General features: G+C 38.5%; 6 protein-coding genes and 1 pseudogene across 9 annotated transcripts; 2 read left to right on the top strand and 5 right to left on the bottom strand.

The window, feature by feature from the left end:
- Positions 1-31699: 31699 nt before the first annotated feature.
- LOC587924 (prolyl 3-hydroxylase OGFOD1) lies at positions 31700-46538 on the top strand. Of its 2 annotated transcripts, none has more exons than XM_787631.5 (14): positions 31700-31877; positions 34449-34698; positions 35342-35490; positions 38117-38163; positions 38739-38839; positions 39299-39415; positions 39808-39899; positions 40380-40508; positions 41271-41384; positions 42238-42317; positions 43380-43801; positions 44522-44671; positions 45363-45421; positions 46357-46538. In XM_787631.5, the coding sequence occupies exons 2-14, from the start codon at positions 34473-34475 to the stop codon at positions 46528-46530; spliced, it is 1860 nt and encodes a 619-aa protein (XP_792724.4). In that variant the 5' UTR covers positions 31700-31877; positions 34449-34472; the 3' UTR covers positions 46531-46538. The 2 variants fall into 2 exon arrangements, with proteins under 2 accessions (XP_792724.4, XP_011661014.2); XM_011662712.2 differs by having other exon boundaries at positions 34449-34710.
- A 9929-nt stretch (positions 46539-56467) lies between these two features.
- LOC754194 (zinc transporter ZIP3) lies at positions 56468-59456 on the bottom strand. Of its 3 annotated transcripts, none has more exons than XM_011676208.2 (2): positions 59235-59456; positions 56468-58458 (listed from the first exon to the last, which is right to left on the bottom strand). In XM_011676208.2, the coding sequence occupies exon 2, from the start codon at positions 58425-58427 to the stop codon at positions 57387-57389; it is 1041 nt and encodes a 346-aa protein (XP_011674510.1). In that variant the 5' UTR covers positions 58428-58458; positions 59235-59456; the 3' UTR covers positions 56468-57386. The 3 variants fall into 3 exon arrangements, with proteins under 3 accessions (XP_011674510.1, XP_011674509.1, XP_030851889.1); XM_011676207.2 differs by having other exon boundaries at positions 59239-59456; XM_030996029.1 differs by lacking the exon at positions 59235-59456 and adding an exon at positions 58969-59029.
- Positions 59457-59520: 64 nt separating this feature from the next.
- On the top strand, positions 59521-66400 carry LOC100889574 (CXXC motif containing zinc binding protein). The gene is made up of 7 exons (XM_003731479.3): positions 59521-59802; positions 59911-59994; positions 62500-62556; positions 63405-63486; positions 64083-64192; positions 65295-65360; positions 66207-66400. The coding sequence occupies exons 1-7, from the start codon at positions 59797-59799 to the stop codon at positions 66282-66284; spliced, it is 483 nt and encodes a 160-aa protein (XP_003731527.1). The 5' UTR covers positions 59521-59796; the 3' UTR covers positions 66285-66400.
- A 4041-nt stretch (positions 66401-70441) lies between these two features.
- LOC582037 (cell cycle checkpoint protein RAD17) lies at positions 70442-86284 on the bottom strand. The gene is made up of 15 exons (XM_030996028.1): positions 86170-86284; positions 83987-84217; positions 83132-83221; positions 81929-82088; positions 81435-81562; positions 80340-80518; positions 79886-79955; positions 79082-79193; positions 78200-78436; positions 76367-76449; positions 75272-75418; positions 74546-74710; positions 73002-73122; positions 71266-71320; positions 70442-70864 (listed from the first exon to the last, which is right to left on the bottom strand). Exons 2-15 carry the CDS (start codon positions 84212-84214, stop codon positions 70651-70653), a joined length of 1989 nt encoding a protein of 662 aa, XP_030851888.1. The 5' UTR covers positions 84215-84217; positions 86170-86284; the 3' UTR covers positions 70442-70650.
- A 2915-nt stretch (positions 86285-89199) lies between these two features.
- On the bottom strand, positions 89200-117114 carry LOC100893695. Its single transcript, XM_030996554.1, has 2 exons — positions 115606-117114; positions 89200-90297 (listed from the first exon to the last, which is right to left on the bottom strand). The coding sequence occupies exons 1-2, from the start codon at positions 116197-116199 to the stop codon at positions 89227-89229; spliced, it is 1665 nt and encodes a 554-aa protein (XP_030852414.1). The 5' UTR covers positions 116200-117114; the 3' UTR covers positions 89200-89226.
- Positions 97219-100186, bottom strand: LOC582120 (annotated as a pseudogene).
- A 5043-nt stretch (positions 117115-122157) lies between the features above and the next one.
- Positions 122158-135877, bottom strand: LOC575954 (tRNA:m(4)X modification enzyme TRM13 homolog). Its single transcript, XM_030996563.1, has 10 exons — positions 135664-135877; positions 131855-131904; positions 131241-131307; positions 128330-128389; positions 127915-127984; positions 127119-127304; positions 126087-126175; positions 124840-124990; positions 123397-124156; positions 122158-122989 (listed from the first exon to the last, which is right to left on the bottom strand). The coding sequence occupies exons 1-10, from the start codon at positions 135799-135801 to the stop codon at positions 122809-122811; spliced, it is 1752 nt and encodes a 583-aa protein (XP_030852423.1). The 5' UTR covers positions 135802-135877; the 3' UTR covers positions 122158-122808.
- Between the last annotated feature and the right edge of the window lie 8302 nt (positions 135878-144179).

The following is a 144179-nucleotide window of genomic DNA, read 5'->3' as shown; positions in this document are numbered from 1 at the left end:
TGGTAAAGAGTAAAGATTGTGAAAACTTTATGTAAAAATTAGTAACATTACAAAATATGCAAGTAGTCAGGAAATCCCTTACACGATCTAGGAATAAAGATTGTGATAATTCTCTCGCGCTCTAACTCGCCCCCTCCCCTCTCTCTCTCTCTCTCTCCCCATTTAGTTTTTCACGTCTAGTGACATTCCTAAACATAAGCCTTGTATATAACGAAAACTTGATATTATAGAAGTAGGAGCAGATGTGCCAAAATAACCAAACATCATAATTCGACATGATCGGTATCAGAAGCTCCGAGAGAGATGAAATGAGACGGAGCCTAATTTGCGTCAACTACACTATATGAGATTGAAGGTGGCTTGTGTTCCAAGTATGGTACATTGCTATCTATGCACATTACATTGATCTACAGAAACGTATACAATGCTCGAGGTGCATGCCGGGAAGGCGTATGAAAGATGACGTAATGGTATCGAAATATAAGAAAGGAAAACAACTTCAGTTCAAGACGGTTCAAAATAATGCTGGGAAATGGAAATTAAAATGATACCGTTTTAAAAACCAGTTAGATATGGTTTAAGGACAAGAAGCATGAGATAATTCATTGCTCGGCAATCTGGACTGTATTTGAAACAGAGCATCCAATATTCCTGATATTTAATAGTATACTGTCAATGAAAAAATATAACTAAAAAAATAATAATAATGGACCTCTTTACCCAAGGCTGTGTGTCTTTGTCGAGCACAAAATGATTCTGCTCGGGTATGCAGGCCAGTTGTTAGCCCATATTGGGCTTGAATAGACTTGAATTGAAAGACCCTTTGTTTCACCTCGCGAAGTTTGGGCGCTTTCATATGAGGAGTAAAACCTTGCCCATCATTGAATTCATGTTGTAAAGTTGTTTACAGACTGGAAAAGGATAGCATGGGAGTGTACAGATTGAATAAATGGATGTAAGTAGTACTGAAAATGTAAAAAACTTGTTTAACCTGGCAATAAGGGACTCTTGAATGTAGTTTAAAAATTGGACATGGCTTTGGGGCTAACGCTACCGGCCACCGGCTACGCTGACGACCGCCAGCTAGCTGACGACCGCCAGCTAGCTGACGACCGCCAGCTAGCTGACGACCGCCAGCTAGCTGACGACCGCCAGCTAAAAAAGACCCCCCCAAAAACCCCCCCCCCCCCCCAAAAAAGACCCCCCCCCCCAAAAAAAAAAAGACCCCCCCCCAAAAAAAAGACCCCCCCCCCCCAAGGGGCTCCATTACAGTTTTTTCCTACACTCAGCTGCTCCCCCTCACCATAGGCCCTTTTTCAAGTTTTTTTTTAGGAATCCATTGACATATTGTGGTTTGGAACCCTTTCCCATACATCAACAACACCAACAATAATTATTTTATCACACCAAACTATGAGTGAGATGAAAATGGGTTCTAACATCAGTTTTTCTTTTTCAAAGATTTATAAAAAAAAAAAAAAAAAGCACTAGCTGGGAGTCGAACCCGATACCTTCCAGTTGCCAGGCGTTTGCCTATCCACTAGACTAATGTGTCACACTGGTAATCTTCATGTTTTTTTCATATTGATACTTATTTTTGTAGATGTAGCAAAAAACGTATTCTAACTAATTCAGAGAGTCGCTTGTTAAAGAAAGAGTATCAAATGTTATTTTCTCCTTTGTTGAGGAGGTGGGGGGGTGTCCCCTTTAAAAAAAGGAGATGGACACGTCAATATCATGGGGTAAAGAAAAAAAAATAAAAAAATAACATGAGGTATAAAGAAGAAGCTGGGAGTCGAACCCGAGTACATACATACATTGCGTTGTGAAGCGATCAGTCTTATCCGCAAGACCACTTTGCCTCACTGCTACTAAGTGGCTCACTTCTTGGTCTTATAGCACTTTCTGCATGTTAACGACTTTAATATGTTGATTTACTGATTTAACGATTTCGGGATGCATAATTATTCATATTTTTGCAGTCCGATGTTGTCAAGATTGCCCGTAAATGTTTTCTTTCAGTTACTGATATTTCTGATATAATAGTGAGGTTTTATGTTATTTTCATTTATTTTGCAATCTGCTGACTTAAACTTCAAGTGATATGACAATAGGCCACTGCCCTGACATAGCATAATGAACAGAACACGGATCTATTCAATTTAGGATATGCTACGAATTCTGTAACAGGGCACAAATGAATAGGGAAGCTTGGCTATTCGATTCTGTGTTCAATAGCTTGCACCTGCAGCATCAATTAATGAATTGAAGAAAAAAACCGACCCTCCCTTCATTGACGGAATATTTTTGTCAATTGCGAGGATTACATAAGAGGTAATAATAGCATTCATGACATTGCAACAATGACCGCATTATGTTGATGTATTGTCCATAAAGGTACTGAGAAAGTCTTTCTCCTTGTCTGCATGGAGGACACGCACTTTAAATATCCCAATAGAAAAAGGATAGAATGGGGCTGTAGTCTCATTTAAAAAAAGGAAAGCGATTTCGGGACAGTTCAAAATAATGCTGGGAAATGGAAATTAAAATGATACCGTTTTAAAAACCAGTTAGATATGGTTTAAGGACAAGAAGCATGAGATAATTCATTGCTCGGCAATCTGGACTGTATTTGAAACAGAGCATCCAATATTCCTGATATTTAATAGTATACTGTCAATGAAAAAATATAACTAAAAAAATAATAATAATGGACCTCTTTACCCAAGGCTGTGTGTCTTTGTCGAGCACAAAATGATTCTGCTCGGGTATGCAGGCCAGTTGTTAGCCCATATTGGGCTTGAATAGACTTGAATTGAAAGACCCTTTGTTTCACCTCGCGAAGTTTGGGCGCTTTCATATGAGGAGTAAAACCTTGCCCATCATTGAATTCATGTTGTAAAGTTGTTTACAGACTGGAAAAGGATAGCATGGGAGTGTACAGATTGAATAAATGGATGTAAGTAGTACTGAAAATGTAAAAAACTTGTTTAACCTGGCAATAAGGGACTCTTGAATGTAGTTTAAAAATTGGACATGGCTTTGGGGCTAACGCTACCGGCCACCGGCTACGCTGACGACCGCCAGCTAGCTGACGACCGCCAGCTAGCTGACGACCGCCAGCTAGCTGACGACCGCCAGCTAGCTGACGACCGCCAGCTAGCTGACGACCGCCAGCTAGCTGACGACCGCCAGCTAGCTGACGACCGCCAGCTAAAAAAAGACCCCCCAAAAACCCCCCCCCCCCCCCCCCCCAAAAAACCCCCCCCCCAAAAAAAAAGACCCCCCCCCAAAAAAAAAGACCCCCCCCCCCCAAAGGGGCTCCATTACAGTTTTTTCCTACACTCAGCTGCTCCCCCTCACCATAGGCCCTTTTTCAAGTTTTTTTTTAGGAATCCATTGACATATTGTGGTTTGGAACCCTTTCCCATACATCAACAACACCAACAATAATTATTTTATCACACCAAACTATGAGTGAGATGAAAATGGGTTCTAACATCAGTTTTTCTTTTTCAAAGATTTATAAAAAAAAATTAAAAAAAGCACTAGCTGGGAGTCGAACCCGATACCTTCCAGTTGCCAGGCGTTTGCCTATCCACTAGACTAATGTGTCACACTGGTAATCTTCATGTATTTTTTCATATTGATACTTATTTTTGTAGATGTAGCAAAAAACGTATTCTAACTAATTCAGAGAGTCGCTTGTTAAAGAAAGAGTATCAAATGTTATTTTCTCCTTTGTTGAGGAGGTGGGGGGGTGTCCCCTTTAAAAAAAGGAGATGGACACGTCAATATCATGGGGTAAAGAAAAAAAAATAAAAAAATAACATGAGGTATAAAGAAGAAGCTGGGAGTCGAACCCGAGTACATACATACATTGCGTTGTGAAGCGATCAGTCTTATCCGCAAGACCACTTTGCCTCACTGCTACTAAGTGGCTCACTTCTTGGTCTTATAGCACTTTCTGCATGTTAACGACTTTAATATGTTGATTTACTGATTTAACGATTTCGGGATGCATAATTATTCATATTTTTGCAGTCCGATGTTGTCAAGATTGCCCGTAAATGTTTTCTTTCAGTTACTGATATTTCTGATATAATAGTGAGGTTTTATGTTATTTTCATTTATTTTGCAATCTGCTGACTTAAACTTCAAGTGATATGACAATAGGCCACTGCCCTGACATAGCATAATGAACAGAACACGGATCTATTCAATTTAGGATATGCTACGAATTCTGTAACAGGGCACAAATGAATAGGGAAGCTTGGCTATTCGATTCTGTGTTCAATAGCTTGCACCTGCAGCATCAATTAATGAATTGAAGAAAAAAAAACCGACCCTCCCTTCATTGACGGAATATTTTTGTCAATTGCGAGGATTACATAAGAGGTAATAATAGCATTCATGACATTGCAACAATGACCGCATTATGTTGATGTATTGTCCATAAAGGTACTGAGAAAGTCTTTCTCCTTGTCTGCATGGAGGACACGCACTTTAAATATCCCAATAGAAAAAGGATAGAATGGGGCTGTAGTCTCATTTAAAAAAAGGAAAGCGATTTCGGGACAGTTCAAAATAATGCTGGGAAATGGAAATTAAAATGATACCGTTTTAAAAACCAGTTAGATATGGTTTAAGGACAAGAAGCATGAGATAATTCATTGCTCGGCAATCTGGACTGTATTTGAAACAGAGCATCCAATATTCCTGATATTTAATAGTATACTGTCAATGAAAAAATATAACTAAAAAAAATAATAATAATGGACCTCTTTACCCAAGGCTGTGTGTCTTTGTCGAGCACAAAATGATTCTGCTCGGGTATGCAGGCCAGTTGTTAGCCCATATTGGGCTTGAATAGACTTGAATTGAAAGACCCTTTGTTTCACCTCGCGAAGTTTGGGCGCTTTCATATGAGGAGTAAAACCTTGCCCATCATTGAATTCATGTTGTAAAGTTGTTTACAGACTGGAAAAGGATAGCATGGGAGTGTACAGATTGAATAAATGGATGTAAGTAGTACTGAAAATGTAAAAAACTTGTTTAACCTGGCAATAAGGGACTCTTGAATGTAGTTTAAAAATTGGACATGGCTTTGGGGCTAACGCTACCGGCCACCGGCTACGCTGACGACCGCCAGCTAGCTGACGACCGCCAGCTAGCTGACGACCGCCAGCTAGCTGACGACCGCCAGCTAGCTGACGACCGCCAGCTAGCTGACGACCGCCAGCTAGCTGACGACCGCCAGCTAGCTGACGACCGCCAGCTAGCTGACGACCGCCAGCTAGCTGACGACCGCCAGCTAGCTGACGACCGCCAGCTAGCTGACGACCGCCAGCTAGCTGACGACCGCCAGCTAGCTGACGACCGCCAGCTAAAAAAAGACCCCCCAAAAAACCCCCCCCCCCCCAAAAAAAGACCCCCCCCCAAAAAAAAAGACCCCCCCCCAAAAAAAAGACCCCCCCCCCCCCAAAGGGGCTCCATTACAGTTTTTTCCTACACTCAGCTGCTCCCCCTCACCATAGGCCCTTTTTCAAGTTTTTTTTTAGGAATCCATTGACATATTGTGGTTTGGAACCCTTTCCCATACATCAACAACACCAACAATAATTATTTTATCACACCAAACTATGAGTGAGATGAAAATGGGTTCTAACATCAGTTTTTCTTTTTCAAAGATTTATATAAAAAAAAATTAAAAAAAGCACTAGCTGGGAGTCGAACCCGATACCTTCCAGTTGCCAGGCGTTTGCCTATCCACTAGACTAATGTGTCACACTGGTAATCTTCATGTATTTTTTCATATTGATACTTATTTTTGTAGATGTAGCAAAAAACGTATTCTAACTAATTCAGAGAGTCGCTTGTTAAAGAAAGAGTATCAAATGTTATTTTCTCCTTTGTTGAGGAGGTGGGGGGGTGTCCCCTTTAAAAAAAGGAGATGGACACGTCAATATCATGGGGTAAAGAAAAAAAAATAAAAAAATAACATGAGGTATAAAGAAGAAGCTGGGAGTCGAACCCGAGTACATACATACATTGCGTTGTGAAGCGATCAGTCTTATCCGCAAGACCACTTTGCCTCACTGCTACTAAGTGGCTCACTTCTTGGTCTTATAGCACTTTCTGCATGTTAACGACTTTAATATGTTGATTTACTGATTTAACGATTTCGGGATGCATAATTATTCATATTTTTGCAGTCCGATGTTGTCAAGATTGCCCGTAAATGTTTTCTTTCAGTTACTGATATTTCTGATATAATAGTGAGGTTTTATGTTATTTTCATTTATTTTGCAATCTGCTGACTTAAACTTCAAGTGATATGACAATAGGCCACTGCCCTGACATAGCATAATGAACAGAACACGGATCTATTCAATTTAGGATATGCTACGAATTCTGTAACAGGGCACAAATGAATAGGGAAGCTTGGCTATTCGATTCTGTGTTCAATAGCTTGCACCTGCAGCATCAATTAATGAATTGAAGAAAAAAAACCGACCCTCCCTTCATTGACGGAATATTTTTGTCAATTGCGAGGATTACATAAGAGGTAATAATAGCATTCATGACATTGCAACAATGACCGCATTATGTTGATGTATTGTCCATAAAGGTACTGAGAAAGTCTTTCTCCTTGTCTGCATGGAGGACACGCACTTTAAATATCCCAATAGAAAAAGGATAGAATGGGGCTGTAGTCTCATTTAAAAAAAGGAAAGCGATTTCGGGACAGTTCAAAATAATGCTGGGAAATGGAAATTAAAATGATACCGTTTTAAAAACCAGTTAGATATGGTTTAAGGACAAGAAGCATGAGATAATTCATTGCTCGGCAATCTGGACTGTATTTGAAACAGAGCATCCAATATTCCTGATATTTAATAGTATACTGTCAATGAAAAAATATAACTAAAAAAATAATAATAATGGACCTCTTTACCCAAGGCTGTGTGTCTTTGTCGAGCACAAAATGATTCTGCTCGGGTATGCAGGCCAGTTGTTAGCCCATATTGGGCTTGAATAGACTTGAATTGAAAGACCCTTTGTTTCACCTCGCGAAGTTTGGGCGCTTTCATATGAGGAGTAAAACCTTGCCCATCATTGAATTCATGTTGTAAAGTTGTTTACAGACTGGAAAAGGATAGCATGGGAGTGTACAGATTGAATAAATGGATGTAAGTAGTACTGAAAATGTAAAAAACTTGTTTAACCTGGCAATAAGGGACTCTTGAATGTAGTTTAAAAATTGGACATGGCTTTGGGGCTAACGCTACCGGCCACCGGCTACGCTGACGACCGCCAGCTAGCTGACGACCGCCAGCTAGCTGACGACCGCCAGCTAGCTGACGACCGCCAGCTAGCTGACGACCGCCAGCTAAAAAAAGACCCCCCAAAAACCCCCCCCCCCCAAAAAAAGACCCCCCCCCAAAAAAAAAAAGACCCCCCCCCAAAAAAAAGACCCCCCCCCCCAAAGGGGCTCCATTACAGTTTTTTCCTACACTCAGCTGCTCCCCCTCACCATAGGCCCTTTTTCAAGTTTTTTTTGAGGAATCCATTGACATATTGTGGTTTGGAACCCTTTCCCATACATCAACAACACCAACAATAATTATTTTATCACACCAAACTATGAGTGAGATGAAAATGGGTTCTAACATCAGTTTTTCTTTTTCAAAGATTTATAAAAAAAAATTAAAAAAAGCACTAGCTGGGAGTCGAACCCGATACCTTCCAGTTGCCAGGCGTTTGCCTATCCACTAGACTAATGTGTCACACTGGTAATCTTCATGTTTTTTTCATATTGATACTTATTTTTGTAGATGTAGCAAAAAACGTATTCTAACTAATTCAGAGAGTCGCTTGTTAAAGAAAGAGTATCAAATGTTATTTTCTCCTTTGTTGAGGAGGTGGGGGGGGTGTCCCCTTTAAAAAAAGGAGATGGACACGTCAATATCATGGGGTAAAGAAAAAAAAATAAAAAAATAACATGAGGTATAAAGAAGAAGCTGGGAGTCGAACCCGAGTACATACATACATTGCGTTGTGAAGCGATCAGTCTTATCCGCAAGACCACTTTGCCTCACTGCTACTAAGTGGCTCACTTCTTGGTCTTATAGCACTTTCTGCATGTTAACGACTTTAATATGTTGATTTACTGATTTAACGATTTCGGGATGCATAATTATTCATATTTTTGCAGTCCGATGTTGTCAAGATTGCCCGTAAATGTTTTCTTTCAGTTACTGATATTTCTGATATAATAGTGAGGTTTTATGTTATTTTCATTTATTTTGCAATCTGCTGACTTAAACTTCAAGTGATATGACAATAGGCCACTGCCCTGACATAGCATAATGAACAGAACACGGATCTATTCAATTTAGGATATGCTACGAATTCTGTAACAGGGCACAAATGAATAGGGAAGCTTGGCTATTCGATTCTGTGTTCAATAGCTTGCACCTGCAGCATCAATTAATGAATTGAAGAAAAAAAACCGACCCTCCCTTCATTGACGGAATATTTTTGTCAATTGCGAGGATTACATAAGAGGTAATAATAGCATTCATGACATTGCAACAATGACCGCATTATGTTGATGTATTGTCCATAAAGGTACTGAGAAAGTCTTTCTCCTTGTCTGCATGGAGGACACGCACTTTAAATATCCCAATAGAAAAAGGATAGAATGGGGCTGTAGTCTCATTTAAAAAAAGGAAAGCGATTTCGGGACAGTTCAAAATAATGCTGGGAAATGGAAATTAAAATGATACCGTTTTAAAAACCAGTTAGATATGGTTTAAGGACAAGAAGCATGAGATAATTCATTGCTCGGCAATCTGGACTGTATTTGAAACAGAGCATCCAATATTCCTGATATTTAATAGTATACTGTCAATGAAAAAATATAACTAAAAAAAATAATAATAATGGACCTCTTTACCCAAGGCTGTGTGTCTTTGTCGAGCACAAAATGATTCTGCTCGGGTATGCAGGCCAGTTGTTAGCCCATATTGGGCTTGAATAGACTTGAATTGAAAGACCCTTTGTTTCACCTCGCGAAGTTTGGGCGCTTTCATATGAGGAGTAAAACCTTGCCCATCATTGAATTCATGTTGTAAAGTTGTTTACAGACTGGAAAAGGATAGCATGGGAGTGTACAGATTGAATAAATGGATGTAAGTAGTACTGAAAATGTAAAAAACTTGTTTAACCTGGCAATAAGGGACTCTTGAATGTAGTTTAAAAATTGGACATGGCTTTGGGGCTAACGCTACCGGCCACCGGCTACGCTGACGACCGCCAGCTAGCTGACGACCGCCAGCTAGCTGACGACCGCCAGCTAGCTGACGACCGCCAGCTAGCTGACGACCGCCAGCTAGCTGACGACCGCCAGCTAGCTGACGACCGCCAGCTAGCTGACGACCGCCAGCTAGCTGACGACCGCCAGCTAGCTGACGACCGCCAGCTAAAAAAAGACCCCCCAAAAAACCCCCCCCCCCCCCAAAAAAAAGACCCCCCCCCCAAAAAAAAAAAGACCCCCCCCCAAAAAAAAGACCCCCCCCCCCCCCAAAGGGCTCCATTACAGTTTTTTCCTACACTCAGCTGCTCCCCCTCACCATAGGCCCTTTTTCAAGTTTTTTTTTGAGGAATCCATTGACATATTGTGGTTTGGAACCCTTTCCCATACATCAACAACACCAACAATAATTATTTTATCACACCAAACTATGAGTGAGATGAAAATGGGTTCTAACATCAGTTTTTCTTTTTCAAAGATTTATAAAAAAAAAAAAAAAAAAAGCACTAGCTGGGAGTCGAACCCGATACCTTCCAGTTGCCAGGCGTTTGCCTATCCACTAGACTAATGTGTCACACTGGTAATCTTCATGTATTTTTTCATATTGATACTTATTTTTGTAGATGTAGCAAAAAACGTATTCTAACTAATTCAGAGAGTCGCTTGTTAAAGAAAGAGTATCAAATGTTATTTTCTCCTTTGTTGAGGAGGTGGGGGGGGTGTCCCCTTTAAAAAAAGGAGATGGACACGTCAATATCATGGGGTAAAGAAAAAAAATAAAAAAATAACATGAGGTATAAAGAAGAAGCTGGGAGTCGAACCCGAGTACATACATACATTGCGTTGTGAAGCGATCAGTCTTATCCGCAAGACCACTTTGCCTCACTGCTACTAAGTGGCTCACTTCTTGGTCTTATAGCACTTTCTGCATGTTAACGACTTTAATATGTTGATTTACTGATTTAACGATTTCGGGATGCATAATTATTCATATTTTTGCAGTCCGATGTTGTCAAGATTGCCCGTAAATGTTTTCTTTCAGTTACTGATATTTCTGATATAATAGTGAGGTTTTATGTTATTTTCATTTATTTTGCAATCTGCTGACTTAAACTTCAAGTGATATGACAATAGGCCACTGCCCTGACATAGCATAATGAACAGAACACGGATCTATTCAATTTAGGATATGCTACGAATTCTGTAACAGGGCACAAATGAATAGGGAAGCTTGGCTATTCGATTCTGTGTTCAATAGCTTGCACCTGCAGCATCAATTAATGAATTGAAGAAAAAAAACCGACCCTCCCTTCATTGACGGAATATTTTTGTCAATTGCGAGGATTACATAAGAGGTAATAATAGCATTCATGACATTGCAACAATGACCGCATTATGTTGATGTATTGTCCATAAAGGTACTGAGAAAGTCTTTCTCCTTGTCTGCATGGAGGACACGCACTTTAAATATCCCAATAGAAAAAGGATAGAATGGGGCTGTAGTCTCATTTAAAAAAAGGAAAGCGATTTCGGGACAGTTCAAAATAATGCTGGGAAATGGAAATTAAAATGATACCGTTTTAAAAACCAGTTAGATATGGTTTAAGGACAAGAAGCATGAGATAATTCATTGCTCGGCAATCTGGACTGTATTTGAAACAGAGCATCCAATATTCCTGATATTTAATAGTATACTGTCAATGAAAAAATATAACTAAAAAAATAATAATAATGGACCTCTTTACCCAAGGCTGTGTGTCTTTGTCGAGCACAAAATGATTCTGCTCGGGTATGCAGGCCAGTTGTTAGCCCATATTGGGCTTGAATAGACTTGAATTGAAAGACCCTTTGTTTCACCTCGCGAAGTTTGGGCGCTTTCATATGAGGAGTAAAACCTTGCCCATCATTGAATTCATGTTGTAAAGTTGTTTACAGACTGGAAAAGGATAGCATGGGAGTGTACAGATTGAATAAATGGATGTAAGTAGTACTGAAAATGTAAAAAACTTGTTTAACCTGGCAATAAGGGACTCTTGAATGTAGTTTAAAAATTGGACATGGCTTTGGGGCTAACGCTACCGGCCACCGGCTACGCTGACGACCGCCAGCTAGCTGACGACCGCCAGCTAGCTGACGACCGCCAGCTAGCTGACGACCGCCAGCTAGCTGACGACCGCCAGCTAGCTGACGACCGCCAGCTAGCTGACGACCGCCAGCTAGCTGACGACCGCCAGCTAGCTGACGACCGCCAGCTAGCTGACGACCGCCAGCTAGCTGACGACCGCCAGCTAGCTGACGACCGCCAGCTAGCTGACGAGCTAGCTGACGACCGCCACCGCTAGCTGACGACCGCCAGCTAGCTGACGACCGCCAGCTAGCTGACGACCGCCAGCTAGCCGACCAAAAAAAGACCCCCCAAAAAACCCCCCCCCCCCAAAAAAGACCCCCCCCCCAAAAAAAAGACCCCCCCCCAAAAAAAGACCCCCCCCCCCCAAGGGGCTCCATTACAGTTTTTTCCTACACTCAGCTGCTCCCCCTCACCATAGGCCCTTTTTCAAGTTTTTTTTTAGGAATCCATTGACATATTGTGGTTTGGAACCCTTTCCCATACATCAACAACACCAACAATAATTATTTTATCACACCAAACTATGAGTGAGATGAAAATGGGTTCTAACATCAGTTTTTCTTTTTCAAAGATTTATAAAAAAAAAATTAAAAAAAGCACTAGCTGGGAGTCGAACCCGATACCTTCCAGTTGCCAGGCGTTTGCCTATCCACTAGACTAATGTGTCACACTGGTAATCTTCATGTATTTTTTCATATTGATACTTATTTTTGTAGATGTAGCAAAAAACGTATTCTAACTAATTCAGAGAGTCGCTTGTTAAAGAAAGAGTATCAAATGTTATTTTCTCCTTTGTTGAGGAGGTGGGGGGGTGTCCCCTTTAAAAAAGGAGATGGACACGTCAATATCATGGGGTAAAGAAAAAAAAATAAAAAAATAACATGAGGTATAAAGAAGAAGCTGGGAGTCGAACCCGAGTACATACATACATTGCGTTGTGAAGCGATCAGTCTTATCCGCAAGACCACTTTGCCTCACTGCTACTAAGTGGCTCACTTCTTGGTCTTATAGCACTTTCTGCATGTTAACGACTTTAATATGTTGATTTACTGATTTAACGATTTCGGGATGCATAATTATTCATATTTTTGCAGTCCGATGTTGTCAAGATTGCCCGTAAATGTTTTCTTTCAGTTACTGATATTTCTGATATAATAGTGAGGTTTTATGTTATTTTCATTTATTTTGCAATCTGCTGACTTAAACTTCAAGTGATATGACAATAGGCCACTGCCCTGACATAGCATAATGAACAGAACACGGATCTATTCAATTTAGGATATGCTACGAATTCTGTAACAGGGCACAAATGAATAGGGAAGCTTGGCTATTCGATTCTGTGTTCAATAGCTTGCACCTGCAGCATCAATTAATGAATTGAAGAAAAAAAACCGACCCTCCCTTCATTGACGGAATATTTTTGTCAATTGCGAGGATTACATAAGAGGTAATAATAGCATTCATGACATTGCAACAATGACCGCATTATGTTGATGTATTGTCCATAAAGGTACTGAGAAAGTCTTTCTCCTTGTCTGCATGGAGGACACGCACTTTAAATATCCCAATAGAAAAAGGATAGAATGGGGCTGTAGTCTCATTTAAAAAAAGGAAAGCGATTTCGGGACAGTTCAAAATAATGCTGGGAAATGGAAATTAAAATGATACCGTTTTAAAAACCAGTTAGATATGGTTTAAGGACAAGAAGCATGAGATAATTCATTGCTCGGCAATCTGGACTGTATTTGAAACAGAGCATCCAATATTCCTGATATTTAATAGTATACTGTCAATGAAAAAATATAACTAAAAAAATAATAATAATGGACCTCTTTACCCAAGGCTGTGTGTCTTTGTCGAGCACAAAATGATTCTGCTCGGGTATGCAGGCCAGTTGTTAGCCCATATTGGGCTTGAATAGACTTGAATTGAAAGACCCTTTGTTTCACCTCGCGAAGTTTGGGCGCTTTCATATGAGGAGTAAAACCTTGCCCATCATTGAATTCATGTTGTAAAGTTGTTTACAGACTGGAAAAGGATAGCATGGGAGTGTACAGATTGAATAAATGGATGTAAGTAGTACTGAAAATGTAAAAAACTTGTTTAACCTGGCAATAAGGGACTCTTGAATGTAGTTTAAAAATTGGACATGGCTTTGGGGCTAACGCTACCGGCCACCGGCTACGCTGACGACCGCCAGCTAGCTGACAGCTAGCTGACGACCGCCAGCTAGCTGACGACCGCCAGCTAGCTGACGACCGCCAGCTAGACGACCGCCAGCTACGACCGCCAGCTAGCTGACGACCGCCAGCTAGCTGACGACCGCCAGCTAGCTGACGACCGCCAGCTAGCTGACGACCGCCAGCTACGAGCTAGCTGACGACCGCCAGCTAGCTGACGACCGCCAGCTAGCTGACGACCGCCAGCTAGCTGACGACCGCCAGCTACCACCAGCTAGCTGACGACCGCCAGCTAGCTGACGACCCCAGCTAAAAAAGAAAAAACCCCCCCCCCCAAAAAAAAGACCCCCCCCCCAAAAAAAACCCCCCCAAAAAAAAGACCCCCCCCCCCAAAGGGGCTCCATTACAGTTTTTTCCTACACTCAGCTGCTCCCCCTCACCATAGGCCCTTTTTCAAGTTTTTTTTTAGGAATCCATTGACATATTGTGGTTTGGAACCCTTTCCCATACATCAACAACACCAACAATAATTATTTTATCACACCAAACTATGAGTGAGATGAAAATGGGTTCTAACATCAGTTTTTCTTTTTCAAAGATTTATAAAAAAAAAATAAAAAAAGCACTAGCTGGGAGTCGAACCCGATACCTTCCAGTTGCCAGGCGTTTGCCTATCCACTAGACTAATGTGTCACACTGGTAATCTTCATGTATTTTTTCATATTGATACTTATTTTTGTAGATGTAGCAAAAAACGTATTCTAACTAATTCAGAGAGTCGCTTGTTAAAGAAAGAGTATCAAATGTTATTTTCTCCTTTGTTGAGGAGGTGGGGGGGGGTGTCCCCTTTAAAAAAAGGAGATGGACACGTCAATATCATGGGGTAAAGAAAAAAAAAAAAAAATAACATGAGGTATAAAGAAGAAGCTGGGAGTCGAACCCGAGTACATACATACATTGCGTTGTGAAGCGATCAGTCTTATCCGCAAGACCACTTTGCCTCACTGCTACTAAGTGGCTCACTTCTTGGTCTTATAGCACTTTCTGCATGTTAACGACTTTAATATGTTGATTTACTGATTTAACGATTTCGGGATGCATAATTATTCATATTTTTGCAGTCCGATGTTGTCAAGATTGCCCGTAAATGTTTTCTTTCAGTTACTGATATTTCTGATATAATAGTGAGGTTTTATGTTATTTTCATTTATTTTGCAATCTGCTGACTTAAACTTCAAGTGATATGACAATAGGCCACTGCCCTGACATAGCATAATGAACAGAACACGGATCTATTCAATTTAGGATATGCTACGAATTCTGTAACAGGGCACAAATGAATAGGGAAGCTTGGCTATTCGATTCTGTGTTCAATAGCTTGCACCTGCAGCATCAATTAATGAATTGAAAAAAAAAACCGACCCTCCCTTCATTGACGGAATATTTTTGTCAATTGCGAGGATTACATAAGAGGTAATAATAGCATTCATGACATTGCAACAATGACCGCATTATGTTGATGTATTGTCCATAAAGGTACTGAGAAAGTCTTTCTCCTTGTCTGCATGGAGGACACGCACTTTAAATATCCCAATAGAAAAAGGATAGAATGGGGCTGTAGTCTCATTTAAAAAAAGGAAAGCGATTTCGGGACAGTTCAAAATAATGCTGGGAAATGGAAATTAAAATGATACCGTTTTAAAAACCAGTTAGATATGGTTTAAGGACAAGAAGCATGAGATAATTCATTGCTCGGCAATCTGGACTGTATTTGAAACAGAGCATCCAATATTCCTGATATTTAATAGTATACTGTCAATGAAAAAATATAACTAAAAAAAAATAATAATGGACCTCTTTACCCAAGGCTGTGTGTCTTTGTCGAGCACAAAATGATTCTGCTCGGGTATGCAGGCCAGTTGTTAGCCCATATTGGGCTTGAATAGACTTGAATTGAAAGACCCTTTGTTTCACCTCGCGAAGTTTGGGCGCTTTCATATGAGGAGTAAAACCTTGCCCATCATTGAATTCATGTTGTAAAGTTGTTTACAGACTGGAAAAGGATAGCATGGGAGTGTACAGATTGAATAAATGGATGTAAGTAGTACTGAAAATGTAAAAAACTTGTTTAACCTGGCAATAAGGGACTCTTGAATGTAGTTTAAAAATTGGACATGGCTTTGGGGCTAACGCTACCGGCCACCGGCTACGCTGACGACCGCCAGCTAGCTGACGACCGCCAGCTAGCTGACGACCGCCAGCTAGCTGACGACCGCCAGCTAGCTGACGACCGCCAGCTAGCTGACGACCGCCAGCTAGCTGACGACCGCCAGCTAGCTGACGACCGCCAGCTAGCTGACGACCGCCAGCTAGCTGACGACCGCCAGCTAGCTGACGACCGCCAGCTAGCTGACGACCGCCAGCTAGCTGACGACCGCCAGCTAGCTGACGACCGCCAGCTAGCTGACGACCGCCAGCTAGCTGACGACCGCCAGCTAGCTGACGACCGCCAGCTAGCTGACGACCGCCAGCTAAAAAAAGACCCCCAAAAAACCCCCCCCCCAAAAAAAAAAGACCCCCCCCCCCCCAAAAAAAAGACCCCCCCCAAAAAAAAGACCCCCCCCCCCCAAGGGGCTCCATTACAGTTTTTTCCTACACTCAGCTGCTCCCCCTCACCATAGGCCCTTTTTCAAGTTTTTTTTTAGGAATCCATTGACATATTGTGGTTTGGAACCCTTTCCCATACATCAACAACACCAACAATAATTATTTTATCACACCAAACTATGAGTGAGATGAAAATGGGTTCTAACATCAGTTTTTCTTTTTCAAAGATTTATAAAAAAAAATTAAAAAAAGCACTAGCTGGGAGTCGAACCCGATACCTTCCAGTTGCCAGGCGTTTGCCTATCCACTAGACTAATGTGTCACACTGGTAATCTTCATGTATTTTTTCATATTGATACTTATTTTTGTAGATGTAGCAAAAAACGTATTCTAACTAATTCAGAGAGTCGCTTGTTAAAGAAAGAGTATCAAATGTTATTTTCTCCTTTGTTGAGGAGGTGGGGGGGGTGTCCCCTTTAAAAAAGGAGATGGACACGTCAATATCATGGGGTAAAGAAAAAAAAAAAAAATAACATGAGGTATAAAGAAGAAGCTGGGAGTCGAACCCGAGTACATACATACATTGCGTTGTGAAGCGATCAGTCTTATCCGCAAGACCACTTTGCCTCACTGCTACTAAGTGGCTCACTTCTTGGTCTTATAGCACTTTCTGCATGTTAACGACTTTAATATGTTGATTTACTGATTTAACGATTTCGGGATGCATAATTATTCATATTTTTGCAGTCCGATGTTGTCAAGATTGCCCGTAAATGTTTTCTTTCAGTTACTGATATTTCTGATATAATAGTGAGGTTTTATGTTATTTTCATTTATTTTGCAATCTGCTGACTTAAACTTCAAGTGATATGACAATAGGCCACTGCCCTGACATAGCATAATGAACAGAACACGGATCTATTCAATTTAGGATATGCTACGAATTCTGTAACAGGGCACAAATGAATAGGGAAGCTTGGCTATTCGATTCTGTGTTCAATAGCTTGCACCTGCAGCATCAATTAATGAATTGAAGAAAAAAAACCGACCCTCCCTTCATTGACGGAATATTTTTGTCAATTGCGAGGATTACATAAGAGGTAATAATAGCATTCATGACATTGCAACAATGACCGCATTATGTTGATGTATTGTCCATAAAGGTACTGAGAAAGTCTTTCTCCTTGTCTGCATGGAGGACACGCACTTTAAATATCCCAATAGAAAAAGGATAGAATGGGGCTGTAGTCTCATTTAAAAAAAGGAAAGCGATTTCGGGACAGTTCAAAATAATGCTGGGAAATGGAAATTAAAATGATACCGTTTTAAAAACCAGTTAGATATGGTTTAAGGACAAGAAGCATGAGATAATTCATTGCTCGGCAATCTGGACTGTATTTGAAACAGAGCATCCAATATTCCTGATATTTAATAGTATACTGTCAATGAAAAAATATAACTAAAAAAATAATAATAATGGACCTCTTTACCCAAGGCTGTGTGTCTTTGTCGAGCACAAAATGATTCTGCTCGGGTATGCAGGCCAGTTGTTAGCCCATATTGGGCTTGAATAGACTTGAATTGAAAGACCCTTTGTTTCACCTCGCGAAGTTTGGGCGCTTTCATATGAGGAGTAAAACCTTGCCCATCATTGAATTCATGTTGTAAAGTTGTTTACAGACTGGAAAAGGATAGCATGGGAGTGTACAGATTGAATAAATGGATGTAAGTAGTACTGAAAATGTAAAAAACTTGTTTAACCTGGCAATAAGGGACTCTTGAATGTAGTTTAAAAATTGGACATGGCTTTGGGGCTAACGCTACCGGCCACCGGCTACGCTGACGACCGCCAGCTAGCTGACGACCGCCAGCTAGCTGACGACCGCCAGCTAGCTGACGACCGCCAGCTAGCTGACGACCGCCAGCTAGCTGACGACCGCCAGCTAGCTGACGACCGCCAGCTAGCTGACGACCGCCAGCTAGCTGACGACCGCCAGCTAGCTGACGACCGCCAGCTAGCTGACGACCGCCAGCTAGCTGACGACCGCCAACCGCCAGCTAGCTGACGACCGCCAGCTAGCTGACGACCGCCAGCTAGCAAAAGACCCCCCAAAAAAACCCCCCCCAAAAAAAAGACCCCCCCCCCAAAAAAAAAGACCCCCCCAAAAAAAAAGACCCCCCCCCCCCCAAGGGGCTCCATTACAGTTTTTTCCTACACTCAGCTGCTCCCCCTCACCATAGGCCCTTTTTCAAGTTTTTTTTTAGGAATCCATTGACATATTGTGGTTTGGAACCCTTTCCCATACATCAACAACACCAACAATAATTATTTTATCACACCAAACTATGAGTGAGATGAAAATGGGTTCTAACATCAGTTTTTCTTTTTCAAAGATTTATAAAAAAAAAATAAAAAAAGCACTAGCTGGGAGTCGAACCCGATACCTTCCAGTTGCCAGGCGTTTGCCTATCCACTAGACTAATGTGTCACACTGGTAATCTTCATGTATTTTTTCATATTGATACTTATTTTTGTAGATGTAGCAAAAAACGTATTCTAACTAATTCAGAGAGTCGCTTGTTAAAGAAAGAGTATCAAATGTTATTTTCTCCTTTGTTGAGGAGGTGGGGGGGGTGTCCCCTTTAAAAAAGGAGATGGACACGTCAATATCATGGGGTAAAGAAAAAAAAAAAAAAATAACATGAGGTATAAAGAAGAAGCTGGGAGTCGAACCCGAGTACATACATACATTGCGTTGTGAAGCGATCAGTCTTATCCGCAAGACCACTTTGCCTCACTGCTACTAAGTGGCTCACTTCTTGGTCTTATAGCACTTTCTGCATGTTAACGACTTTAATATGTTGATTTACTGATTTAACGATTTCGGGATGCATAATTATTCATATTTTTGCAGTCCGATGTTGTCAAGATTGCCCGTAAATGTTTTCTTTCAGTTACTGATATTTCTGATATAATAGTGAGGTTTTATGTTATTTTCATTTATTTTGCAATCTGCTGACTTAAACTTCAAGTGATATGACAATAGGCCACTGCCCTGACATAGCATAATGAACAGAACACGGATCTATTCAATTTAGGATATGCTACGAATTCTGTAACAGGGCACAAATGAATAGGGAAGCTTGGCTATTCGATTCTGTGTTCAATAGCTTGCACCTGCAGCATCAATTAATGAATTGAAGAAAAAAACCGACCCTCCCTTCATTGACGGAATATTTTTGTCAATTGCGAGGATTACATAAGAGGTAATAATAGCATTCATGACATTGCAACAATGACCGCATTATGTTGATGTATTGTCCATAAAGGTACTGAGAAAGTCTTTCTCCTTGTCTGCATGGAGGACACGCACTTTAAATATCCCAATAGAAAAGGATAGAATGGGGCTGTAGTCTCATTTAAAAAAAGGAAAGCGATTTCGGGACAGTTCAAAATAATGCTGGGAAATGGAAATTAAAATGATACCGTTTTAAAAACCAGTTAGATATGGTTTAAGGACAAGAAGCATGAGATAATTCATTGCTCGGCAATCTGGACTGTATTTGAAACAGAGCATCCAATATTCCTGATATTTAATAGTATACTGTCAATGAAAAAATATAACTAAAAAAAATAATAATAATGGACCTCTTTACCCAAGGCTGTGTGTCTTTGTCGAGCACAAAATGATTCTGCTCGGGTATGCAGGCCAGTTGTTAGCCCATATTGGGCTTGAATAGACTTGAATTGAAAGACCCTTTGTTTCACCTCGCGAAGTTTGGGCGCTTTCATATGAGGAGTAAAACCTTGCCCATCATTGAATTCATGTTGTAAAGTTGTTTACAGACTGGAAAAGGATAGCATGGGAGTGTACAGATTGAATAAATGGATGTAAGTAGTACTGAAAATGTAAAAAACTTGTTTAACCTGGCAATAAGGGACTCTTGAATGTAGTTTAAAAATTGGACATGGCTTTGGGGCTAACGCTACCGGCCACCGGCTACGCTGACGACCGCCAGCTAGCTGACGACCGCCAGCTAGCTGACGACCGCCAGCTAGCTGACGACCGCCAGCTAGCTGACGACCGCCAGCTAGCTGACGACCGCCAGCTAGCTGACGACCGCCAGCTAGCTGACGACCGCCAGCTAGCTGACGACCGCCAGCTAGCTGACGACCGCCAGCTAGCTGACGACCGCCAGCTAGCTGACGACCGCCAGCTAGCTGACGACCGCCAAAAAAAAACCCCCCAAAAAAAGACCCCCCCCCCAAAAAAAAGACCCCCCCCCCCAAAAAAAACCCCCCCAAAAAAAAAGACCCCCCCCCCCCAAAGGGGCTCCATTACAGTTTTTTCCTACACTCAGCTGCTCCCCCTCACCATAGGCCCTTTTTCAAGTTTTTTTTGAGGAATCCATTGACATATTGTGGTTTGGAACCCTTTCCCATACATCAACAACACCAACAATAATTATTTTATCACACCAAACTATGAGTGAGATGAAAATGGGTTCTAACATCAGTTTTTCTTTTTCAAAGATTTATAAAAAAAAAATAAAAAAAGCACTAGCTGGGAGTCGAACCCGATACCTTCCAGTTGCCAGGCGTTTGCCTATCCACTAGACTAATGTGTCACACTGGTAATCTTCATGTATTTTTTCATATTGATACTTATTTTTGTAGATGTAGCAAAAAACGTATTCTAACTAATTCAGAGAGTCGCTTGTTAAAGAAAGAGTATCAAATGTTATTTTCTCCTTTGTTGAGGAGGTGGGGGGGGGTGTCCCCTTTAAAAAAAGGAGATGGACACGTCAATATCATGGGGTAAAGAAAAAAAATAAAAAAATAACATGAGGTATAAAGAAGAAGCTGGGAGTCGAACCCGAGTACATACATACATTGCGTTGTGAAGCGATCAGTCTTATCCGCAAGACCACTTTGCCTCACTGCTACTAAGTGGCTCACTTCTTGGTCTTATAGCACTTTCTGCATGTTAACGACTTTAATATGTTGATTTACTGATTTAACGATTTCGGGATGCATAATTATTCATATTTTTGCAGTCCGATGTTGTCAAGATTGCCCGTAAATGTTTTCTTTCAGTTACTGATATTTCTGATATAATAGTGAGGTTTTATGTTATTTTCATTTATTTTGCAATCTGCTGACTTAAACTTCAAGTGATATGACAATAGGCCACTGCCCTGACATAGCATAATGAACAGAACACGGATCTATTCAATTTAGGATATGCTACGAATTCTGTAACAGGGCACAAATGAATAGGGAAGCTTGGCTATTCGATTCTGTGTTCAATAGCTTGCACCTGCAGCATCAATTAATGAATTGAAGAAAAAAACCGACCCTCCCTTCATTGACGGAATATTTTTGTCAATTGCGAGGATTACATAAGAGGTAATAATAGCATTCATGACATTGCAACAATGACCGCATTATGTTGATGTATTGTCCATAAAGGTACTGAGAAAGTCTTTCTCCTTGTCTGCATGGAGGACACGCACTTTAAATATCCCAATAGAAAAAGGATAGAATGGGGCTGTAGTCTCATTTAAAAAAAGGAAAGCGATTTCGGGACAGTTCAAAATAATGCTGGGAAATGGAAATTAAAATGATACCGTTTTAAAAACCAGTTAGATATGGTTTAAGGACAAGAAGCATGAGATAATTCATTGCTCGGCAATCTGGACTGTATTTGAAACAGAGCATCCAATATTCCTGATATTTAATAGTATACTGTCAATGAAAAAATATAACTAAAAAAATAATAATAATGGACCTCTTTACCCAAGGCTGTGTGTCTTTGTCGAGCACAAAATGATTCTGCTCGGGTATGCAGGCCAGTTGTTAGCCCATATTGGGCTTGAATAGACTTGAATTGAAAGACCCTTTGTTTCACCTCGCGAAGTTTGGGCGCTTTCATATGAGGAGTAAAACCTTGCCCATCATTGAATTCATGTTGTAAAGTTGTTTACAGACTGGAAAAGGATAGCATGGGAGTGTACAGATTGAATAAATGGATGTAAGTAGTACTGAAAATGTAAAAAACTTGTTTAACCTGGCAATAAGGGACTCTTGAATGTAGTTTAAAAATTGGACATGGCTTTGGGGCTAACGCTACCGGCCACCGGCTACGCTGACGACCAGCTAGCTGACGACCGCCAGCTAGCTGACGACCGCCAGCTAAAAAAAGACCCCCCCAAAAAAACCCCCCCCCCAAAAAAAAGACCCCCCCCCCCAAAAAAAAAAGACCCCCCCCCAAAAAAGACCCCACCCCCCCCCCCCCAAAGGGGCTCCATTACAGTTTTTTCCTACACTCAGCTGCTCCCCCTCACCATAGGCCCTTTTTCAAGTTTTTTTTTAGGAATCCATTGACATATTGTGGTTTGGAACCCTTTCCCATACATCAACAACACCAACAATAATTATTTTATCACACCAAACTATGAGTGAGATGAAAATGGGTTCTAACATCAGTTTTTCTTTTTCAAAGATTTATATAAAAAAAAAAAAAAAAAAGCACTAGCTGGGAGTCGAACCCGATACCTTCCAGTTGCCAGGCGTTTGCCTATCCACTAGACTAATGTGTCACACTGGTAATCTTCATGTATTTTTTCATATTGATACTTATTTTTGTAGATGTAGCAAAAAACGTATTCTAACTAATTCAGAGAGTCGCTTGTTAAAGAAAGAGTATCAAATGTTATTTTCTCCTTTGTTGAGGAGGTGGGGGGTGTCCCCTTTAAAAAAGGAGATGGACACGTCAATATCATGGGGTAAAGAAAAAAAAATAAAAAAATAACATGAGGTATAAAGAAGAAGCTGGGAGTCGAACCCGAGTACATACATACATTGCGTTGTGAAGCGATCAGTCTTATCCGCAAGACCACTTTGCCTCACTGCTACTAAGTGGCTCACTTCTTGGTCTTATAGCACTTTCTGCATGTTAACGACTTTAATATGTTGATTTACTGATTTAACGATTTCGGGATGCATAATTATTCATATTTTTGCAGTCCGATGTTGTCAAGATTGCCCGTAAATGTTTTCTTTCAGTTACTGATATTTCTGATATAATAGTGAGGTTTTATGTTATTTTCATTTATTTTGCAATCTGCTGACTTAAACTTCAAGTGATATGACAATAGGCCACTGCCCTGACATAGCATAATGAACAGAACACGGATCTATTCAATTTAGGATATGCTACGAATTCTGTAACAGGGCACAAATGAATAGGGAAGCTTGGCTATTCGATTCTGTGTTCAATAGCTTGCACCTGCAGCATCAATTAATGAATTGAAGAAAAAAACCGACCCTCCCTTCATTGACGGAATATTTTTGTCAATTGCGAGGATTACATAAGAGGTAATAATAGCATTCATGACATTGCAACAATGACCGCATTATGTTGATGTATTGTCCATAAAGGTACTGAGAAAGTCTTTCTCCTTGTCTGCATGGAGGACACGCACTTTAAATATCCCAATAGAAAAAGGATAGAATGGGGCTGTAGTCTCATTTAAAAAAAGGAAAGCGATTTCGGGACAGTTCAAAATAATGCTGGGAAATGGAAATTAAAATGATACCGTTTTAAAAACCAGTTAGATATGGTTTAAGGACAAGAAGCATGAGATAATTCATTGCTCGGCAATCTGGACTGTATTTGAAACAGAGCATCCAATATTCCTGATATTTAATAGTATACTGTCAATGAAAAATATAACTAAAAAAATAATAATAATGGACCTCTTTACCCAAGGCTGTGTGTCTTTGTCGAGCACAAAATGATTCTGCTCGGGTATGCAGGCCAGTTGTTAGCCCATATTGGGCTTGAATAGACTTGAATTGAAAGACCCTTTGTTTCACCTCGCGAAGTTTGGGCGCTTTCATATGAGGAGTAAAACCTTGCCCATCATTGAATTCATGTTGTAAAGTTGTTTACAGACTGGAAAAGGATAGCATGGGAGTGTACAGATTGAATAAATGGATGTAAGTAGTACTGAAAATGTAAAAAACTTGTTTAACCTGGCAATAAGGGACTCTTGAATGTAGTTTAAAAATGGACATGGCTTTGGGGCTAACGCTACCGGCCACCGGCTACGCTGACGACCGCCAGCTAGCTGACGACCGCCAGCTAGCTGACGACCGCCAGCTAGCTGACGACCGCCAGCTAGCTGACGACCGCCAGCTAGCTGACGACCGCCAGCTAGCTGACGACCGCCAGCTAGCTGACGACCGCCAGCTAGCTGACGACCGCCAGCTAGCTGACGACCGCCAGCTAGCTGACGACCGCCAGCTAGCTGACGACCGCCAGCTAGCTGACGACCGCCAGCTAGCTGACGACCGCCAGCTAGCTGACGACCGCCAGCTAGCTGACGACCGCCAGCTAAAAAGACCCCCCCAAAAACCCCCCCCCCAAAAAAAACCCCCCCCCCAAAAAAAAAAGACCCCCCCAAAAAAAAAACCCCCCCCCCCCAAGGGCTCCATTACAGTTTTTTCCTACACTCAGCTGCTCCCCCTCACCATAGGCCCTTTTTCAAGTTTTTTTTTAGGAATCCATTGACATATTGTGGTTTGGAACCCTTTCCCATACATCAACAACACCAACAATAATTATTTTATCACACCAAACTATGAGTGAGATGAAAATGGGTTCTAACATCAGTTTTTCTTTTTCAAAGATTTATATAAAAAAAAAAAAAAAAAAGCACTAGCTGGGAGTCGAACCCGATACCTTCCAGTTGCCAGGCGTTTGCCTATCCACTAGACTAATGTGTCACACTGGTAATCTTCATGTATTTTTTCATATTGATACTTATTTTTGTAGATGTAGCAAAAAACGTATTCTAACTAATTCAGAGAGTCGCTTGTTAAAGAAAGAGTATCAAATGTTATTTTCTCCTTTGTTGAGGAGGTGGGGGGGGTGTCCCCTTTAAAAAAGGAGATGGACACGTCAATATCATGGGGTAAAAAAAAAAAAAAAAAAATAACATGAGGTATAAAGAAGAAGCTGGGAGTCGAACCCGAGTACATACATACATTGCGTTGTGAAGCGATCAGTCTTATCCGCAAGACCACTTTGCCTCACTGCTACTAAGTGGCTCACTTCTTGGTCTTATAGCACTTTCTGCATGTTAACGACTTTAATATGTTGATTTACTGATTTAACGATTTCGGGATGCATAATTATTCATATTTTTGCAGTCCGATGTTGTCAAGATTGCCCGTAAATGTTTTCTTTCAGTTACTGATATTTCTGATATAATAGTGAGGTTTTATGTTATTTTCATTTATTTTGCAATCTGCTGACTTAAACTTCAAGTGATATGACAATAGGCCACTGCCCTGACATAGCATAATGAACAGAACACGGATCTATTCAATTTAGGATATGCTACGAATTCTGTAACAGGGCACAAATGAATAGGGAAGCTTGGCTATTCGATTCTGTGTTCAATAGCTTGCACCTGCAGCATCAATTAATGAATTGAAGAAAAAAACCGACCCTCCCTTCATTGACGGAATATTTTTGTCAATTGCGAGGATTACATAAGAGGTAATAATAGCATTCATGACATTGCAACAATGACCGCATTATGTTGATGTATTGTCCATAAAGGTACTGAGAAAGTCTTTCTCCTTGTCTGCATGGAGGACACGCACTTTAAATATCCCAATAGAAAAAGGATAGAATGGGGCTGTAGTCTCATTTTAAAAAAAGGAAAGCGATTTCGGGACAGTTCAAAATAATGCTGGGAAATGGAAATTAAAATGATACCGTTTTAAAAACCAGTTAGATATGGTTTAAGGACAAGAAGCATGAGATAATTCATTGCTCGGCAATCTGGACTGTATTTGAAACAGAGCATCCAATATTCCTGATATTTAATAGTATACTGTCAATGAAAAAATATAACTAAAAAAATAATAATAATGGACCTCTTTACCCAAGGCTGTGTGTCTTTGTCGAGCACAAAATGATTCTGCTCGGGTATGCAGGCCAGTTGTTAGCCCATATTGGGCTTGAATAGACTTGAATTGAAAGACCCTTTGTTTCACCTCGCGAAGTTTGGGCGCTTTCATATGAGGAGTAAAACCTTGCCCATCATTGAATTCATGTTGTAAAGTTGTTTACAGACTGGAAAAGGATAGCATGGGAGTGTACAGATTGAATAAATGGATGTAAGTAGTACTGAAAATGTAAAAAACTTGTTTAACCTGGCAATAAGGGACTCTTGAATGTAGTTTAAAAATTGGACATGGCTTTGGGGCTAACGCTACCGGCCACCGGCTACGCTGACGACCGCCAGCTAGCTGACGACCGCCAGCTAGCTGACGACCGCCAGCTAGCTGACGACCGCCAGCTAGCTGACGACCGCCAGCTAGCTGACGACCGCCAGCTGACGACCGCCAGCTAGCTGACGACCGCCAGCTAGCTGACGACCGCCAGCTAGCTGACGACCGCCAGCTAGCTGACGACCGCCAGCTAGCTGACGACCGCCAGCTAGCTGACGACCGCCAGCTACGACCCCCCCCCCCAAAAAAGACCCCCCAAAAAAAACCCCCCCAAAAAAAAAAGACCCCCCCCCCCCAAAAAAAATAGACCCCCCCAAAAAAAAAGACCCCCCCCCCCAAAGGGGCTCCATTACAGTTTTTTCCTACACTCAGCTGCTCCCCCTCACCATAGGCCCTTTTTCAAGTTTTTTTTTAGGAATCCATTGACATATTGTGGTTTGGAACCCTTTCCCATACATCAACAACACCAACAATAATTATTTTATCACACCAAACTATGAGTGAGATGAAAATGGGTTCTAACATCAGTTTTTCTTTTTCAAAGATTTATATAAAAAAAATTAAAAAAAGCACTAGCTGGGAGTCGAACCCGATACCTTCCAGTTGCCAGGCGTTTGCCTATCCACTAGACTAATGTGTCACACTGGTAATCTTCATGTATTTTTTCATATTGATACTTATTTTTGTAGATGTAGCAAAAAACGTATTCTAACTAATTCAGAGAGTCGCTTGTTAAAGAAAGAGTATCAAATGTTATTTTCTCCTTTGTTGAGGAGGTGGGGGGGTGTCCCCTTTAAAAAAGGAGATGGACACGTCAATATCATGGGGTAAAGAAAAAAAAATAAAAAAATAACATGAGGTATAAAGAAGAAGCTGGGAGTCGAACCCGAGTACATACATACATTGCGTTGTGAAGCGATCAGTCTTATCCGCAAGACCACTTTGCCTCACTGCTACTAAGTGGCTCACTTCTTGGTCTTATAGCACTTTCTGCATGTTAACGACTTTAATATGTTGATTTACTGATTTAACGATTTCGGGATGCATAATTATTCATATTTTTGCAGTCCGATGTTGTCAAGATTGCCCGTAAATGTTTTCTTTCAGTTACTGATATTTCTGATATAATAGTGAGGTTTTATGTTATTTTCATTTATTTTGCAATCTGCTGACTTAAACTTCAAGTGATATGACAATAGGCCACTGCCCTGACATAGCATAATGAACAGAACACGGATCTATTCAATTTAGGATATGCTACGAATTCTGTAACAGGGCACAAATGAATAGGGAAGCTTGGCTATTCGATTCTGTGTTCAATAGCTTGCACCTGCAGCATCAATTAATGAATTGAAGAAAAAAAACCGACCCTCCCTTCATTGACGGAATATTTTTGTCAATTGCGAGGATTACATAAGAGGTAATAATAGCATTCATGAAATTGCAACAATGACCGCATTATGTTGATGTATTGTCCATAAAGGTACTGAGAAAGTCTTTCTCCTTGTCTGCATGGAGGACACGCACTTTAAATATCCCAATAGAAAAAGGATAGAATGGGGCTGTAGTCTCATTTTAAAAAAAGGAAAGCGATTTCGGGACAGTTCAAAATAATGCTGGGAAATGGAAATTAAAATGATACCGTTTTAAAAACCAGTTAGATATGGTTTAAGGACAAGAAGCATGAGATAATTCATTGCTCGGCAATCTGGACTGTATTTGAAACAGAGCATCCAATATTCCTGATATTTAATAGTATACTGTAAATGAAAAAATATAACTAAACAAAATAATAATAATGGACCTCTTTACCCAAGGCTGTGTGTCTTTGTCGAGCACAAAATGATTCTGCTCGGGTATGCAGGCCAGTTGTTAGCCCATATTGGGCTTGAATAGACTTGAATTGAAAGACCCTTTGTTTCACCTCGCGAAGTTTGGGCGCTTTCATATGAGGAGTAAAACCTTGCCCATCATTGAATTCATGTTGTAAAGTTGTTTACAGACTGCAAAAGGATAGCATGGGAGTGTACAGATTGAATAAATGGATGTAAGTAGTACTGAAAATGTAAAAAACTTGTTTAACCTGGCAATAAGGGACTCTTGAATGTAGTTTAAAAATTGGACATGGCTTTGGGGCTAACGCTACCGGCCACCGGCTACGCTGACGACCGCCAGCTAGCTGACGACCGCCGGCTACGCTGACGACCGCCAGCTAGCTGACGACCGCCAGCTAAAAAAAGACCCCCCCCCCCCAAAAAAAAAAGACTCCCCCCCAAAAAAGACCCCCCCCAAAAAAATAGACCCCCCCCCCCCAAAAGAAAAGACCCCCCCCCCCCCCCCCCCCCCCCAAAGGGGGCTCATTACAGTTTTTTCCTACACTCAGCTGCTCCCCCTCACCATAGGCCCTTTTTCAAGTTTTTTTTTAGGAATCCATTGACATATTGTGGTTTACAGACTGGAAAAGGATAGCATGGGAGTGTACAGATTGAATAAATGGATGTAAGTAGTACTGAAAATGTAAAAACTTGTTTAACCTGGCAATAAGGACTCTTGAATGTAGTTTAAAAATTGGACATGGCTTTGGGGCTAACGCTACCGGCCACCGGCTACGCTGACGACCGCCAGCTAGCTGGACGAGCTGGACGACCGCCAGCTAAAAAAAGACCCCCCCCCCAAAAAAAAGACCCCCCCCCCCCAAAAAAAGACCCCCCCCCAAAAAAAAAAAAAAAATAGACCCCCCCCCCCCCAAAAAAAGACCCCCCCCCCCCCCAAAGGGGCTCCATTACAGTTTTTTCCTACACTCAGCTGCTCCCCCTCACCATAGGCCATTTTTCAAGTTTTTTTTTGAGGAATCCATTGACATATTGTGGTTTGGAACCCTTTCCCATACATCAACAACACCAACAATAATTATTTTATCACACCAAACTATGAGTGAGATGAAAATGGGTTCTAACATCAGTTTTTCTTTTTCAAAGATTTATATAAAATTTTTTAAAAAAAACACTCGCTGGGAGTCGAACCCGATACCTTCCAGTTGCCAGGCGTTTGCCTATCCACTAGACTAATGTGTCACACTGGTAATCTTCATGTATTTTTTCATATTGATACTTATTTTTGTAGATGTAGCAAAAAACGTATTCTAACTAATTCAGAGAAATTAAAAAAAAAAAGACCCCCCAAAGGGGCTCCCTAACAGGGGTTGTCAGCTAGCTGACGACCGCCAGCTAGCTGACGACCTCCAAGAAAAAAAAAGAAAAAAAAGACCCCCCCCCCCCCAAAAAAAAAAAAAAAAAAAAAAGACCCCCCAAAGGGGCTCCCTAACAGCTTTTTCCTACACTCAGCTGCTCCCCCTTCACCATAGGCCCTTTTTCAAGTTTTTTTGAGGAATCCATTGACATATTGTGCATTGGAACCCTTTCCCATACATCAACAATCAACAACACCAACAATAATTATTTTATCACACCAAAATTGGAAAAATGATTAACTTTTAATATCTGGCTTTCGGGCTTTAAAACAAAATACACTAGCTGGGGATCGAACCTGATACCTTCCATTTACTAGGCGGTTGCTTATCCACGAGACCACTTTGCCTCACTACGATTACCTGGTTCACTTTTAGTATTTAACACTGTGCTTTTAGTTGTTAACACTTTCAGCTAGCTGACGGCAGGCGCAGCTATACCCCCTAAAGGCAGACGCGGATCCAGGGCGCCGGGAGGGCCTTGCCCCCCCCCCCCCCCCCCGCAAAAAAAAGAGAGAGAGAGAGGAAAAGAAGGGAAAGGGAAAGAGGAGAGAAAGGGAAAGAAAGAAGAGGAAGAGGAAGAAGAAGGGAAAAAAAGGGGGAGAAGCAGATCAAGGGCCGAAAGGGTCTTGGATCCCAGCTGTCACCCCCCCCCCCCCCCCCCCCCCATTACAAAATAAGAGAGAATGATGAAAAGGGAAAGAAAAAGGAAAAGAAGAGATAAAGGGAGGTAAAAACGGAAGAAGAAAAGAAAAGAAGCGGGATATCAGTTTTGCCGCCAACAAGTTGTAGTTCAGAGAGTTAAAGGCCCTAGACCCTACGCCAATAAACGCTACGCTCTGCCTTATCGTAAATACCACTCCCCCAACCTACTTAGAGAAACGTTCAGCGAGGCCTGCATAAAAAGTGGGTGGTGCGTTTTTTTTTTTCTACCCCCCCCCCAAACGTTTTTGCTTATTTCGCCACTGCCGGTGTCACCATTACGTACCAATATTTGGCTAGCATAATTTCAAATACATTGACATATTGTGCATTGGAACCCCATTGGAACCCTTTCCCATACATCAACAATCAACAACACCAACAATAATTATTTTGTCACACCTAAATTGGAAAAAATGATTAACTTTTAATATCTGGCTTTTTTTGCTTTAAAGAAAAAATGTAACTGATCTCCCCTACCTTTCTTCTTCCTCTCCCCCCCCCCCCCCATACTTCTCTCACCCTCTCTCATTTAAGTTTGGTGAGGGAGGCAGGGGCCTTTCGCCCCCTCCCCCGATCCACACGATGTTGATGGGATTAATCGCAACTGATCTCTGCTTCTTTTCACCCTTTTCTTTTTTCTACCTCTTTTGTGTTCCATTTTAGCTCTCCTCTTTCCCTTTCCTTTCTCTCTCTTTTTTTTTTTTTTTGGCGAGAAGGGGGGGGGGGGGTTGGTCTGGGGCAAAGGCAAAGGCCTTTTTTCCGCGATCTTGGGGGGGGGGGGGGGTAGTGAGCACCTTTTTTGGGGGGGGCCCTCGAAATTTTAACAATTTGCACCCTCCCCCCCCCCCCCCCCCCCCCCATCCCCCTACTAGATCCGCCACTGCCTGTAGTTTCATCCCTAGCTAGCTGGTTAAGCTGAATATGGGTTATCTAGTCGTTTCATTCATTAAGTATAATTATACATGTATCAGGGATATGAGAGTACATCCCTGTTTGTTTTGACTATGTATACGTGTGGACTAGAGTACGGACATTCGGTGCGGCAGGAGGACTATTGGTGCGAGACCTCTTCAGCACAGATTGTCCGTCAGACATTTGAGGCGCGCACGGAATGTCCGACACGGACATTCTGCGCGGATAAAATCCGCACCGATCGTCCGCTCTCGATCGATCTCTAATAGTCGGACGATCGGTGCGGGTTACATTCTACGCGGTCACACCAGCCGTCAGCCCATCTACCCATTCCATGTCAACATAGAGTCTACAGTGGAACCTGTACCTGCGACAGTTCCGATATCTGCATGTTTTTCTACTGTACGCAAGCCACCCGAGCACCAATTTCGATGGCAGTTTAGATTTGGTATTTTAGCTAATATTAGGTATGGACATTAACTGCTTTTTGAATGATGAGTGACAAACATTGCCAAATGCTTTGTAGATCTACATATATTTTTTATTAATACAAGTCCCACGTGCTGTATTTCGTGATGTATAACGAGGCCCTAATGTAGACTAAAGGCAAAGCACTTCTAAAAGAATAGACTGTAATTAACTTACTCAATCGAATGTTTCTGTACTGTATATGCATATTAGGCCTACGCAAGTATTAATAGCCCATAATAGTCAATACCATTATATAAGTACAAACCATCATTCTATTACTTCTATTGGCATCGCTTAGTGTTGTCACCATTTTTAGGCCTGCCTAAACTAAAGAGTTTTTGAATTTATCGCTGGCCTGCCTGTGTTGCATGGGAATGGCATTTATCTACTTCTTCTTCTGTTGAATGAACTAGGCCACCATGTTGTTGGTTTATCTTCATACTTTTTAAGTTGTTCAGATAGTCTATAGAGTAAAACCGCCAAACTTCGGACGTTGCCAAACTTCGGACAAAAATGACTTCAACGGCTCGAACGCAAAATATGAGCCTAGCTGCATGCATGCATGCATGCATTTGATACTACTACTAACCTATATCGTTAGTACAAAAAGTTAGGGCAGGTTGCCGTCTGCAAAACTCACAAAAAACATCGAATTCAGAGACAGATTTCAGGTTACCTAGATTTTTACAGTTCCTTAACAGGGGAGTTAAGGTGTAGAGCCTCCAATATATCGATTACAAACAAATCCTTGGCATATTTCAGGTGGTTTCTGCCAAAATTATGGGAGCTTATGAGATACTTTTTCACTCTATCGCGAAAATTTTCTAATGGCGGCCGTTACCACGGACCTAGGGGTACTAGATAGATTCCCCTACCAGAAGATGGCGCTCTTCCAAACTTCGGACAGGCAACATTGGGTGTCATTTTGACTACGAAAAAATAGCGCTTTCGTAAGATTTCAGTACCAAAATATTGTACGAGTGTTGTGAAAAACACCTTTCCGATAGTTCTACCTAACTTAAATCTACCCAAAACGAGAAAATAATATTTTTTTTCATGAAATCAACGCAGTCAAACTTACCCCCGTCGTACGATTTTGATCCGGTTTCCAAACCTCCGATGAATGCGCACTTTAGCGCGCGCGCTGTACGTGCGATATACGTGCGCTATGCGCTATACGTGCACTATACGTGCGCTGAACATGAACGTCCGAAGCTTGGCAAGTGCCTCCGAAGCTTGGCATAAAAACAGGTTCAGCGGGTAAGTAAATAATTCTAGTTTTCCATTTCCTTTAGTAATTTTCTTTTACATGATATACATAAACAGTATTTGTACAATAATAGTATGTTTGATCTTTCAATAATTAAAAAAAGAATTTAATGTTTTCCCCCGTTTTGACTTAAGTGTCCGAAGTTTGGTGGTTTTACTCTATATATATGTTATTTTGCTCGGGTGGGGGGGGGGGGGGGGTTGAAGTGAGCAAATTTTGTTTCTTCAACACCCCCCCCCCCCCCCATATCATCATATATCTATCTAATGAAATTAGACTTCTAGGTAATTTAGCCATTTTAGGTTGATTGCATTCAGATTGAATACAACTGCAGAGCCAACAAGTATCACGCATTGCATTAGGGGTGACATCAAGCATTTCGAAGGTCTGAAAAAGCTCTTACGCACGACGCGCGCTCGATTTAGAATATACGCTATACCTCATGCGTGTGTTATACCCTCGCCCGCGGGATCGCGTGCCGATTCATGAAAATGTCACGCATTGCTGATCTTTGAACTTGACGTCTCTGTAACTGGTATGTAATATTGCCAAAACCACTTCCCCTGCCCCAACCTCAAAAAGGGATTAAATCATTAAATTAATTTAAAGAAATGACCGATTGGCTTCTGAATAGCAAATTCATATTACGTAAATGAATTTTGCTCGACTTAATTTCATTTCTGTCTTTCTATCTTTTCTACATTTATATTTTATTAAATTAACAGTGCTCAGCTTGCACAATCAGTAATTATGTTTATATTGGCATTGGCAAGGAAATGGTAAAACCAACTCTACTTCTACCAGTTTTCCTTCTGAAAAAAGAATGGTGCAATATAGAGACTTCAGTTGGATATTCCATATACCTGTAAGGTACATCCTACACCATAAGTGAGCAGCACATCCCAAGAAACAATATTTCTCTGATAGTGGCCCTATAGATGGGGTTGATTGTGGACGGACATAGATATTGGCCCGTATTCTGAAGTCTGGTAACTCTGGTTAAACTTTTAACCCAGGTTTTAACTACTGTAAGCCAGACTTCGGAATACGGGATTTGATACGGGCCATTGAGCTTAGACAACCGACACATGGTCGAGTGGTTAAGTCGCCGGACTGTCGATCACAAGGTCCTCGGTTGGAGACCCGCCATGGCACTAATGTCCTTTGGCAAGACATTGATCTTCATTTGCCACACTCAACCCAGGTGATGTTAGTGATTGTAATAAGCGCTATATAAAAACTGAGTATCATATCATTAGCATTCTAAAAATTGTCTCCTGTCATCATGTTCTTGTAGATCCACAGACCTTATGTCATCGCCATGAGTGAGGCGAACATCACAGATAAACGAGACCTTTCCGATGGTGGCCCTTCAGAGGAGGCACCGAGTCGTGTTAGTAGTCCTCCTAGGAAGAAGAAGCAGAAGACCAATGGAGCCGTTGGCGTGCTGTCCCATCCTGCAGAGATCAATGAAAAATATGTGGAGAAGAGCTTCAAGGATTGTATGAGAGCAGTTTTCCAAGATGGAGTAGAAGCTACTCACATAGGTACATGTATAGGTGATTACGCCCTGATGTTGTCCATCTAAAACAAGGAAAGTAGCAAGTTTCCTTTTAAAGTACAAGTCCACTCCAGAAATAACTTACTTTCAATAGAAGCAGAAAAATCAGACAAACCAATCAAAAAAAGTTTGAGCAAATTTGGATTAATAAAAAGAAAGTTATGAATTTTTGAAAAAGTATGTATTTTAACTTTTGATTGCTAAATGCTCACTTTCATCTTATTTTTCTCTCTTACCTTCCTTTTTTTCTAACACATTGTCAATTCTCAGCTAATTAAGTTGTTAAGCTGGCGAGCCAAGTAACATAGTGTACTGGGCTGCATCTCAGGAAACCGTCATAAGTACAAGTTGAGCAACATCCCATTGAAATGCGTGTATTAAATTTAACACACGTTTCAATGGGATGTCGCTCAACTTGTACTTATGAGGTTTCGTGAGACGCAGCCCCGGATCCTCAAGTATGTTTTCATATAGCCTAAGAAAATGATTTTGTATCGAGATTCAAGTATAATCTGATGGGGATGGAGTGTCTTGAAATAAAAGATGACAAAAATGACTAGTTGAAATTTGAAAATTTGATGGACATTTCGATCTTCTAATCAATGTCTTTTAATTATGTCTACCTTCAGGTACAGAGGCAGCTGTGATCACCAACCCATTTACATGCTGTGTTCTGCCAAACTTTGTGAAAGATGAACGTTTCTTGAAAGGGCTCAAGGAGGAACTGCTAGAGCTTGATTTCAACAACAAATCAAATGATCTTTACAAATTTCAACAGGTGAGATCCCATTTCCTAATTGAAATTACAATATCTGTTCAGAACCAGAAGGATGAACTCTGTGCTAAAGTATATAAATAAGTTAATACCCTTCTCGCTCCAAAGAGGCACTTCAACAATTGTGACATGGCTCTTTGAAATTAGAGTTGAATCTGCAAGGAAATAGAATTTCAGGCCTTAAATTAATCGACGGCCATCGATGGCCAGGCCGTCGATGCCCCTATGACTGGCCGTGGTGCCCTCCCCAAAAAAGATAAATTCACGGCCAAAAAGGCCGTGCCCTTTTTTTTCAACTGGCCGACGTGCCTTTTTTTCCAACTGGACATGCCCCTTTTTTTAAATTTGCGCTCATAAAACCACCAATTGCGCCCATAATCATCGAAAACTAGACGGCAAGGCGCAAGTGTTTTCCGTGAAAATTCGCCCATAAATTATTAGAACAGTAAAGATACACGAATCACGAACAGTTTGCTGCGCCCACGAGCTCTCTTCTAGCTTCGTATTGCTGAATCTCCGTGTAAAATTGTATACACAAAAAATCGGTCGTAAAAAAAATCGAACCATATTCCATACCTTATTTGGCTTACCATGTCGCACGCAAGTATGCCAAAACACGTACATTTTCACAGTTGCGAGATCGAGTAGGGGTCGAGTTTTTCGCGGTCGATTTTATTTTGGTGGATCATATTAGCCGAACCTAGACCACTAATCGCGAAACTGAAATCAATTTCCATCATTATTGCTGCAATTTTATAAAGTTTCCATGAATAGAGGTATGAAATTAAAGCCTATTTTGTGATTATTTTCCAACATCTCCATGTTTACGTAATTTTGATAATCATTTCTTCAAGGTAAAGAAAATCAGACAAAATCACCATGACTGACGCTGCGCTGCAGTTAACTCCAGGAGGCTCCAACACCGGGACCGCAGGCGGACGCCTGCCGCGCCGGTGTTGGAGCTTCCTGGAGTTACGCTGGGCGCTGTGCAGTGAGTGACTTGAGGTGAGCTGAGCTCGAGTCAAAGAGTTTTGACACTTTGAAATTGCTATCTGTTGGTTTGCATCATTATTGCCGCGATTTAAATATAGTTTCATGAATAGATGTACGAAACCTGAGCTTAGAATTAGTAAAAGTATTACTAATGTCTCAAGTTTTTAAACGACTGTCTGATTTTATTGTGAAAATTTTACTTTGAAAAATGATTATGGAAATTCATGGCCAGGAATAATCACAATCTAGGGTCTATTATGTCACAGTTCTTGCATCAAATCAATGCATGAAAACTTATTTATTGAACTAGAAAAAGGGGTTTCTTTTTTAATAGGCAATTATGAAGCAGGAAGCCTGAAACCTTAGCCTACTAAACAAATCTCAACAAACTGTAGACCCCTAGGCCTATCCTTTTATGAATTAATGAAAAAGTAGCCCCAGAAAAAAGAGCCCCAGAAATGGAAAAAAGCCCCCGAAAGTTGAAAAAGTAGCCCCCGAAAATTTCCCAAAAATTTGAAATGGAGCCCCCGAAATGAAAAACTTAATTTTTTCCCTGGGTTGGTTACACAACAATTAAATAGATAATTTCTCCAAATTTGCTCCTACTACCAGCTACCGAGAGTGCGGCGGAAGGTTTGTGTGTGAGGTGCGATTTCGATTTGGGATACCCGGTAAACTTGCCAAGTCCTTCTGACTTTCGATGTTTGTGAAATTTACAATTTATTTATTCATTTGCTCATCAATATTTTTAGTTACTTTGAAATGTGCAAGTTTGATGTTCTTAAATTAAAAATTAAAATAAAAAATTAAATTGATCGTTCTATTTACATTATGAAATTAACATTGTATCTTTGAACTTATAATAAGATTAGGGGCCTAGTCTGTCTGTTCTTGGAAAATTGCCCCTGGTTCATAGGGAATTGCCCCTTGCTCTGGTAAATTCCCGTTGGCAAGGGGCAACTTTAGAAAAAAAAATTGCCCCTTGCTCCTGGCTGCTTAATCTAAGGCTTGCGGGGGCCGCCGCCATTGCTTGTATGTACCGTAGACCTCTATACATTCTGTAAAGAAGCTGGTGCTAAAAGTCATGGGAAATTGATCCCGCACAAGTTTCATTATAAAATACGCATGACGTCTAACAAAAATAGAATCAATTTTTTTGGCCTTGATGCCCTTTTTGTAAAAATATTTTGGCCTTGGTGCCCTTTTTAGTGGCCTTGGTGCCCTTAAAAATATGAGGTACTTTAAGGCCAAACTGGCCTTGCCCTAAAAATGACGAAATTTAAGGCCAGGAATTTACACATGTATGCATACTAAACAAATTTACACAAGCATTGTTTCTGGAGCCTTCGACCATCCTTTCCTTTGACATTTTTGCATAGGCCTCGTGCATAACGATTTGAAAAAAAGTTCTATCTGGACCCCTTTCCAAAGAAGGTGCCCTGCAATAAGGTCATTCTCCTAGCCCCAGTTTTTGTCCTGTATTTTTTTTTCTCAGACAGTTGTAACAGAACTTCATTGTTTAACAATATTAACAAGGTAATTTGATTGTAAGTTTTTTCACTTTATTATGTTGCTATCATGAAATTACGACCTCAGTGTTCACATTGTTGTCTTTCTATCTTTGATTTTCTTTCAGTCAGATGCACTCCAGAACTTCACCTCCCTCTACATAACAGCCCTGAAGTAAGTCTTTGATGAGGATGATCATTTCCTTGTGTCCTAGTATAAAATATCAGGCATGAGATTTTTCTATTGATATGTGGATTTCTGCGGCTTTAGAAATTGGGGGGGGGGGAATAATAGCCAAGTTTGCATCAAATTAAAATTCAGTAACAAAATGATGGCAGCTGCTACTATGTTTTAATGGGCAGTAGTTTGCCCTTAACTCTTTTATGTTATTCAGATTTCTGTCTTGATTGTGTACTTTGAAAATGCATCTATTAAAACCAGAGTACCGGTAAACAAAATTTAGTTATTAATTTACCTTTTGATTCAATAATGTAGGAGATAAAGTTGCAAACATGGAGAACTGCATTCACATTATTAGATGGTTCCATTTTGTGTTATCTCTTCTTTTTCATTTTCTTTTTTTAGTTAATAGTTTAAACAAATTGAATCCATGTTATGGAGTAATCAAGACTTTCAAGATATTCCTACTTTTACAGTTTGCTTTGTAAAAATAACTATCTTCAAGTGACGTGGATTTTAATGGATTACTGAATGGGTTTGGCTTTCATTTTGTTTCTTTCTCTTCATAGGAAACTGCTGTATGAGGATTTTCTCAGTTGGTTAAGAGAAGTTACTGGAATTCCCTTCATCAACACGTTTGATCTCACATGCTCCAAATACAATTACACAGGTAGGCTTACATATACAGTGAAACCTGTCTATAAAGACCACTCAAGGGAGACAAGAAAAATGGTCTGTATAAACAGGTGGTCTTTATGAACAGGTTGCTTTATTACATGTTTCAATGAGAAACCATTTTCAAGGGAAACAAAAAAAAGTGGTCGTTATAGACAGGTGGTCACTAAATCAGGTTTGACTGTCTTAGTTATCACCAGTGCATTTCTCAAAAGCAAATGGTTTTTACGTGAATTAAATTAATCATATTTGGACACAGGAGGTCAGTCCTTAACAGAATGGGTTTGTTTTGTATCATTATGAAGACAAATGCAACTTGATGTTTTATGTAGTGTACACAAAAAATCAGAATAATGATTATTTGTTTGGTTTAGAACGATTCAACTAAATCTTACATGTACACGTACAATAAATCAGTAGTGTCACATTTCCTTATTGATTGTTCTATATACAGATGTGCTGCTTTGCCATGACGATGAGTTAGAAGGAAGACGGGTTGCTTTCATTCTCTATCTTGTCCCCACTTGGGCGAAGAAAGATGGAGGGCTCCTAGATCTATTTGATATGGATGGTAAGATGGTTCATTTATTACAATCACAATCAAGATTAAGTAATCTTTTAGACTTAATTTGTTAGCACAGTGGCACACTCAAGTCATGGGCAGAATTTGCTTCCCATGATGGAATTGGATCAATATAGAGTGTGTTCTTAGGTTTCTCGCTCTCGCTCTTGCTCTCGCTCTCCCTCCCCCCCCCCCCCTCTCTCTCTCTCTCTGTCTCTCTCTCTCCCTCTCCCTATCCTTCTCTCTGTCTGTTTGTCTCTCTCTCTCTCTCTCTCTCTCTTTCTCTCTCTCTCAAGACAGATTATAAAATAAATGAAAGGTTTATAGCCAATTCAGTAGCTATCATCTTTGAACATTTGTATTGGCATTGATTTAATGAATATTCTTCTTATTTGTGTCAGAACATGGACAACCCAAGTCAGTGGTCAAGTCTCTGGTGCCAAATTGGAACAACTTTGTTTTCTTTGAAGTGACTCCAAAGTCATTTCATCAGGTGAGCAAATAATGTGAATTACTTTTGTGTTCATTCAGGAGGTGCATTCTCAAAAAATTTCAGGCACAGATGGAATGGCAAAAGAGCGTTTCCAATTGGATTTCAAATGTGTACTGTGCAGATTTATGATACTTTTTTTGTTAAACGCATGATTTTTGCTGACATTATTTCTTCTGTTTGCAGCAAAGTTCCCTATGAGTAATTATAATCTGTGAAGATTGTGGAAGATTAATTTGTATTAAGTGAAATTTGAATCTACTTGAATTATAGTCTTTATTTTATTAATTGTCTGAAACCCTTTTTTTTTCTTGGCATTAATTTTCTATATCCAACAAAGTTATTAATTCCAAACGCATGTCTAGATTTTCATTGACAATATCCATTCCTTGAAATGCAATATCGATCATCTTTCTTATCATCTTCATCATCTCATCTTCCTCATCTTCCTTGTCTTCCTTATCGATTATCTTCCTTCCTTAGGTTTCTGAAGTGTTGAATCAAGACAAGTGTCGTCTCTCTGTGAGTGGCTGGTTTCACGGTCCTACAGTGCCAAGACCAGCCCCATACATAGAGCCCAGGTGTACCCTGACTCCACACGTTGATACCCAGGTAGGTCTTAGCATAGCTAGACCCCACCAATGAACTTCCCTTCACCTGATGCAAATTTTGCAGGTGTTCATCATGCAGATATGGATGTTCAATTCAATTCAAATCATTTTATTTCTCATACAAAAACATAATACAATGAATACCGATAAGTATATAACAAAAATAGAGAATGAATCGACAAATATAATAGTTATAGCACGAGAAAAGAGGAACTAACTAGAAGGAGAGCTTGTTGAAGTATTAGTTCCTCAGAGGCTGTTTTAAAATATGTCTTGAAAACAAAGTATACATAGACCGGATGATAGCTCCTATACTTCTACACAGACGTAACTTCCTTCTGGCTCACAACAGACTGAATCATTGATTAGGTATCGGGAGGGATCTCGCTCCTACATTATCATCTGAAAGATGTGACTTGGATTCAAATTTCGGTAACACCAGAGGGTGCTAGTCAAATTTTCATCCCTTTTTATAGCATGTAAATTTCTCCCATCCTACTTTTTGTTAGGGGGGGGGGGGGTGGGGGAGGTGAGTTGGATAGGAGGAGTGTGAAAGACCACTATATATTTCAAGTAATTCTTTCATAATGCCAGAAGTTGCAGTATAAAACTACTTATCCTTTTTTTTTTACAGAAAATCATTTGGAATTGCATTTACGTCTACCAGATATCCTCCGTTTTTTGTCAACCTTATTATTTTAGATTTCAGTTATATTCCCTCTGACTTGTTGTGTCTTTGTGTATGTGTGTATACTTTTATTAGGAGACATTATTCTATGAATGGATCAATGAGAGTTACTTGGATTTTGGAAATCAGAGTGAGGTCCAAGACACGTTCTCAGATGAATCTGAAATACAGCTGTCTAGGTTCTTTGAGGTAAGGTTTGCTATGAATTCAGGGTAGGGATAATTGCTTGACACTAACAGTATTTTGGTTTTAAAAATATAAATAGTGCACTGAGGTACATCTTTTCTCAAACTTACACAGGGAATCCCAGAGAGGGCAAGTTCAATGTATGTGGTCACCAAAAGTAAACTAAAAATACTAATAATCTAGATTTATATAGTGCTTAATACGAAATACCATCTCTAAGCGTTTTAAAGATGTTACCCCCCCCCCCCCCCTCATCAGATTCATTCATGCACAAAGTGCACTTGGTGGCAAATGGTGATTACTAACACAAGGGTTTCGTCATCCTACCAGGTCCCCATCTCTCTCCTGGGTATGGGGTGGCAAGTGTAGATTAATGCCTTGCCAAAGGACATTTCAAGTCAAATGCGTAAACCACTCGACTACGACACCTCTGCGTGAAGAGTAAAGTAAAAAGTAAAACCAAAATATCGCCGTTGTAAATCTCAATTTCCTTGTTCTGTGGTCTGATCCAAGCTCTAGAAGAAGGACTGTCAACTTGATAGAATCACCAGATATAAAAACGAACCTGGACTTGCCAAAGTACAAAAATACAGTACAAAGCCTTAGTAGAGATGGATATTTTGAAACGAATCGTTGTGAATTGTATTCACAAAATCAATCAGTAAGAAGTGAGAAGTCCATAATGATTAGATGTGAACTGTTTCATGAATAGCCAGTTGCAATTGTTTGGCCTTGTAAAACTTCCTTTATACATGCACAGAACTAGTCACAAATAGGGTCATAAAAATATATAATATTTTCAGGGTCTATTTAATATTGTGAAATTTTGTATTTCATCATTGATTTTATCTTGTAGAAGGAGAAATATGAAGCAGTTCTTACTCAGCTTCAGAATAGTGACATCAGATGGAAGTCCAGAGGCCCTGCAAATAAAAGGTAATGGGATATTTGACATTTGTGTTATCCAAGTTATAGAACAGATGTCATGTTCCTGTGCCATTTGGCAAAGCGCTTCTCCATTCAAAGCTATAGGTCTCCCATCATTATGCCGAGAAGCATGTTCTTGCCTTCTTAACACTCTAGTGAGAAGGAAAAAAAGTTGATCAGTTAAAAGGGGTACCATTGCTTTATAACTTTAATGCACTCTCTGAGATTCAGTGCCATTATAACCTATCACCAATATGAAAAAAAAATAGGAGGATAAGTTGCCTTCCAAGATTATTTTAGATCAAATGTACATAGAGAAAGGGGTGGGCTGGATAACAAGTACATTCAAAGAATGAATCAGTGATTAGTGATTTTTTTTTACCGTCTTTTAGAGAGAAAAAAATATTAAAGCATTCGAAACTGAGAAACATCAGCCCAAAGAGGGAGAAAAAAAAAAATCTGACCGACCAACCCATGTTTTGGCACCTAAAAGGCAATACAACATTTTTGTTTTAAAGGTACTATGTCCCATTTGCAGGCAAAAAAATGATACTTATTTAGAACTTCCCTAAAAAAGGTGGGGCTTGAAAATGTCTTCAAGTGGGAAAATAATGACTATTAGTTGTCAAATCGACTTTAGGGCTATAGAGCCCAAAAGTAATAGTCTTGATTTTCAGACAATTGTACCGAATGATCATACATTTAATGCTGCGCAAAGATTCAATCAGTTTAATTTTGGCCATCACAATAAGTGGGTTATTGATGTAGACAAATGCTCATGTACCCTTTACAACTCTTTTCATGTATGTTATTACCAAAGAAGAAAAAAAGCCAGTCAGTCACTCAATAGTGTCTGACAGTGAAGTCTAGCAAGTAAATGGGTTTCCTTGCATAATTTGAATATGAGGACATTGCTAACGTTTAAATTTCACAGATAGGACATAAATAACATATTCATAATTCCTGCAAAGTTCTACAGAATCTGAGGTTGGCTGCAAAAGGGACATAGTACCTTTAAAGGCCTTATTCACTTGTAACTTCAACATGAACACTCTTATCTTGTTCCTTCAGACATTACAAGTCAGCAGAGCTTACCTCCCTGCCACCCGTCATTCAAGAGTGCCTGAGTGTGATGCAGAGTGAACACATGTTCCTCCTCCTCTCGAACTTCACCGCCCTCCGCCTCCACGCCCAAGCACCCTGCAGCGACGATGATGACGACGACGACGACGAAGATGAGATAGAAGAGGTGCAGGAGAAGACGGAAGAGGGTTTGGATGATGAAGATGGAGAGAAGGTTAATGGTACAAGATGCAAGTCAGCCAGCGAGGAAAGTGAGAGCAAGCCAGAAGCAAGGATAGTAGATCATGATGATGGTGATGAGAGAGAAGGAGTAACTAAGGAGAGGGGAGAACAATCAGACAAGGTGCAAGATGGAGACGTTCATGAACAGGGCACCAGTCGGAAGGATGAAACAGACCTTCAAGATGGCGGTATGTTAAAAGACACATCCCTGGTATTATCATAATAAAAATAAAGATAACAGCAACATTTATATTGTGCTTATATCCATCCAAAGGGTGTGCAAGTGGACATAGGGTGAATGGTACAAGGACTATTATTATTCTTACTTTAGTCCAGCTGCCCGAGGCATTGAAAAAAGACATGAATTTCATAAAATCTTGATTCTCATGAAGTAAGACTCCACTCCAGTTTCAGTAAACACTGCTATCATACCCCCCACCATGTGATGATGTGACTTGAAATATAGCATGTACTTCAGTTTGGGTTTCATGAATTGCATTATAATCAGGAAACGTTTGAATGTGAGTCTGCGACCCCACCACTACCACCCCCTCTCCAAAATTTGTTTAAAGCCTGTCTGCACAAGTTCGGCCAGGAGGGATTAGACCTCCCTGCAAGGTCACTGACAGGTGGTTATCTCATCAAATCAGCTCTCAATTAACATAAGAAAAAGGGGATCATGGGGGACCAACAGGCACCGATTAGGCATCGTTTGCTATATAGAGGGCGCAAGTAGCTATAAGTAGTGCAGTGGGGCTTTAAAGAATAAATGAATAAATGAAAGGAGTGCAGCAACATCATTTACCTTTCATGACATTACCATATTGATTTACACTTCTAGACAAAATAAGCAAGGTCAAGATAGCATGTCCATTCATATCTTTACCATGTATTCTATCAATATTCAGTCGTAATAAAGATGAAACGTGAGGCAAGCACTCCTAGGTGTAGGGCAGAGGTCAGGAAGTGGACACACGGCTGCTACACTCTGCTGCATGATACAGACACAGAGGGCTCTGAGTTTGCTCTGGATGCTTCAGTGTTCTTCAACACGCATGGTTAGTGGGTGCCGATGACATGGTAGCAATGATAATGATAATGATAATGATATATAAGATTTTTAAAGCACCAAATCCATTTGAACTGAAATGCTCAAGGCACTAGAGTGCAAAAGATGAAATCACATATCTGCATTACAGACAAGAGAACAACAGTAGTAAGATCAAATATACCTTAACAAAATGGGAACTATAGATTATATGCCAAATCAAACAGATACGTTTTTAGATTATTTGTTGAACGCTCCAAAAAACTGATCACTTGACTACATTGAATTTATAGATCATTGCCATATCAGCTGTCAGTGGAACCATGAAGCAACTATTTTACTTTGTTCATGAATAGAGTAATGAATGAAGAGTAACGAAAACTGTAATATGTGTTTGGATGTTGGGAACACAGTTATAACTTGATTTTTATCTTGTAGAGTATTAGAATGATTCAAACAGATATGAAACCACCCCAAACATACTCTGTCATCAATGGACCTTGTTACTACTTACTCATAATAGCAGGGATAACTATGATGAATATCTGTTACCAGCTGTGTACATGCATCAAGTACTTGCCTTTGTGGGTTTTGATGCGAGTTGGTCAACCATAAATTTCTTGCAGTACCAAATTCACTTTATTGTCTTTTAGTGCGTTGACTAACGTGTAATGTTTTCTTCTCCCTTTTCTTTCATTTAGGTGTGAGTCAAGCCACTGGGGGTTTCGTTTCCTACATCGCAAAAGGAGAAGATGAAGAAGTAAGATTTGATGCACTTAATCAATTTAACTACTAATGCTTAATAGCATAGTAATAATAATAATGATAATAATAGTATGTATTGTTTACCAAGGGTAGCCTCATGAGTGTTAATACTGTTCTCCCTGAGGGCTATGCAATCATATTATTACCCTGGCTTTAGCCGAGCTTCCCTGAAAATGCACTCAGGAATTCAAGGAATTTCTTCCTACTGGAAACCTTTTACCTCACCTGGGTTGAGTGTGGCAAATGTAGATTAATGTCTTGCCAAAAGACATTAGTGCCGCGGCAGGACTCGGATCACGAACCTTGTGACCCACAGTCATGAGACGCATCCACTAGACTATAACACCTCTACGTTTGTTCCCTTTCGACCACACACCCGTTGTAAATAGACGGTTCATTGCCATTGCTTGTATTGATACAATTCTTAACAGTTTTGTACTGATGCATGTTAATGCTTTTAGTTGGGTTGATAACGGTACATTGTTACCAAATAAGCCCTATCTCGCACAGAATCAAATAAGGGGTATTGACAGGGATGATGTGAAGTGCTACACATTCAGCACATTCGTCGAAAAGGTTTCTTCTATGGTGCTATATGATACTGTTTAGACAAAAAATAAGAATTAGTATTTAGGAAATGGGGGCGAGAGATACGTTATCCAACAAAAAAATGGGCATTTTAATGTGACTTCTCATAAAGTTGTATTAAATACACAAGCCTTTAAGTAAAGATAGAGTTGGCATTCTTTATACAGCAATTATGTGCTTATTCCATGAAAGCAGTGTTGCACACTTAGGAGTTAAATTGGAATACTCCACATATTTCAAAAGGTAGTTGTCAATTTTGTTAGGTACCATGAATGAATTTTGCTTCTGACAGTTTCAAAGTAGCATTTTGGATTAAATTTTAATGTTTTTTCTTCCGTACAGCTACTGAGTGTGCTCCCTGAGGAAAATTCTCTTTCACTGGTCTACAGAGACAAGGAGACACTGAAATTTGTCAAACATATCAATCATAGCTACAGAACTAGCAGAGGGAGTAATGGCAATCCTCAAAACAGCCATTGTGCCTTCTATGAGCTGTACTTGGTGTACTATGAATAATGGCATGCTGTAAGGCATAAGCACTGATCAGCTTGGACTGTTTGTTGTATGTGAGGCGAACACCCATAGACAGGAGAGAGGGTGAAGACAGCCAAAGTGCCTTCTATAAGCTATTACTGATGTGCAATGTATGAAGACATGTTCGTATGCACAGAGTATGATCAGCCATGCCTATTCCTGGAATGACAGGCACACTACCCATAACTTCATAGCCAGAAGAGGGAGGGAAGACGATCATCAGAACAACTTCTGTGAGCTGTACCTTGGTGTTATAAAGATGGCTTTTGAGCATAGAATCTGATCAGCAAGAACCTGTCTTTGGACACCAGGCAAACATCCACAGCCAGAACAGGGAGTGATGGCAATCCTCAGAACAGTCAAAATGTCATCGTTTAGCTTTACCGGGGGTACCGGGGGTACTGTGACAGAATCTCACCAGCATTATTACATGTACGAGTATGACAAACACATCAGCCACAGCGTCACAGCCAGCTGAGGGAGTGATAACAATCCTCAGAACAGCCAACATCTCATCTTTATAAGATATAAATTGTGTTCCTTCTACAGTGACAGAATAGACCAGTTCACGGTTAGCACATCTCTGCAATGACCCCGAATATCCACAGATCTTCGAAACATGAAGAGGTCCCACTTTGTACATTTTGAAATAATCACTCCTACAGCGATGCAGGTGCTACATAAATAGCCTTTGTTTCCCTTTTCAAAGAATATTTGCACCTGTAATTCTGCCTGTGTATCATGGAATGCACTGCTTGTTCATTAATGAATAATGATTACATAACTTTCATGAGCACGTATCCAGTATTTCGTCTCAGTGAATTATACAATTTGTTCTGCAATGACCTTTATCTGCTCATGCTCAGACTGCAACCGTGAACTGGCTTATTAGCCTCTTTCTCATGGCCAGAGATCATTGGAATTTTACAAGAAAAAGATATTTTTCTTTGCATATGGATTGAGCCTCGAGATGGAATGGTACATGTACATCAGGGTCCCGTTTCACAAAGCCTTTTTACAATGACAAAAATCAATGAAAATCTGCAGATTAGCAATCAGAAGCAAGGATTTCACTAGCTGTTATTTATCACTGATGACAAGTATTGTGAAACGGGTCCTAGGTAATCTTGGTGCCAAGATGTGGAGAGAGTACACAATGGATTTAAAGGGCAAACCAACCCTTGTAATAAATCTATTGATATGGAATCAGAGAAATAAGAGAAACGGAATGGTGAAAGTTTGAAATAAATCAGGTCAATAATAAGGGAGTAACGGGTGTTTTAAATATGAAATCACTAAATATATGCGAGTCTCAAATTAGCATTGCGGTAAGTGGATTATGGTGTAGTTATGGCACAACTCTCCCGTTTGTTGTGAACAAAAATATAATTAATTTTTTCTTAGTATCTTCTCCCTTGGGGCACTACGCAAAATGAATTATGGATAACATATTATTACAGGTCCTCTAAAAAGAAAAGACCCTCCTGAATAATAAATTTACAAAAAATGACAATTTAAAACATTTTGTGTGTTGAAAATAAAGAGAAAGTAATCCGGCACTTTGTTACATTGACATTACAGATTCAGCAAATTTTAAGTGTTCATACGTATATTGATTACAACTTCAAAAGACCTAACATTCTTATTTTTTGACTAATTTAAATTAAACTTTCACAAATCTGCTTTTCAGATTTTTTTTCTGAGTACTTACTTCTTAGGGTAGTTGCCTGTTAAAGTTGGATTTCAACAAAGCATGCTGAACTGTTATTTTCAAAAGCAATATTAAGGCAACTGATTTTATGGTTTCCTAACGCAGTATCGTAACCTGCACACAATTATATTAGCGCACATTTATTGCAATGCATTAATCCCACATTACTTTTGATTGTCCATGTGATGTCACAATTCTTAACAGTAAGTATTTTACTGAGATTTTGTCTTACGTAAGTAAAAGTCTAAAATGCAATTTGAATACGAGATAAGTAAAGTTCTTAGCTTAGTAATTTACTTACGGGTAGTAAATTTCTTACTTATTCTAGTATTGAATTGGATACCGCCCCAGGCTTTCTTTCACTCAACTGTCATAATATGCCAACATCCCATTGAAACATGTGTTCATTTCAATACAAACTCTTCAGTGGGAGGTTGCCAGACTTTTACTTAGACAATATATGATTGTTACTTGAAATACTTCTGTAATTTTTACAAATTCTCCCATGTTTCAATGATTGAATATAGAATGCACAACCACTCATTGAAACTACGAAAGATAACACGAGGACTTTATCATGTTTATAATTATATTCTGCATGTACATGTAGCAATAATTGAGAGATATTATCAACCATTGTTGATAATCATTTCAATTTTTGTTTTGCTTCAAGCAATAAAATCTAATCAGGAAAGCAACAAACATGTTACTGTCAGAAAAAACTTAAGTAAAATTGCTTGGAAAATTTGACCATGCACAGTGCACAACAAGATTACCAAAATGTCACACACTTTGATATTCAGTTAGAGCTCATTAATTGTGTATTATTATGGTCAGCATGGTTAGATTTAAGTTTTGTTATTTCTGTGAAAGAGCAAACTCTCTTCTAAACTATGTAATTCAAACTTGTGAACCATCAAAAAAAGTCAAAATATAATGTTTGGCAACTTTCTTTAGATTCATATTTATCTGATATGCTGTCTAGTGTCTACCAAGGAATGGAAATAATACAAGCTTATATAGAACTTTAGAAGCAGCTGTAAAGCATTTTGTCATGTATGTAGTAATAACATTTTTACAAATTATAACAAATGTTATATAAGGTCTCATCTCCTCGAAGTTTGTTTTATGGTTTCAGAATAAAGTGCTAAATTCTTATAATTTGGTTGTATGTGTATTCCATGTTTTAAAGAAAAGTTTTGGGCAAAATAGAGAACATAAAGCTGTGAAAAAAAAACCCTATAGGAACTGTTGAGATAGACAAGGTAAGAGACAACTAGAGGGAAATACGTGTACGTATATGACTAGAAAGAGATTGTGAGAGGGAAAGAGAAAGGAGGCATGGAGAGAGAGAGAGAGAGAGAGAGAGAGAGAGGGAAAGAAAAAGGAGGCATGGAGAGAGAGAGAGAGGAAAGAAAAAGGAGGCATGGAGAGAGAGAGAGAGAGAGAGAGAGAGGGAAAGAAAAAGGAGGCATGGAGAGAGAGAGAGAGAGAGAGAGGGAAAGAAAAAGGAGGCATGGAGAGAGAGAGAGAGAGAGAGAGAGAGAGAGGGAAAGAAAAAGGAGGCATGGAGAGAGAGAGAGAGAGAGAGAGAGAGAGAGAGAGGGAAAGAAAAAGGAGGCATGGAGAGAGAGAGAGAGAGAGAGAGAGAGAGAGGGAAAGAAAAAGGAGGCATGGAGAGAGAGAGAGAGAGGGAAAGAAAAAGGAGGCATGGAGAGAGAGAGAGAGGGAAAGAAAAAGGAGGCATGGAGAGAGAGAGAGAGAGAGAGAGAGGGAAAGAAAAAGGAGGCATGGAGAGAGAGAGAGAGGGAAAGAAAAAGGAGGCATGGAGAGAGAGAGAGAGAGGGAAAGAAAAAGGAGGCATGGAGAGAGAGAGGGAGGGAAAGAAAAAGGAGGCATGGAGAGAGAGAGAGAGAGGGAAAGAAAAAGGAGGCATGGAGAGAGAGAGAGAGAGAGAGAGAGAGGGAGGGGTGGGAGAGGAAGGAAGGGAGAGCGATAGAGAGAAAAGGGGGAGGAGAGAAAGAGAGAAACAGACAAGGCAGATGGTTAAATTGAGTATCTAAATTTTTAGAATAGACACTAATTACCAACACAGGAAGAAATGCAGAGAGGACGATGTTGAACAAAATAAAAAAATTAAGTCAATGTGAGAATATTTACCAGTAGTCGAGTGAGACCACTTGAAAAAGTAAATGCAGGCCTTACTTTCATAAATTATTGGCCCGAAAAAGTAATCTTTTGGGAATAAAGAAAAAGCTTATATCCAGACAAAAAGGAGCTCTGTGAAAAATGCCCCCAGCATGACTTGGTGCATGTATGATATAGTATTTCACATACATTGTACTCATCTACACACAATGTAATTGAATACTGTATGCAGGGTCATTTGACCCCTTTAGTGACTGTAGCACCCTCTGCCGATAGTACTGTATGTGTTGTGGAGTGTACACTGTACAATGTAAATACTTTTTTTTAAATTAATTCTATATGGCCTCTACATGGTAGGTAATTTATTCTTTTTAAAATTCATATATATTGTATAAAGAATCTCAATAAAAAATCAAACAGAAAACAAATAACAGCCCCCCCCCCCCCCAAAAAAAAAAAAAAAATCTTGCATTGAACATGACAGCAATAATTCAATACAACAGGACATTACTTTGTTTTTACTTTTATTGACACAGAGATTATAGCAATTTTCATATTGACATTAATAAGCACTTTACTGATAAGATACAAAAATCTGTAAATCAAATGTATATTGCCCATATACAGAGGATACATGTTTAATACAGGGAACTTATAGTCATAGATTCATGGAATACTTTTCCCTTTTTTAAATTGAAACCACCAGTAACATTTAACCATGGAGATCTCTTATTTTATCTCCATGATTTAACCAGGGATCCCTGATTTAACCATGGAGATAAAATAATTTATCTCCATGATTTAACCTTACTTGCTTCAATCTGATCCTTGCAGTATACAATCATGGAGATAAATACAATTAACTCTGCATACATGTGTTTGTATGTCATACATGTCATACATTGGACTGAAAATACTAGGTTTATTTATGCAAAATTCCGCTTAGGCAGTGTGAATACTACAGTACATGTAGTTTGCTCACAAATTGATTTGAGTTAGCGATAAGAGTGAGCTATAAAAACAACTAAGGTCATTACAAGTTTGATTTCAATATTGCATAAATTACAAATGTACATGTACTGGAAAACCTACATACATGTACAATAAAATTATATTACACACACTCATAAAGGCAGCAACGGCAATTAAAGGTAGTTTCATGACATTGTTAAAGTTGAACTATTATAATGGCACTTGGAGAGTTTTCTTTTTTTTGCTGGCAAACTCAACAGCTACAATTACCACAGTACGACAGTACGTGTAAATAATACAAAAACAATTAGACAACCAATATTGATACAATATTGATACAAATGCACATCCTTTTCTATAAGCGAGTGTCTTTATAAAAGGTTGCATTGACATTATATACTTTAGCCAATTCTTTATTTTGTGTTTAACTCTTTAATAATCTACATTGTACCTATAGAGTGCCAGATACCGGTATATAAAAAAGGGTTATTATAGAATGACCTGTACAGAATTAATCATTTTTGTTGGTAATATTTCCCCTTTCAATATTTATGTAGACTACCAGAGAAACGGAGAGGTGGATATAAAAATGTCTAAACACATTAATCAAGGTACACTAACATTTAAAAAAAACATACACTGTAATCCACATTTTGAAGGCAAGACGGAATTAAAATTTGTCCAACATACAAGTACATAAAGAAAATCCCATTCTTTTCTCATTTCTCAGAGAAAGTTAGTGATTAATGAAAACTTAATGTTTTATAAACAATATATATTGCATATATATACCATCTTCAATGTAATATATTGTGCTGAGTAAAGGTAAGGTACAGTAGGAAAATCCAGGCATTTCAATTATCCATGAGTCAACTGCCACCTACTATGTATGTACATGTACATGTAGACAATTTTTTCCCCAAAACCGTAAGAATCTGTAAAACTCTCCCACCTACATTTAAAGTAGTTTCAGATACGCTGATGACCTTTAGGGGTGCAGCCTTATCCGTCATTAGACAAATATTGCCGCCCCCTACCCTCAAGATTCTTTAACGAGAGCCACAACTACACCTGAATATGCCTGAACAGGAATTCACATCACCATGTATGAGCAAGGGCAACGACACTTAATGTTGTACAGCACCGCCCATTCGAGGACAGTGTCATCGACACAGGGAGAGTAGAAATAAATTCAATGTTCAAGGTACCCATGTACATGTACATGTTGTATTTTGTAATAGTGTAATCAATTTCACTGTTATTGGTTTAAAGTTCACAGGATTTCTATTTCTATTTCATAAAAACACATTCGTAAAAGTCTTCATGACAGAGCATGACAGAGTATGTACATTAGGTGGGGGGGAGGGGCTTAGAAACTTTGGTGGTAAGCAATTTATAAGCAACGTTTTTATATTTTATTATTATGAACAATACTACACGTCCCTGGATTACATTGAATTCTCGCTACCCTAAATAGGTACGAAAATCACGAAATTCGCGAGACGAGGTAATTTTCACTCTCTCGGGTCGTCACTACAACTTCCGGTATAGAGTCCCATCCCGCTGGCGCTAGCGCCTGTGTTCGCTGTGCAGAGTTTTCACGCACGCTAAAATCAGGGTTCTTACGCTTGGAATCATGAGCCCAGCACTGTGCAGCCTCACAAAAGAAAACCATCGTCACTGATGTCAAAAGACGCAAAAAACAACGAATGAAATGTTCAAATAAACGTTGAAATATTTGCGAAAAAAAAAACAAGACCGAGCAGACGACATATTTGGTGCATACACGTTGTGTGGCGACGGCGTTTTACGTTTGCGCTATCGCGCCTAGTAATATAGCGCCTGCACAGGAAGCTGTAATGTCGAAAAGCTATCCCATAATGCAATGCGCGTTTTCAGGATTTTCCCCGGATCTCGGCAGAATCGCTATTTGGGGTAGCGAGAATTGCTGTCTATTTATGGTCAGCAATGTTGTAGTTGTCTGCAAATAGCAGTCTTTATAAGCGAACTTTAAAAAATGTAATCTTTTGTGGATAGGTACATATAAACTCTGATTAACAAATAATTAATTTGCAACCTTTTTTTAAGGTGCTATTCTACAGGCAGTTCACTAGGATATATTACAAATGTCATTTACTATATGAATGATTGTGTGATGTCAAATTTACAGAGGAAAATAATACTGTTTTAAAATGTAATGCAAAAAATTATCAAGGTTATCAGTTATTCATTGGCTTTTTACAGTACACGTGTAGTTTTAAAAACATAACACCAGGCTACGGCACACCCCAACAAACATTTACACCACCTGGCAATTCATGACACTCCTTGTACAGTCAAACCTGCTTTAGTGACCACCTGTCTACAAAGACCACCTGTCTACAAAGACCACCTGTCTAAAAAGGCCACATTTGTTGTTTACCTTGAAAATGGTTTCTCATTGAATCATGTACTAAAGGATCCTGTCTACAAAGACCACCTGTCTACAAAGGCCACTTTTTGTGTTTCCCTTGGGTGGTCGCTATAGACAGGTTTGACTGTAGTTACTCGCCTCTCCTACCATCCCAGTATAGCTTCCTGAGTGAGCTGCCTAAGGGATTACCAAACCAAGTACCAAGTACCTGTACATGTTTGTAATACAGACTACAGGAATGAAGAAGTGAAATAAATAAGACTATTGGTGACTGCATGGACACTGGTAGGTTGAGAACTACTCAGCTGTTGATCCATGTAGTTTAGAGGATTTGTGATTTAAACATGAACCACATCACAATACATACCGGTATGTACAAATGTACTAGTATGCATGCCCTTACCGAAAATGCAGGCTTATTTAGCCTGCTTTGAACCTGCGTCTGGCCTGCATTCTTAAATACATGCTAATTATTCTTTTGCATGTTAAATTTTAGCCTGTATTTTGCAAAATCAGTCTTACATGTTTTAGCAGGTTAAATTTTAGCCTGCATTTTGCAAAATCAGTCTTACATGTTTTAGCAGGTTAAATTTTAGCCTGTTATTAGCATGCATTTTGCAAAACACAGTCTTACAGTTTAAGCAGGCTAAATCTCAGCCTGCAGTTTAAAATTAGCATGCCTTTTGCAAAATACAGTTTTAGCAGGTTAAATCTTTAGCATGCCACATGAGATGCAGTTTAATCTTTAGCATGTAAATTTCTATCATAATTTGTTAAACCTGCAATCTGAAGAAATGTCCTCTGAGCAGGTTTAGAACACAAATTTAACCTGTTATTGCTTTTTACATGTAGCCTGCAGGTTATTTTTCACATGCACGTTTAATGTTATATATCAGGTGTGATTTGAGAGTTTAAACAAAAATAGGTTCATAGAAAGCCGAGCAAGCGAGGTTTCGAGCGCTTGGGGAGGCATCCCAAGACAAAAATCCAATTGAAACCAATTGAACACCAATTTAATTTTCATTTTTTCAATTGGTATTTAATAGGACTTCAGTTGGTTTCAATTGGTCAAGTTTGGCCCTATTGGACCAATTGGCCTAGGCCCCATTAGACTTTAATGGGAACTCAATTAGTTTCAATTGGACCAATTGCCCCTATTTTGGACTTCAGTTGGTCCAATTCAGTTTCAATTTCAGTTTATTTTCATATTTCACATGTTTATTTTATTACATTTGGCATGTTACATGTTTTGTAATCATTTTTTTGGGGGGGATGCATTTATACAAACAAACAGAATAATACATAAGACTAAGTTAAATAAAGGAAGAAATATGATGGAGCCTAAAGAGAGAGCAATGCTTTTAGGTCGTAGTTATAACATTGATATAGTCTTGTGTTTATTAGATACATGTATCATAATTGGATTAAATTGCAACTTATATGAAGAAAAGATATATTTGAAACCAATTGAAAACCTTACAGTCTATGGGGCTGATTGGTCCAATTGAAGTCCCATTTAAGTCTTATTGGGGCCAATTGGTCCAATTGAAACCATTTGAAATATCTAATGGGGCCAATTGGTCCAATTGAAACCAATTGAAATCCCGATTAGAGTCAAATGGGGCCAATTAATTGGTCGAATTGAAACCAATAAGACCAATAGATCTACCAATAGGAACAATAGGACCAATATAAACCAATAAGACTAATTGAACCCAATGGGACCAATAGAAACCAATAGAAACCTTCATTTATGTTAGCCTGCCTTTTCGATTAGCATGCTAAAATTAACCTGCAATACGTATCTCATGAATATTCATTATTACTTTACACGTCTCACAGAAAAATACATTTATCATGATTAATTGTTAAGCAACTTATGACAATTAATGCACATATCAATTTTGTGATTGTATTTTTCTTTGGCAATTATTGACCAATAGATTATTTGTCTGATCACACTTACATTCATGTTTTAGCAATAGATATATTGATTATACGATTACTAACCAATTTAAATAGCATGTATATTTTCTATATATACGTGTATGAGCCTGTACTTTTTTAAAGTCAATCTTGAATTAACTTCAAATGATCTTTGTGATGGAGTTAGTCTAATGCAATTGAGATTAGAATATTCCCATTGGTGGACACTTGCAAATATTGATTATGATATATCAATTTATCCCCGTTCCTCTATCCGAGTCGATATACCAATAGAAGTCTTGTACTGATAATGATGGCAATCAAATATCTTCAATTTTGTTAGCCTGCATTTTAGATTAGCATGCTAAAATTAACCTGCATAACTTACATATTTCAGCGTTTTTGCAGGCTAACAAAGCAGGTTAATTTTGCATACTAAAAAGCAGGGCAATTTTGCAGGCTAATTGAGCAGGTTAAAATGATTTTGCAGGCTAAAATAAGCCTGCTTTTAAAATGTACAGGCTAAATTAAGCCTGCCTAATTTGCATATTTCGGCGTTTTTGCAGGTCAGTGCTTGCTAAGGAATTAGCCTGCTTTTTAGCAGCTATGCAGGCTTGATGCAGGCTATAAGCAGGCCTGCCTTTTCGGTAAGGGTGAACATTAGTGATAAAACAAGGTTCCCAGTATTTTATAGCTTTTTCTTCCTCTTTGAATCTCTCTCACTCTTAATTTCAATAATTTACATTGTATTTGCAAACGATCCTCATCACTTTTCAGTTTTACTCTTGATATTTTCCACAACATACACTTGCTCTAGCTGTTTTCTGTTCATTGCTTACATGTACAATGTACTTCAGTCCTTATTCCTTCATATGATTTCAGGAGAACTACTGTACGTTACTTTATGCTATCAAATTCTGATTTCTTTCTAATTTGTGTTCCCATAAGTTGCAATAAGCTACAGTATATTTCTCGTATTTATACCAACTTATTTTTCAGATTCAATATATACTGTAATGTAATGCTTTGTTATATATGATGGGTTACAGTATTTATTTTGTTTGTAAACTTGTGTAATTCGGCTAAATGCCGCGATGAAAGTTTCATTTGAAATAAACCCTTTCGAATTGGAATAAACTGAATTTCATGAAAACAAAATCCTTTATTTGTTTTCCCAACACCATAAAGTTAAACAATTCAGGGATCTTTAAAAGGAGGCCCTTACACACTACAAAACCATGGATACTGTAATACAGTCTGTGATCATGAGGATTATAAATTGGATATATGCTCTTTGGATACACAATAAAACATATGACATTACTTCATTTTCCCCCTATTTCAGTAATCATTCTTGAATTCCCTGACTGAAAAAAAACAAACAAACAAAACGAACAAACAAACAAATTTTCAAGGTTTTCCCTGATTTAAGGGATAGCAGGGAACGCTATTGAATTAAACCCCTGAATCAAACACAATAAATTAATTGACCATCAGTGCCCATATGATTTTTGGGGATTACATTTTATTTTAGTTCTTTAAAATGCGAAAGTCACCTTGATATCATTCTTGGTTATTGCTTTAGTTATTCAAAGATTTCCTTTGCTATCCAACGATTTACTTTTAAATCCAACCATTTACGCTGCTGATCCAACAATACCGCTTTTCTTATCCAACGATTTGCAGCAAAGCAAGAGCAGCATAACCTATGGCAGTAAAGAGAAGCTTCTGTCCTCTGTATTTTCCACTTTCAAATTCATGATTCAGGATCTCAAAGAACGTCACAAAGATGAAAATACCTGCAGCAACGGCCTGCATGACTGCTGAGCACACATCAGCACCAAAACTATGATTTGACTGAATCCCCACCCCAATAGCAGCACCTAGTGGAATCATACTTGAAAAAATGACACCATAGACGATGTATGCCGATAGCTGTACCTCACTCTTTAAAAGGCTAGCTCCTAACGCGAATGCTGCAAGACTTTCATGCGCTACCATGGCAACTAGGAGATAGATGATTTGTTTGATGTCTTCCTGCAAGCCTAGGGCCATCCCTTCAAAGACGGAATGAACAGACAGGGCAAGGAGAAGAATAATGGAATGTAGAAACTTTGTGCCTCCAATATTACCATAATGACTGTGTCCGTGTGAGTGGCCATTTTTTGAAGTGTCTGGCAAGTGACTGTGGTTCACTGCCCTATTTTTGGATTTTCCATTAGGAAGAGAATTACTCTTGACACGAGCCTGCGATGGCGAGGCAAATATAACGTCATCCTCGTCCTCTTCTATAGTTAGATGAGTGTCTGTTTCATTTTCCAATTGTTGTAATTGCACATATTCCACAGTCTGTGCAGCTTTGCGAGTATGTGCTGCTGTGACGGCTTGTTCCAGCGCTAATATAAGAAAAAATCCCGCTATTACTACAGCCTCGCACACGGGATAATCCGTCACATAGTTGCTCGCTGCGAAGACTTCATCAAATTTGTTCCTGGCTGATGGAATGAGGCCAAGGAAACACGTAGCCAAGAAGACACCGCCTGCTAAACAGTTGCAGAAGCTGCGGATCTTGTCCGAGCGTTCCGTCTGAGCCTGGGACTGGTTGGCTCGTCGCCCGAAGACTTTGAGAGGTAGTAGAGCACCCAGCAGAGTCACCACGAAGACGATGAGCATGCAGACGGCGAGGAGGATCTTTATATTGGTCTCCATGGTAACATCTCAGAGATTAGTCAATGCTAACCTGTGGAGAGTGTAAAAGAAGGGAAATAAACATTACTATTTACAGTTGTGTTTTTTTATTTATTATGAGAAGAAAACAAAATCAAATTGTTCAGGTTATGCAAAGAGTCATCTATCTCAGCACTTCAACTTATTACAACTTGATACAAATACTGTACATTTACAAGTCTGAAGCAGAGCCCAGAGGTTCATGGAGATTATGACTTCATTCGGCTTCGATTAAAAGCAATATAATGCCCCATTTCTAGAATTAGAAAGCAGAACTTAGACGTACAGCGGCGAAGGAAGCGATGATGTCCTGCATTAGGAATTAGCTGATTATTATTTCAATTCCCCTGGCAGCTCTGACTCCATCGCTACTAGACCGAAAGCTTCAGTCTCTATAATCGTCGGTTGTTCCACTGAGACTACGTCTGGCTCCACTAGACCTCCGGTTATAGTGGAGCCAGACGTAGTCTCAGTGGAACAACCGACGATTATAGAGACTGAAGCTTTCAGTCTACATCGCTACCTGCTTCGCAAAGAGGCCATGACCAGAAACTCCAAGTGCCATTATGCCGAACACAAGTAGGTCTACTACTATACTGCTAAGGGAACTCTCGAGAACGCACTGCACTGCCCCCAGACCGCCGTCACCTGTAGCTCTCTGTCACGCTTCGGCGTCGGACCCTGGAGCTGGAGTTAATTCTAAACTAGACGATAAATCATGTAGATCTATAGGCCTAAGTCTACTTTTAACTTTCAAGCAAGTAATGAAGTATGTCATGAATATTATACCTACTGTAATAATCCGTGTTAATTCATCATGCCTTTAATGGATGCCGAAAAGGTGTCGTCTGCAAAGTTATGATAAATAGATCTGAACAGAGTCTTGATAGAAGATGTCACGTACTGGCACTGCACTGCACGGCACTATGTTGGACTCCAATCGCGATACGGCCAGCGATGCGCTGCAGCATCAGCTTTGTTTACGTGGTGTGACGGATTGGGACCCGGAAGAGATCCTTCAATCAGCTGTGCATGTGCAAGACAGAGCTTGAAATACGTTGTGCAATATGCAGGCTGGCGAGTGGCCGGGGGTGTTTGTCATAGATCAAGCTAAGTATTTGAATAAAATAGAATATCCTTGTGATGCGTGATTACATGTTTATTATCTACATGAAAGAGTATACTATGAAATCATGATTCATATCATAGATATATTACAGTATTTTATACATATCTTATAATTACAAATTATGAGAAAATTAATCTTCCATGCCCGGATTATATCTCCCAAATGGATCAGTTTCTTTTCAAGAGCTGTAACCATTAACGTTAAGGTGATAATATCGAAAACATGGTGGTGAGTTTTAAGTGCTCGTGAACATCTAATTTTTCGTTGAACTGTTGGATTTCTTTTGCTGACTGGTATTTAATCTTTAATTTTGTACCTGTTTCTCTTTATTTTCAGCGCATCGGTTTACAAATCAAAGCAAACTTGGAGAACGTGACCAATCTTGGTCCCGATGGTGATGATTTCCGCTGGTACTTGAAGGTAAGTTTGTGGTCCCCGGCACGGGATGCCCACGGGGCACAGCGGGGGCAGCTCCTAGCTCCTCGGTGCCTCGCTCACTCAAACCTCCAGAACTCAGAGACAGAATTCAGAATTAGAAATAAGAATCAAGTTGGAAGCCCATATCTATACGTTTTGCTCTTATCTCTTCATAAATCTGTCCCAGAGCTAATATTCTCAGTCAGATTATTTTAAGTGTGTGTCATGTGCTGCAGTCTACTAAAAGTCTAAAATAAAGGAGGAATTTTTGTCTTTGAGTTTGACTTTTCTTTGAAGTTTGATGCTAATGATTAATGAGTATTGTCATGTCATGTCTCTGTTCAAGTGTGAGGCTGAGGCTCTGGGTTGTTTGATGTCTGATGATTCTAATATGTAGATCTAACTCTTAACAGTTAAGCAAATAAGCCATGTTATCACATATGTACGGCCTAGCTAGCTAAGTAAGAAGACAAGGATGGTCATTCAAACTTGCATAATTAGAATCCCTATTTTGTACTTCTGGGGGCCTTTTTTGTTGTTAAAAAAAATTGATTGTCATTTTTCCTCCTTACATTTTTTTTTCTTTCTTTATGACAAATTCATATTGTATAAGCTTTAAAAACTGACTAAGACCTTTAAAGAGATGGTTCATTGAAATGTGGAAAATGGGCAAATTACACCTCTACAGATTGCTGAGAACATGAACAAAATGAGCAAAGTACTTTTGAAGCCCTCACTGTTGTGATGAATAAATTAAATGCAATTGTGTTACCCTTTCCTGAACCCACTCACTAAGTGAATTGACGGCGTTATTTTACATGCGAAACGATGACGTCACAATATGAACAACCTACATCACACATTCGGGACAATGTTGGATACCCATTGCAATTTTCAGATATGGGTTAATAATAATAAATAATAATAATAATAATAATAGTGGGTTCTTGTATAGCGCTCATGTCAGTCAGATTTGACCCTCCTGGCGCTCCCGATTATTACCCTGGCTTTAGCACGTTAACGTTGTTTGTATATTTACCGCCAGTGCATGGTGATATTTCTTTCTGTTTTTTGGCATTTTGAATGAGATACACTGAATAAATGATACTTTCTACAAATGAACTTTTTTTGATTTTTATATATTTTTCCGTCACATTTGAGCATAAAAATCGGAAAAATAATCACATTCTGAGGGCACTTCAGCGTGTATGTGTCTGATCTGGGAAGGCAAAGAACATTTTGCAAGCTGACCCAACGACTCTTTTGGAGTAAAATAGGCGATAAATTTACATAGAATTGTCCAAATATTCATTACAAAAATGTGTGATTAGGCTGTTTAATTTACATTTTTGATCAATTAAGTCGTAGAGGACCTGATAAACCGAGAGAAACAGATCAGTCCGGTTCGCGATTCACGGCTAGCTCGAGCGCCGGGCTACGGGCTAGGCTGGCTAGCAATCTGCGCTAGATGTGATGCATGCATATAGAGAGGTCAGTGTATTGCACACATAGTACATGTATGCACAGAGTAGGCCTACGCACGCACAGCTACCAGCTACGGGAAACTTGAACGCTACATCGACGATATATTTCACTCGCTTTTTGGAAGTTATATACCATTTATCTAGACTAACGTCAGATTAAGAACCAAAACCATGCCATGGAGGAGCCTTCTGGAGTATACTCGAGTATGTTTTCGTCCATATCCATATTTCCAGGGGATTTTGATGAAGGTAAACAGCGTTAGGTATAAATGGGTACGGTACTCGAGAGTCAATGCAATACATGTGTATCGCACGCAAACTGCATCTCGCACCGTCGTCAATCATTTCAGCTGAGCGGCCCGCTGTTCATATTGTGACGTCCCTTCAAAAATCAGCTGACTTACGATGTTTTGGGGGCGTTGAGTGGGTTGATTTTTCGTCAAGTTCAATCCACTTTTATAAATTTCGCTCGAATGTACAAGTTACACAAATGTAATGATTTTACTCAGTGTAATTTTTCGATTGCAATGATACCAAATTCAGTCAAGTTTGAAATCAATAAACCATCTCTTTACAAATGCTGGTAAGTTAAAACTTAAAAATATCAACACTTTGGTCAGTTATGAAATGTTGTACGTTTTTATTTTTTTCCATTGTAGGCCTACTGTGATTTTTGTGAAGACTAGGCCTACTTCAGATATTATTTTACTGTTACTTTTGATAAGTTTCACATATATTACGCAAAAATAAATTGTAGATCTAGTTGAAATAACTTTAAAAAATTATGCTACATGAACTTTATTGTAAGGGGTTGATAGTATGGGCTTTTTACATTTAGCCAGATCCTGAATTAGTCTAAACTTTAAAAATGAATGATTTGATCTATACTTTTTCACTCATCAACACATCTTAATTACTATATTGAACATTTATTGAAAGGATTTTGTTACGTATTTAATTGATTGATACAGTTATCACTACCATGTAATTATCTCTTTTCCCTCTCTCAATTTTGTTGTTATAGATAAAATGTAGCAACTGCAATGAAGTAACAGAAACCTGGCAATATGTAACCCTCACAGTAAGTATGGATTTTAATTGCCTGAACTAAGCATATTTTACTGTAAATTAATGAGTGCTTTGTCCACACACCATTCCTGCAATTCATGACACTCCTTGTAGTTACTCGCCTCACCTACCATCCCAGTATAGCTTTCTGGGTGAGCTGCCAAAGGGATTACCCAACCAAGTACCAAGATGATTACATAAATACATGCGATATATGATAACGAACGTTTTATGATATAATATAATGACTGTGATGTGGGTCTATGATCCAGCCTATCACAGCAAGCTTTTTATATTGAGGCAAGATCATTCCATACTACCTACAGACTAAAATATATGTGATAAAAAAAGCAAGCTTCAAAAGTTGTGAATGAGTATAGACTTGAAGACTCGAATTCACAAAGGAGGTTGTCGACAAATCTTGGTTTTCGTACGTCATACGTGTTTGACGCGTTTTTACACGTTTTTTACAAACCTGGTTTGTAAAAACAATTTACCACAATGTACTAATGTAGATATATTTGCTCATTTGAACCACACAAACACAAACTGACTTTTCTTTTACCTTTTTCTGTAGATTTTAGTTTATTTCAATATACGTCTTTATAGCAGACATGAATTACACCTAGTCTGTGTCCTAGTATAGGCATGGCTCGGGCTCGATCCGGAGAAAAAGAAAAATCAGTCAACATTATCGGTCATATGGGACTGGTCCTTAAAGCATTGTGATTGTTTCATGTACATTAAATTATGCTGAGGTGTGTAATTTTTAATTTTGTACAATGTTGTTTTAAAAGATATTATATACCGGTAAATGAACTTGAACCATGTAACCATTGGCTTTTCTCTATCTTTTTAAAGGAAAGTATACCACTCAAAGGAGGCAGAGGTCAGGCCAGTATGGTGTCAAAATGCAAACTTTGTAGCAGGGAAAATTCAATAGGTGAGCTGCTAATATTTCTTTCTTTCTTCTTTTACTTCTCTTCTCCTCCTCCTTCTCCTCCTTCTTCTTCTTCGTCTGCTCTTCCTCCTCCTCCTCCTCCTCCTCCTCCTCCTCCTCCTCCTCCTCCTCCTCCTCCTTCTTCTTCTTCTTCTTCTTCTTCCTATTTTTCTGTTTTCTTTTATTAAATTTAATGTCATCTTCAATAATTGGTCTTAATGTATTTAATGAAATAATACATGTTATTTACTGGACAAATGTACACAAATGGTTTTGATTGTTTTATAGCTCATCAATTGCTTACAAATGAAATCAATATGTTTAATTAGCATAGTTAACTTGTCCCATACCAGAAATTAATGGCATTATATATTGTCCCACAAGTAATATTTGTAAATATAAATGATGTATAACTCAGGTTCTGTAACCTTTCATTGTTTCCGATCATTCTGAACCCACTGCTCTGAACCCACTACTTTTAATTAATATGCCTCCTGTTTGTTTCACTTTAATATCTATCTACTTGTTTATCTATTCTATTTGCCTTTTATTTATCTATTTCTCTATTTTTCTCTTTCATCCTCCTCTCTCTTCTAAAGATATTCTAAAAGATTTCATCAAGCCATATCAGATGGAGAAGAATAATCAGTTTCAGACAGTGGCAGCATTTGACTGCAGAGGAATGGAACCAGTCGACTATTCATTCAGGGTATGTTACAGACCACTGCCTGGACGCGTCTTTTTTTAAAGTAACCTTGCCATCCTACCGCTGGATTTGATCGGCTCAATAGGAACCTATTTGCATGCGCTAGTAATGAATATTCATGATATGCACATACACAGAATCTGATGCGATAATTCATCAAATAATGAGATTTGATACAAATATTACAAGTGCAAAGTTATGTTTACTTAATAAAATAAAAGATATTGCAAGAAAATCAGGAGGCTTACCGTGAACGAATGACTACCCAGGTCGTAACTTGTCCAGAATCTGGCCGATTTAATTTTGATCTCCACCACACCGTACCACCGCAAATATTCATATATTCAAATATTAATATGCAGCGCTAGGATGGCTAGATTACTTTTAAAAAAGACCACTGCCTGGACAGGGTTTCCAGCTGCACACTGTATTATGCAAATTAGGGTCGCACCCAGGGAATGAGTTTCTTTTTTTTTTCAGTCAGGAAATTTGAAGGAAAATTATTACTGGTACTCAAATTTTATGGGGTCAAAAAGAGCATTTATCTATGGCCCTTAATTGGGCCCCAAACCCCACGCCGTAAAGGCACTTTTGTACATTTCACCCCTCCCTTTGGGAAAATCCTTGATCTGCCCCTGGCTATGGCAACTTTTTGACCATTTTGATTCTTGAATTTGGAGCCCCATCTAGAAGAAAACTATAGCATTTTGTTAACTGTATAAAATGCTGGGTACCTTGTTCTTTATCGATTATTTTCTACTATTCAACAGAAAACAGAAGTTTTCTACTTTTACTAGAAGCATCATATTTAGATGTAGATTTAGTATATACCTCTCCTGACTTGATTAGAGTATATTATACCAAAATTGCTGATCAGAATTATAATCGTAGATGATTTGCATTCTGGATGCGTCCTTTAGCGCCATTACTTCATCTCCGTGCCTTCTATCCACTTTCTTATGTGCAAAGTTTGTTTGTATAGTTTCCTGAAAAAATGAATTATGTATGAAGAAAAAAAATGTAATAACTTTTTTTATCTTTCTGTTGGAAATGAGATAAATATGAATATGAATATAATATATTATCTCATTTACATTCTTAACAGGCTGGATTTCAGGCAGATGCTGTAGATACTTCATCCAAGTTTTCAGACATTGACTTGCAATCAGAGGTATACCAAAAAGCATTTTGAAATTGTTACTTCCCTACTCTATTTAATATTTTTTTTTTTTTCTTCAATTTTTTTTTTTTTTTTTAGCTTTTTTTCTTCTTCATTATTATTATTATTATTATTATTACTTTTTTTTTTTTCTCTTTTTCTTTTCTTTTTTTTTTTTTTTTTGGGGGGGGGGCGTGTAGGGGTGCTGGAATTAAAGGCCCCTCATTTCATTTTCATTTACAGCTATTCCTGTCCAGAAAAATGCAAAACAATACATGTATGATGGGGGTTTGTGTGTCCGCACACTTGACAAAAATGCCTCTTTTGCCTCTGGATTTACCAACAAATATATATTTATTAGCGCTAACCTCTATAAACATTTGTCCTTTATCAATATCATATTGTCTAACATAATAAGTCTTAAAAGATTAATGAAATATTGCTAGTGAACTTCTTCAATGACTGTTTGAAAGAAACCGTCTTGATAACCAACCTGTCTGGGCACACTACATGACATGTATATGGAACTTTTTAGAAGTCAGATTTAAGAGCTGTACTTGCTGCTCTTCATTTTATTTCCACTCTAAAATCATGGAGAAATTAATTCATTGTTCATTTATAATTCTTCAGTCTTGTGCCTTGAAGAATGGTGCTGACTTCTAAAAAAATAATTTGTGTACAGCTAGAATGTATGAAATCAACCTCAAAAACTTTTACTTTGAATAAATTACAAATAAATGGATATCAAAGAACAATCATAACATAATATTATATCTTAAATAAAATATGTATTTCAAAGACCTTTCATTTCTTTTTGGATTGTTGTTTATTCATTTATTTATTTATTCACTTTTGCAGGAATGGGCAGATTATGATGAAAAGAATCAGGAGGCTGTCGGGATTTATGAATTGGAGAGCAAGTTTATCAAAGTATGACGGTTATTGCACCATCTTCTTCATACTGAATGAAACGGAACAGGATTGAATCATGCATGGCTCCCAGTGCTCATGTTTACTGACATTAGAGAATCATGGAGAGAAAAAAACAATGAATCCGCTTTCGCAAACCCGACGGAAGGCAAAGACGGTAACGCGAGTGAAAGAACAGTCTGCGCATGCGACGGAAGAGCTGTATTGCTGTAATTCTCCCATCGTCTTTGCTTCCGTAGTGTTTGTGAAAGCGCTTTATTGAATGAAAGTAGTAGCAGGATGATCAAATGTGATGTGTAAAATCCATCTTCGGCTTTACTACTCTTCGAGTGGCTTCTGTTGCATCACGCGAGTGTGACAGATCTTTGTACGACATTCTATTGATATATGTCTTGCAATCACCTAAACTCTCTGTTTTAAAAAAGAACAATGTTGATATTTCCCCTGTTAAATAATGCTTAATTAGTTATTTTATAGTTGTTTTTTTTTTTATTTATTCATTTTTTAATTCAAATTAAATGGATTTATTAGTAAAGGCAGGTCAATGCATCAAATGCAGACTTGCCACATCCTGTGTGTGTGGCTTGTTAAACTGGAGAACACATCAAGCTTGTTCACATATGTCATAAACCATTTTTAAATTATTTTTTTATGACGTACTATGTGTACTACATTTGTGTATCTTATAACACCCAGATAGGGAGTACACATAGGATCTTTGTTGCACATTACTACTACTTTTTTTTTTTCATCCTCGCCTGCTATTAAGGTTTCTTGTGTCATTTGTATGTGAACAAGCCATTTATGTAGGTGAAGTTGAACAGCATATGGAAATCATGTATAGAACAACATAATCCATTTGTGTAGTCCAAGCTTTAAATGATAGGTTTGAATTCACACAACATCCCAGGTCTGTTGTACAAGATTACAAGCCAGCTACATTTTGGAAGTAATTAAATTTTGTTGTTAACTTTTATGTAGTACATGTATTTATTTTGTCTCTTCTGAACAGTCAGTGAGATGGTAGAACTCCTTTTACCTGCCATAAAATGACCTGAATTTGAGATAACGGTTTTAATGTGCCCGAGAATGTGTCCGACTCGTGGCTATAACATGATCATTGCCAAAAATGTCAATAAGTTAATACATGTAATTACATGTACCTGCGCTTCTGTACCTTCTTATAAACAATTCTTAGTCATGTAGTACGGTAATACCGGGTACTCCCATTTTATTAACTCAAGTACCTATTTGTTATACATGTATTTGTTCACCTCTTTTTATTTCTTCCCAATTGAAGTTTTTTTTGATCAGTTATTTGTATTAAATTGAGACAATACCATGTAAGAACACTAAAGTTGTAATACAAGTTATTCTTTGTGAGTCTTTCAATTCATTGTAATAACAAATCTGGGGGGTGTTTCACAAAGACTAAGATCAACTTTAAGTTGGACTTGACTACGGCAGGCCTTTCATGCCACTGTTTGCTCTCAACATGAACTGACATTGGTCTCTCAAAGGATGTACAAATCATGGTCACAAATCTACAGAATTTACACATTTGGATAATACATTGTTCAAGGAAAATATATTATCTAAAGATCATAATGGTGAGAGCAAACAGTAGCATGAACGGCCAGCCATAGTTAAGTCCAACTTAAAGTCAATTTTAGTCTTTGTGAAACACCCCCTGGAATGTTTAATTTGAGCTCTAAAATGAACAAGGACTTGTAAAAGTTACTACCTTGTATGCAATATCCATGTAAGTGTACCAAGATATCTTGGTGGTTTGATGGGTACAGATTTGGAAGAATCAAATTCACAATCAAAACACAGCATTATATTAGCCACATTATAAAAACAAATGAAGTCATATCATTTCATATTGAGTTTTATTTTCTTTCTGAAAGAAATATACACATTTGTGCAATTTGAACATAAAGTCAGTTCGTAACATCACATACTGAAATCTGTAGTGTTTACCACAACCCCAACAAAGGCTACTTCGGAATTTCATTTTGTAGGGTCGAAGTTGATTGTATTCGGGCTTCACTCAATTTTGTGTTCACATGTCAAACCATCTGTAGAGTATTACATGGTCCCCTATTAATATCAGAGGTTTGGGGGCTAACTTGGGGGGCCCATGTGCAGTGGATACCTGTTACAGACGAAACCTGCATATGGGTACATTACTGGCTTAAAACATGTAAACAGGCAAACATTTGCTTTCAACAATCAGAAACAGGATTAAAATGGTGCACCCTTCCCCCTGCATTGCATGTGCATGCAATAAAGCCACAAGCTATGGATCTCATGGTGATTGTCGGTTTTGAAAGGCACATGGATATAGAAAACATTATTCATATAAGACAATGTATTCAAAATTTCTTTTTCTGTTTGTCACTACAAAACAACACAAGAAGAATAGGTATTCAATAAATAAATAAACTGAAACATACATTATAGAACAGGTATAGGCATTTCCAAGCCCACATACACGTACATTTGGATGAAGCACTCCCAAACCAAGAAGACTCTACATCTTTAACATAAAATCCATAAAAACAACCACAAACTTAATCATCAAAAAATAGCTAAGTAGGGCATTGCTTTAGGAAGTACATTCCCTTATGAAGAAGAAGAAAACAACTTTTGTGTTGCAGCTCTGCAATCTTTTTCACAAAAGTTTAGGATATTAAAATAACCAAACAAATCTGAACGCTTCACTACTTCCTAATTTACAAATAGTTTCTTAAATGGACCTAAACTGTTAACTTGCATTATGTTATTGGAAGACTCAAGTAATTGGGATAGATGCTCTTTGAGAGGAAACATATATGTATGTACCTGTACATATATTTCGGTGCCATGCCAGCTATGCATATCCTTTTTCAATAAAATGTTTCAAAGTAACCAATGATTTCTTCTATTTCAATGTAAACTTGCAGCTTGATCAGGATATTTGTGGCATAATACATGTTATGCCTGGCAAGAAATAAAAACAGGAATGCGGATGGGGCATTATGAATTGTCAGAATACATTCTATTTAGTTGAGGCAACTACATCTTAGGAGTATAGGTCATGATTGTCAATTGTACAGTGTATATACTATGTATCTGCAATTTTTCTATGAAAAAGGAAAACAAAAATAAATAAATCCAGGAGTCAGTTCTTTGCTCTGCACATTGTACAAACAAAATCCAAACATGAAAAATAAGTAGAGCACATATAAAGCTTAAACTACATGCAAACAGGAAGTGCTTACCAGTAGAAGCCATTTTAAACAGTGCTACTGCTTTCTGGAAACACAAGGGGTTTTTACAATTGTTGAAACAGGTTACTTACTACAAGTATACTACTTTAAAAGTGCTCCTTCCTTCCAATCTATTTAAACTGCTTCTTTTCCTCATCACACACATCACAATAGATCTCTGTTTTTATATAAAAACAGCAGTATCGAAAGGGTTAAGAAGAAAGGGTATTTTAAGTTTACATCAATAGTATAATCTTAGTACCGTAATCCTAATGTGTAGCTCTCATACACAGTGACGGTTGTGCAGTGGTGTCTGAAAGTCAGCAGTGAACAAAGTGACAGGTTTTAATGTGACACAAGTATTAGATCAATAGTTCATAATTTCTTCAAGGAGTGTAAAAGGCACTTACTTTTTCAAAGAAATTAATTTACTATCACATTTCTTGATTTTTTTTCTCATAACAATTTGCAATGTTCATGTCAAGATGTCAAGATGATATAAAATTCAACCATCATCTTCATATTCAATGACTATTTCTTCATCCTCAGTGAAGGCTGCATCGTTCAAGGCATCTGTGTTATGACTGTTCAAAGTCAGCTTTGGTCGGCTGTTCTGTGATGAGGTCATTGAACTCTGGGACCTAGGAATGATGTCGTCAAATCTAATCATCATCATAGTCTTCAATGACTATTTCTTCATCATCTTCTTCATCCTCAGTAAAGGCTGCATCGTTCAAGGCATCTGTGTTATGACTGTTCAACGTCAGTTAGGGTCGATTGTTTTGTCTAGGACCTAGGAGTGACTACATCAAATCTAATCATCATCATAGTCTTCAATGACTATTTCTTCATCATCTTCTTCATCCTCAGTAAAGGCTGCATCGTTCAAGGCATTTGTGTTGTGACTGTTCAACGTCAGTTAGGGTCGATTGTTTTGTCTAGGACCTAGGAGTGACTACATCAAATCTAATCATCATCATAGTCTTCAATGACTATTTCTTCATCATCTTCTTCATCCTCAGTAAAGGCTGCATTGTTCAAGGCATCTGTGTTATGACTGTTCAACGTCAGTTAGGGTCGACTGTTTTGTCTAGGACCTAGGAGTGACTACATCAAATCTAATCATCATCATAGTCTTCAATGACTATCTCTTCATCATCTTCTTCATCCTCAGCGAAGGCTGCATCGTTCAAGGCATCTGTGTTATGACTGTTCAAAGTCAGCTTTGTTCGGCTGTTCTGTGACGAGGTCACTGAACTCTGTGAGCTAGGGAAATCTTCCTCCAGGCTTGCATCGTCGATGTCCTTTTCATCAAGCTTCTTTGGCCATTTTCTGTACAAGATTTGATAACAGAAAAATGACGTGTTATAACTCCTTGAAATATATAATTCTGCATTACAGCAATATGCCACTACATGAGGGCTATTACTGTGTCAAATGCTACGTTAAAAAGTATATTGACATTTACATGTGTAAGGTTATTGAGAAGATTTGATGACCTTTGTAAAATATTATTCAGTTCTTTTAAAATTTGAATAGTCTGAATTTATCAAAATATGTTTTATACTAGATTATTAAATTGAGCTTTTGACTCTCATGTAGTTTGCAATAACTATTTTAGTTCCAATCAAAATATTTCACAAACAAATCTTGGTAAATTTCCTTTAAGAAATCCTTTCATAGAGAATTTCATAAATTATCTCATGATATCGAAGAACACAGAATCTACCAACCTCATTTGCTTCCGATTTGAGAACCTTGTTACATCTTGGAGAAAGGAGAATTGTCCTATAGAACAAGAAAAAATGACAGACATAAGGCAATAAGTTTTAAAGGAATCTAAATATTATCAACTCAAACATATACATGCTAGATGAATTAAAATGCATAACTTGACAGTAAATGCTTTGTGAGATATAGCTGCACTATGACTATGTCTTGCTGAATCTTTCCAGCTTGTTACATAATTTACATTCCTTTTTTTTAAATTCTTCTACTCTTTGGTAATCATTCATGAAAAAAGAGTCAAGTTTAACACTAACTAATCTCTAAATGAAAAACATTACAGTACGTATTAACCCTATTTAGCCCGGGGGGGGGGCTTGAGAAGCCCCCCCCTCGACATTTTTCGCGATAATTTTTTAACGCAAGAAAATCTTGCACTGAAATTTTGTGACTTTTTTCTTTCGAGTCTTGCGCAACTTTTGAAAGAAATTTTTCGAAAATCGGACCTACCATTACAAAGTCACGTGTCCTTTTGTCTTCGCATGTCAGCCCGAAAATCGCTCATTTTTGTGATTTGTGTAGAAAACATATGGAAATCTCATTTTTCAAATAAAGAGGTAAAACATTGGTTATTTGGTATTGTTTAGATTTTAGGTGTTTATTTTGGGGTCAAAATAGTTGAATTATAGTTGGAAATGAAATAAAACAACAAAAACAATAAAATACATAAGTTAAAAAAACAAAGAAATACATAAGAAATTATCAAAACAATAGATAACATAAGGAATAACCCTGGTTTTTCAAATTTTTGTGTTGTATTATTATTCCAAATGGTCTAACAAATATATGTAGTGAGAAAGAATGCTTAAATATGAATAATGTCTGATTTATGGGCAAAAATGTGAATTTAATGACCTTATTTGCATAAATTACCATAAATATACAAATGAGTGAATTTTTCAAAAAAATTGAAATTACCATAGTATTCTATACACTTCACTTGACATGTATGCAAATTTTCGCGGCGATCGGGCGTTTCACGGCCGAGATCACAGGGGGGGGCCTGAGAAGCCCCCCCCTGGGCTATGCAGTTTCAAAATAGCCCGGGCTAAATAGGGTTAATGGAGAAATCTGAGCAAAAAAATAAAAATTGATGGCATTCTTCTTCATACAGTTCTGTGACAGTATTTAATTCATTCATTTACATTTGTTTTTATATCTTACAATTTTAAAAGAGAAAATGCTGAATTTGGGATTCTAGGTGAAATTTACAGGGTTGTTTCCCCTTTGGCCAGTGGCTATCTGGAGCCCTGCATCAATACTCATTAAAGGGATTGGGTAACATTGCCTCAGATTCTGAAATGAAATCCTGAATTTAGGTCATGCTGCAATCATAATTATAAACCTTGATGTCAGTCAGGAATCCCATGACTTTTACAAGCCGATTGCCTGTCTGATTATCAAGATATTTATGATTGGAAATCGAAATTCCATTTTTTGTTTTCCTAACGGTTTTTATAACACTACAGTCTATTGGGGAAAATGAGTAGGACAAAAACGGTCATTCAAAGATTTTTGCTTTCTGGAGGCACTTCATGATCATTTTGAAGCGCAGTTTGTTTAGGGCTTCAATATTACACCATATCATTGACACTGATAACATGTAGGGCCATGCATCTCAGATTTAACATTGTTAAACGATACCTTTAACAAGCACAGAGATCGAGTAAACTCTTTGACCTACCTGGGTTTTTGAGAGGGACATTGATTAATGCTAGGTAAGGCAAGAGCTGAGTCTGAAGATCTAAAGGCGTCCAGCAGTGACCAACAAACAGTCCCTTGGCAGCGGCACAGCTCTCTCGATACTGATAGGGATTGATTGACACAGATTTCAAAATGTCATCATTCTTGTGTACGATTATAAACGAACACCACATCTTGTGTTCTGAAATCCAGGGGGGTGTTTCACAAAGACTAAGATCGACTTTAAGTTAGACTAACTATGGCAGGCTGTTCATGCCACTGTTTGCTCTCACCATTTACTGGCAATCGTCTCTCAAGGGACGTACACATCATGGTCACAAATCTACAGAATTTACATTTTTGATATGATAATTCATTATTGAAGAAAAATATCATCTAAATGGTGAGAGCAAACAGTGGCATGAAGGGCCTGCCATAGTTAAATCCAACTTAAAGTCAATCTTAGTCTTTGTGAAACACCCCCCAGGTATCATTAGGATGTTTCCTTATTATGGGTATCAACAATCATGGACGATCATGGAAACCTTGGAAGTTATACGTTCAAATCACTTTGTGAAGCCTGGGAAATGGTAGAAGGACAAGCTTTTATTCTCATGCTAACACATTTCTTGGTTTGTCTATATATCTCTTATTACAAGCAAGAATGTATTGTTACAGAAATTGGATGTTCGAGAATTTTAAAGGGAGGTCTGAATTGGGAGACGAGCTCCGATTTGGGCAGGGCTTTGGGGATTGTTTAAAAAGCTTGGAGCTGAGGTAGATTTTATGTCAGACCAGTTTTGAGAACTTAGAAGGAGCTGGGAAGATGTAGCTCGGGAGCTTCCAAAGCCAAAGGGCAAGAACCCGTATGAATGCGAGTTAAGTAACTGTAATTAGGTTGTGGCAAGTAAATATATTGAATCTCACCTTCATTTTTCTTGTGAATAAACATCAGTCATATAAAAATCATTGTTCGATAACTCCTTTCAAATAGAGACTGTAATTTATATGTGTTTGTGACTTGGCCCTGGCCTTGCGTGAGCATTAATTTAGGCTAGACTAAACTTATACCCTGGAGTCTTAAATTCCCCATGTTCTTATCAAAGAATTCCCAAAACTTATTGCAGTATGTTGTACATCTGTGTTAAAAAATAATGTTTGTCTTGCTTCTGATGAGAGACAACTCTCCTGCTAAAAATGCACTGCAATTAAATTCAACAGACATATTGAACGTTGGTTGGTTTGATTGTATTACCTGACTGCTAAAGAAAGCATGTGTATGCTTGTACGTAAGCTACCAGGGGGCTGACGGCCTGAAGTGCTAATCGAGGGACTAGGTAATTAGGAGTAATGCCTTGCCAAACGCAATAGCACATCAAATTGGTTTCAAACCCAGGACCTCCCACTTATTAGAGACCACTGCTCTACATCTGAGCCATCGCACCTCACTTATTACAATACACAAACTAGCAAATACAATTCATTTGTTGCACAATCAATTCCAATATAGTGCACATGCAATAAGAGAGCGGCTATGAATCGTACCTTTCTTGAGACTTCGAACCATTCAGGTTTATGAAGAGGTTTCCATCCTCCTCCTCGACCCCCTCCTGTTCCTCCATCTTGGCTGCATCTGCTCCTACTTGAGTTGTGGTGAACCAGACTACGCACTGCTACAGAAGAGCTGTACTGCCGCATCGTCGTTCGATGCTGTACAGGAAAAGTCAAAATACACACAATAACGTAAGGGGTCAGAAAGGAAGTAAGGACTTGGGATTCTCTGGTTTTATTTGGGCTATTGTCTCATTGTCATTCCATGCTGTACACAACAAGTAAACAAATACAGTCATAACAACAAAGTACAAACAATGATGGTACAGTAGTAAACATTCACAGAAATCTTGCAGGATGTCACAAAATAAACACAGCAAATTTGATTAAAGCTGCTCTTCAAGAATAATCACAGGTGCTATCAATGTGAATAATTGAAGAAGCATTCTCTTCACTTTAACTTAAATATGAGAATCATAAAAGTGTGCATATATCTCTATCATAACCTGTTTGGGAGAAAACAACAAAACATGTAGTTTCCAGGAAAGATTATGTTGCTTAACATGTTAAATGTAATGGAAGTATTATTAACTTACTAATACAATTTTTAAATGAGTGATAGATGCAGAATCAACAAGGAAAAAAAGGAAAGCTGAAACCATGACAAGAAATTAAAAAACAGCCACAACATAAAGTAGAAAGTGATGAGAGATAACTTACTGCCCATTCACACGTGAGAAAATCAGTGTCGCTAAGATATCTGCTGCCCTCTACAACATCTTCCAGGTCAGTGTAGAAGTCTAAGTAGTTCTGATGAAGGTACAAGGTGAAGTTCTCACTGCTCATGTGTGTTCTTTCAATAAGCTCCTGATAGGAATATATGAACAGCATGAATGAGTTAAAGATAAACTTGAGTTCTGGTAAAAAAAGAAAATGAATTCTCACAGAATCAAACGAAACTTACACTGAATGTTCAAGATTACAAATAAATGTCATGTGCCAAACAATCTTGGAAGAAAATGTATACTGGCTGAGTAATGAGCATAGAAAGATAAGGAAATCAAGGTATAGTAGCCCCGACAAAATTTGTGTAGTCCCATATACATCTTTCTGTGTACAGTGCTTGTTACTTCTAAGACTAGGCCAAATTTATTATGATTTTGATGACTTCAGAACCTTGCAGTACACACCAATACTTACATGCTACGTACATGATCGACTTTTTCTGATCCATTCCACACCTTTTCTTTCACAATGCAATCGCATGACCAGAACTCACCTTTATCTTTAAAGACGGAACACATTCTCCCCATAAATATGATAGTTCACTGGATACCAAACTTTTTTGTTTTATCACTTGTTAGGGGGTTGGGAAATCTGCAATTGATTGTGGTCGTATATCACATGGCTACAGGGAAGAACAAGTTCTTGACTGACGAAATGTTATGTTTCGCACCGCACCAGTAGAGCAGTGGTCTCGCAACAGGGAGGTCCTGGGTTTGAAACTACCTTTTGGCAAGACATTAATCCTCATTACCAAGTCCCTCAGAGAGGAATTAAAGCCATTGAGAGGAAATGTTATGTTTCGCATCACATCGGTAGAGCAGTGGTCTTGCAACCGGGAGGTCCTGGGTTTGAACCAACTTGATGCGCTTGTGCCCTTTGGTATTAAGACATTAATCCATTCCTCATGACCAAGTCCCTCAAAGACGACTTAAGGCCATTTGTTGCTTACTTTAAGCATACACATGCTTTCATAGGAGTCAGGTAAGTAAAACAGACAAACATACAAACATTTTTTGTGGTCTTAGTTACCTCTGGGTTTATGATGAGCCTATCTCTATCATGATGGTGAAGATGAGGGGGCAGTACTGGGTCACTGGCTGTCTTGGGCTCTCCTACAAGTGGAAGCACAATACTTGATGTCACACTGGTTATTTTTATTTAGCCCAGAGGGGTGTTTCACAAAGATTCTAAGTTGGAATTAAAAATTATGGAGAGCCATGTGTAGCCATGTAATGATCATGAAATCTCCCATGATAATAGAAAATATGAATGATTTGAATCAACATTTTATACCTTTTAAAATAACTTATACACAATATTTTCAAAGATGCTAAAAGCTTTCCATAATTGTTAAGTCAAACTTGGGATCTTTGTGAAACACCCCCACCCCCTGGTGTATTGAACATTATAAATTGCACGATTTCAAGAGCATGATATATCCATTTTGTACAAGTGCAAGAACTGGTATTCAAAAGAAATCAAAGATATATTCAACCCTCATAATCATCCATAAAAGCAACCCTCAACATCATTTTTAAAAGTTCATATATTACGCTTTTAACTTCTGACACTATGCATAGCATGTAATCCTACTTCCAGGACTTGTAATCTGATTGTGTAGATAGAGGCATAAATAATGAAAAGATGCCAATAATCAACCACTGAAAGGTTATTTGCTAAACAAACATAACTTACTGTTTTGAGTAAAATTAAAGCAGATGTACTTCTGCTATACTTAGACACACGCATATATTCACTATAATCAACAGAATCAATGTGTACAGATTAAAGGTAATACAAAGTTTTGGGATATTTTGAAAAATGGGTGGATAGTGAATCTTTACAATTTTGTTATATTTGGATGCCCCTGTGGATGTATTGTAATCACTAAAAAAATTAGCCCCTAAAACTCTTCTGTTTTCGAGAAAAATTGAATATAAAAATTTACCGGTGCTCCCGGTAAATTTTGATAAATTTCAAATAGCGCCTATGGCCGTACAATGGTAGCTGCGACCATGAAAATCTCAGAATATGTAGTTATGATACATAATTTCCAAACGGGAATAGCTAATCGGTCGATTTTAGTCAAGAAACATTGTTTCATAGCTAAATTGATATCTTGACCTTGAGAGGGAGCTATACAACATAAAGAGTTTATTAATTATAATTTCACAACTTTAGACTCGATTTCAACCGCGACAACGATCAATGAATATTGTAGGAACGCATATGCTTCCGAAATTGTTAATTTGAACCAAATTCATGACCCCATACCAAAACTTTGTAATACCTTTAAGGCTAAACAGAAACAATTAGTAACTAACACCTCTCTCTCTCAAATACATCTCACTACCCTCATCCTGTGCAGGGCTCCAGTTTCCAGTGGGACGTGTTCATTGGTTATATAACTTTTATTACTGTAATATGCTATACTTAGACACACCCATATATTCACTATAATCAACAGAATCAATGTGTACAGATTAAGGCTAAACAGAAACAATTAGTAACTAACACCTCTCTCTCTCAAATACATCTCACTACCCTCATCCCGTGCAGGGCTCCAGTTTCCAGTGGGACGTGTTCATCGGTTCTATAACTTTTATTACTGTAATATGCTTTGTATTGTATTATTCTATTATTGCAAATTATGTCCTGATCTTAACTTATGTGTATTTTACTTTCTTTCTTGAATTATACCTACAATTATACAATTTCCACACAACTGGGCCAGGAGGTCATTTTTTACAGACATGGCGCATTATAAATGTTTATTATTATTATTATTACTGAGCAATCAATGAGTATTGATAACTTTTCTCCAGACACCATCTTTCCCCATAGACAAGATCCTGAACTTACGTTTACAATAGAGAACCTTTCCCAGCGCTCTGAAAAGGAAGAGTGAGGTATCTCTACCTCCGATGGCCGCCAATCTCTTGTCTTCTTTGTCATCCTTGCTTCCCCTGGCCTGCTTCCTTCGATCTTTCCACTGACTGCTACCTATCGATGATGAGGAGGATGATGAGGAAGGGGTCGATGACCATGATGATGGCAATGACGAAGACTTTTGTGATGACCTTTGGAGACTGTCAGTACCTGTACAACAGAAGAGGATTTAAAAACCATAGTGACAACTCTATCAGTTTCAACTTGAAAGGAAATAATGATTTATTATTCATAATTATCCTTGTTTTATTTCTTTACATTTTGTTATCCTATATTCAAGATAAACAGATTCACCCAAAAGCTCAACTTACAAAACAATCTGAAAACTGTAACTATTATTTGATTCTCAAAATCTTTTTGCAAACACTATACCCATAACAAATTTAGCACAGTGTAGCCTTGTAATAGGTAAAAATTCATCATCCCTACTATAAATTGATACACTCTGTAGTAGTGTTTTACATTTCAATTGAAAGATCAATATGCTTGTGCCCTTTGATACAGCACTACATGTACTTCAATTCACAAGACCCTAAAATAACCAACTATGGTCAATTTACCGCTTTTATTTATTTTTTTGGGGGGGAGGGGTATCTTTTCAAAATTATTTTTCAAAGTGAGAATTCCTCAGAGATGTCTTTTATATTTCCGTATGCTCTTTATCAAAAGCTCAAGTTAAGCTATCTGACGATAAATGGATAATCTATTCCCACATTTGTTTTTTCCAGTGTTTACTGAAAAATACTTGAAATAAACATGAACTGTTGCACAAATCCATCATTGTAAAGTACACACCTTTTAGACATGCAAACTGGAGGGCGTTTATAGCACCTCTGATGTCACCAGAGCTTGATGCTGCTAAGGCTTCTATGGTAGATTTGGAGGGAACATAAAACTTATGTCTTGCCTGTGGGAATGAAAAAAAAAATTGGTGTTTGATTATAATATGAATATTTATATCGCGCCGGTTTACGCCAGGCTCTGACGCTCATGGCGCTTTACACATATTATCCTGGTTATAGCCGAGCTGCTAAAGTAACTAGGGCTCAAGCATATCAGGCACCCATTTTTACCTAGGTTTGAGAGTGGCAAATGTAGATTAACGTCTTGCCAAAGGACATTAGTGCCAGCAGTGGGACTTGAACCCTGTATCTTGTGATCTGCAGTCGGGTGACTTATCCAGAAGACCACAACACCTCTACATCCAGTTTAATCCTATCAAGCATATATCATGTACCCATTTAGACCTGGGTGGAGAGTGGCAGATGTAGATTAACGTCATGCCAAAGGACATTAGTGCCGCGATTATAGAAAAACATTTGCTGAGGGGGGGGGGGGGGGGGGGGGCTAGGGAGGGGCAAACAATTTCAAACTATAACTTGTCACAAAAATACAGCACAAATTACTTTGGAAAGAGTTGCTTTGCTTTTATATCCAATTCACTATCAAGGATAACCCACACCTGATTCAGATAAACTTTTTACGAATCAACTTAACACTGTCACCAAAGCTCAAATAGACTCTATAGACTCTAAACGATTAAGCAGACAAAAGAACTGTGTCATGAAATAATGAGTCTAATGTGAATGAAAATAGTACCTTTGCTGCTTCTGCTGTAGCTATTTTCATCATTGTCTTGGTCATGCTGGTCGGTGCGACTGGATTGAAACTAGGAAGAAAGAAAAAAAAGAAAGGAAAGACTTATATGTCAATGTTTCATTAAAACGGCTAAAAATTTAAATTGGAAGGCTAGGGTGACTACATCACATAATCTGAAAACTGTATTAAAGAAAAATATCCATTCAATATTCTTCAAATATTGCCTTCAGAGGTTTAGATGGCAATACTTCAACCTAATTTCGCAAAAAAACAGAAATATATGCCCAAATGTTCAATGTTGAGGTGCATTCGCGATATCTATCTAGGCCGGATCAATATGATAATTTACCAAATATATCAATTAGTAGGTGGTTTCCACTTTTTTCACTTGTAATTTTCCAGGTAAACAGTAAATTCAAATGATATGTAGATGTATATACATTCTGTTACCTACCTAATATTGTGGACAGCCAGGTTGTCTTGAACATCAGATGGGAAGAGAGAAAGGACATTAGACTTTCCACCATGACTATCACTCACAATGAAGACAAGAGGACTACGACCAGTGTGGCTGAATCGTGTAAGGACGGCATGAAGGCTGGACGGATCACGGTAGAATGCATTAGGCATTTCCTAAAAATAATAACAAATTAAACAATTTCTGTTAAATAAGTATAATAATCAGTATTAATAGCATGGGCATCTTTGACATTTACGGAGAGTAACTTTGTTATACTCTCTTGCTAGTGTTTTTTTTACTCTGATTGTACATGGCAGTATGTTTTATTGTTTTTTTTGTTCTGTTCTTTTGGTCTTGTTTCTTTTTTCCTGTATGTGTGTGTTTTAGGGGTAGGTTTTCATATAAGGAATCCCTCCTTTCTGCCTATCCCAAATGCTCTCATAAATTGCCATTGTTATTTTGTTATCACTATCTTGTTTTTTTTTATCATTCCATTCTGTATGTGTATTTTTTTTAATGTTTTTATGGAGAGTGTTGAATAAACTTTTAATTGAATTTGAAGGTATATAGTGTGTTCTACAAAAAGGGATTCAACCTTGATGCTGATAGTAGCATTTGATAAATCAAAGAAGATAACACATACCAGAAGAATAAGAGCTACATTTATCTTCCATTATAGGAGAAGTTGATTCTATGTCATCAAAGTAATAATTTAACCATTCTTGTTATCCTTTACATCCTTAATCATTCTTATTGTTCTTCCACAAATTTGAATGAATATACTTCCCTGAATGTCTCTCATACATGTATCTGTATCTTTGGTTAGCCTTATAACTTCCTTTGAATCTAATCTATTTATGTTGTACTTTTGACACATTGCATGTTCTTCTCACTGCAGAAAAAACCCTGAATTGTTTCACTTGTAACTATTTCATTCAATTTAAACAATCAAGAACATTTTTTCAATAAATTTCTGATTAGAATGTAAACAATGAAAAGACTTTAAAACTTTATATCTACTCTACAATACAGTAAAGCAATGTAGTACTGGTCTTGGGATTCACAAATTGTATCCTCCTGAAAACTTACTTCAACCAGCACAACTTTGTTAGTTCTCTCCTCCTGCGCTCCGACTAGACTCAGAGCTGGGTACCTGTTGGCTCGCTTCAGAAAGTCCTGGAACTGTTTAACCTGAGACTCGTTTTTCACATAGAAATCTGTGATCAAGTCATGATAAAATACAATGATCAATTTACAAGAGCAAAGGTCCACACTAAAAAGGAGGGATTGATTCCTTCTCATTTTAGAGGAAAAGACTTGAATTATGAGGAAGTATTTGCACCTAGAAACAACAGAATTTGAAATGAAATGTAAGCATGTAATATAGCTCACATATATTTACCTCATCTCTACTTTGACAAAGTTTTCATCATCTACCAAATACTAGAGCAGCCTACATTCCAGAAGCAAATGACTATCATTAGTGAGTGATCTACAAATGTACAAGACCACAGATATGTAACAAGGTCGATATATAGTAGAAGGTTGACTATGAAAAGATCCCTGTGTGTTAATGGCCTTACCAGATCGATAGTCTGTGTCTTGGTCCATCTTGAAAGCTTCTGTGATTGGGTTGGACCATTCCTGTACCTCTAGACCTAGTTCCTTAGCCAGGACAGTCAGGGTGGCTGTCTTACCTGCTCCTGCAGGTCCTGTTAGCAGCAGCAATGGGGCTTTGGTGTGCTGAGAACACAACACAGAACAAAAACAGAGAAAATAGATTGGCTTCTTGTATAGTTAACTGCCACCCAGGAAAGCACTATTATACCAGCTTTATCTGAGCCACTCGTAAAAAGGCAAATCAAATATGAACTGCAATTCCTGGCCTTTTAATGTTTTCTTACTTGCTGTTCTACATAAAAACAGAAATGAAAATGTTAGCCCGTTGCATAGTGTACATGTTCAGTCAGTAGTAAAGTTAATGGCCTCAAAGAATAGTTCATCAAATCATATTATAAGACAAGTTCAAGCATGTAGCTGATGGCAAACTTGTATTCAAGTCACACGTTTATGCTTTAATTTTTTGTCCATAATGCCCGGCTATGCAATTTTTGTGCGGCAGCTTTGCAAACTCCATGCAGCAACCTTGATCAACGTATCTTGATGCATTATAAGATCAGACGCGGTGTAATAATGCATTTTATTTCATATGGCATGACAATGAACACAATGAGAAGTGCATTGTACATACATGTGTTTGGCTGCGTCCATGCTCTGTATGATGAGAAGTCATCCAATAAAGCAAACGGCAGCCTCAATGATTGTGCTAGTCTTGGCTTTTTGCTCGGGTTTTTAGTCAATTTCTCAACTTTATACTCAAATTGTAGACCTGTCTCATAAAACAAATAAATGTTTTTAGCGCCTGCATTTAATAGTGACATGCACTGCACTTGGTTAAGTCCTGGACTATGAACTCTACAAGTCTTGTTCGTCTCATTCATTATCCTATTGTGACTTAAACTTCTTGCAGTGCATATTCACTCTCTTATGATAGTTCTACAACAGATACTCCAGTACCAATTGCTCGGCGCTCCATTCCCCACACTACTAAGCAAACTGCTGAATTCAACCCTAGACTGAAACACTTTGATTACTAACTACTAACCCTACCCTAAAATCCAATTGCAACCCCAATCTTACATCTTCTACAAAATAAAGCCCTGGGTGCACATTACTGGAGGCAATGTCACCAGAGCAAATGTTGAGTCATCGTCATAGCAACTTACTGGCTTGGGCTGCTGTCCTCTTTGCTTGGTGTGAAAGGTCAACCATTCTTGGACCTCTTGGATCTTCTTCTTGTGAACAGCTAGATCAGCCTGAGAAGAAAGGGGGGGGGGGGAAATGGTTGAAGAGAAGTGTGTAATTTAATCACACTTTTCCTTTACATTGGCTTTTGATGAACATTGTTTTGATGGTCTCTTGGTGAGGGAAGAGTACATGAACCCTTCATCAACATTCAAGTCTTTAATAAAAGCACATCTGAAATGAGACTAGACCCTCTAACCATTATTATGTGTGTCACAAATGCATGTTATTTAGCAAAATAGATGACTAAGAGACCATCTTTTGGACAATGTCTACATACATGTATATACCAGTACAATGAGTACATACATGATAATGATAATACACATGAAAAATACCACAAAAGACAATGTACTATGACGTTAAAAATTTAGATCTCATTCAGATCCAGAAATTACAAACCATTGGAAATTGGTTCAAAGGTGTTTGCAGCATTAACTTCATCAACACAACTACAGGTTTGCGAATACCAATATAACAGTAGCAATGTCTTCTCAAGCGAAACTAGATTATTGAAAAGATAACATCAAGGGGTCAGTGACACAAAGATGTAACTCCATTTTTAGAAAAGTGGTTTATGTGTCACTGAGCACTTGGGCCTTAAGGAGTTAAGTCTATGTTTCACTAGCCATTGACTTCCATGGGGTGTTGGGTGGAGTCAAGTCTTTGTGTTTCCTGGAAAGGCTACATTTTTCTGAACATTTTGATATCAAAATACTCATTTTGGCGAAATATGGATTTACGTCTTTGTGTCACTGAAACCTCGATAAACTCACTACTGATTGAGGTGCATGTCTTTCAGCCCATGTCTGTCCTTCTAACAGCTTCTTCTTCTGAGACCAGCTCTGTGTCTTCCCTCCTCCCTTGTCAGCTACCCTCGGTCTCTTTCTCCTGTCCTGGCCTTTACTGGAGGGACCATGCTTGCCTGAACTATGACCCTTGGCTTTTGAACCAGTGCTCTGCTCCTCAAAATCACCAAACGATGAAGAGACCCACTGCTGCATGTTCTGCGGATAAATGAAGACAGAAGCATTAACCATAACTCTTCATATAAAAGTTGAAGGGGTGGAAGTAAGAAAATTGTTGATGTCAGTTCAGTGAGAAAGGGCTGCCAGGTAACGACAAGGTTGAAACACTCCAGCTAAGCATAGAGAGTCAACGCTAATGCATACTGACCTCTAACACTGCACTAGACCTACATTAGATCTACGTGTTAATAATTATTAATCATTATTCCTAAGTTTCATTTCAGGTGTTCACACTTGTACAAGCATTGCTTTTTAGTGGACCCCTCTGTTTCCAACATTTATTTCTTAAATTTGTTTTAAATGCTTATAGGGTAGCGTGCTCAGTAATTGGTCCATTCCCAGTATTCGGTCAGACAGCCGTTTCAACAGCTGTAACAACTAAAAAAATAATTTATGAGCCACGAAACTTGCACAAATCAGGCAGCTGAACAACTTTTCTTAACTCTCAAAATTAAATCGGATTTAGGGCCCCGGAAAGTTCTCCAACTAAGCTCGAAATTGGTCAGTGTCGCACAACTTTCTGCACTTCCGCGTTCTGTTAGCCCATGCGCTAACATGCATAGCCATAATATGTAGAAGTCTATTGCGAAACAACTACGTGTGCTGTCGCAATGAATTTAGTATGAGTGTGAAGAGAATCATTTCCACTCCATCGCAGCGAATTTGCAAATGACGCACTTGCCGATGTACAAGAGGTTTTATACGATACCCTTCCCATGCGGTATCGCTCGTCCAGTATTCGGTCAACACATTGACTTTCAGTGCTTTATCGCGCAATTGTGTGATAATAGTGCGCAAATACACTTCGCTCCTTGGCAACGGAGATACCACGCACAAATCGTGTGACCAAATTCTGGGCAGAAAAATGCTTCGTCTTCTTTCGGAAGTGTTTTGCTTATCATCATTCTATATTTTAAGTGACTATGAAATCCTGTTAGAGGATTAAATTTCTTTTGATGGGTAGATTGCCAAATAGAAGAGGTAAGAATTCAAAATATTAGCAATTTTCCCTTAAGTGACCGAATACTGGGCACTCTACCCTGATTGATTTGTAATGTTTTGTTGGAAACATGAATAAATTTGAAATCTTGAATAATAGGCAGCATTTGAATACATGAAATTATTAATAGTCAATAGACAATACACTCATAACACACAAATGCGCACAATCATGACGATGCGGCTGATCGGCAAGTTTGACAGTGGAATCACAATTTGAATTTTTAAATTATTCTTTTTAACATCGGAAAGATGAAGAAAAAAATTGTATTTAACTGCTGCTTAAATGTAGGTGTCATTAATGATCAATCGTCACTATTAAACTAAATTAAAGTAACGATTTTTTAGTGAAATCAGTTGAATTTTGTAGTGTCAGTGGTGTTTGAAATGTTGAGAATCAATAGCACCAGAGCATAGCTTTTAATACACAGCCAGGATAGTAATGCACATAGAGTCTATGTGTGGGTTGAAAGGGATGCGATAATCTTCTTCTTCTTCTTCCATCATGTCCATTGTAGTACATCCCTCTAAAAGACTAGAGTATTGTCGTAGACTAGATCTAACTTGTTACTTAGTCTCGCTAATTCACTCTCATTCTCATTCTCACTCTCAGTCTCAGTCTCATCCTCAGGTAAAAATTCATGGTCATCATTGTCTCAATTCTCGTAATTATTTTTGTACCATTGTCTGATTGATGTATAATTTGATCCAACATTACAAGCTCCAAACTAAATTTAACAAAGGAGTCCTCGACCCAAACCAAAGATCGATCTGTCGTTCATGACGTTAATTCTAGTCGCTAGATACGCATTGTCAATTACACATTATATTAAGGTAGTCTCCGGTCATCCAAATAAAAGTTGACAATTGATTTGAAAACACAACACATAAAAACGATCGGTCTATCCTTAATAATAATATCATATTCATACCTTTTAACAGTAGGAGAAAGTGGTCATGTCACAGTACTTTACTCCACGGGGAATACAATACAGATTCAAAATTGACGCCACTCAGCTCAGCTCAGCTCAGTGAATCTACTCGAGCGGTAATGCATACAGCATGCACACAGCAGTACCGGTACAGTAGTAGTGCTAGCGTAGCGTAGTACCGTAGACTACCACTGTGCATTGAACTGAGTCTTTTTCACTCAAAAAATTAATATCCGAAAAGTAAAATTTGGTCTGGCGCCATCTACGTGCACCGACAATCGATGTCAAATCGGCACATTACTCCCATTGCACAAAGTGCCTGGAAACATTATAATAAATTATGCCCTTGCATGTCTACTTTCATGTTTCTAAATTTACGCGTGAAAATAAAAATCATAATGGTAACATCACTACTCTCCTCTTTCTCTCATTCTATTTCAATGTTTTCTGTTCTCTCTGTCTCAGCTCTGTGAAGTATGTCCCTCGTTCAAGTCTCTCTCTCTCTCTCTCTCTCCATCCCTCCCTCCCTCCTACCTCTTTCTCCTCTTTCCCTTTCTCCCACCTCTCTTTCTCTCTTTCTCTTATTTTCCTGATCATCTCGAATGTATTTCACCCCTTCCATTTAATGAGATCTCTCGTCTGAAACTTGTCATTTAAGTGTAGGTCTATCATCATCATCATCACGACCACCATCACAACCACTACCATCGTCACCACCACAACCACCACCGCCATCATCATCATCATACCATCAATCCTCAATCTCCTCCTCATCATCGTCATCATAATCATCCTCACAATCATATCCACCACCAACATCACCACCATACACCACACCACCACCACCATTCTCATCATCACCATCATCATCACCATCATCATCATCATCATCATCATCATCATTATCAGCATCATCACAATCATAATCAATGAAATCCATTTGAATGTTTACTGCATCTAGAATGCTCATCATTATCATGAATCAACAGTTTTATCAAATGTATTCCAATTTATTCACTATAAATCTCACGTATTATACTGTTAAACATCATCATAAAACATGATACAAATTTATTTTCAGTCTTTTCTCATAAAGCTTGTCGGGCCTGATGAAATAATACTTTTATACTAATTTATATGAATTCTGATAATACTTGATAAACTCAATAGCAATATAAAATCCACTCTCCTGCTATTTTGTTCTCAAAAAATGGTCGATAATCTTCACGGTTATCCTGTTAAAAAAGTAAGAGTTGTCTAGTACAATAACTGAGTAATACATTTGTCACTGGACAAAATTTAGCACCTTTGTATTTTTCATTAACCCGGTGTAAAAGCGAAAATACTTATTCATCTCACTATTGTTCTAGATTATCAGGACTGCCTGTCATGTCAAAAGTCACCGCGAACATCATTCTGTCTCCTACATTAGACGGGTGTTACTAAGGCTAGTTGTTTTAGTGGGTTTAATCCGATGATGGTCCGGTGGCCGTTCATGTGTTGGTTGTCTGAGAGACTGAGACTGAGTCATAATGCAGCAAATTTGCTAATGAATAATGATGTATGTATTATAATGAACATTATCATAATTCATGATAATACGATATGACAGTTACGCGACTAACTCATCAACAGCGTAGCCGATATTCTTTTTTTCCGTAGGGGAAGTGGCATGGGGGAACCCGCTATCTAGGGGTATTACGAAAACACCTCTGTGGTGGAGTCTTAAGTTATTTTTCTGCCGTTACATAATTCTGTGAGCGAGCGTAGCGACCAATCGAATAGGTGCATTCTTATAAATAGAACCGAAACTTGGCATTCAAATGCACTGCACAACAAAAACAGCGTACATCTTGGTGGGGGGATTTCTTCAAAGTTTTTCATGGGGTGGAGCATTAGGGACGGACCCTGAATTTATTTACATCGCTGTTTACTAATTTAGAATGTTCATCAGTTTATTGATCATCTTCGTCTTCCAGAAAGTCTTTGTTGTAAATATTTATCACCATCGTGTTCACATGGTAACCTCAATCATAATTCATCACCATGAACACTTTGTTTGCTATCAAAAGTCTGGATGTTCTTTGTAGGTTACCATGGTAAGTGGGTGTTCACAACTGAGGCTTTGGGTATCACAGAGTGGTAGTCTAAATGGAAAGGTTGTTTATATTTTTCTTTTGTCAAAAGAACCATCAAACGGGTGCGCGTTTAGATTAAAAAAAAGTAAAAGTAAAAGTTATAGGGGAAAAAAGAAAGGGAAAGATTATGATGATGAAATGGAATTGAATTCAATGTTTAATCGTAGTATTTGATATAAATTCATGTCACTCTATCTTTTCTTTTACTTTTCTTTTACTTTTCCGTAATTCCTTTAAATGCCCATAAACAGGTTCTCTTGACAAAATGAAAATATCAACAGTTTTCGCACTGATGCTACCACACGGTGTTACAAATACCCTAGAGTTTAAAAGATCAAACGTTTAATTCAGATCATAATGACCCAAACGATGCCGGTTGGTGTCGGGGTAGGCCCGCTACGCCCTCCCCCTTATGTTCTCGTATTGGAGTACTTCGATACTGATTGAATATACTATCACAATGAAAGCAATCACTCGAGTTGTAGAAATATTTGTACAGATTTACATAAATAGAATTAGAAAGGAATGAGCTAACTTGATAATGATAACAGTATAGATCCTATGCTATGGAAAATGTTAGTAATTATGATAACACAAGTATTAAATAAGAAATAATAATCCTTTCGGTATCTTTATTATTCTCAGCTTTTCTTTGCATCAACCTCATTCAACAGCTCGCGTATTGCATTTCAATTAAAAGACACAAGGCAATTTCTTTTCATTTTGTTACTACTTGATTGATATAAAATGCATTAAAAAGTCTGCCAAGAGGCAGGAGGGCGTTTACTCTGTGTAAAACAAAAGGCCAGGATCTAGCGCCCTTCTGTCAGCACATGACGAACAATACTTGTATTGCAAAATAATATGGTCAAAGTCATCTACATCATGATACCTTATATATATATATATATTTCAATTCCTAAAGAAGTGTTTCATCTTGGTCCTGAAGCCAGTTCATATGACTTTCAAAGGAGGACATTAAATGTTCATTATCTTCTGTGATTTTGTCATCCGACTCGTCGGCGATGAAAATGCTGCACTCATCGGCGGTTGGGTCGAGTGGAATCGTAGTCGAGGAGAGGGGTGGAATATTCATCTCTTCGGCGGTGTTCTGGGAAGAATTCGATTTGGTGCACGTATCGGTGGACGACGAGCAACTTTGCATGGACATCATAGACGATGCCGATGACGAAGAAGCACTACCGCGCTGGTGATCGGAAGTCGTATGAGAATCTACCGAAGATTGTTCCTCTTCATGAGGGATGTAGAATGAAACAGTTTCAGAAACCCTAGTTCTTTCTTCACCAACTGTCGTGGCATCTTGCCCAGTCCTGTCTAGAGAGTTCGTTTGGGGTTTTTGTGTCGACTGTAAATGCACATCCTCCTCCCCATCACCATCAGCATCCTCATCCATAGTCGGAACTTTTCCCGAATCGGAGATCGGGGACAGTGGACCCTGATGGCGACCGTGATCCACTTTGGATGTCATCGAATTGAAGCTGATTTCTAAGAAGTTGGAGGAGATGCTTCTCCTGGTCATTGACCTCGGTGATCTGCTCTTGATGACGGACCCATCCAATAACGGACCCTCTGGAAGAGCTTCACAACTTTCTGATTTATCCACTCCTGGGTTCTCCATGGCTGCATTATTGTTGTTTTCATGGTAGATTCGCCTCAGACGCTCAATACTAATCATCCCATCTGATATGTTCCTGCTATGTCGCTTCGACGTCGCCGCACCGCCGTTTAGCTCTGTCCAGCAAGGGGGCGTGGCAAACCCGCTGTGGGGAATCCCCTTCAGACCGAAATCCGACATCCTCTTCTGGAAGTTCTGCGAGAAACGACGCTCTGTCGACGTCATCGGACCGGTGATCGAGTGTCGGGTATCACATGCTTCGAAGTTCTCAAGAAACCACTTGGTCTCCTCGACGTAGTCGTACACGGTGAGGAGCTGGCGGGCGAGTGCGACATCTTGCTCTCGAAGTTCTTTCTGTACATGAGAGAGAGAGAGAGAGAGAGAGAGAGAGAGAGAAAGAGAGAGAGAGAGAGAGTATTAGTTAATTTCTGATTTGCACGTCTATACGTATTTTTGCAATTAAAACAGATTACCAAATTACCAGAACATGCATTTTGGACCATTTAAACCTTACCCCCACACAAGTTCCATTGGGATTTCCGTTTTAATAATTACCTTATTTATCCATATTTTTCCAACATGTGTATAGTACTCAAGTAGATAAAGCGTCAACATAACAATATACCGTTGGTTATCTTCTGAATATTTAAATCTGTTTTGACATCATCAACTTTACATTTGTTTTAATGGAGGAAATCAAGACTTGAACACTCTCTTGTGAATAGTAAGCATATAATGAGAGCCAGGTGGTCGACGTGTCCGTATACCCTCCAACCCCCCCCCCCCCCCCCCCCCCCCTCAATCGATTGAGGGTTCGGGGTGGGGTTGATATACAAACACATAATCTTTATTTTTTTTAAATCATTTATTTATTTATTTATCTATTTCTAATCTTTGGTCAGGGTAGCCCATTCACCAATAAATAGTGGTCTTCCATTGGGCCCTGAATAAATATGAACATATCAACATCAATTAAAGCATAACGTTTATACAGAACACTTAAAATACAATTCCATAGTACATTTAGAAAGATATAACACATCATACTAATAAAATAAAATAAAATATAAAAGGCCCCTGGAGTGGAGGAAAGCTTGCCTTCTAAATGTTAAGGTTGATAGAAGCCTAAACTACATGTTTTGATCACCCAAGCAATGAAAGATTTCTGTAAAACATGAAAAAAGCCCCTAATTCCTCCCTTTCCGAAAAAAATGGTTTATGCAACGTCACGTCATGGGCGGCGACGTGAAGCCAATATCGGTCCGTGTACTGGCAAATTGCTCAGCGGCGATTTCAAAATGCACTCTACCAATTACCGGTAAATACAATAATGGAATGTTGCAATTTTGAAAGATTGATTGACGTGATTCACCAGACGACCTGACACATTCACCCAATTTAGAATGGGTTCCGGAGAAATACGGCTGTATGAAGAGTCCTTCCCTCCCCATGCATGCCCTCACAGAGTCATAAACACACTTATCAATTTTCTTCTTGTATCGCATGACTATAAAAGCATGTATACCTTGACCATGGACCCTACCACGCCTTGACAAATAATATCCAGTAAATGAAGGAGGGGTCATGGGGTCATCATGACAAGATAAATGACATACATTCAATAATTGTTTCAATTTTTAAATGTATAGGTCCTGGAGTAAAGGGCATATCTATATAAAGCTATAAAATGTCATGTTATACTGCATGCTCTTTCAAGGCTTTTCCTCCCACTTTGGCATACAGACATGATTTACGAAGAGGGAAGTAGAGGCCCAACATTGTGAAGGTATAATAGACGGAAATCACATCCACAAAACTCTATCCTATATAAAAAAGGCCTACAGGCATGACGAGTAATTTTCGCTCCTTAATCCCGAAATCCCCATCTACTATGACATGGGAACAAATTTCAGGTCACGGCGTATATAATTACGAGAAGGCTATTAGTATTATGGGAAGTAAAATCCACAATTTACCATCATTTGTATTCCAAATACCTGTTGGAATGACATATTGTGCTCAGTCAGACCGTTACCATAATAAAAGTGCCTTTACCTGGATAATAATAACTAAGTTATTGTTGAGTTTGGCATCACACGTATAGATAAACTAGGTCACTTTAATGCGAGTATACTCCTGTTAAATCATACAATTATTTCTAAAGAGGATAACCTAACATAATTATGATGTCTGATTGATTTAACAAAAGTTATTTCGCAGGGCAGAAATAGGTCATATTCTATCTTTCTTCATAGCAAGTCACCCTCTTCCTTTAACATATATGTTTTTAATTATATGTTTTTAATTATATGTTTTTAATTATTTACACATATTTGTGGCTTACACCCAGTAAATAAGATCGATTGATCGATCTGTATTGAAAAACAAGTCAGAGAAAATCTAGGAACCAGCGGGACTTGAACCTGCATATACTGCTTGCCGGGCAACGACTCTACCACCAGGCCATCACTGGTCCATGGGACAGTCACGATGAACTAGAGTAATGCCCATGCAAGCTCTCCTGATTCATCTGACTCATTAATATTTATTAGTCCGCCATAGGACAATAACTTTTATAAATGTAATGCTTCCTGGGAGAAATATATGTTTTTAGTTTAACTGAGGGATGCACGCACATCTAGCTTCATGCTTACGCTGTATGTAGCCTTCAGATATATGTTTATCTTATGCAGGCGCGTACGCAGGGGGGGGGGGTGTTTGGGGGTTAACCCCCCCCCCTTTGGTTTTTTTTTAAATAATAAAAAGAAGAAAAAAAATTGTTCCCATGGCTGACCTAAAAAGGCGACCTTACCCCCCTCCCCCCCCCCCCCCCCAACGGAGCAAAATGTCAAATATTCAAATTTCGAGACCAAAAAAAAAGAAAAAAAGTGTCCTCTTACCCCCCCCCCCCCCCCCCCCCCCCCGCTGAGTCGTTGCGATTTTTTTGGGACCAAAAAAAAAAGTGTCCTCTTACCCCCCCCCCCCCCCGCTTATTCAGCGGCTGAGTCGATGCGAAATTTTCGGCCCGATTTAAAAATGTTAAACCCCCCCCCCCCCCTTGAAAAAAATCCTGCGTACGCGCCTGATCTTATGCATAATGCAATGAGCGTGTAACTTAATTTCTTATACCTTTTCTAATTTATATACAATGTCAGGTACTGTATTGGAAAATGTATCAAATGTAAATGAATGTAAAATTTCACACTGATACACATGAATATGTATTTTTGAAAATATGATGATAAAAAATCGATAAATAATTTACCAATTATCAGTTAAAACTTTAGCGAAAACAGGCACCTCGATCACTACGATAAAACCTGACGGAGCAAACAGTTATTTGACTCAACGGCACAGGCTCGGTCAGCATCAATACTAGAAGTATTGCTATATACGTAGCCTATAATCTAGGCGGAGTCCCGAGATAGTTTCTTTGCTGCTAGACTAACCTTAAGCAGAACGTCTGATACGGCGAGACTACGAACCGTGAGTCGCGAAGCAAGTGCGCGGCTCACTGTTCGTAGTCTCGCCGTATCAGACGTTCTGCTTAAGGTTAGTCTAGCAGCAAAGAAACAATCTCGGCACTCCGCCTAGATTATAGGCTACTATATACGAGGAGAAGAGCAAATAGTCAATATACAAACATACGGCGCGGAACCGGGAAATTCATGTATACTTTTTTTTTCCAGCTGGACTAACGGAGCTTCACGTCACGTCAAGGAGAGCATAGCAAAAATAGAGATTTTCTCAAGTTGGAATAATATTTCTTAAAAACTACTTGAACTTTATTTTGGCCTTACTTATACATACCGGGATTTAAATAATATTCAATGATATAATTTTAAACAGAGGCCTTTGTAAGCAGGGTGGGGGACGCGGAAGAAAGAAAAACTCATTAAAATAGGTCCATCTCGTATTTTTTTGTATCGTCATGGCTATGTGAACGTTGCGGGCAAACAAAACAATTCTGAACAAACAAATTACAAACAATCAATAACAAAAAAACCTAGTAAGGAATGTATGAACTAAAATGATAAAGATAAAGAGATGATGACGGATGCGATGACGATGATGATAATGCCAATGATAATAATGAAATACATGGATTTCAAAATAATCGGAAGAGGTTAGAAATGGAGGAGAAGGAGAAGAAGAAGGAAAAGAAGGAAACGAAAAAAAGACAATTTACGAGCAATATTATAGCTATCTATATATGGACATTACCATTCACAATGTCCATACGTTGATGGAGCGGACTATTATGACGCAAATGGCCGAGCTAGGTCATCCAACACACGAGAGTACAAACATGTATAGAGATCATCAGTTATCTCTGACACTTTTGCCAATCCGTTCAGTATTGAAATAGAAATGAGGACTTGCTGGAAATTCTCTGTCATTGAAATTGGAATGAAAACCATTTAATTTAGTTTCTTAGACAATAATGATCTTGATCATGATGATGATAACATTATTTGACAAAAAAACGTCCATGTTGATATATACAGACGTGACAGAGTCACCTTCTTTGCGAAATAATATCAAGCATGCATGTCGAAGAGTGTTCCTGTCCTTTTGTATTTCTTTATTTTTTTACATTTTCGCGAATACCATCGTTTTCATGCACGATGTGTACCCACGGTAAATTTACACATCATTAATGAAACTTCACAAGGTGCCTCGGGTCGAGAAACCGGAATATGGCGACCTGCAGTGTAAACAAATAATTCATCACAAGATGGGGATGTTTGATTTGTATTCGCAAATAGAGATAGAGAGAGACAGAGAGGCACAGAGAGACACAGAGCGACAGAAAGAGGGGGATGAGAGAGGGATAGGGAATGGAGAGGGAAGAAGCGGTAAAGAAAGAAAGAGTTAGACAAAGGGAAAATTATAGAAAGTTTAAGAGAAAAGGGGGAGAGAGAAAGATATATATATTGAGAAAGAGATAAAGAATGAGACGGACTAAAAGAAATATAATGAGAGATAAAAAATAAATAAATAAAAAAGAGAGAGATGGAACAAGAAAGATAGAATGAGTCAAAGATAGAGATAATTATTCAAAAGAAAAAAGAAAGAGAGAGGAAGAGAGAGAGAGAGACAGTGCTAATGCAAAAAATATATATATATATATACAGCCTTTAATGTTGAACCATGCCTTATAGCAAGAAGTATAATGCTATTTTTGCTGATCAAAATTTCCCAAAATACATGTAATTACCAATTAACCCAAGTTATTGCGGAACTATCTTACTAAATGTCTTTTCCCTATTTCATGATCTTTTGTCAATATGTCGTCTTGTTTAAATTAAAATTGATTTATGATACTTAACCTAAGATGCCTATACAATTTGTATAATGTCTCAAGTTAATGGGAGCGTCATATAATATAGGGTCATTGTGTTACAGTCATGACAGTCATTGACTTTCGAGAATATGCCCTGTTGAATAGAAAGACTAAACTCAAAACTTCAACTTACATTGTTGACCATATTAAAGCAAATCTGATGTTCCATACCAATTTGTGTCATGCACACAGTAAAATGGAACGCTATTTCTTTTTTTGGTACATGATCATGATGATGTTGCATTAGGTCTGTATAATAATGACAATATCAAAAGCACTAATTTCATTCCTTGTACCTGCATGATTATGATTTAGCTCAAAGGCAGATCTAGACGCCTTAAATGGGCACGCCTGCCCACGAACAAACTCACCCCGCCCACACCCACACACAGTCTGATTCGGCGGGTGAGGAAGGGAGGGCGAGAATTCCTAAATCATGTTATTTTGTTGGTGTTATATTATGTATGTTTTGTTCCTATTAACTTTTTCTTGTAAATGATTTATTCATCATCATTGTTTTGTGTATATTCTATGTATATATCGCATGCTTTTTTGATGGGTGAACGGCACTGCAGAAGAACAGTCTTCTGGTTGGGATAGGTCTCCCGTGCTTAAATAAATAAATTAAATGAATGAAATGAGATGTACGGTGACAGCTTAGACACAATCAAATAGTCATGCAGCGTCTCGATCTGAATTTGTGATCAATTTTACTAAAACACAAAACTAAATCCACAATTAATACAGGCATAATACTATATCATTAACATTATCCTAGGAGTATGTATTCTATGCTAGTTCCAATACTAACTGTACAGACCTACACAAGAAATAAAATACACGAAAACGACGTACGTGTAGCTTGATACATTTCTCATCTATTGCATGTCAAACTAGACTTCGACGATCATTTACAAATTGATTTTAAGAATAAATTTGATATAACAGATCATAATCCATTTTGGAATTTTAAAATCAGTTATTTTCTGCTTATGAAAACAATTATCACAGGCAGACCTATATACAGCATATCGTAATTAACCTTATACGATATGACGGTTGACGAAATATTAGTACATTCGATATTTTGGGTGAAGGGGGCCAAAGCCCCTAGTTCCCTTCGCCCCTTCGCACTTATACGTCTATGCATTTACATTCAGATACAATTTACATCAAGACAAAAGCTTTCGAACTACGAGACTTTCCTACGCCATCTTTTGCTCTAGACATAACATTATGTTTTATTACATCAATTTAAAACATATAAATCCTGATTCCGAATTTTTAGAATATTTTCAATATAATTTGACGCTTATTTGCTTTAGAAATATCAACGTTTTGTACAACAAAAATTACTTATTATTTGTTCGTCCCCTCGACGTCATTTCATCGAATGAAATGAAAAAAAGGGTCAATAATTCGCGATGATAATTCAAAAGCAGGAAGTCAAATTAATAAAACTATTCCATAATTGAAGTTATTAATTCAGTCTTTGTTACACAGCGATGGCTTATAACATTTTCTCCGACATATTCTACGGTCTGTCGTACACACTTATTATAGCTGATTAATGCTTGTACATGTATAACTACATCAGTCACACCCAGGCACGTACGCAGGATTTTTTCAAGGGGGGGGGGGGGGGTTTAACATTTTTAAATCGGGCCAAAAATTCGAAAAGAGGCCACTTTTTTTTTTTTTTTTGGTCTCAAAATTTGAAAATTTGACATTTTGCTCCGTTGGGAGGGGGGGGGGGGTAAGGTCACCTTTTTTAGGTCAGCCATGGGAATAATTTTTTTTTTATTATTAAAAAAAAACAACAAAGGGGGGGGGGTTGGTTTTTTTTTTAGGGGGGGGGGGTTTATACACATAAAAAAAACCAAAGGGGGGGGTTAACCCCCAAACACCCCCCCCCTTGCGTACGCGCCTGGTCACACCGCCAAACTAACCCCAAGACGATTTGAGCCGACCGAGTTTTTGCCATTTAGTGTAATGTAATTTTGGATTCGGTGTGTTGTTGGTCTGGTGTTGGTGTCGTCGGTGTGACGTCTAACTTTAAATACCTAACATATGGGTAACAGGCACGTGCACGAAAAAAAAACTGATAATAATGACACGAACAAGAATGTGTTAACTAGCAAGTTAATGGAAGCTATTTAGCTATTGTTCCTAGCCCCACTTAAGCGTCAGTGGTTTGTTGAATGGAAGTTTTTGACAGGTGATATCAAGGATCTGAGGGGTTTGTAGGTATTCGAACTGACACGTCTGACCATTAGCAGTGACTGAGGTGGGCTTGGTGGACACCCCTTCCACTAGAAACCCAAAGAAGTTCATCTTAGACGACCCTTCGAAGCCGTCGTGATCGATCGTCGATGTCATCTGGTTATTCTTGGCTCTGAAGCTCCACCAGGTGTAGTTCCCATTTTCAAAGGAACCAATGTCATCACCGTCATCCCAGTACATGTGGCCCTTAGCTGTTCCGTCTACATCCAAACATATAAGTAATAACATGAATGGATTCTGTTTCATCTCGGTGATTGTCTGGTGAGGAATCATAGAGGGGATGATGAAGCCTCCTCTGAAGTGAAGGTTGATCTTGTTTAGAGGAGCATCCAGGATCACGGAGGTTGTCTTTGTGAACGTCAGTGGTGGTTCATCCATGATGGTTGCGTCGTTGCTGTACCAGCGCCCAGGTGGGAATGTTGCATTGACCGTGGTGGCACCCTTGGTAAGGACGGGACTGACCAAAAGTGCCTCACCAAGCATGAACTGTGTGTCCACTTCATAGAGAGCTGGTTCACGAGGGAAGTCGAAACACAGCGGCCTAGCCATCATACTGCCATTAGCATAGGCCATCTGAAACCACGTATAGAGAAATGGAATTAAAGAGTAGCGAAGGAGAAGAGCATCCCTGCTGGAGTCCTGACTGGCCTTACTAAAAGCACTTGGGTCCTGGTCTATCATGCCAATACTGTTATGATTGCGTGAGAAAGGATAGAAGGCTCCCAACTGCATCCAGCGTGTGCATAGTTCCTCGGTGGTGTTACCATTAAAACCGCAGATGTCAGCTCCTACCATCGGAATTCCAAACATGTTGAAGTTGAGGATACCTATAATGGAGGAGTGCATCTCCGGCCATTCACTGACATTGTCACCCAACCAATGACCAGCGTACCTTCCAGACGATGGAAACGTAGAGCGAGAGATGATGAACGGACGCTTCTTGCGGATGTTCGCCAACGTCGTGTAGGAGACATTGACCTCTGACAGTCCATATAAACTGTGGACATTGTAATGAAGACCAGCCTCCTGGCGTGCAGAGGGACACATAGTCTTGGAATACAGGGTATTACCTCCAACACCGGGTACATAAGGAGGATTGTCATAGGTGTTATTGGCTGAGCAGCCTCCTGAAAGTCTACCGTCTACAAAATTGGAGGGCTCGTTCATGTCAAGCCACATACCATCGAAGTTGACGTTATTATGGAACTTCCCTGCAAGGGTCTGCCACCAGCGTGTTGCATTGGAATGGAACCAGTCAGGATAAGCCGTGTCCCCTGGCCACACCTTACCAATGAATATACTCCCGTCATCTGCCTTCGTAAAGATATTGTCCGTGACTCCTGTATCATAGGGTGCATAGCTACCCGGAGATTGTGAACTGCTGATTGCTGGATCAAAAATGGGAATGTAGTGAAGGCCACTAGCATGTAAGTCTGCAACGAATGCCGTCAAGTTGCCATAGGTGCTCGAGTTCAGAGTAAAATCCTTTGTTCCATCCATATAATCGATATCATTCCACTGCACATCCTGAGGAATAGATGCATTCCTCATCCTCTGCACGACGGCCATGGTGCCACTGACCGAGTTATATCCCCAGCGGCAGAGATGGAAACCCAGCGCCCACATAGGCGGCATGAATGGCTTCCCAATCACGTCCTGGTACTGCTTGACCACATCGATGGGGTCATCACCAAGGAAGATGTAGAAGTCCAGGATTCCTCCGATGGTCCTGTACGTGATGGCAGGAGCTGGCTGGAGGATAGCATCCATAGCATTGCTATTAAGAAGAAACACACCATGTGTATCTCCATTTGGTTCCAGATTGATGTAAAACGGATGAACTCCATACAGGTTGACGTTTGGACTTGGGGATTGGTCTCTGGCCCAGAAGGTGAACCTCTGCCAGTCTGTCGGCAGAACTAGACTGCTCCGATGCTCTCCAAGTCCGTAAATGTAGGAGGATGAGAGAGATGAAGAGACCTGGATGAACTGGTCGCAGAAGATGAAGCCCGGATTGATGGTGGTGTTAAAGATCACTTCTTTACTGGCCTTTCTGGTAACAGTGAAACCAGAAGGTGATGCTAGCTGGATGTCATACATAGGATTACTTGCCTTAGATGTAAACGGTGGGGTTTTAATAGGTACTTCATACCTGGCATGATCAGCATCATAAATCTTTACACGAAGTCGACTATCAGTTTCATAGTGCACATCCATCTTCAAATTCAGGATATCATTCGAATAATAGCTCTTTGTAGTTCTCGTAAGATTAGCTGTAAATCCATAATTGGTTGGTGTCGGCACTCCATTAACATAGCCCGGGTAATCAAGTGGATAGTAACAGTACGGAACGTCGAGCTTCACACCAGCGGGATCCAATGAATTTTCGCGCCTTGACTTCACCGAGGCCCAGCAGCAACCACGTGCTTCACACTTTTGCTGAGAAGCACCCAATTCTGGATGGCAATCGAAGCGATGATTATTATCCACTTGCCCACATGTTTTACCATGAGTAGCAACAACGAGACAGAGTAACATGAAAATGTATTTTAGAGAGACAGACTCCATCGTGAAAATGCACGCATCATATACCATTCAGACAATGGCGGAATATTCGTGCTGTTGAGCTTTACGAACGTTGTAATATCACGTGATTGGGAATCACCTGACTCTATTGTTGTCTGCTGAATAGACTTTTTCTTTTCAGACATTTCCCATTCGACCTTTGAAATCGGTGTACATGCAAAGACGCAGGAATTACTAGTACATGTATATTGATTCTTGGAGAAATAATTTCCGGAATGATTCGTTCCATCATGATAACATTCTTAGTCACGTATTTGCTGGAGATAAATGTGTTATGTATTATGTTTTCCATTTCAACGACTTACATTATTCTGCACTTATTTGGGTTGCCAATTTCTGTATTATGTAAAGATTTGTTCATTATCAACAACAACAAAAACAAAAACGTTATAGACCTAGATATTTATTGTATCTAGGCCTATGAATATGCAATGCTATATTTGCATCACCTAAAATTATTATTGTGAAAACAAAAGATCTTTATTTTTAGATTGTTTCATGCGCAATCTTATTGACTTACAAAGGATTCCCTATATAATCTGCTTAGTACTATTTCATAAAAGGTGGTTGAATTTGTCTTTTTAGATTGGAATTGTGTCAAAAGAGGGAATTGCCCCTTGCCCCCCCCCCCCCTCCCCCCTCCCCTTCACCAAACGCGACTGGTAATAACTCCTGTTAATATGGAGTGCACACTCTACCTTTTGGTTCGTGTTTTTAGAGAGACAAGTTCGTGATAAATGAGATCAACATTAAATCTATTTCATATCATAAATTAGTAACAAACGGAAAATTGCTCAGGGAATTCTTCACATATCAAATTGTTTTAGAACATGCATACAACCGAAGCAACGGGGGAATCGTAAAATGGGGTTAAGACTTTAATGTAGACGTTCTCACGGTAGCTTACTAACATAGGACACTATAAATTTACTCCCAAGCCTCATACCTACCCGATGTTGTTCAGCATCAATGTAAAATCATGAAAATAACGCCACCACGAGTGGAAACTGGATATAATTTAACAAACAAACCTACATGACCAATATTTGTCAAGGCTTTCAAGCTGTGTACCATGCCCATAAATCATCATCACATGTTACCACCGTGGAAAGAAGGTACGTCATTTTGTCAATTAAATATTATGCTAGAAGGAAGGTGACGAAAATTTTGAAAAAGTAGGTTAATGCATCGAATATGGTACAGAGTTAAGATCGAATATGGAGTGCTAATGGATATGTCTTTTCGACAAGATGAACTACAGGGAAATGATCGCAAGGGTGAAGTTGGAAGTTTGAAAGTTGGGTGAAATGAAGTAAAATTTGACAATAAATCAAATGAATCAATCATCATTCCCATGGCAATCGCATCGTAATGCAATTGTATGATTTAGGTTAACACGACGTGAACGTTTACATATACATAACACGAAGGACTGATTTCAAACAAAATAGTAGAGTGATTTAAACTAAGATAATTCGTTAAAATGGTACTTTGATTTCTATACCCCTCCTATAAAAGCATTATCTCAATATTATTACTTACTTGGAGTAAGGTATTTTTACATGTGAAATGTCTTAGTTTGAAATATTCTACCATCTATATTTAAACAGAACATAATGTAATAGAGCGGCTGCAGGGGCGGGGCTTTACAGTATAAATAATTGGTGTTTTGATAAGTCATACAATCATAATTCGGGGAAGGGGGCTGTATTACAAGCCTTCTTTTATAAAGAATTAGACTCAATCGCGGCTCCTTATTGTTACAGTACTGATCGACGTCAGGCCAGTTATATGCTGGGATCGTGTTTAAGTATCAAATAGAGTCTGCATGTACAGACTATCTTCACATCGCATCTTCCTCTCCTAGCAGCAAGACAGGTGCATAGATGGTGATATATCTGGAGCCAGAAGGGCGTTAACTCATATACTTGAACACAGATCAAAATCCCTTCTGAGCGAACAGACGAATGATAGCAATGATCATGGCCGCTCATCGTGACCTCGTTCGTTCGATAAAAAAAGATAAAAACCAATCAAAGGGTTAACGATGACAAACGACATTGGACTATATTGAATTATTGATAAGACGTGTTGACTCAGTGCCGAAGTGAAATCAAGACGCGGGGAAACACATCATCAGATAAAAACGTGTAAGACCCATTAAAGATGAGTGGAACGGAAACGATCTATTACTAATGATTACACGCGTGGTTAGATCATTTTGAAATAAGGTCAGATTCGTGTCACTGCATAATTTTGTGACGTTTTGGTGGATTTAAAGTTTATCTTCTTATTGCTAATATTATGAGTTAAAACACAAAATGTATAGTTATCGTGCAGTCTATCAGCTTGTCCAACATGTTATGATACCAGCAACTTTTTACAATTTCTTGCACACATGTGCTATCATGAATAATAATCATTTGGATAAACTAATGTAAAGTAATGGTTTCTATTTTACATTTGCTTGTTACGACTAATTTCAATTACTTTGTTTTTCTTGCAACCAATTCAATTTTGGAAAATATTGCACGGGCATATCTTGAGAAAGAAATCTCTGCATAATTAAGGACATATTCTCGAAATGAAATCTCTACTTGAAAGTATTTCCTACATTCTGTTTATTATACTTCATTTTAGCTCTTTGTAATTAAATGATTTAGCTGTTAGATACATACAAGTATTAACAAATGCCTGAAAAATACGATCATGGGAATAATAAGAAAAGACGATAAATTTAAAGCAGCAACTGTTTGCCAATGAAGGCAGACTAGGGACACGACAAATCCTACCGGGATTATTCGTGAATATAATTTAATTGCAATATCACCTCGATATTATTGATAGGCCGTTTAAGCCGGTTCACCGCAAAATAGGTTCCACATAATTTAATTTAGGTGTGATTGAACATGTTTACTCAGTATAAATCAAGACTGCCTAGATTTGCCAAACAGATATCCACATCTTTGTTGGTTAGCAACACCGAGATAGAAATCATTGCCAGTGGATATCAAATCACGAATCTCCTCTCTGTGAAATAGTTGTAAGGCACAACCCTTCCCCCTTACTTCTTTTGTTGGGGGGGGGGGGGGCGGGCTGGTTTCATGTCTTGTTGACCCCGTTTTTTCCGAATATTTTTTTTTGCTGGTCAAATATTTTTGGTATACGGTCACAGAGAGAGAGAGAGAGAGAGAGAGAGAAATAGAGAGAGACAGACATACGAAGTCAATGAGAGAGAGAGAGGGGGGGGGGGAGGAGACAGACAGACAGACAGGATAGTCACTTACAAAAAGCAAAACAAGATTTAGAAATGAATGCCACCAATAAAGCATGTAGTTCCCTTTTAAAAGTGTGTGATTTTCACAAGTTTTGCCATAATTTCCTTGTCTATCAAATTTTATCAAGGTATTTTATAAAGAAAATCGAATTATTAGCTTTTAGCCACTTCGGCCTTCGGCTTCCAATACTAGAGCCCAAATTGTGTCGACATAAACAGTTAGTGCAGTAAACCAATCTCTGGAGCAATTTTGTAATGGACTTACTGTAGCTTTCATAAAATACGTTAGTTGTTTTATCTTGTAGGCCATATCTATCACGACTCAAGTAGGCCCAAGATAAATATCACCTGATTTCATCGGTGCCATAGAGCATAGACGTAATGCATAGAGTGAGTGAGCCGGGATTCCCCCCTTTCTCCAGTCAAAGATTTTTTTAGCTTTTCAAACCATAGACCTACCACCACGGTCTATGTTCAAACGAAGGATTTACGAGCAATATTTGCACGTGTCACTGTAATCCCAACATCATGGGGGGAAATGCTTGTATTAATTCCTATAAGGTTAATGATTAATTTATTTTGTACTCCCTCCCTAATGCAGTCAGAGGTGAATATTTGAGCTTCTCAAACGAAGGATTTACGAGCAAAAATCAATCATACCAAAAGTCATACACTATAATCCCAACATTAGTGCGAAAATATATTTGAATTCCTATAAGGTTAAAGGTAAAGACCAGTATTGGAAACGCCCCAATTTCAAAAAATGAAATGGAAGCTCTCTTACCAATCATGTGAAAGAATATGTTTTGACTAATACATGATGATAAAAAATTTGCCGGGAAACCGCCTACTAATTCATATATTTGGTAAATTTGTTTCTCTCATGGTCTGTGAGAGATATAGGGTAGTCCTATATACATCTTTCTGTGTATAGTGCTTGTAATTTTACGAAGAATGGGCCAAATTTCTTATCATTTTGATGATTCCAGAACCTTGCAGATGCTAGATGCTAGATGATCAACCTTTTCTGATCGATTCCACAACGTTTCTTTTACAATGCAATCGCATGACCATAACTGGTCTTTACCTTTAATGATTAATTTATTTTGTACTCCCTCCCTAATGTAGTGAGAGGTGTTTTTTGTTTAACTTCTCAAACGCAGGATTTACGAGCTATATTCGAACATACCAAAATTCACACACGTGTCACTATAATCCCAACATTAGTAGGAAAATGATGGTATTTGAATTCCTATAAGGTTAATGATTAATATAATGTTGTACTCCTTTCTCCTTCCATAATGCAGTCAGAGACCAGAGGTGAATATTTGAGCTTCTCAAACGTAGGATTTATGAGCCATATTCAAACATATCAAAATTCATACACGTGTCACTATAAACCCAACATTATGGGGAAAATGCACGTAGGCCTATTTAAATTCCTATAAGTTTAATGATTTATTTATTTTGCATTTCATGTAAACCCATAATCACATTATAGAAAGACAAGTAGCTATGCCTTCATATTACCTGCTGCCTTAATTAAAAGGATGGAATCAAAAGCATGATTGAAAACAAAGGGTCCGCTAGTACGGAAAAGCAATTAGATTTATCATAATGGTATTTTTTATTTTGAATCTAGATCTGATCAGGCGATCATATTTGCATGTTAGTTTATTGTGTAGACTATTTTAGTTGTGCTCTAAATGTTATTTATCAAACAACTTTAATGTCACCATGGGGACCTTGATTTCATCAAAGCCGATTAATAATTACGTTAGTGAATGGATGCAACGGCGCGCGGGGAATACCCGCTTTAACAAAATAATAAATTACTACCACGTTACCATGGGAACGACAGCATCATCACATGTCCCTCACCTTTTAAGTGATATGAAGCATTAAGGTATGCATGAATGACGAGCTTCTACCAATAGTAAAATACATTTGAATGGGATGGAGCATCCATTCTTTTATAATTATATTTCATTTGCATCAAGGTTGGGCCTACTATATTCTAAGCTTGGGGTATATATCCAGCCGAATTAGAGATACATAGATTTAGAGTATATCACAATTTAAAGCAGAGAGATATTTCTTTAGTTAAGGAGCAATCTGCCCTCTTGGCATCGTGAAATATTCACACACAAATTCAAAGTAAATTTCGCCTCACTTGTACAACCACATTTTCATCGTTAATTTCCAAGTGCATAAATTATGTAATGAATTTACTGAAGAAAAACACAAATCGGTTGATATTTCACATTTTGAATTGGTATAGAGATACTGTGGTCAGACAAGAGAGAACAGAGCAATTTTTTACCACATATACCGCTATGCATGCTATCATACTACAACCACACTTATCTCAAGTGTTTTTCAAAGCCTTTTCTATAAAGAACCTTCCGTTTGTGGGATAACAACTAAATCAGTATATCCCTGGAAATTCGGAGCTATCATCACCACAGGAGATAAAAATCATCGCATTCAGATTTTACAGGTGGAACATTGGAAAAGCTATGATTGGGGAAATTACGATAAATACCATCTCGAAATACTAGTATTCTATTAACAGCAACGAGACCCATAAGTGCACTTATCTTGGTGTTTTGTTGAATATCTTCTCCTTTCAAACAGCTTATTCTGCATGGGGAGGGGCGGGGGCTTAATACCAAATTTCCTTTCGAAGAAGATTGTTTTTTTAAGTATAACCAAAGCTCATGAATTATATATTGATACATGCATAGACATTTGGGTTCCAATCCGACATTATAAGAACTAACAATATAGAGTGACCAATTGGAATTAAATATCGATATGTGGTGACCATGTATTACGATAAAGGAAATTTAAAATGAAAGAATAATGTTCGGCCGTTTGATGTAAGCAAGAAGTTGGGTGTTGTGGTCAATTCCAACCCCCTATTGAAGTGCATGCAAGGTATTGTAATACAACAGGTGTATTTAGGGCAAACTATTCAATTCAATTTAGAGTAACATTTGTTTTCTTCATTTTTTCCAAACACAAAATAGTCAAATAATAAACATATTAATAAAAGTTATCAAGAGCAAGGAAGAAATGAATGAAATTTATGTAACCCAAATTGTGTTTTCTGCTTCTATTTAAAAAACAAGAACCTCATCGTCAATTTGATGGGTGAGTTATGATACAACATACGTCAACATGACGTGAAAAGTGCTTTGACTTTTTTTTATTGGTATACGAAGAAATTACGATGTGGTGACCTATAAATATAGCCATGCTGCTTTTCCTCTATTTGTCAGTTTCTTTAAACAAAATTAATATTCAATAAAATCAATGAATAAAGTGATTTATGATATTAATCAGGTGTTAATAATCTGATATTTGGATGAGGAATTCTTTTTAAATGTTTTATCTAATGGGGAAATGGTGCTCAGTCTATGATATTCCAAACTTTTGATGTAAATACCTTCGGTAAGTTGACAAGTGCGTATGCAATATCATCAATCATTTTAAGTGTCTTTTCTTCCGTGCATGAATGTAAGCTAGGGCACGTGTCCAGCCTTCGGAGCCCCCTTGAGGAATTAAGGTGAAGGGAAAGGAATGAAAGGCATTGCATCCACGCCAAAGATATTAGATTGGCGGAAATATGTTACGTTTAGCGATCCAGAATGTGATCTCTTCAAAGCCGATAGAAAGGTCATATATCAATCCATTTCTTTCCAACCCGACACATGTTTACTCTGTTACATTCTAAACGTATAACCTACTGCACTTTATGAGCATCACTTGTATTTAAGTAAGGCTGTTGGTCGTGGATGAAATTGCACTTCACATCGTCAATCGTAGTTTCTTTATAAATCATCTTCATTGTCGTAGTATAGCTAGCATATTACCACCTCCCCCGCTCTATTCCTCTCTCTGATATAATATTCTCCGCTCTGCTTCTTCTTCCTCTGTTTACATATTATTATCTCCCCTGTTATCCTGATCCATATAAAGTTGTATATTGTTGTATATTGACTTTGTAAATTGAACAATTTCAGCTTCCCAGCTTCATGTTCTTTTATTGCAATAAATCAAATCAAATCAAATCAAATCAGTCTTTCCTCTGCTTCATTTTTAATGAAGTTTGGCATGTCTTTTTGTTAGCATTCCTAAATCAATCAGATGCACCAATGGACAATCGTATTTATAATAATGTGTGCTTATTGTCAACAAAATCTTGGATTTCATTTGAAAAGAGCTGTGAATCCCTGCGCATTGAGACGATAATATCATTGTCCTATAGGCTTTCTCTCAATATCTATCTGATCCCAAGGCATTTTCTATTATAGTTGCTTTTTTGTCACGCCGTATAATATTACGTGCAAAGCACACGTGTTGTAGCTCGAAACATCGATATTTCAAAAGCTTTTGAATACTACTGTCACCTAATGTGAAATCCCATGTATCAAAGAATGCACATAACAGTAGATACCTTTGTCAGGCAATATCGGATTAAATGATGCAAGCTAGGTTCCCTGAGAATCACCAACTTAACGTCGGATTAGACCATCATCAATTTGGATTTGACAAAAGATGGCAGACGCTGCCTACTCGAAATTTATCAAGCATGTGTCTCTTTACTTTTTGTTCTCTTGCTCACGCTTTTTTTCTTCTTCCTTTCTTCTCATTTTGCGAGACATTTTAAAGGACATGTGTCCAGGCTCCAGAACCCTTTCTGTGATACGTCCTTATTGCTGTATATTGGTCAAGTGTCTATATTTAATGGTATAATGGCAGGTATATACAACGAGACTTGATGTCTTTTATCCAAAACTATTTATATGAATCTGATGCTACTTACTGTAGGTGAATCTAGTTGTATATTAACGATGTGAGAAAAGCAATGTCATGGACACTTAGAATTCTGCAACGACCCTGACGAATCACATAAAGTCCGTTTTACAGCAGTGATGGGTGATAATCAAGTCTATGTTGTGTTTCAGCATTCATTATAGAATCAAGAGAGGTCTATTATAATGAGTCACAATACGTATCATATAACTGTCTCCTTTTTCCTCTCCTTGGCACCACCCTTAAAGGGATCGTTTAACAATGTTAAATCTGAGATACACGGCCCTACGTGTTATAAGTGTCTGTGATATGGTGTAATATTGAATCCCTAAAAAAATTGCGCTTCAAAATGATCAAGAAGTGCCTCAAAAAAGTAAAATTCTTTGAGTGACCGGTTTTACCATACTCGTTTTCCCCAATAGACTGTAGTGTTATGAAAACCGTCAGGCGAACGGTTTTCAAAATTTGTAATTCCAATCATAAATATCTTGATAATCAGACGGGCGATCGGCTTGTAAAAGTCATGGGGTTCCTGACTGACCTAAAAGGTTTATAATTATCATTGCATCATGAGCTAAATCCAGAATTTTGTTTCAGAATCTGAGACAAAGTTACCGGATCCCTTTAAACAAATCACCAAATATCAGGTAGAATTTACTCAATACTGGGCATGTCTGTCAACATTGATTAAACTTCGCCCAACTGGGTAGAATTCACTTCAAATTACATAATAATGTACCAAAGAAACGTTCATGTTCCGTTCTTGCCCAAATATAATGGGGCGTTTTTGTGGGGGGGGGGGGGGGAGTCAACATTCCTATGACTGCGACATCTTTGAAACTTTTAATTTTCCCATGCGACTGATTGCTGTATACGTTTTGTAAGAACTTGCCCTGATCGACCAATCCCCTGTCAGAACTACTGGAGAGTAAGAAAAATGAAAAGAGTCTTCCGCACCCCAAATTATTTTAAATAAAAATCGCCTTTCAAAAGCTTTAAACATCTGCGTAACCCTTCAGGGAAATTGCAATAAGATTGAGATATTTTATTGTGCATGATCATAAAAGGTACTGCTTGTTAAGCGATAAAGCCGTTGCATCAAATTCCTGAGCTGAAACACAAATTAATGTCAGAATGTGGTTCAGACGCGTGTGAACTTTTCAGTTAGGCCTATTCAAACACCAATCAAAGGAATGGAATAATAATTTTTCAGAAATGATGAGAAATGGGTTTAAAAAAAGGATGAAACAGACATACTAAATGCATAATCTTTATCAAAAGAGTTATCTTTTAGTACGGAAAAAGAGGAAGGAAGGCGGAGAGTGAAGTAGCGGAGAGAGAGAGAGAGAGAGAGAGAGGAGAAATAGAGAGAGAGAGAGAGAGAGAGAGAGAGAGAGAGAGAGAGAGAGAGAGAGAAGAGACTGAGAAAGAGGGGAGAGGAGAGGAGGCAAAGAGAGTTAGAAGAGCAATTTCATAAGCTAATGGAAATCATAACGACATAATCATGATGAGGTGTTTCTTAAATTGAATGATGAAAGCTCGTCCAATCAAGCTTGAGATAATCATAATCAATATTGCCTGGGAATAGTTTATCTAAACACCCATCCTTAAATAGTGAGAATGGTACAATAACGTATTTGACATTCACGCCTCTCACTCACATTGACACGCCGTGTAACCTTGGAGGGTGTGTGTGTGTGTGTGTGTGTGTGTGAGTGAGAGAGGGAGAGAGAGAGAGAGAGAGAGAGAGAGAGAGAGAGAGAGAGAGAGGGAGGGAGAGGGGGGGGAGAAGGGAGGCGATATATAGATCGAGAGACAGATATGGAGGTGGAGACAGAGGAGAGATAGAAAGCGACGGGATGGTGAGATATAGAGGGGGGGGGGGATAGATGTAGTCATAGTGAGAGAGAGAGAGAGAGAGAGAGAGAGAGAGAGAAATATATAAAAGGGTATTATCCAAGGGCCAAAGTCAGGAGTCTCTCTTGGGGCAGGTGATGATCAGTAATACTATTTCACCACCGCAACTGATTCAGATTATAACGTGGGCATTTTTTAGTAAAATATAAACGCTATATTCACGCAAGGAGAAGTACAGTCGGTAATTTTCTTCTTCCTCTTATTGTTCTTCTTCTTTTCCTTTTTCATTTTCTTCTTCCTATTATCTTTATAGGTATTATTATCATTATCAATAGGCCTGTTATTATTATTATTGTTATTATTATTGTTATTATGAATATCATTATGACTATAAATATTACTATTAATACTATTATTATTATCATTGCTATCATTATTATTATTGTTATTATCATTATTATCATCATTATCATTATGATTATTATTCTCATTATCATCATGACCATCTTCATCTACAGTATATTATTTACATGTTGTTATATAATAATGGAAGGTAGAATAACCGAATAACAAAATAGAAAATACACCTTTTTAAAAATTTAAATTTGGTTTCTAATCTCCAAATTTTTCATCTAGTGTAATGTTTCATTAACTACAATATTAAAGCTTATCCACTTTTTAGTTGACTCAACGGAGCGACATGCTGGAAACCATCTGAAAGATCCCTCGACCTTCCTTTTAAGTTTGATTTTAAATTTTGAGAATAGTCCATGTAGCCTAAATCATTTTAGTGTTTTGTTTCTTTATGCGTCACTATGGTTGTACTTCACATTATAGATTATGCTCGTAAATAAAACCAACCAACAAATCAAGCGATCGAGAGGGAAAGCTCAAAAACGTTTCAAGAAATGCAAAAATAAATATATATGTATTTAATTATCAAGGAAAATATATAGTTCTTAAAAGAAAAGAAACGGAAAAAGAAACGGCATACACAATTGCATGTTTAAAAAAAAAAGGATTTCAGGCTCAAATTTACAACACGATCACGGTTCATATAAATCTAAATCGTGTACATGCATACTTACATTGTGAAAGTGGCAAGCACTTTTTATACAAGCAATTGACGTCATACATATCGCTAAAACAATCGGATGCGTCAAGGACGCTGTAGTGATTAAAATACATAATAATTAGCAATTAACGTCGGTAGCCCTTGTAATCAAATATGTAGAAAGGGGGCTGCATGAGGGGAATCCTCATGAGACAACATATCCAACGAGATCAATTTGAAGGGGTGTCGCAAAAGGGGTGCTCTTAAATTATTTGTATAGGCTGTCGGAAGCTCTTTAAAGAAAAATAAAAAAATTAATTAGTTTTTCTTTTAATTGCTTGCTTGCTTGTTGGCAAAATTGTGCCAGCATCCCGCCCCCCCCCCCTCCCCCCCGGAATGGCAAAGTGATGCCCCTGGTTCCTTGGCTTGCATGTGTACCGTATGTCAGATATCCAAGTCATGTACAATCTGTCGGGGTTACTAATTAACATTTGATGAATCTCATTCTTATTCACGGCTCAGTGGGATTGCCATCTCACGGTCGGTCTTGTTAAAGAGAAGGTTGAGTTTTGGGAAGAGGTGAAAAATAGTTTGTGAGCGTTATCATTGTTATTACGGTAATTATGCAAGTGTGGAAAAACATCAGATACAAAATGTTCCCTGAAAAGCATGGCTCTTCAAATGCCTTAATATTCTAAATATGGAATGTTAACATCATACAAATCGGGACGGATTTTTATGCTACATGCTCTATTCGTGTAGTCCACATCTTTCTGTGTACAGTGCTTCTAACTTTACCACCCCCCCCCCCCAAAAGACACACAAACACATACAAGAAAGCAATGGTACCTTTAGAGCATTTAGAAGCCACGCAGGACTGTCCAGGTACCTTCCAACCCGATCCCTCCTCCCTCCTGATCTAAAAAGATTCTGCCCACCCCCCCCCCCCCCCCCCCCCCCCCACCATGTATCGTTCATTTGACACGCCACTACTGGCAGCTGCGTAATGCATTCACCAAAATAACATCCATCAAAATAACATCCATCCATTCTTTTCTAGCTCACGCTCTGATTTTATTTCCTTTAACCCAGTTTTTGTGTAAAGCATCGTAACGAATTATTAATTGCGTTCCAATTAATGTATTGTACGCATGCAGCCATTGGTTATGGTCAAGAAAGAAATATTTCCACCGCATCAATTTAGCCAATCCAGGTCTGCCCTTACAATGCAATAATTATTATGTGGACAGATCATGACGCAATTTTAGATATCTTCGCGTGTGTAAGTGTCATTATCAAACACTAATTGGTCTCTATATCTTATGGCTTGCGTTGTTCTACCTTCTGTTCGATAAATGTTTCAGATCGTTCTCAATGATAGTATCATTGAGAACGATCTGAAACATTTATCGAACAGAAGGTAGAACTTCCTCGCGAAGATTGTATCATAGACATACGTTTTAAACTAACTCATCTATTCAATCATCTGTTTAAGTTTTTGTCGTTTTCTTTGTGTTTCTTCTAACTATTACTGTCATTGACAACGTCTGAATATCCTTTCTTCATCATCCTCCCCTCCCTCACTCCGTAGTTCTCTGCACCCTCTCTCTCTCATATAGTAGATAATTCTTCAAATATCTTCAAAATCAACTAGGATGCATTCATTGATGATAATGATAACAATAATAAGTCTCTTGTCAGCCTTTGTGTAGGCCTTACAGTATTTCAGGGTCAATTCCAAAAGGACAAATGAATGCTTTCAAACACTGACCCCTTTCTCCCCCCCCCCCCCCCCCCCCCCCCCCCCCTCTCTCTCTCTCTCTCTCTGTCTCTCTCCCTCCCCACCTATGATGAAATGAATATCTGCACTTGTGTTTTGTTGACATGTAAAGCTCAAATTATGTGTGCTCATGAAATTATGATGCACGATCTTGGGCAGTATTATTTTTCTCAAACGATTGACCCTAATATAGAACGTTGCACAATAGACGCTTCTCTTACTGAGAATCGGCGACATTGATCTCAGTGTACAGACGACAAATTGGTATCATGCGCGAATACAAAACGCTTGTGTTCGATGGCGCGATATTAACTCGTCCACAATGGAGACTTTATACCCGGTGCTATAGGCACCGGGGGGGGGGGGGGGTACGGCTTAACAAGACCTAAAATATCTCACTTCCAGCTCCCCATACATGCCCTTTGGTAATGTCATATGCACTATACTGCAGAATGAAATGGTGTTGGTTACTACAAGCTTTGGAGGAAGTCATATTGGTATTACTGAGACAATTTTGTTATAACATTTCCTCATTTTCTTAAACTTGTAGAATTTTGGCCTGTAGTTGGCTATAAATCAAGATATTTTTATGGAGGCTATATGATGATAAATCTTACACGCCCTTGTGATTTATATATCATAAAGGTGTCGGGATTCGTCTTCAGTCTTACAACTGCTGTATCAAGGTTTACAACTGACATTTCCACCTTCGTACAGTTGTTTTTTTTAGCTCTGTGTTGTCCTTGCAAATTGAAACTTGGTAGTTTATTTAATATGTTCCCCAAAAAATTGTGATGTCTATGTCGAGGGGCCCTACTCCGAGCTAGCTCAAAAAAGAAGAAAAAGGAGCATCGCTTGCATTTTAGTGTATTCATTTATGACTTGTACTTGTATGTTGTTCTTTATATGAGTAGAAAAAAAAATCCCTTCAGTTAATCTCTTCATAATACAATCTTCATAAATGATGGGATTATGACAAATGAGTTAGTAATTATAAGAACCCTTTTTATGGTCGATCTGTTCTAATTGCTGCTTACAGATGTCATGTTTTAATTTGCTAGGAATTTTCTCGACATATGAATAACTAGAGATATCTGCAAACATATTTGTGATGTTTTCTGAATGTACCCAGCTTGTCCAATGTCGATATATTGTTGCTGCTACCAGATGTCATATTTCAATTTTAATATTTGTTTCATAGGTGATTGATATCTTGTTAATTTAAGCATGACAGAACAAGATCAATACTCGTAAGTCAAATGCCCTGAATATAAAGCTATTTATTATTGCCCGTACACATCCCCAGCGCTGGTGGACTTGTGGGGGGGGGGGGGGGTCTTTGTTTTTTTCAAAATGGAATGGGTGGAGAATTGAATTTTTGCGATCGATTGAAAATTGATTGACTGGTTGCGGCCTTCCTATGTTCTGTATTTAGCGAGCGAGGAGAAAATAAAATTCCTCGAACGATGTTAATACTACTGTATATTTTTTTTTCTGAAGGGAGTTTAAGTGATGAATAAAGCTAATTCTGCAATCTAGTAACTTCATTTGAAGTAGGGACAAATCCTACTATAAGGAAATGGCATCCGATTATCTTCGATTAAACCAATATTTTATGTTTAAGTGATGAATAAAGCTAATCTTGTAGTCAAGTACTCCCTTGGGATGTATTAGGAGCACATAGCTTCCTTTTAAGTAGGGAAAAATCCTACTAAAGAAAATGTCATCCGCTTATCTTCGCTTAAACCAACATATTGTTATGTCGGTGGCGGATGCATAAATCTGGAATGAGGGGAGAGAAGGGGAGGGGGGGGGGGGGGCAGGCGAACAATGCCGAAATGATACACATTGAAGGGGAACACGATCGCAAACACTTTCGAAAAATCAACCCAGGCTAATTCAAATATATCCTAGTCCATCACCTATTGAAATATTCGAACAGTCCAATGATAATATTCGAACATTATACAATGATGATATCCGACCATAGGTAATACAATGGGTATTGAATTGCCCTAAATCGGAGTTGATTTCTTGAAAGTCTTTGCGATCGTGCTATGGGTAACTTTTATTGTCCATTCAAGGTATGACAACTAGGTTAAAGGGGAGGGGCGTAGTTGTGCCACTAACTTCACCCTGGTATTTAAAAGCTATTTGCTTGTAATTCATGACATACATCAATTTAAGTTTATATAACAGCATAGGTCATACAAAACGGCGGTGAAACATAAGAATGCATGGGTTATCGACATGCATGTGCATGCTAAAGATAGCTAGACTGAACAAACTTCGCCCCGATATTAGTTATCAGCTTACAAGTCATTCATGGCATACGTCAAGGTTTAAAGATGTAGCCAGGCGCGGATCTAGGGGTGGGGTCGAGCGGGCCTTGCCCCCCCCCCCCTCGGTTACAAAAAAAAGAAAAAAAAGATGGGCCAAAAAAAATTGTGACCAGAAATTTACCTCTCGTTTTTTTTTTAGCTCGAGGGGGGGGGGGGGGGGGGGGGAGGGGGTGTTGAGCGAAATATCGGCCGGGGCGATTTTCAAATTTCCGGGGGCAAAAAAGAAAACAAATAGTGATCGATACCCCCCCCCCCCCCCCCCCCCCACCACCACCACCAAATAGAAATACTACATTTAAATATACATTTACATACCATATCCTGTCTGAGACGATGAATTTGATGTCCCAATCTTGAGAAGCCACCATCATCGGATGACGCCGATACGGTAGACGCGATGGAGACCTTATCCTCAGCCGATGCCTCGCTCATCGAGCAGCCCGAGTCGGGACTTCGACGGGCATTCTCGTCGTAGTCGTCGTCAAGTTCGAGAAAGATGGTGTCCGACTTCGTCCGACTTTCGGCGGTGTCGAAAGAGTTTGTGTTGTGGGAAGACGATAAGGAGGAAACTAAAGCGATTTCGTCGAGTGAAATAATACCACCTTCGTGGTCAACTCCAGCAGTTTGTCTGGTTCCATCTTTCTCGGATAAACCAAGAGCACCACTGACGTCTAGACTAGGATCCGATCCAGGGCAAGAATTGGAAGCGTCGGTCAAGACGGTATGCGATACGGTGGTTGAGATGGTGGTCGAGACTAATGGGTGTGTTGGTGGTGGAAGTAGGATAGATCGGAGGCAGGTAGGCATAGGACCAAACCGAGCCTCGGCTTCACCAAGAACCTCACCCAGAGGAACAACTTGGTCCTCTTTCGGATCCGTCGATGGTGATTCTTCATCTGCCATGACCATCGTTGACCCGTCTCTTCTTCTCTATCTCCTAAATCAACGTTTGTCAAATTGTTATATCCAGTCCATTTCTAGATCAAGAACATCTTTTTCATATATTAATTCAGCACGAAATGACTAGATGAAAGATAATCTATAGCTCCTTAAACGCACATTGCACATTCACAGTATTAATATAAGTTCCGCATATCTCTTGCTAGACGGGTTACATCCGTATTTTGCCGCATCCTGTGGTAGTTGAATACACGATCATCTTTTTATGATAGGTACAGTATGACGTGAGAAACACAAACAGCTCTCTATCCACCGTTACAATCACCAATAAAATCCTCAAGTCGTGCAATGTGTTTACTCCATTTCGCTTTCTCTGTAATGGAGAAAAATAGATTCACGATGCATCAATCCGGCATTGCAGACGTCATCGCTATCTCATAAACCGTTGGACTGGTCACTGTGTTTTTAATATATTTCAATACACAGGAATCCCACTATTTGCTCAGTATGTATGCTTTTCTCGTGATATGTCACAAAGTGCAAACCCTTCTTGATAAGGGAATATTCAATCTCTGTTCGTAATATAAGGTAGATACATGCATGCACCACGGTCAGCGGTGGAATGAAAGCATACAGCGACTCGCGGCGCTTTTTATCGCAGGTCAATACCATCAAAGCACGCGTACAGATTTTATGCTCCTCTCTTCGTCTTCGTCAGGTGGCTAGCTGCATGCAAAAGCAATTTAGTATTTTCATTCCATGCTACATCAGATCTCAGTGACAGCGTGTTGTGTCAGAGAAGCAGCCAGCTTTCGGTCGCCTTCCATACGAACTCCGTTTCATTTATTAGCGGGGAAGCTGCGGCAGCTATTTACAAATTGGAGCTCACCCAAAATAATGAATCAGGCTTATGACGTGGTTCACTGCTTGGGCACTAAATAAAAGTATATCCCCTTTTCTTTACAAAGATTATACGCCGCGACCCCACCCTACAATTTTTCTTTCGAATCCGATCAAAGACGGTAACAAGTATAGTTATGTGCTATTAAAAAGGGCATTGCAGGGTAATAATCATTTTCTATTCCTTCTCCTCGTTTTGCGCCATTAATTTTCTTTGACTCGTGATATATTGAGTTGAGATTCCAATAGTTGCATGGACAAAAGGAAAATGCCCCCATGCAGCGGAACGTGGTATAAGTTCGTGTTGTGTTGATTATCGCACTTATATAGTTATTGAGGTATGATAATGCTTAAAGGGAAGTGAAATATTTTCACCTATTTCCTATTTTTGGTAAGCCTACGTTAATATTAAACGAAACTTTTGGTCTTCAATCTGAAATCAATCGTGAATAAATGAAATGCTGAGAAGAAAAGAAAACGTGCGACCTTTGGCAAGAATTTAGTGAAAGTACAGTGGGGCTTTAAATCTTCTTATTGTAATTAAGAGGCTAAGTTAAGCTTCATTTGAGTTGTCTGCGTAGCTTCAAGGGTATATCCAGAGTCTGATCTATTCACATTCCTGGAATTATAATTACGGTGTGAGGGATTTAAAATGAATGATCCAACGGCCCATGTACGTCGACCACTCACTGCGACTCACACACATAAAGTCAAGTAATGAGTGATTATAAAATACGAATATAAATACAGGGGCGGATCCAGCCGGAGGCAGGGGAGGGGGCCCAAATCGTGAAAAATATTTAGCAGCAAAAACAGCCGGCTGATAATTCGAGAGGGGGGAAGTGAGCACTGATTTTTTTTTTTTGGGGGGGGGGGCCCTCGAAAATTTGAAAAATCGCACCCCCCCCCCACCCTTGAGCGCCAGGGGAGGGAGCCCATCTCCAAAAAAGGTAGAAATAACGTGTTTTTATACGTTATTTCCCCAGGGGGGCCGGGCCTCCCGGGGCACCCCCTGGATCCGCCACTGTATAAATACTTGCACTGTGCTGCACTTATACCGCATGCGTGTCTGGTTTATTAAATTTCCTACTTCACCTCCACACACATTTACATATTCATGAATATGCATCTGTGTATCCACATCAATGGTATGAAAATGAAACAACAACCCTAACATCAAATCATAGGCCAAGTTGTTTGTCAAGTAGACCACCTCACAGCAACACATTAGTGAAAAAGAAGCTGATTAATATTGCATTCTAATATTAGTCATTAGTCATTAGACTTTCAATAAATCAACGTATTACGTGCATTGATCAATACCATATTGTATACCCTAAAGTAAACATTTTGGGATTATATGATACATGTAATATTGTATTTAACTGCGAGATTCGCCTATTTCAGTAAATGACACACAGGGCCTTATTTGAAATTGTGTAAGATAATTTCTTGAAAACCTTTGCGAGGGTATTTTGATTAAAATGAATAGCTCTCACACGGCTTGCCCTCAATAAGAGTCAATGAGACTAGTTTCTATATGTTCTTAACTTCCACAGCTTAAATTCGAAATTTCTGATTCGGAGTTTATATTTTTTTTAGGGCAATGCATAATTGTGTCCAGAAGTTTTGGGGAAAGGAGCTCAACCTGAGCAAAGAACTGGTCTAGGTTATTATTCCATTGATGTTTTATTTCCAAGTCAATTCAATTCAACTCAGACAAGGTTTATTTCGAAAAAAACATAGAAATGATGCACATGCTGCAGCCAAAAAGCTGAAATGTATATGTTTGCAACTATCGAGGATACATCTAAATAGAAAAGAATATCCATTCACAAAGCATATCTACATAATCTTACACTGAAAACATGAAAGATAAAATACCAGGCGCGTAGCCAGGGGGGGGCGGTGGGGGCGGTCGCCCCCCCCAAAACGCCGGCCAAAAAAAAAAAAGAGAGAAAGAGAAGAAAAAAAAGAAAGAGGACGTAGGAAGAAAAAGGGAAAAGGAGTCGAGAACGGTACAATGAATCGTCAAAGCTTCCGCGCTTCGCGCGGGAAGGGGGAAACTGAGTTCAAATTAAGAAATATGAGTCGGGAAAGGTACAACGAATCGTCTTCTTTCTCTAATCTAATATGAAACGTCAAAGCTTCGCGCGAGAGGGGGGGGGGGGGGGAACAGAATTCAGACAAGGATTAAGAGTCGAGAAAGGTACAACGAATCGTCTTCTTTCTCTAATAATTTAATGAAACGTCAAAGCTTCGCGCGAGAGGGGGGGGGGGGGGAACAGAATTCAGACAAGGATTAAGAGTCGAGAAAGGTACAACGAATCGTCTTCTTTCTCTAATAATTTAATGAAACGTCAAAGCTTCGCGCGAGAGAGGTGAGGGACTGAATTCAGACAAGGATTATGAGTCGAGAAAGGTACAACGAATCGTCTTCTTTCAAAGCTTCCGCGCTTCGCGCGGGAGGGGGGAAACTCCCCCCTCCCTGCACCCACCCCCCTAGGGAGCGCGCTTTGCGCGCTCTTTAAGTAATTCGCACGCTTCGCGTGCTCACTACCGCCCCCCTAAAATGAAATCCTGGCTACGCGCTTGTAAAATACTGGTCTGATTTAAAAGACAACTGACCAAATATTACGAAAGGGAGGTTTTTTGTTGTTGTTTTTTGCTGCTGTAGTTGTTGTTGTATTTTTTTCATAATCACAACTCTAAGAATACAATGACGTAAACTTAAACAACAAAAAAACACAATTTATAGGCCGGTTGTTACCCTTTTAGTTATGGGACGCTGAGCTGGTTAATCTTGCAAAACTAAGGAGCATCTTATTTCCGAAGATCAGTGATACTGTTCCGCTTTGGTGATTTTGTCTATTGTTTGCTTGGAAGGTTAAATGCGTATACATGTATTAGGTGTATTGATGAAGATAGGCTTGAGAAGGTTTAGAGTAGAGGGTACGAACGTTTGCCGGACAAATAAATGAAGTGGAATCGAGAGTTGTCACAGGGCTGTGTCAGTAAACCCCCACCACCCCCGCCCCCCCAAACAAAAAACAACAACAAACAAACAAACAATGATAATGATTAAATGAACAAATGAATACATGTAAATATACAACAAAAAAAACTTTCCACAATTTAAGTCATAATAACGACTTTTTCATCCACTCTTCATGAGAGTTTAGTAAATGTTTAAATTTTACAGGCACTCTCTCTATCTCTCTCCCTCTTCCTCTACCTTCTCCATCACCTGATGTAGGTAAACAAAAAGTAGTGGCACGGCTCGAACAGATGCTCCCTGGGCCCCATTTCACAAATTGTTATCAGTGACAAATTACGGTTTTTGTTCTAAGCTAGTGAAATCCTTGCTTCTGATTGGTTATCAGCAGCTTTGTCACTGATTTTTGTCTTTGTCATTGAAAAATGGCTTTGTGAAACGGGTCCCTGATCACAAAATGAATAACTGTTGAAATCATATGTTATGATAATGACACAGAGGTAAATCTTTCCACTCCCTAACGGACCATCAGTTAGATTTGTGAATTACACTGTAACAACCAAGGGCGGCGATCCCGGGGGACGGGGGGGGGGGGGACACGTCCCCCTCAATGTATAGCAAATACTGACTAAATACTGCAACTCACTTTTATGCTCTGCAGGGCCCAAGAGTGCAGTGTTTGGACAAATAAAAACGCAAAAATCTTCTCACTCGCCATTCACTTGCTCATTACGCCACTGCTCTTCCCTCGCATTTCGTCCCCCCCCCCCCCCCGGTCATGAAAAGAAATCGCCGCCCCTGGTAACAACTTTTAATTCACCACTGTATTTCGTTAAGCTATTAAAGAGCGTCTGACTGTATTTGTTGTCATCTCTCCTCTTTACACATGTAAGGCTACCATAATCCTAAAATCCTAAAAACTTTGTTAGCGCATAAGTCCATAAGATATCACGGTCCAGACATTTGGAATGCACTCCCTAGACATATTAAACAGTGTACATCTGTCTATTCATTTAAAGCTACATTAAAAAAACACATTATTTCACAATATAATGTATAAAGATTAAAAAAAAAATAAAAGCGTTCTTTGTAAAACTTTAGAAACTACATTAAATTTTGGTCTGACGTTACATAGTAATACTGATGATTCAACATTTTGGCGCATGAGGACACTTGCACTTGCACACACACGCACCACTCGCACCCTTGTTTTGTTTAGTTTCTCTCTCTTATCTCTGTCATTTACGTATAATTAGTAGCCTTATAAAGATGAGATTCATATGCTAATTCTATAATTATTTTATTGAATCCAATTGTTTATATTCACATTTAATTGTAATATATATCACTTGAGTATCATGGCCCCCTCTTCTTGTTACTTTGCCAATATTTCACAACTCATCTTTATTTTAGCTCGGTTGACCGTCTGCTCAAGCTTTTGCTTATAACGGCGACCTTCTGCTTTCTTTCTTTATACACGCAAAGGCCCAATGTATAAATTTACTCTTACTCATGTATTATACATTTGTTTCTATATTTTGTATATTGTTTGCATACCTTATGTTTAATATAATTATCCATATTTGTTGTATAACTGATTTGTTTGATTGCAGAAAATAAAGTCTTTGAAATGAAATAATTTGTATCAGTCTGTGTCTCTTGTCTCTCCCTCTCTCTCTCTCTCTCTCTCTCTCTCTTCTCCCTCCCCCCTCTCTCTCTCTCATAAACTCATTACAATTCTCTACTCTCATTAATCATTCTCCAAATTTCATCGTCATGTCATACTTCTTACTGTTCCATTTGCAACACAATTAAATATGAATAATTTGAATCAGAAATTCCTATTTAGAGTTGAAAATTATTTTGCACACTTTGTAAGCTGTCAACAATCATCATTCCTCTTCCTTCACATCCAATCATAGGCACAGCTAGCTTCTCTCAATGATCCATTATGATGAGGATGAGGGCAACTAAGCACCCCCCCCCCCCATCCTCACCCACCTCCCCCTAAGCTTCAATAAAACAATAATGCTTTAAGGAAAACAGTTGAAGAATCACAGATGAAAGGATAGTTTCATGTTATTGCAATGTATTTCATGATAAAATTGGCTTCAAGTACTTAAGAAATTACATGTATATGTATTTGGGAAAGGAGACGCAAGCTCGACCCATTTGCAAGTTGAATTGATAAAATAGAGAAAAATTTAACAAAGTTTCATTAAAATTTGATATATTACGTTTATTAAAATTCCAGGTTTTTCTGTAGTTTGGACACACCTGTATTAAAAAAATCCTTTATATTTCCATAAGTTACACTATGATTTGCACATATTCCATTAAGATTCAAGCCATGTTTCACATTCCCAGAGCAGAAAAGTGGTATTTTTGTTAAATTCTATACAAAACGGATAGAGAAATGTTAGGGGATGACATCCTCAGCTCACTAATTTCCATACAACCTATGTGTTCCATATCACTGTTTCACAAAATTAGGTGAAACTTTAAGATTCATAACTTCTAATTTTTCACCCTAAGGCACCTATAATGAATTGTAAGTTAAACTGGGGTCCCATGTGGGCAGCCAGTGACAAATAGTAAGGGTGAACGTATGCCTAGTTACTATTGAAGTTCAAATGACATTATAGTGGAGGCTACAAAAATACATTAAATAACGAAATAACATGTTGAGTATAAGATGACGAGTACGATAAAAACATATGTGGCTATTGATTTAATGGCTTAGCGATTAGAACAACATTTTCTGGGGATATATTTCTCTCTACATAAGATACCAGTTTGGCATCTAATCCTAGATTCCTGAGATAAATAATTCTACCCATATCCAAGATACGCTTGCATTTGAAGCCGATCTCCTCACGCTCTGGTACAGATAGGCCAAGAGAGCTGCAATAAAAGGAAAACAAGGAGTAAAAGAATTATATATATCACATAAAGAAATAGTGCCATGATAGCTATTATACATAGGTCTACTGTAAGTATAATTTATCATAGCAAATGTAACATGACTTTATTCAATGTGTATCTAAATGGCTAGTCTTGTGCACAGATTACATGGTGCTTAATAGTTGATGACAAAGTTTTATTCGGTGTAATGATAGCATACATCTGACAATGTATTCTTTAAAAGCCTTACTTACATACATTCAATTCTTATAATGAATTTCATCTGCCGAGTGCAATAGGGCCTTAATTTTTTTCAAGGAGTATATTTAACACCCTTTTCATCTGTTCTCAGCCCAAAAATGTATTCCTTATGATAATTATATGTGACTTGTTGTAGATTTTTATACCCGACAACGGACGCTTGCTCTTCAGGAATGTCAGAGTTCTCTCCTTCTACTCTTTCCTTTCCTTTCTTACTCCTTTCCATCAGTTCTTCAGTTCCAGATCCTTTCTGGGTCTCCTTCATTCCACCTTCCAACTGGTCATCAGTCAGACCTTCCATCTTCTTTCCATCCTTCCCATCCTCCTTGCCTTTCTCCTCCTTCTTGTTCTCATCTTTGTCCCCATCCTTGGCAAGTCTTGTTCCACAAGTGGCCCAGCTGCTCATCCTGACTAAGGCCATGAAGTCCCTCTCTGAGATACCTACATCCTGGAAGAACTGCTTGCCAACGTGGGTCCTCCAGGAACAGCGATGGTGGCAGCACAGTGCCATGACGACCCCCTTCACCGGGATGGTGGTGGACACCGGTGTGGGTTCTATGCTTCGACTTGCATCATCAGTTTCCACGACCTGTTGATGTGCGCTGGAGTTGTCTCCAGGTATTCCTTCATGATGTCTAGGCTCACTTGGAGAAGAGCCTTGTCTGATGGTGGACTGAACATCAGTCGGTCCATTGTCACTCGAGATATGCTGGCTATCAGGACTTCCACCACTAAAAGATTGGGGAGTACTTGAAGAGGAACGTTGTGAGGAAGATTGTTGAGTTGAATGTTCTGGGCACTGTGAATTGTCTTCGTCTCCTGGTTTGTTCATAGTAATCAGTGTCTCAGATGAAGCTTGGGGTATATTTCCTGTCCTTGTTTCCATAAGGCATCTAAGAGCTAGATCTAGAAAGACACAGAAATGCAGAGGTCTACTAAAATGCATCCATGCCCATGAATATAATACATTTCCAAACAAATTCAATATACAATTAGAAAATTGGTTAACAGGATAATTAACTACAGGTATCAATGCAAAGAGTATAGACACTTTCCTTTCCTCACACATAGAAATATCTTGACATCAAGAAGTTTATTAATTAATGATTAATAGCCAACATGCAATAAGAAGAGTGTATATGCAACCTCCAAGCTAAAAAGAGGATAATGATGTCAAGAAGACGATTGAGAAAGGGGTGAGCATAACGTTTTGATTCTTGATTCACTGAGCCGTACCATCACCACACATCTTACCCTAGACATGTTAAAACTGGGGGTTGTTTCACAAAGACTAAGATTGACTTTAAGTTGGACTTAACTATAGCAGGCCATTCATGCCACTAGTTCCTCTAACCATTCCTGGCATTGGTTTCTCAAGGGGCTTACAAAATGTGGTCACAGATCTTCAGAATTAACCTTTATTGAAAGTTTATTATTGAAGACAAAAATATTATCTGAAGATGATAATTGAGAGACCAATGGTGAGAGCAACCAGTGGCATGAATAGCCTTCCAAAGTTAAGTCGAACTTAAAGTAGATCTTAGTCTTTGTGAAACACCCCCTGAACATATAAGCTTCATGTCATTTACCTGTCGCTGCCCCACAGAGGTGTTTTGTGTAGGCCACCACAGGTCTGTTTCCATGGTTACATACATTAGGCACTTTCCCCAGGATCAAGTTCTCTATATCCATGCTGATGCGTTCATACCCTCCATCGTCTCGCTGGTAGAATGTATCTCTCTAGATTACGACATGAAGGAGAAAAATGGGAAAAAATAGAACAGCTCATACAATTATCTTACAGTGCATGTTCAAACCTACACATCCTCGGACTACAGACTCTTAGACATCTTCCTCTTCTCTCCTCCTTCCCCCCCCCCCCCCCAACTAAGTTTTCTGGGTTCATACTGATACTCTTATAGCGAGGTCCTCCATTACCTCACTGGTAATAATATCTTTCTAGAGAAAAACGTGATGTGGCAAAAAATGAGCTCTTGGTTATATTGTCATTACCAAAACTAATGAACATTATTTTTATAAATAAAGAATGGTTAGTACGTTTCGTGATTTTTCAAAAAGAGGATATATACCATAACATGGGCCTACATATTTCCTCATCTATCAGACCAAGGTTTCGTCATCAAAATTCCATTGCATTACCCAACGCCTGAAGGGAAAAATATCATGCCCTTGACTGTTCCCTTTTTTGTAAGGATTAGTTATGAAGTTCAAACAATGTATTTTTTTTAAAGCAGGACTACACTACTTGTAGCTATTTGCGCCCTCTTTAATAGCAAACAATACCTAAGCAGTGACCAGTGGTCCCTCATGATCCCCTTTTTCTTATGTTAAGTGAGAGCTGATTTGATGAGATAAACACCTGTCAGTGACCATGCTAGGAGGTCTAATCCCTCCTGACCAAACTAGTGCAGATAGGCTTTAAGTGTTTCTAAATGAGAAGTCAGACGGGTAGCTTAACTTTTTTTCCTGAACATAATGCATGCTCCAGGTGCCACTATTTACATGTACATGAAATAGCATTTAAAGAAAATACTTAAGTCAAGATGAGTGATACGCACGGTTAACAACTAAATTATTCATACCCTTGTAATTTGATGTCTTTTGTGTTTTTCGTAACTATGAATGAAAAGTGGACTGGTTGAATAAGGGCCTTTGTTGAGTACTATTAGATGTGAGCTTTAAAATGTCACATTCTCAGGAAACATAAATTGGTACAAATCAATCTTTCACATACTTAAAAAATTACAAAACTTGATTAAAGGGTATGAATAATTTAGTTGTTAACTGTGTATACCTTTTAGAGAATTATTGTTACCTTATGCCTGACAGCAGCCCTGTCTACAAGTAGAAAGCTAGTCTGTTCTAAATTCCCCATAGCTTGTTGTATCCATTGGGATAGTCTCCCTGGTAAAAGCACAAAATATACAATAAAAAAAATCTTGAAGAAATCTTTAACAAAAATGTTTTTAAACAAAAATGCACCTGATTACAATCTGTAAACAAAGTACAAATTTGTGTATCAGTTATTGTAGTAGTGCCATACAGCCTAATCCTTGGTCTATCGAACCCCAAGACAACTACCAACATATTGCAACTAATACCCAAGGACAACTACCTTATAGAATACCCCCATAAGATCAACTAAACCTTGTAAATCTTTCCACTGACAACGTCATCTATCACTAATACATGTACTGGGGTAAGCTCAACAAGTCGGGGGATGATCATTCTTGGGGGAAGAATCTTGAAGAAGTTATTGTTGTCCTAAGGGGATAGTTGTCCTGAAAGTAATTGTCTAAATACACCACTTCAGACCCCTCAATCATATTGCTCCTCTCAATAAAATTGACCTCTATCACCTACAAGTTTGTAAATACAATTTGTGCATGGTCAGATAAAAGTAATTTGTACAAAACAGTAAAGACCCATCAAGACAAATGCTGGATGGGTAAGTGTTCATGAAAGTGATGTAATCATTATTCATTTATGCATTGATGGTAGATTTTATGATGCACACTGAGAGGGTATTCTTCTTAGAGAGCAAATAAAGATATCATTCATGAAGCACCTACATCACTTTGGCAGTGGATATTCAAAATGCATAAAGTGTTACTTCTCCACGATCAAAAGATCTGTGGATATTTGAAGTCATTTGCTATCTACGAACTGGGGGGGGGGGGGGGGGCGTTTCAAAAAGCCTTTTTTTCAATGACAAAAAATCAGTGACAAATCTGCTGTTAACCAATCAGAAGCAAGGATTTCAGTAGCTTAGATCTGTCACTGATGACAGGTTTTGTGAAACACCCCCATAGTCTATTCTTTGCATCCTTGTTGCAGATTCTCTTACCTCTGCCAGCTCCAAACTCAACAAAGCAGGTGTCTGGCTGAAGAAGATCCAATCTGTTCATATGGCCTAGGAGTGAGTCGAGCTGAAGGAGGTGCTTCCTAGCTGTAACTCCATTCTCTGGGTTCTCTACTTCTGCTTTCAAGGCATCGTGATGGAGAATCTCTGTCTTTACGTCATGCACGTGTTCTAGAATCAAACATACACAGCACACCTTTTTGACATTTTAGTTCACCTTAAAGCCCCACTGCACTACTTATAGCTACTTGTGTCCCCTCTATATACATGTAGCAAATAATGCCTAATCGGTGCCTGTTGGTTCCCCATAATCCATCTTTTCCTTATGCTAATTGAGAGCTGATTTGATGAGATAACCACCTGTCAGTGACCTTGCAGGGAGGTCTAATCCCCCCTGGCCAAACCAGTGCAGACAGGCTTTAATAGTTTCTATGTCAAATAATATGTACAATTACGTTTCCAGATACAGAATAAAAAGACAATAATTAGGAGATTCAAGATAATTTCTATTTAATAAATTGTTATCCCAAGCATGGTCTCCTCCACACCTACCGTATACTATAGTTGTAAACATAATAATCAACCATATCATTCCTTGCTCATTGGCAATTGTGTGCATTATGGTTGATATCATTTCCTCCTCTTCATCATGCAGTAAGTGGTAACATCAACATTTAAAAATAGAGTTTTCATTTCAAGGTCAGCATTGTACCCAGTTCAGTCAATAACAAAACATGAAGAATTCATTACAATGTTCACCAAATTCAATTCAAGTTATTACCTGCATATGCGGATTCGACCTTGGATATGATTAGCTGAATTTCCTCCAGAGAAAAACTCGCCAGACGTAGCTGTTAACAAGATATATTCACAATAATATTTAATCACAGGTATTTAATCATACTATATATAGTAAAATTCATAATAGTAATACTATGATCTGTAATACTAATCTGGTACCCAACGTTTTCCATAAAATTTGTACCGGTAATGACTATGAATGTTGAACACACAGGGAATGTAAGCTCATGTAACCCCTTCCCCCTAATAAAAAAAAAATGGTAAGGACTTCATGCATCCGCTAGCTTTAAAAAATAAATCTACTATCACAGAATTAGTATTATAGATGCAAAAGTTAAGTTTAAAGACATTGTTATCCAGTATAAAAAATTGTATTTCACATACTTTGCACTTACCATTTCTAAATCCTTATCATATTCAGTTGAACCAGCATTGATGCCTTTCTCATAATAGATCTGGAAAAAACATAATTTTTTCAACACAAATTAGATAACATATTGATGAGACAGAGACAGGGTTGTTAATTTGTTATATATTAAACAAGGAAAATTAACAAAACTGGAGCACAGACTGTGAATCAATATCAACAAAATAACAAAACCCAAAAGTTTTAACATCACAACAGTACTACAGCCTACAGTCATTTGTCAACCAATAAGTAGCCACGGCAGAGCCGCTTTAGCTGCTGTCTGTCTTCTGTCTGTTACCACATGCAATGAAGGCATGTAACTCTTAATGCACCATACATTCAATCTCCCTGTGCCACATTGTAATATTCATCACATACATGCAGCGCTCAAAATACACGGGGGCGGTGGGCGATTCGCCCCCGTGAGCTACAAAATTGCCCCCGTCAGGTTGCTCACGGGGGCGATTGCAAAATTAAAAATCGCCCCGGTGGAATTATAAAATAAACATAATCTTTTCTGTTATAACTTTAACACAATATTGAGTTTCAATTTTCAAACCTTGAAAAATGGAACTAAGATTAGCATGCAAGATTTCTCGTTTTATGAGTAGGCCTATTATTACCGATTCAGCTCGCAGTGCAGTGCCGCCGTCAGCAGTGGTTATAGGCCTACTGCGCCATGTCTGCTGGAGCTGGAGGCGATCGGGCAAGGGCAGAAACATGGTCATGGCCTGGAGAAGTTTTTCGTTGTCAGCAAATAATGAACCTCGACCAGTAAATCAATATTAGGGACTTTTAGATGTGCACGATGAGAACGTGGACTGCAACGTGTGACCTCCTTTTAAGGCACTGCCAGTGCTTAAAAGGACGTCACATGTGATTGCCAGTGCCTTAAAAGGACGTAACAATGATATGGTAACATGGGCAGATCTACGGCATGGGGGGGGGGGGGGTAGGGGGTTTAACCCCCTCCTCCCACCCCCGGCCCCCTTGGGCTGCCAAGTGAAAATGTAATATTAATGCGGGGGGGGGGGGAGGTGGATTCTGGAGAGGAGGACTACTAATCTATTTTATTTTTTTCATGGGGCGGTGGGAAGTGAAGCGCCGTTTTAGCATGACTTTCTTTTTAACTCTTACTTTCACCTATCTCAGATAACCCTAAGTTTTTGGTTGCTGCTTTATATGTAGTTGATAATGCATGATTAAAATAAAAGAGAGAGAGAGAGAGAGAGAATCATTTTGCAATGGTTCAGGGTTCGTGTAATGTACATTTGAAACCATTTCTTAGCGTCTCGACCCTAAAAAATAGCAAAACTATTTTTGAGGAAAAGCATTATACTGAATTAAATAAAGAATAATAGCTTTATATTGGATCATACTAATACTGATATGGACTAAAGACAATGTGGTATTTGTATAGAGGTATTCCAAAATGACATTCTGATAATCAACATTTGTTCTGGTATCATACGCATAATACAACTGATCTTTATGATTTCTTAACGTGACATAGCTTCTTCTCCCTCTGCAAACAAAACAGAAAACAAGGTTATTTAATAAAAGGACCATGCGACAAATAATCATTGTGATTCAAATTGATGCAAGGATTTTTTTGAATAAGCAATGCTTTTCACCAGAATCTTCTTTGTAAAAACGACTTTTACAAATCTCAGCCATGCAATTCTGCCACTGTGCTGTAAGATCACTTTGAGATTAGGAGAAGTGTATTATGTGAAGGGTATTTTAAATTAAATGGAACGTCTCAACTCAGTAAGCATGGCTGAGATTTGTAAAAGTTGTTTTTACAAAGAAGATTCGGGTGAATAGCAGTGCTTATTCAAACAAATATTCACATCAATTTGAATCACAATCATTATTTGTCGCTTAATCCCTTTTAATGACCATGTTTTCTTTTTCGTTTGCAAGGGGAGAAGAAGATATGTCACGTTAAAGACATCATAAAGATCAGTGTTGTATGCATATATATTATATACACAGGCCAGTAACAGCTATGTAGCTTGTAAATTTGTAAGAGACAAAATGCTGATTGAAATGATAATGATGAAATAGCAAATAATTGAGGAGTATCATAGGTACCAATTAAATGGATATTTGTATAAAAAAGAGCCCCCGTCAGTAATAAAAGAGCCCCCGTGAGAAGGCTCACGGGGGCTCTTTTTTCGGGGGAAGAGCCCCCGTGGACAAAAAATTAATTTGAGCCCTGCATACATGTACATCGTAGGTCGGGTGGCAGAAGGGCGTTAGAGCATGAGCGACTCGAAAACTACTTTTCTAATCATTCACATTTAAAGATTTGTTTTATATTTAAACTGCTTTCCGTCCCGAAAATTGGTTTAAAATATTAAAGACTAATAGAAATGGTGTAGTAGAACGCGGCCACAATTTTTTGCTCGGAAATAAGCCAGTTTTATAAAAGTTTGAGGCGATTTAGTGCTAACGCCCTTCTGCTTAAAGTTTCATTATTGACCTGAAATTCGAGCTAACGCCCTTCTGTCAGCCAGGCGACGACATTACTAAAGGCTTCAAGATTATTGAACTGTTTCCAGAGCAAGACTAATCTATGCCGGTGTTAAAAGAGTTGTCATGGAATTGATCAAGACCATAAAATGATTTATTTATTCATTTATTCAGTCTTCTTTAAAAACACATGGTAGCCCCATTCAGTGCCACAAGGCCTGCTCTACAAGGGGCCCCTGTATCAAGTGGATATTACAATGTATAATTTTGCAAAGCCATTGTGTAGCACAAAATTAATCTTTCCATGCAATTGGTGCCTATTATTCTGTGGAAGATTGTACGTGTGGTAAGCTTGCAGTCGTGCAGGGAGGCAAAGAAAACAATTTGGAGTAAGATGTTATATATATTTATGTACTTACTGGTTGTTCTTTGGGCCTTGAGTTGCACACTTTGAAATGTTTTGCTAGTTGTTTTACTGCAACAGTACTGCAAGGGAGAGAAGGGGGGGGGGGGGGGGTGAAATGTCACTCTCGTAACAGCTGGTATTATCACAGTAGTGAGTACAATAAAATATGTAGCCAGCAAAAGCATACAGACTATACTGTGATACTTGTTTATTGATCAAATACCAGACTTAAAAGATGATACATTGGAAATAACAGTGTATGAAATAATATTACACAACAAGCTTAATAAATTTGGTTGTTCTGGGAGTGATTTTATGCATAGCAAACAAGAAAATCTGATAGAAAAGTAAAGAGGAATAAGAAAATCAAAGGAAATCAAATTGTAATTTGAAGCACCTAATCTATACACAGATTTTCATTTTTTTTAAATTATTTTAATACTAAAAAAAACTATTTTCTTAAACCTTGCTACATAAATCCCTATTTATAAAAAGAAAAAGATCACATATTAGGGTTACTCAAAATTGATATTGAAATAAGTGAAGTCATTTGAAAATTGAATGGTAATAACTACAGTAGCATACAGTAGTCATTTGAATCACTTAGATTTCTTTTCTAATACTTACTGATTGGGATCATAAGGACACGGAATTCGCCCTGTAGTATTTGACTGATCCTGAAACAAATAAGAGAGAGAAAGTGTTATTTACAGAATACATGTAGAGGAGGTGTGATAGCTCAGTGGTAGAGCACTCAGCACTGGTTTCGTAACCAGCAGGTCCAAGGTTTGAAACCAAGTCGAAGAGTAGTGCTCTTTGGTGAGGAATTAATCCTCTTGACCAAGTCCCTCGGAGAGGACTGTAATTAAGTCGACTGTCCTCTAGTTGCTTACTTACGAGCATAGAAATGCTTTATAGGCAGTCATGTTAAACAAACAAATATAGCACCAAACTGATCCAGGCAAAATTTCAACAGTCAATCACAAAATCTCATTTTACTATTGCTAGGGCATGCTCCACAATAGCCTGTTACCCGCTAGTTTTGAATTGTGCATCCAGGATGGTTAACTGGACTGTGGATTTAAAGATGTTTACATGCATTATTCTATATATTTTGAGACATGCATGCATTAGACAATATCATACAAATGAATATATTAATGATGGTTGGTATTATACGATGCTCCAGAGTGAGTCAATGCTAATGTGTATTGACCTTTAGCACTGCATACATTGCTAATAGGCAGGTATTTATACACAAATACACACCACATCTAGGACCGATTGGGCTGATCAGCAAATTTGACACTAGACTTACAATTTGAATTTTTAAATTCTTCTTTATAACATCAGTAAGTTGAAAAAATTGCATTTTACTGTTATTTAGGTGTCATCAATTGTCACTGTAGTACTGATTCTGAGTAAAATCAGTTGATTTTTGTACAGTGGTGTTTGAAATGTGAGAATCAAAAGTACGCGACTCATTCCAGATGTAAAGCATCTATGCTACGAAGACATACTCAAAACTCTCAAACTACCATCACTAGAGTGCCGTAGACAGAGGGCTGATCTTCTTCAAATATACAAGATCATGCATGGATTTGAGGCACTGAGGCAGTAGAGAAGAATGACATGTTTGAAATCATTGAAGAATCCAGAACAAGGGGACACAGGCTCAAAATAAGGAAGCCCCACTGCAAGTCTAAGATAAGGCAGATGTCATTTTCAATGCGGAGCATAAGTAATTGGAATAACCTTCCTGAAATTGCCATAAATGCCTCATCAATCAATAAGTTCAAGTCAAAACTCGAAAATCATTGAAAGCACCATCCGCTGAAATACTACCCATACCAACGCGAATCTAATGCAGTAAAGAGGGACACATATGCCGAAGCTTCAAGCCTCGACACCAAAGGAAACCAAGTAAGTAAGTAACAGCCCAAAAAATACACTGGGGCGGAGGGCACATTTGCCCCGGAAACACCATAAACAGCCCCCGAAATAGGCTCAAAATCCGATTCCGGGGGGGACATCAAAAAGTGAAATGATCTCAAATCGCCCCCGTAACGAATACGAGCGGTCGCGCGCTCTCTCTTCTAGCTTCGTATTCATTGTGTACATTTCTTGGTCCGCGCGCTGAATCTCTGTGTAAAATTGTATACACAAAAATCGGTCGTAGAAAAACTCGAAACATATTCCATACCTTACCTGGTTTACCATGTCGCACGCAAGTACGCCAAAACACGTACATTTTCGCAGTTGCGAGATCGAGACGCTCCATAGGGTCAAGTTTTTGGCGGTCGATTTTGTTTTGGTAGATCATATTAGCTGATCCTAGACCCTAAACATCGCGAAACTGCAATCAATTTCCATCACAAAGTCACGATTGCTGCAATTTTATAAAGTTTCCATAAAAAGAGGTATGAAATTAAAGCCTATTTTGTGATTATTCTCGACATGTTTACGTAATTTTGATAATCTTTTCTTCAAAGTAAAGAAAATCAGACAAAATCACAGTGACTGACATGCATACAATACAGTGCATTGCGGCTGTGCAGTGTGCGTGGGTTAAGCCGAGCACTAGCTGAGCTCGAGTCGAAGAGATTTGACACTTTGAAATTGTTATCTGTTGGTTTGCATCATTATTGCCGCGATTTCAATATAGTTTCGTGAATAGATGTACGAAACCCGAGCTTAGAATTAGTAAAAGCATTACTATTGTCTACGTTTTTAAACGTGAAAATTGTGAAAATTTTACTTTGAAAAATGATTATCGAAATTCATGGCCAGAAATAATCACAATCTAGGGTCTAGGCCTAGTCATGTTATTATGTTACAGTCCTTGCATCAAATCAATGCATGAAAACTTAGTTATTGAAATAGAAAAAGGGGTTTCTTTTTAATAGGCAATTATGAAGCAGGAAGACCGAAACCTTAGGCTTAGCCTACTCAACAAACTGGGGGCCGTTTCTCGAAATCAACTCCATGACAGTCATATCTTTGTCGGCGACCTACGGAGATGTCATGAAGCGGATAAACCGTTTCACAAAGCCATGAAAGACATGATATCGATATATCGCGATACTAGCAGCTCAAGAACATAGTCTTTGTCACGATCCATTTGATTTATCAAGAATAACCCAAAACAAGGTTTGGGGCTAAAATTGTTCAAAAAGAAATATATACATATAAATTCTCCTAAAATATATAATAAATAGTGTCATTATCATATTTACATCATCAAACGATTTGCATATTTCTGTAAAGATTCTTAAATTGAAGAAAAACCGGTGAGTGTTTTTTTCGACAGTCGAATCAAAAGTTAGTAGAAGGATACCGTAATGTGATAGTTTATCAATACGTACTTTTTTGTTTATTGTGACGAGGAATTTTAGGCAAAATGTCTTTTCTCAGCCAGTTTTTATTCTAGAGTCTCATAAATACTCGTAATATAATTGATTTGATATTGAAAATATAATTTGGAAGAATTTATTAGAGAGGGAATAATAATGCACATAGGGCCTAAAGGTATGACGGTATCCTAAGAAAAGACTATGAATCAACTATGGAAAATGGTGTGTAACATTCTTACCTCTCTTATTTATATGTTATAGTTTAATGATTTGTGATTTAATGTTTATATTCAGCTTTTTAAAGTTTCTGTATAATTTGTATTCTCACTTTTGTACATTTGCATTTCGCATCCCAGAGAATTACGTACCAAACTCGTCTATATTTTTCTCAAAATGATAGTGAAACTAATCATCCATTTCGCGGCCCATGGAATGGCAACAAACTGACTTGTGATGGCGCTTTACAGCAATTAAAAAGATATGACAGGTTTGGAGCAGTGACAACTCGCTTGTCGCGGAAGTTGTCGCTCATCTTGGCAAAGACGGCTTCGTGAAACACTTAGCTGACAAGTTGCGTGACAGTGGCGAGATGTCGTTGATCTTGTAGTTATGACGGTTTCGAGAAACGGCCCCCTGTAGGCCTATCCTTTTACGAATTAATGAAAAAGTAGCCCCAGAAAAAAAGCCCCCGAAATGGAAAAAAGAGCCCCCAAAAGTTGAAAAAGTAGCCCCCGAAAATTTGAAATGGGGCCCCCGAAATGACAAACTTAATTTTTGCCTGGTAAGTAAGTAAACAGCTTCTTTTTTTTTTTTTATATATAATAATAATGTTTTAATACACAGCCAGGAATGTGTGCCCCTATCCCCCAAATCAAAAGATATAAATTTGAAGACGTGTGACTTGACTTTGTAGATCGTACTCATTCTTCAATTTAGCAATAAAAAGGGCGTCGGAGCTTCCTTCCTTCTCTATGCTTTGCTGGAGTGGGGCTCAGCTAGATCGTCTGAGTTTACAAACACAAAAGTCAACATCTGGGACACTGCACTAGGACTGCGACTTAACATTCGCGTCAAGTTACTTACCACTTCATTTTGGTTAGCGTTGCATCCTTTCTCTAGGTTGATGTGTTCTCCGCAGAATTTCTTTCCTTTACCTGGAAGAAGTCTGCAAAGCCTCTTTCTCTTCTTAACAAAGAAATTACACTGACGTTCTTCTTCCATTTCTTCGTCGAGTTTCACGAAAGTTGTATTGTATATTCACGTTGAGGGCGACATCGAAACGAGATCATAGCTAGCAAGAGTTAAACGAAAAAATGAAAAAACTTTAAAAAAAAAAAAACACATCAACAACTGTATAGCAATAAATGGTATTAAACAAGTAACAGTGAAAAAACTGTTCTCCTCCTGCTAAAAATTCATTAAATTCACACTGGCGTATCATATTATATTGAAAAAATGGGGGGGGGGAGGGGTAGGGGGTAATGAAATCCCATCAGAGGAAGAAACAGAATGAATTTGTTTAGCCTCTAGGGTGGGGCGTACACATGTTGCTCCACGTTATGCTAGCCTCATAGAGATAGATCTATATACTGTCTTATTAAGTATATATCTCTATGGCTAGCCTATACCACTATAGTATTAGGACCTACGCTGTTATTATGGTCACGTGAGCTTGTTGTCATTGTAATAGGCAAATTAACATAAGAATTCAACTGAACAGGTAATGGCCATAAAATACTATTGCGAAAAAAGAGAACAATTGTTGAAGCTTCAACAGGGTCAGCCTGCCGAGTGGCGTATCCAGACTTGGCATCAGGAGGCGGGCAAACCACCACTTACTGACGTTCTCGTGAAACGATGCCCAGGGCCCCGTCTTACAAAGAGTTGATATCAATCGTAACTTATTTGCGATTGATATCAATCATAACTATGTACATAAGAGATTGGAGGACTTACGATTGATTTGGATCAATCGTAACTCTTTGTAAGACGGGGCCCAGGTCATTATCGTGTATTTGTTGACTTCAATGCTAACTACATGTGCGTTCGGCTAGGAAGACTATAAATACAAGATGTAGCCGCAATTATTTGTCTTGGTCTGAAGTCTGTCAGGAGCGTTAGGGCCAATCGACCACCCCCCCCCCCCCCCGTCCCTCCTTCGAAGACGTAAGTGATATGCCTCCAGTTAAAAGGAATGTTTCTTTCTCTCTCCCTCTGTCTTTCTCTCTCTATCCCCTTCTCCATCCCTCTAAATATGTACTTCACGCACTTTCACTCCTCACTTCTTTCTAGTTGTTTTTATCTCTTTATAGTACAGGCAGTTGTACAGCTGTCACTTTTAGCTCTCTATTTACCATCTTTTCCTGTTATATGTAATTTATTCCCATCCCCAACATCATTATTTTTCTGTAGGAAAAGTTAAGTTTTTTAAAGGATTTCCACGCCTTCAAATCAAGCTTAGCTTATTGTGTGGCAATCCTTCTTCATGATTATCTGATGTAAGTATTGCAATGTAAGTGTTAAACGTTGAAGATGTATTCATTATAGAATTTGTTTATCATCATGATTTATGTTGTATTTAGTTTATAATTTTGGAGAGAGAAACACATGAAGAAAAAAGGTTAATCAATCAAAATCAAATAAAATAAATTGTTATGATACATCGAACAAATGATAATGTTAACATTCCCTTTTACGTCGGTAACGTCTTTTTTTGGGGGGGGGGGGGCCTGGAAAAAATTAGGCCGCCGCGCACTATACAATCCTCATGCAATCTGACAGTATAGATATGGAAATCTAAACAACATTATCTTCTTGGTTTTGGTTTTAAATAATGATAAGAATACTGACAACTAGAATACATTGCAAATTTAACTCTCCTATAATATGTGAGAACAAAAGCCAAATTGGCTGAATTTAATCGTAGACAATCGCACTATATTACTAGCTTGGCCGATTTAGATTTTCATCCTCCTAGTGAGCATGACATTTCTTGAAATTTCTATTTTATTAGTCATTTGATAATTCAGAGCCTCCGTCACTAAGATTTTACATGTTTGAATGTTCATATCTAAAAATGCCAATTGCGAATTCTTCCAACAATAGGATCGGAGTCAAATCGCATGTGTGCGGTGTAAGACCGAGGCTGACGAAATGACCAACACATATTACGAGAAATCAGTCTTGACTGATATGGGAGGGGCCTATATAGACTTTGTGTGGAGCCCCACAGAATACCCCCCCCCCCTATTTTTTTGTATATCTTTGACTATGTATGTATGACACAAGTATATTTCTAGCCCCCATATAGTCCCTCCTCTTAGTTAATTAGGTACCCCCTCCTGCGAGAGTGGCCTCACCCACAACTAACCTAAACACACCAGCTGAGACATACCAGTGGCGTAGACAGGTTCGTACACCTGGGGGGATGACTCAGATACCAGGAGTGGCTTCTCACTTTGTTTTTGCCACGCATCTCAGTCAACACCTTTCTTATTTTGTCTTCCTTTAATAGGTAAGAAAGAATCTCTTATTATTCAATTGTGTTATATTATTGTTCTTCATAATATGTGTATTTCTAAACTATTAGCTTCACTATTCACATATCTTGTATTACTGTGTAAAAAGAGATATTAATGATCTTTGCCAATGACTTGTTGGATTATATGACATGTGGACTATGAGAGGAAATATAAGAAATGCCATGTGGGAAGAGATGCCATGTGGGGAGAGATAATGTCATTGATGAACATAGTAATCACTTGTAGAAATGATAGGAAAGTATTATCGTGTGTGTGAGATTGATGAGTATATGTTGTTTGATTTAGACAACATTTTAAGTAAGTTTTGAGAAGAGAATATACTTTATTACTGTCAGTATATTTGTCTTTTGCTCGATATTCATGTGTATATATATATTCTTAGCCTAGGACATGTGCCATTTACTATGCATTATGCCAAAGCACATTGTTATATATTCTAGTTCGAGTTAGATACAGTTTGAATAGCGAAATGAGTTGTTCAAGTCCAGATTATCTTTAACTTACAGTATTATGGTATGAGTGAGTGTGGACGCACCATGTGTATAATATTAGTGTGTTATTAGGTTATGGCAGTGCGTTCAATGTGAACACAACTTCTTATCAGAGTTCTTAATCCCCTCTCTCACCAAGCTTGACCATCCACTGCAATGCATTACACGCACACAGTGTAGATAGAGTATATGCTATACCCAAATGCTATGTTGAGAAGTGTTAGAGATAAAATGTGTTTGTTTTTGACCCATGCTGGAAATGGTATCTTAAGCGGGAATGAAAGTTTGGTAGAGTCAGCAAAATGAGAAGACAGAGGATTTCTGTTTGGATATGCACTTGTTGAGAAACACATGGTCAAATTGTCTAAAAGTTAGATAGTGATGGATGGGTTGATGAAATATTGTAGTTGAAGACTTGCATAATCACTGTCTGGAATTCATTGTATTATATTGTTAGGAATGATAATTCAGGTTAAATGTTATTGGGAATTACTCTCTCTCTCTCTCTCTCTCTCTCTCGATATATATATATATATATATATCTCCCTCTCTCTCTCCCCCCCCTCTCTCTTTATACTCTCTCCCTCTCTTTCTCTTTCTCTCTCTCTCTCTCTCTCTCTGTATTGTTTACCCCTCCCCTTTCACTCTCACTTTGCTTTGTATATAACCATGAAATGAATATACATGTATTTAGTAAAACTATTGGTTGTTGTTTAGAATTAGAATATGAACTGTATGTGAAGATGAGATTAATACAGTAAGAGGAATTCGTAATATTGGTTGTAAGTTTGTTAGAGCTATTAGTACAGACTGCAGACTAAGACTATTTGCCAGTGCTGTGAATATTGTAAGGAGTTATAAGTTGTTGAAGATGTATCTTTTCAAGCTCAGCAATCTCGCTGAAAAAGATAGTATTAGATCAAAGTGATGCAGAGTTAGGAAGAGTTATGAGTTTATTCAGTATTAATGTAAATGCCTGAGACAAGAAAGTAACTTGTGAATTTAGGGATTAGTGAAGGCTGAGAGTAGAATTACATTCTAAGGGTCTATGTGCACAAGGGATCCTCAGTCTTGGAGCGTAAAGAGTAGAAAGCTTATTAGGCAATAGTATAGGGATGATTATGCCAACATTCTTGTATTAAGTCTATATATGTGATTTCTTGAAAGAGACGCTAAGTGAAGAGTTATATGATTAGAAGCTAAAGTAGATTGACTGATACCGCAATGTTATAGACATTTGATAAGGGTTAAGTTATTTATTAGTAGCCGAGTTATGATTATGAGATCGATGAAGAGTTGCGCTTTTAAATGAAGCATGGAAGTAAGGATAGTTTCGTTTAGAGATAGTAAAGTAATGAAACTAACCAGATGATGTTCTTAGTGATATAGTAAGAGAACACTGAGAGCTAATGAATTCAATGTATGCGAACAGGTAGATTTATTTGTGTTTAATACTTGAAGAGTATTGTTATGCCATTTGATCTTATATATGTTATTGTAAGAAAAGACTGTTGTTGTAGAAGATTAAGTAATAAAGACTTTGTTTTGCCATGCATCCTAGTCAACACTTTTCTTATTTTGTCTTCCTTTAATAGGTATGCCCCCTCCCTCGGGGTGTGGGCGCTACAAATTTGGCGACCTTGCCAGGACGGCCATCGTCGAAGAGACATGAGGACGATGTGCTGTCCTATGACACGAACAGTTGGATCAGTCGAAGAAGCAGTGATGTAACAAAAAAAAAGGACCAGAAGTCAGAGAGCCGGAGAAGACCATCCCTGATTGGAAATGAGGTTGGCTCAGCATCAGAGAGAATGGGACAAGCTGCAGAGAGGAGAAAAAGCTACTACGAACGTGCAGTATGCAGCAGGGTGCTACAGCAAGGAGATATGGTTCTAGTACGAAGTCTGGCCCCTCCAGGTGGCCAAGGGAAGCTTCACCCTTACTGGGAGGAAATATATGGCGGAGCAGTGAGTGGAGTCAAGGATGTCAAGGGGTTCTCCAAGCCGCCACTCTCAACAGCCCAGCTACGGCCTGCACCGTTCCAGTACCGGTATGACCCACCATTCTACCTCCCCATCAAAGGCCATTACAGATGCAGACGCAGTAGCCCACCAGCAACCAACCCACTACTAACAGCAGATGACAGAAGACCAGCTGAAATTTTCCTAGCAAGCGAGTCCATCATTGAGGAATGCCTCAAACTGATTTTTTTTTAATTTTTACATTAGATGCATCGTTATATAGAATCATGTGTGCTAGCTGTTTAATAAACCAGAAATACGAGTAACGCGAAGTAGTAAGATGAAGCAAGTTGTAAATCGTTTCATGAATTGTGGTGTAATATAAGGAAACAAGCGATGACACTCGATAGTGATCAATTGATCTTTGTGATAAAGTCTTCGGAATGAGTCTCGAGCTTTCCAAGAAACCTTCACCGTTTGTCAGGCGCGCCCGTAGAATGGGTTAATGTTTCGCAAAGTTTATTTGTATGGAAGAAAAAGCCACTTAATTCTGATACGATATTATGATATGTAATTCTGAGGTTTCAAGTACCTATTAGGTTTCGCTATAACAAGTTGCAACAAGTGTATATGAACTCGATGTACTACATGTATTTCGCAGAGGAATTGGAGCTCGATGATCTGGGATTGTGAACGTAGCAAGGATATGGACTATAAATAATCATGAACTTTGGTGATAAGTCTCACCTCCCTGATCTGTCCTAAGTTCATAACGACATTGAACGAGAACTATATGAACATTAGATTGTTGTGCTATATTAATGAATTGTTGTAAATGTTTGAAAGTTGAAATGTCCAGGAGACATTTATTTTTGGAGGGGAAGGTGTGGAGCCCCACAGAATACCCCCCCCCCCCTATTTTTTTGTATATCTTTGACTATGTATGTATGACACAAGTATATTTCTAGCCCCCATATAGTCCCTCCTCTTAGTTAATTAGGTACCCCCTCCTGCGAGAGTGGCCTCACCCACAACTAACCTAAACACACCAGCTGAGATACCAGGAGTGGCTTCTCACTTTGTTTTTGCCACGCATCTCAGTCAACACCTTTCTTATTTTGTCTTCCTTTAATAGGTAAGAAAGAATCTCTTATTATTCAATTGTGTTATATTATTGTTCTTCATAATATGTGTATTTCTAAACTATTAGCTTCACTATTCACATATCTTGTATTACTGTGTAAAAAGAGATATTAATGATCTTTGCCAATGACTTGTTGGATTATAATGACATGTGGACTATGAGAGGAAATATAAGAAATGCCATGTGGGAAGAGATGCCATGTGGGGAGAGATAATGTCATTGATGAACATAGTAATCACTTGTAGAAATGATAGGAAAGTATTATCGTGTGTGTGAGATTGATGAGTATATGTTGTTTGATTTAGACAACATTTTAAGTAAGTTTTGAGAAGAGAATATACTTTATTACTGTCAGTATATTTGTCTTTTGCTCGATATTCATGTGTATATATATATTCTTAGCCTAGGACATGTGCCATTTACTATGCATTATGCCAAAGCACATTGTTATATATTCTAGTTCGAGTTAGATACAGTTTGAATAGCGAAATGAGTTGTTCAAGTCCAGATTATCTTTAACTTACAGTATTATGGTATGAGTGAGTGTGGACGCACCATGTGTATAATATTAGTGTGTTATTAGGTTATGGCAGTGCGTTCAATGTGAACACAACTTCTTATCAGAGTTCTTAATCCCCTCTCTCACCAAGCTTGACCATCCACTGCAATGCATTACACGCACACAGTGTAGATAGAGTATATATGCTATACCCAAATGCTATGTTGAGAAGTGTTAGAGATAAAATGTGTTTGTTTTTGACCCATGCTGGAAATGGTATCTTAAGCGGGAATGAAAGTTTGGTAGAGTCAGCAAAATGAGAAGACAGAGGATTTCTGTTTGGATATGCACTTGTTGAGAAACACATGGTCAAATTGTCTAAAAGTTAGATAGTGATGGATGGGTTGATGAAATATTGTAGTTGAAGACTTGCATAATCACTGTCTGGAATTCATTGTATTATATTGTTAGGAATGATAATTCAGGTTAAATGTTATTGGGAATTACTCTCTCTCTCTCTCTCTCTCTCTCTCGATATATATATATATATATATATCTCCCTCTCTCTCTCCCCCCCCTCTCTCTTTATACTCTCTCCCTCTCTTTCTCTTTCTCTCTCTCTCTCTCTCTCTCTGTATTGTTTACCCCTCCCCTTTCACTCTCACTTTGCTTTGTATATAACCATGAAATGAATATACATGTATTTAGTAAAACTATTGGTTGTTGTTTAGAATTAGAATATGAACTGTATGTGAAGATGAGATTAATACAGTAAGAGGAATTCGTAATATTGGTTGTAAGTTTGTTAGAGCTATTAGTACAGACTGCAGACTAAGACTATTTGCCAGTGCTGTGAATATTGTAAGGAGTTATAAGTTGTTGAAGATGTATCTTTTCAAGCTCAGCAATCTCGCTGAAAAAGATAGTATTAGATCAAAGTGATGCAGAGTTAGGAAGAGTTATGAGTTTATTCAGTATTAATGTAAATGCCTGAGACAAGAAAGTAACTTGTGAATTTAGGGATTAGTGAAGGCTGAGAGTAGAATTACATTCTAAGGGTCTATGTGCACAAGGGATCCTCAGTCTTGGAGCGTAAAGAGTAGAAAGCTTATTAGGCAATAGTATAGGGATGATTATGCCAACATTCTTGTATTAAGTCTATATATGTGATTTCTTGAAAGAGACGCTAAGTGAAGAGTTATATGATTAGAAGCTAAAGTAGATTGACTGATACCGCAATGTTATAGACATTTGATAAGGGTTAAGTTATTTATTAGTAGCCGAGTTATGATTATGAGATCGATGAAGAGTTGCGCTTTTAAATGAAGCATGGAAGTAAGGATAGTTTCGTTTAGAGATAGTAAAGTAATGAAACTAACCAGATGATGTTCTTAGTGATATAGTAAGAGAACACTGAGAGCTAATGAATTCAATGTATGCGAACAGGTAGATTTATTTGTGTTTAATACTTGAAGAGTATTGTTATGCCATTTGATCTTATATATGTTATTGTAAGAAAAGACTGTTGTTGTAGAAGATTAAGTAATAAAGACTTTGTTTTGCCATGCATCCTAGTCAACACTTTTCTTATTTTGTCTTCCTTTAATAGGTATGCCCCCTCCCTCGGGGTGTGGGCGCTACATTTGCATAGTGGAATAGTAACAGAGGGCGCAGGTCAAATGCCCCCCCCCCCCCTCCCCATCGATCGAGAGATGGACAATAACAAAATTCAAAAGAAATATAGACAAAGAGAGAAAACAAAAGGGTGTAGGTTAAAAGACAAGAAAAGAAGAGATTTCTTTTTTTTTTACATCCAAAGTTTTGTTCATTAAAAAAAAAAAATTAGGGAGGGGGGACCGGGGGATTTTAATGTCTTTTCCTGGAGGGTCTGACACCTCTATCCTGATGATTTTTTTTTCTTCGGTTTTTATACATTTTGTTAGTATTCTAACCAGTATACAC

Source organism: Strongylocentrotus purpuratus, unplaced genomic scaffold (genome assembly GCF_000002235.5).
Source record: "Strongylocentrotus purpuratus isolate Spur 01 unplaced genomic scaffold, Spur_5.0 spur5_scaffold_3, whole genome shotgun sequence".
Lineage (NCBI taxonomy): Eukaryota > Metazoa > Echinodermata > Echinoidea > Camarodonta > Strongylocentrotidae > Strongylocentrotus > Strongylocentrotus purpuratus.
Note: the sequence above shows the minus strand (reverse complement) of the source record. Positions and strands in the feature narration are given on the sequence as shown.

Coding starts and splice junctions, on each gene's coding strand:
- LOC587924 (XM_011662712.2), top strand. CDS start 34,473: ATGAGTGAGGCGAACATCACAGATAAACGAGACCTTTCCGATGGTGGC. Junction 40,509..41,270: donor CTCCACACGTTGATACCCAG/GTAGGTCTTAGC, acceptor TACTTTTATTAG/GAGACATTATTCTATGAATG. Junction 45,422..46,356: donor CAAAAGGAGAAGATGAAGAA/GTAAGATTTGAT, acceptor TCTTCCGTACAG/CTACTGAGTGTGCTCCCTGA.
- LOC754194 (XM_011676208.2), bottom strand. CDS start 58,427: ATGGAGACCAATATAAAGATCCTCCTCGCCGTCTGCATGCTCATCGTC.
- LOC100889574 (XM_003731479.3), top strand. Junction 63,487..64,082: donor TAGCAGGGAAAATTCAATAG/GTGAGCTGCTAA, acceptor TCTCTTCTAAAG/ATATTCTAAAAGATTTCATC. Junction 64,193..65,294: donor CAGTCGACTATTCATTCAGG/GTATGTTACAGA, acceptor CATTCTTAACAG/GCTGGATTTCAGGCAGATGC.
- LOC582037 (XM_030996028.1), bottom strand. CDS start 84,214: ATGCAGCAGTGGGTCTCTTCATCGTTTGGTGATTTTGAGGAGCAGAGC. Junction 83,222..83,986: donor GACATGCACCTCAATCAGTA/GTGAGTTTATCG, acceptor CTTTCTTCTCAG/GCTGATCTAGCTGTTCACAA. Junction 76,450..78,199: donor AAAGGTTCTCTATTGTAAAC/GTAAGTTCAGGA, acceptor TTCCACTTGTAG/GAGAGCCCAAGACAGCCAGT.
- LOC100893695 (XM_030996554.1), bottom strand. CDS start 116,199: ATGGTCATGGCAGATGAAGAATCACCATCGACGGATCCGAAAGAGGAC. Junction 90,298..115,605: donor ATCGTCTCAGACAGGATATG/GTATGTAAATGT, acceptor TCTCATGTACAG/AAAGAACTTCGAGAGCAAGA.
- LOC575954 (XM_030996563.1), bottom strand. CDS start 135,801: ATGGAAGAAGAACGTCAGTGTAATTTCTTTGTTAAGAAGAGAAAGAGG. Junction 131,905..135,663: donor ACGCTAACCAAAATGAAGTG/GTAAGTAACTTG, acceptor TATTTGTTTCAG/GATCAGTCAAATACTACAGG. Junction 124,991..126,086: donor GGGCTGCTGTCAGGCATAAG/GTAACAATAATT, acceptor GTCGTAATCTAG/AGAGATACATTCTACCAGCG.